At 36.0% G+C, this 144,179-nt stretch overlaps 1 protein-coding gene across 1 annotated transcript; it reads right to left on the bottom strand.

Annotated features, from left to right (window-relative positions):
• Nucleotides 1-32,037: 32,037 nt before the first annotated feature.
• On the bottom strand, nt 32,038-34,028 carry LOC108474770 (alkane hydroxylase MAH1-like). Its single transcript, XM_017776784.2, has one exon. It carries the CDS (start codon nt 33,800-33,802, stop codon nt 32,279-32,281), a length of 1,524 nt encoding a protein of 507 aa, XP_017632273.1. The 5' UTR covers nt 33,803-34,028; the 3' UTR covers nt 32,038-32,278.
• Between the last annotated feature and the right edge of the window lie 110,151 nt (nt 34,029-144,179).

Raw genomic sequence — 144,179 nt, 5'->3', positions numbered from 1 at the left:
TCCTGGGCATACTTGCTGAGTCTACCAAATTCATGTTCATATTCTGCCATAGACATTTTACCTTGCTTCGGCACGAGAAACTCTTCCCGTTTCTGATCAATGAACCGCTACATTATGTACTTCTTTCTAAATTCCTCCTGGAAAAAACCCCATGTAACCCTTTCTTTCAAAACCACGGATACCAGTGTCTTCCACCAGTGATATGCCGAGTCCCTCAATAAAGATATAGGACACTTTAATCATTCTTCGAAAGTACAAGAAAGTTCATCAAATACCCGAATAGAATTCTTAAGCCAAAACTCTACTTTCTTGGGATCATCATTTATATTAGCCCTGAACTCTTCAGCCCCTTGTTTTCAGATCTTATCAACCGGAGGCTTATTCAATCTTACCAAATCAGCACCTTGTGGAACTATGAGGACCGGTTGGGGAATAGGAGGGGGTGGAGGAGGTTGAACATTCGAATTTGCTCGAACAAATTCTGTATAACAATTACTCATCACATGGTGAAAGGCTTCCGGAGCCCCATCTCCCTAACTACGTGTTTCAGATCTACTTTCAACTGGTACAACCCCTTACGCGAGAGCCAGCGCCTTACTCTCTACGTCATCAGCTACAGCTCAGTCGGGATCCATTTACTGTATTAAAACACAATTTAAATTGTCAGGAGTCATCACACTATCACAGTATATTTATGGCATGTATAGATAGACTTTCACACATGTTTTGTTAGTCCGAGAACTGACTAAACCATAGCTCTAATACCACTAAAATGTAAAACCCCTTACCCGTGTTCAAGGCCTGAACAAGGTACGAGGCATTACTGGAACATACACATGTGATCGTACAAAACTGAGACATAATTTTTACATCCAAATTAAACTTTTCAGTTTTCATCTCTAAGTTCCTGATATGGATATAAGAGGCCCAAAATATACTATAGAAATGGCCCGAGACTAAACCGAGATCCTTAGAAAACATTGGAATTTTTTTTTTTGAAAATAAGGGTATACGCCCATGTCCAAGGCCGTGTCCTTCACACAACCATTCACATGCCACATTTTTCATACTTAGTCATTACACACTCATTCAACCAACTCATGCCTCTCACAAAATGCATCATTATAACATATAACTTAACTAATATTAGCCAACATCGATGGCCTTATACAAAATGAGTTATCAAATATTAAAGACCAACAATTTAGGCCAAATCAATTATAACATATAAAAAAATAACCAAGCCCTCTATACATGCCATAATTCAAAATATGAATTTCAAAATGCCAAAAGAATGATGACAGTGTGGACGGATCTCCGACGATCTCCGTACCCCGAGCGAGCTTGGTGACACTATAAAACAAGGGAAAAGAGAGGGGAGTAAGCATATATCTTAGTAATTAGGTATGTAAGTAATAAAAAATTTATTAACATGATTTTATAAATCCTTAAAATATATTTTCAAAATAATACAATCATAACTACACATAGATCCACTATTTACTCAAGTTCAAAACAAGCTATCTATTTGAGTCATAGTAACTAAATTATTTATATCTGGAGCTATGGAACTCCAAATTAAGATCCACTAATTTTTCAAAAACTAGACATGCATATATTCTTGCCATAAAATTTTTAGAATTTTTGGTTTAGCCAATAAGTACAGTTTATTCTTTAAATTCACCCCTACTTCGCTGTCCGACAGTTCTGACCCTCTTCACTAAAAATTAATTATCTCCTCATACGGGATTCAAATGATGTTTTTGTTTGTTTCTTTTAAAACTAGACTCATTGGATTTTAATAATATAAATTATAACCCATAATTATTTTTGTACAATTTTTAATGATTTTCCCAAATCAGAATAGGGAATTCCGAAATCATTCTGACTCTGTCTCAAAAAAATTCAAATATCTCATAATATGAAATTATTTTGCTTACACTGTTTCCTTTATATAAAAATAGACTCAATAAGATTTAATTGCATATCTTATTCAACCTCTAATTCAGTTTCCACCATTTTTGGTGATTTTTCAAAGTCACACAACTAGGTCGGTGCAAAATTACTCACTTTTCGATACTTGTCAATTTCATTCAATATTTAGCCAAATTTCATAAAACATAATAAAATGTGATAACTTAAGTAAAAACGATACATTATTTACATACAAACTTACCTCGATGCAAAATATGACGAATTTTTAATTTAGTCCACAACCTTTTTTTTCCCCGATCAAGGTCAACTCCTCGTCTTTCTTGATCTATAATAACACATTTAACTCATTTAATACTCACATTATTCAATTCAGTCCAAAAATCACACTATAGAAAAATTACATTTTTGCCCCTAAAGTTTCACATATTAACAATTTTGCCCTAGGCTCGTAAGATGAAAAGCACTTATTTTTCTCAAATCCTCATCCTAGCCGGTTCATATTTCCTCTTATAGCAGCTTACATTTTTCACTAAATCACATTTTCTACACATTGTTTTACAACTTTTACAAATAGATGCTTTTATGTAATTTCATCAAAAATCACTTAGTAAAAGTTGTTTATCACACCCTAAACTTTCATATTCTTCCATAAAACATCAAAACACATGCATGTCATCCATGGGTAAATTTTTAAACACAAACCCTAGCTCAAAATAATGGTGGAAATAGATAAACCGAGCTACGAGGATCTCAAAAATGTAAAGAACATTAAAAACGGGGCTAAAATGGACTTACAATCGAGCTTGGAAGCTTGTAAAACCCTAGCTATGTCTCTCATGTGAAATTTAGCCAAGGGGTTGAAGATGGACAAAAATTGGCTTTTAATTTTGTTTTTAATTCATTTTAATTACCAAATGACAAAATTACCCTTAATGAAAAACTTTAGAAATATACCAAAACATGTCTATTTTTGTCCACCAACTTAAAAAATGGTCTAATTACCATTTAAAGACCTCGAATTTAAAATTTCATAACAATTGGATACCTCCAACATGTAGAACTCAACTTTTGCACTTTTTTACAATTTAGTCCTTTTGACTAAATTGACTGCCCAAATGTCAAAATTTCCAAACGAAATTTTCATAAAATCATTTCGTGAAATTGTAGACTATAAAAATATAATAAAAGTGAACTTTACTACGTCAAATTTGTGGTCCCGAAACAACTGTTTTGATTAGACCTAAAATCAGGTTGTTACAGTAATATTGCCTCTAGAAGGTGACCATAGAGAAATACGGGAAATGGAGCGAGTAGCAAAAATGCACCTAAAGATCTAGTTGTGATTTCTGAGGGTAGAGCACCTACAAGGACATATGCTATTCGCGCTCTTGAAGGGGCTTCATCTTCTGATGTGATTACAGGTACTTTTTCTCTCTATGATACTCATGTTGTTGCTTTGATTGTTCTGGGATCAACCCATTCGTATGTTTGCATGAAATTGGTATCTAGTATGAATATGCTTGTCGAGTTTAAAAAATTTATGATAAAAATGTCAAACCCTCTAAGCAAGTATGTGTTAGTTGACAAAGTATGTAAGAATTGTCCTTTGATGATTAGAGGTCACTGTTTTCCAGCTAATCTTATGTTTTTTTTCCATTTGAGGAATTTGATGTCATTCTTGACATAGATTGGTTGACCATTCATGATTTAGTAGTAAATTGTGAAAGAAAATTTATTGATTTAAAACGTGAAAGTGGTGATATTCTTCAGGTTGAATCAAGATGAATCGGATAGATTGCCAGTTGTGATTTCTTCTATGACAACTCAGAGGTATATGAAAAAAGGGTGCAAATCTTATCTTGCCTTTGTGTTGAATACCAAAGTGTCTAAGTTAAAGATTGAGTCAGTGCCAGTAGTTTGTGAGTATTCAGATGTGTTTTCAAAAGAGTTGTCTAGGTTGCTTCTAGTTAGAGAAGTTGAATTTGGTATTGAGTTAGTCCCTGGTACTGCACCTATTTCAATTGCCCCGTACAAAATGGCTCTGGCCGAATTAAAGGAGTTAAAAGCTCAGTTGCAAGAATTGATGGATAAAGGTTTTACGAGACCTAGTTTTTCTCCGTGAGGTGCACCAGTAAAGAAAGGCAGCTCTATGAGACTTTATAGTGACTACCGATAGCTTAATAAGGTAACCATAAGGAATAAGTATCCCTTACCGAGGATCGATGATTTTTTTGACCAATTGAAAGGAGCAACGGTATTTTCCAAGGTTGATTTGCGATCCGGTTACTACCGGTTGAGAGTTAAGGAGTCTGATGTGCTAAAAACTTCATTTCAGATGAGGTATGGTTACTATGAATTTTTGGTTATGCCTTTTGGTTTAACGAATGCCCCCACCGTGTTTATGGACTTAATGAATCAGATTTTTAGGCTATACTTGGATAAATTTGTGGTTGTGTTTATCGATGATATTTTAATTAATTCTCGTGATGAAACCGAGCATGCTGAGCACTTGAGAACTATTTTGCAGACTTTGAGAGATAAACAGTTGTATGCAAAGTTTAGTAAAAGTGAGTTTTGGCTTCGAGAAGTCAGATTTTTGGGGCACATTGTTTCGGGTGATAGTATTCTAGTTGACCTTAGTAAAATTTCAGCAATTGTTGATTGGAAACCACCGAGGAATGTATTCAAGGTTAGAAGCTTTCTAGGCTTAGCCAGTTATTGCAGACTATTTGTTAAAGGATTTTCCATGTTTACTACTCCGATGACTAAATTGCTACAAAAAGATGTCAAGTTTGAATGGTCAAAAAAATGTCAACAAAGTTTTGAAAAATTAAAGGCATCGTTGATCGAGGCACTAGTTTTGGTACAACTCGAGTCGGGAAAAGAGTTTGTGATCTATAGTGATGCATCCTTGAATGGATTGGATTGTGTACTTTTGCAAGAAGGCAAGGTTATAGCTTATGCCTCGAGGCAGATGAAACCGCATGAAAAGAATTATCCGACACATGATTTTGAACTAGCCGTCATTATGTTTGCATTAAAGATTTAGAGACATCATTTATATGGTGAGAAATGTCATGAGTATACTTATCATAGGAGTTTAAAGTACTTAATTACTTAAAAGGATTTGAATTACAGCAAAGGAGATGATTGGAATTGTTAAAATATTATGAGTTAGTGATTGACTACCATCCGGGAAAGGCGAATGTAGTCGTCAATGCTTTAAGTTAAAAGTCACTGTTTGCTTTGAGGGCTATGAATACTCAGTTGATCTTATCCAAAAACGGTTCGATTCTAGCTGAGTTGAGAGCTAGACCGATGTTTCTACAACAGATTTGTGAGGCTCAGAAATGTGACTGTGATTTGCAAGCTAAAAGAGTCTAATGTGAACCGGGTATTGAATTAGATTTTTGGGTTGGTTTCGATGATTGTTTAATGTTTCGAGAAAGGGTTTGTGTACCGAAAGATGATGATCTTATTTGAAAAATTGTGTACAAGGCACATAGTGGATGTTTATTTGGTCACCCAGGCAGTACAAAGATGTATAATGACTTGAAGAAATTATAATGGTGACTAGGTATGAAAAGTAATATTTCTGAGTTTGTTTCGAGATGCCTAATTTGTCAGCAAGTAAAATCTGAACACCAAGTACCTTCGGGTGGAAATGGGATAGAATTACTATAGACATTGTGATGGGTTTGCCTTGGACACCGAAAAGAAAGATGCCATTTAGATTATAGTTGATAGACTAACGAAGTCGACTCATTTTATTCTGGAACGTACCGATTACTGACTTAATAAGTTAGTTGAGTTATACATTGGTGAAATTGTTAGATTGCATGGAGTGCCTATCTCGATTATACCAGATAGAGACCCGAGGTTCACTTTGCGATTTTGGAAAAAGTTGCAAGAAGCTTTAGGTACAAAGTTGAACTTTAGTACCGCTTTTCATCCGTAAACTGACAGTCAGTCTGAGTGAGTAATTTAGATTCTTGGGGATATGCTCCAATGTTGTATTCTTGAATTCGAGGGTGGTTAGGAAAAATATCTACCTTTGGTAGAATTTGCCAACAACAACAGTTTTCAGTCGAGTTTGAAAATGGCACCTTATGAGGCATTGTACGATCGTAAGTGTTGGACATCATTGTACTGGACTGAACTCAGAGAGAATCAGATTCACGGGGTCGATTTAATCAGATAAACTGACGAAAAAGTAAAGGTAATTTGTGATTGTTTGAAAGCTACTTCGGATAGACAGAAATCCTATACAGAGTTGAAACGGAAAGATATTGAGTTTCAGGTCGGTAATAATGTATTCCTGAAAGTGTCTCCATGGAAGAAAGTTCTCAGATTTGGCCGGAAGGGCAAGTTGAGTCCACGTTTTATTGGACCATATGAGATTACCGAAAGGATAGGGCCGGTAGCATATCGGTTAGCTTTGCCATCTAAGTTGGAAAGGATTGACGATGTGTTCCATGTGTCTATATTGTGCCAATACCGATCAGACCCTTTACATGTGATTTCACTAACAGAGGTTGAGATTCGACTGGATATGACTTTTAGCAAAGAGCCGATTAAGATTTTGGCTCGAGAAGTCAAACAACTAAGAAATATAAGTATAGCCCTTTTGAAAGTATTGTGGCAAAGACATGGGGTTGAAGAGGCTACATGGGAACCTGAGGAAACCATAAGAAAATAATACCCAAACCTTTTTACCGATAAGATTTTCAGGGACAAAAATCCCTAATGGGGGAGAGTTGTAACATCCTGATTTTGGGCCTATTTGGCATAATGGTTCAAGACCACAAATTTGAAGTAGAAATTATTGTTTTTTATAAATAGGTTGAGGTCTATCATATGTTTTCATGATTGTGTGAAAATTTCATGAAGAAATTTTATTGATAAAGTGTCCGATTTGAAATTTAGGACTAAATTGAAAAAGCTACAAAATGTAAGTTCTAGAGGCTTTAAACATGAAATTGTCATGGATTACTAATTAGAGGTTCTTAAATAGCAATTTGCCCAATTTCTAATTTTATGGACAAAAATAGGCATGGATAGGTAAAATTTGAAAGTTTCATAAAAAGGGCATTTTTGTCATTTAGTAATTAAAAGATTAAAAAGGGAAAAGCAAAATTTGCTCATCTTCTTCAAACTAGGGCTGAAATTTTTAAGCTCTTCATAGCTAGGGTTTCTTCACTTTCCAAGCTTGATAGTAAGTGCATCCTAGCCCCGTTTTTAACGTTATTTGCATTTTTGAAGTTGTCATCAACCGATCTAGCTATTTCTACGATTATTTTGAGCTAGAGTTCATATTCAAAAACTTACCCATTTGTGTGACATACATGTATTTTGATGTTTAATGGAGGAATATGCAAATTTGATGTACATCTTTTTACTAAGTGGTTTTTCATGAAAACACCTAAAAGGACTTATTTCTAAAGTTGTAAAAATAAGTAGTAGAAATGTGATTTGATGAAAAATGTGGGCTAGTATAAGCATGATATAGGTTCGGCTAGGCTTGGGTAATAAAGAAAATGAGTACATTTCATTTTATGAGCCTAGAGTCTAATTAGTAAATATGCAAAAGTTTAGGGGCAAAACTATAATTTTTCCAAAGTATGGTTTTTGGACTGATTTGAACGATGTGATGATTAAATGAGCTAAATTTGCTATTATAGATCAAGAAAAATGGAGTTAAGACCTGGACTGGGGAAAGAACAAGATTTTGGACTAAATCGAATTACTTGTCTATATTTTATACCGAGGTAAGTTCGTGTGCAAATAATGCAACCTTATATTATGCATTTATTATTTGATATTGCATGAATTGTTTAATTATTTTTATGAATACGTTCGACGAAGATTCGATGTGATAAAATTCCCTGTTGAACCTTAGAAATAGATAGGATACAAATGTCATAACATTAGGGTTATGTGTGATTTCGTGTAAGACCATATCTGACATATGGAATCGATATGTGATTTCGTGTAAGACCATGTCTGGGACATGACATCGATATGGGACATCATGTAAGACCATAGCTTGGCTACATCATGTAAGACCATAGCTTGGCTATCGATATCGATATTTGTGATCCCATGTAAGACAATATCTGGGATATAGCATTGGCATCTTACTATGTGTATGAGATTTCTCGGGTATCCTTTAGCATTCCAAGTGGTTTAAAGGGAAATTTAAAGGTTTAATGATGTGAAAGGCTATGATTACGTTATGAAGTGGTACAGGTATGTACGCAAAACTCATGAGAAATGAGCTCGGTTCATGATGCATTATCGGTAATGATGCAAATTAATAAGATATGCCTATGATCATTTGATGATTATATGCAAATTTATAATATGCTATGTGTATGTTATATCATGCTTAATGTTATTTATTATTTACATGCAAACTTACTAAGCTTAAAGCTTACCCCCTTCCATTTTATTCCTTATAGTGTCACCAAGCTAGCTCGAGGATCGGAAGTCATCAGAGCATCGATCACACTATCAACTTAGTCATTTGGGTATAATTGGTTTTAATATTTTGAATATGGCATGTATAGGGGACTTGGTCTTTTTTTTTTTGTGTCATATTAGTTTGGCCCAATGTGTTGGCTAATAATGACTTGATGATTTATTTTGTATATGACCATGAGATATGGCTTATATTGATTATTGGGTTGTAAGCCTATTTATTCATGCATGCATATGCATGTGCAGTTTCGATGTGGATGACGGTAGTGTGTATGTGATGAGGTATGTTGTGGCTATGAATGCTTGATGATTTAATTGGGATTTGATTAGTACGATGATAACTAAGATATGAATGTGTAAAATGGAGTAAATTGATGTTACCTATTACATGTGAATTGGTAAACTTGGCTTAACAAGGTATGGTAACATGAGCATGTATAAGTTGATATGGTGTTGCCATGAACATGACTTATTTGATGATGTCTAAATACTTAATAATGCCATGTTAATTTCCTTTGAAGTCTTGTATGTGTTTGTACAAATAAGGGTGGCAATTAGCTTGGAAAATAGCCTCAAAGTTGTCTACACGGGTAGACACACGGCCATGTGTGACACACGATCAGCCCCATGGGTGTGTGATCTGGCCGTGTGTCCCTCTGCACCTTAGTTTTAAGAAACAAAATGCCCAGTAGTAAACATAGGAGCATGAGGCACAGCCGTGTGTCTCGGCCGTGTAAAGGACACGGCCTTAGGACATAGGCATGTGCCCTGGACGTGTGAAGTCTGCATCTTATTTATGGAAATTCATGAAAATTAAATTTGCCAAATGGCCTAGCACACGGGCATGTGACTTGGCCATGTGACCCTATTTTGTTGATGACGTCATAAACAGAGAGTTACACGGACTGAGGACATAGGCGTGTCCCAACCCATACGGGCGTGTAACCCATGTTTTGATGAAAAATTTTTAAGTGTTGTAAAAGTTTCTAAAGTTCTTGATTTAGTCCCGAATCGCTCCCAATGTATGTTTTGGGCCTCGTAGGCCCGTAATAGGGATGATATGCATATGTATGAATGGTTTTAAATTGGATGAAATTTTATGGTCTGGTTTTGTGTGAGTGTTTATGTTTAAGTCCGATAACGCCTCGAACCTTGTCTCGGCGTTGAATACGAGTAAGGGGTGTTACAATCATTAACTCCTTAATTGAACTATGAAATACACTGTTACTAGTAAAGCCATTCCATACACAAGTCATGTACCCAACATACCGGGTATGGGTTCAATCATCTTTAGAGCATAAGCCTCCACTTATATCAAAGCACATAATTTGCATACACATGGTCAATGACTAACTCAAGATTTAGGTAAATCACACCCTGAACGTCACAAGTGAATTAATTCACAAACAAATTCAGAAGTAATTCATCTTAGGTCCAGTCCAATGTATCATTCTACCAATGAATACATCTATATCTCTACTCGTAGAGTTAACTGCTCCGATAGCCAAGGCTAGCCATCTACCTAATTGGAATTGTAGACGACATAATAATCCTTCTCAATATTTTAATCAAATGCTTATTTTGATTCTTTTATAGGATTATGGACTCATTTACATTATCTACTGGAGTAAGTTGTCTTTGTCACAGTGTAAACATTCTTACAATGCCACTTATCTTTAGTTTGAACTTAGACAATCAATAAGCTAATATTTGCTTGTCACAATTTCGTTATGCATGCAAAATATAAAAGACATAACAGTGAAATGTGAAATTAACTTTATTTATTTATTCATCATTCAAATAAATAGAAAATAGTTACATGTTTACTACAATATAGACACATTTCCGAATAGGTAAGGCATGTTAATTGCTAACCAGATTGGCATATATGTTGGGCCACTAGTAGAACATGTTAGTTGTTAAGCAGGTTGGTGGCCAATGGTAGGGTATGTTAGTTACGAACCAGTAGGCGTGAGTGCTAGGATTGGTAGGGCGTGTTAGTTGCTAACCAACCTAGTGATATGGGTGCTGCCTACGGTAGGACATGTTAGTTGTTAACCATGGAAAAGAGCCTTGAACTCAAAGGAACACACATGTGTTCCAAATGATAAGAAATGTGATATTTATTCTGATATGCGATTAAGGGATCCGAGGTTTAACCCAAGGAAGGATTTGAAAGGAGTAAGTTAATATGACTCTGTATGTGCTATATGTCACACCCCAAACCCAGCCTAGAAGTTAGGCCTAAATCTGGCGTGTCACATTGAAGTGTTTTTCGAAAACCATGTTCCCATTGAAAACCCTTCTTACTATTTATAACCTCTGGCCATTTTAAACTTGTGAAACTTTAATTTCCTTAAAACCTTACTTGCTGCGGAAGCTTAATTTTAAACAGTTGCGGAAACATGATATTTTGAAAACCAATTGTTGTTTTAGAAAATCATGTCCTACTTCTAACAGATATTAAGCATACTAAATAAATTTCCCAAATAAAAAGGGAAAAAAATAAAAAGGCCTTAATACAACCCAAATCAAAAACCAAAGTGCTTAATTAAATAAACAAAATAGAAAAACATTTGCAGTTGTGTGGTCGTCTTCGAGTCCCTCTGCGACATCGATCCACCTAACGTTGGGGATTACCTGCACAATTAATAAACGGGGTGAGTTTATGAAAACTCAGTGTGTAATCCCCTCCTAAACTAAAATAGTTAGTAAATAGACATAATTCAGAAATAGTCTGGGTTCGAGCCCATTACAGAATCAGTATCATATGCAGAAATGCAGACAGATTACTAGCCCAATCCAACCAACACACCACCCATACCAACCAGCACACCATGTGGGGATAAAATCGACCCACCCAGCCAACACACCAAGCTTAACACCGATTGCGGCACTACGTCAACAAGGCGACTCAACGCCGTAGACAGGACAACACATAGCCGTAAACATTGCAGCAACGCTGCCAGATAACAGGACGGCTGGAAGCCATAAGCAGAATGGCACAATGGCATAAAGCCATCAATAACTGCATTATGTTAGGCACATAACCCTCAACTAGAGTAACATAACCGGTACACAGCCCTAGGTAAATGTGGTCGACATAGAGTCATCAATATTCATATATTGGCACATAGCCTTAGGCAAATACGTTTGGCACACAGCCATAATCAGGTTGGCACAGAGCCATATGTAGGTTGGCGCAAAGCCATAATCAGAATAATTGGCTTTAAGCCATCGATAGTTGTATCATGTTAGGCACATAGCCATCAGGGACGGCAATATAATCGGCACACAGCCTTGGGTAAATATGATCGACACAAAGTAGTTAATAATCATATATTGGGCTTAAAAGCCACCGGTGGATCCACGGTCGTCAAGCAACCATGCGATCCTTAATCGGTGGATCCACAGTTGTCAAGTAACCATGCGATCCTCAACCGGTGGATCCACGGTCATCAAGCAACCATACGATCCTCAATTTCTTCCTCCGTTTCATAATCCCCACCCATGTGCAACATAATATTATATGAATTCAGCAAATATACACACGGCATACAAAATCATACAAATCACAGTCATACATTCTTAGTCAAAACATAGTTAAATCAATTAAATTGTATTATCAGAGAGTCATATAGCCTAAAGGGGCAAAACGATCTTTTTACCTATTAAGGGTATTTTAGTCATTTCATCCTACAAGGGTGTTTCGATAAATCTACAAACCAAGGTTATCTCAGTAATTTTACAAACCAATGGTATTTTTGTAATTTTTAAAAGTCAAGGGTATTTCTGTAATTTTGTAAATCAAGGACATTTCTGTAATTTTCCAAATCAAGGGTATTTCGGTAATTTTCCAAATCAGAGGTATTTTGGTAATTTTACAAATCGAGGGTATTTCGGTAATTTCAAAAATTAAGGGTATTTTGGTAATTTTGCTAATTGAAGGTATTTTGGTAATTTTGTAAACCAAGGGTATTCAGTAATTCTACCCTACAGGGGCATTTCAGTAATTCTATCCTATAGGGGTATTTCATTAATTCTACCCTATAGGGGCATTTCAGTAATACTAGCCTACAGATATGAGATTCACATAGTCCAAATCCAATATTTACTACACAATCATATAATTTATCCACTTGGGCCAATTAGGACTATATGGCCCATCGTGACCCAAAGCAACCTAAGTCCACGAGAGCACTCATATGGCCTCAACCATTACGTCAAAGCTCTCACACGTGAGCTCGCACGCTCTTGTGGCTGATATCGCCGTGTGACTGGTATTTCGGCATTTCGGCATTTGTCGTTCTACAGCTAGAGTAGTGCGAAATACAAACCTGTTTATGAGAACACGCTGAAGTCCACAATCACTAACCTTGGCACATCTTGCATTCAATCTTAATCTCTTTTTCCCCCTCTAACTCATCTGGCTCGCTCTATTTAAAGTCAGCTTCTTACCAATTCTCATGTTAGGTTCCCGATGTGGGATTACTTTCAACCATTAGGAAAATTATTTTTTTATGACCACTTCAACCACAGAGTTCCAGTCCAACTCCACCTCCTACACAGCTTAAATAGCAAAATAAATACCCCATTGCGTATCGAAGACTTGAACCTTAGAACTCACAAGTACACAACACGCCACTTTGCCACTCCACCACAGGCTCTTTTTATGTCATATTTTATCCTCAATTAATTATAAGGCATACGTGCTAACGTCCAAATTCCTTTAAAAGAAAAACCAAAATAAATTGCAAGAGCCAAGACTTGAACCCAGGCTCCCTTGCAACCTTAATGACGCTACAACCACTAGACCACATGCTTTCTTGTGTCATTTATTTACCACAATAATTTAAAAGGCCTTTATCCAAGCACCCAGGGTTTTATTCACTTAAAACCAAAATTTTTGCTAAAGCCCAGGTTTGAACCCAAGATTTCTCCAACACTTCTCAGGGCCATAAACCACCAAAGTAGACATTTAATTGTCTCATTTCCTTGCACAATGAAATGCTTAAATACAACCTCCTTACGGACCCACACTCAAGGCCCAAAACTTCTAGGCCTAAATTCGGGGCATTAGAATTCTACCCACTTAAAGAAATTTTGTCCTCAAAATTTCCAACTATCTAAACAAGCGCTTAGCTCAATCTACACCACTATGCTCCCGTTGCGCACTCTAGTTCCAAACTACACTAATACACTTTTAACTTAATCTCAAAACCTCTCACACCTAACCAAACATCTAACCACAGAAGCAAACAGATATTTACCACAGATGCATACAATTTCTATATTCAAACATCACATGCAACAAAACACACCTGACTTAAAAGGAACTGTGCAATCCCGAACCCGATGCTCCTTAGACCCGTATCTGAAACACGCTCCTGACTTCCTCCAGCATTAGTCCGGATGGCGCCTTTTGTAATGCTCGTAAGCAAAAAAGTTCGGACGCGTCTTAACGCATTTCACAGAACGAGGCTCCTGCTTCAGAGGACTTGTAACACCCCGAACCCGAGACCGTCGCCGGAGTCGAACGCGAGGTGTTAACAGACTTCAACCCACTTATTGACAATTTTCAGACAAGCTGCCAATCTGAGTACTAGTCGCTCCAAAATTCATAACTTGAGTTTTACAACTCGAAAATCAGTTCCGTAAATTTTTCCTGAAACTAGACTCATATGTCCATCTACATATTTTTTCTAGAATTTTGGTCGAGCCAATTAGTACAGTTTATTAGTTAAAGTCTCGCCTGTTGTAGGGATCGACTACACTGACCTTTGTGCGTTACGAATTGGATATCTCCCTGTACAGGGCTTCAATACTAATGCCGTTTGTTTCTGTAGAAACTAGACTCAGAGAGGAATCTACACATATATGGAATGACTCCTAATTATCTCTGGTTAATTTACAATGATTTTCCAAAGTTGGAACAGGGGATCCAGAAACCGTTCTGGCCCTATTCCACAAGAACTTTAAAATCTGTTAACTTATAACTCATATGACCATTTCGTTTCTTCCATATGAAAGTAGATTCATCAAGGTACACTTACATAATTTATTTGCTATTTAATACCATTCCTACTATTTTTAGTGATTTTTCACATCCACGTCACTGCTGCTGTCAGCATCTGCCTTTAGTAGGCTTTACCTATTTCATACTTTCCATGATTCAATTGGCCCTTTTTACATACATAGCACAAAGCGTGATCATGATTAACCATTCCAATGGCTAATCGTTTCAAAATAATTCCATACCTCATAAGGGTCAACATACAAACGATTATAGTTCTATGCTAAAAGCATTATATAAGCCATTTTCGCATGGCTATCTAAGTTTACACAAACCGGAAGGTACATGACCTTCAACAAAGGATGGTCCTATACATGCCATTTCAAAGTTCAACCAAAATTTGTACCAAAATGGGGCTTCGATAGTGTGGATGACTTGACTTCTTTGATCCCGAATCCGACAGCTAACGAGCGAAACCTATAAAACAGAGAGCCAAAGCAACGGGTAAGCATTTTAATGCTTAGTAAGTCTCAAGCAATGAAATCAGCTTTGACTAAGATATTTTATTCACATGGCTAATTAAACCACTTTACTAATTCACATTCCCATACTCATACTTATTTCACATCACCGACCCTTATGTTCATACACAAAGGAACAACTTGGCCCAAGGCGGTAGCTCGCTTATCAACTTGGCGATACTTACTTGTAAGAATTCAATTAGTACAAGCACATACAAACATACCTCATTGCTGGAATTTTCACAAGTGTATAAGCTGAAATTTTCACAGCAAGATTGCTCACTTCGAGTCACATACCTTCGGATTTAACCGGATATAGCGACTCAGACGATTGCCTTCGGTCATAACCCGGATTTGGTGACTTGCACAAAGGCCTTGGTCTTAGCCGGATATATCAACTCGCACGAATGCCTTGGTCTTAGCCGGATATATCAACTCGCACGAATGCCTTCGGTCTTAGCCGGATATATCAACTCGCACGAATGCCTTGGTCTTAGCCGGATATATCAACTCGCATACGAATGCCTTGGTCTTAGCCGGATATATTTCCAATGTTCACTTACATATATATCAATATTCAAGACACGTCCATAGTTCATTTTCGTTACTAAAGCTCTAACACAAAATATCTATCAACCTTTACTATTTCGGCTCAATGGCCACACAAACAAGGAGCATAATTTTGATATAATTCAAGTAGGGTCATCACTCAAGACTTACCTCGGATGTTGTCGGCGATTTCGACGGCTATTCAACTACTTTTTCCTTCCCTTTATCGGATTTAGCTCCCTTTGCTCTTGAGCTAATTCACACAAATTTAACTAATTAAAATCTCATCATGATAGCTTATGGCGAATATGACAAGGAGTGTAAATGGTCATATGGCCATCCTTTAGCTCAAATACACAATGGTCATGCACATTTTTACATCACAACAAGCAATTCAATACATTCAAACATCAACGTGAAGTTCAAAGTACTTGGCCCTTATATACATTAGGCATCAAAGTTGCATATGTACGAAATCATAAATCGAACTCAACACCTTAGTTAATATTCCTCTTAGCGAATTTTCTAAGCCAAGAATAGGCATCAATATGCTTGCCTCAAACCGAATGCATGCACACTAATTACCCTCATGTGGCGAATATACACTTAATACCACAAAAAAACAGCATACATTTTACTACTAACACATTACATATCATAATTCATTGCACATCTCTTATTTACTTCATAATCAACACATCATCACAAGCAAATATACACTTTGAATTAGTATATATGTCATACCAATCCATCATGTGCAAACATATATTCATGTAAGTGCAAGGGCGAATTCTCAAGTGGCTTATATCCAAATATATACACATTTCCAAAGCTTAAATCTTACTCACCATGCAACATGCATGAATTATACTTATGGATATATCATGGCGAATACCACAACACCACACCATTTCAATTTGGTCATGGTGAAACAAAGAACTTAGTATCTCATAAAAAAAAGAATGCTAAAAGAAAATCTAAGAATCTTCAATCCTCCATCACATGTATCACTTTCAAGCTTGTTATTTAACATGCAATGGCATTAACACCACATTCACTTTGGCGAATTTCATTCCCATGACATAACAAGGATTTGAACCATGGGCTAACAAGAACATTAAGCTAGCAACTAAAAACATGCATGAACCTCAAACATACCTTAATCTTGATGCAAGTTTAGCCAACCTCTTCCTAATCCTCTTCCAAACCAAGTATGAAGCAAAACTCCTTCCTTATCCTTAGTATTTTCGGCCAACAAGAGAGTGAAAAGAGATGAACAAAATTTTTTCTTTCTTCCTTTAGGACATTCGGCCAAGCTATGGAGGAAGAAGATGGACACTTTTTTTTTGTTTCTCATCTACTAACATTAATTGTTTATTCCATACCCTTATTTTATTCTTTCCATCATAACCCATTTACCAAACATGTTTCATGACATGATTTTTGCCCATAAATCCTTGTCATGGCGGCCACTAGCTATGGGGAAATTTGACATGCAAGTCCATTGTTTTGCATGCATCGTTTAATTAGTCATCACACATTTTCCCCTCATACTTTCAAAGTTTATTACTAGGTCCTTTCTAGTGAAATTCACATATATAATTCTAAATCAAAGCATAAAAAATATCACACATGAGTTAACACACATTATAGGCAATAAAATAAATATTAAATTATTTTTTTATGCCTTGGTTTTGTGGTCCCGAAACCACATTTCGACTAGGGTCGTTTTAAGGCTGTCACAACTCTCCCCCACTTTAGAAATTTTCGTCCCCGAAAATCTTACCGGTAAATAGGTTTGGATATTGCTCTTTCATAGAGTTCTCGGGTTCCCAAGTAGCTTCTTCTATCCCGTGTTTGAGCCATAACACTTTCACTAGCGGAACCCTTTTGTTTCGCAACTCTTTCATTTCACGAGCTAGGATACGAATCGGTTCTTCTTCATATCTCATATCGGCTTGAATTTCAACCTCTGATGGACTAATTACGTGCGACGGATCAGATCTATAGCGTCGAAGCATTGAAACATGGAAGACGTTGTGAATCTTTTCAAGTTCAGGGGGCAAGATCAAACGATACGCAACTGGGCCAACTCGTTCGGAGATTTCGTACGGCCCAATGAATCTCGGGCTCAACTTGCCCTTACGGCCGAATCTGAGTATCTTTTTCCACGGCGAAACTTTAAGAAACACTTTATCTCCACCGATACTCAATGTCCTTTCGTTTCAGATCCGCATACGATTTTCGACGATCGGAGGCTATCTTGATTTTCACGGATTACTTTTACTTTACATTCGCATCTTTAATCAAATCCACTCCAAAAATTTTGTTCTCACCGAGCTCGGTCCAAAACAATGGTGTACGGCATTTACGCCCGTACAAAGCCTCGTAAGGCGCCATCTTAATACTTGATTGAAAACTATTGTTGTAAGCGAATTCAATCAAAGGTAGGTACCGTTCCCACGAACCACTGAACTCGAGGATGCAACATCTCAACATATCCTCAAGTATCTGAATTATACGCTCGGATTGACCATCGGTTTGGGGGTGAAAGGCGGTGCTGAAATGCAACTTGGTGCCCAATGCTTCTTGTAATTTCTTCCAAAATCGCGAGGTGAACCTCGGATCTCTATCAAACACAATGTAAATCGGTACCCGTGTAATCTCACAATCGAGAAACGTACAATTCAGCTAGTTTATCCAATGAAAATCCATACGCACAGGATAAAGTGAGCCGACTTAGTCGGTCTATCAATAATAACCCAAATTGCATCCTTCTTACTTGTCGACAACGGCGGTCCGGACACAAAGTCCATTGTGACTCGATCCCATTTCCACTCGGGTATCGTGATCGGTGAAGTAACCTCGAAGGCACTTGATGCTCGCTTTCACTTGTTGACATATTAAACATCTTGCAACAAAGTCGGAGATGTCTCGCTTCATACCATGCCACCAAAACCGACGTTTCAACTCATTGTACATCTTCGTACTCCCGGTGGATTGCCATTCGGCTACAATGAGCTTCGTTCGAATTATCGAAATAAGTTCAATTCTTTGGAACACACAAACGACTTCGAACCTCAAACAATCGTCATCATCAATTTGAAACTCCGATTCCTTGTTCGAACACACTCAGCCCGTTTTGCACGCAACTCCTCATCAATTTTACGAGCTTCACGAATTTGATGAGTCAACAATGGTTTGGCCTTTAATTCGCTACTAACACATTGTCGGGTAGGATAGACAAGTGTACATTCATCGTCGTAAAGCAAACAAAGTGATTTCCGCTTAAGGCATCCGCAACCACATTAGCCTTTCGGGTGATAGTCAATGACCAGCTCATAATCCTTTAACACTCGAGCCAACGTCTTTGTCGCAGATTTAAGTCTCTTTGAGTCATCAAATATTTGAGACTTTTGTGATCCGAATACACATGGCACTTCTCACCAAATAAGTAATGTCGCCATATCTTTAAAGGCGAATACGATGGCGACCAATTCGAGATCATGGGTCGGATAATTTTTCTCATGTGGCTTTAATTGTCTCGACGCATAGGCCACAACTCGACCTTCTTGCATCAATACGCAACCTAACCCAAGTAGGGAGGCGTCACTATAGATGACAAACTCTTTGCGATTCGGCCGTACTAATCTTGGAGCTTAGTCAAATGAGTTTTCAATTGGTCAAAACTTTTCGACACTTTTCCGTCCATTCAAACTTGACATCTTTCAAGCGGTTTCGTCATGGGTGTGGCTATCATCGAGAATCCTTTACAAACCGTCGGTAATGTAACCGCAAGTCCCAAAAAGCTCGAACCTCGGTAATATTTCTTGGAGGTTTCAGTTAAGTATGGCTGAAATTTTGCTTGGGTCGACTCGAATACCGATCTGAGATACCACGTGACCCAAGAAGCTAACCTCTCTTAACCGAACTCACACTTGCTAAACTTAGCATATAACCGCTTATCCCGTAAAATTTGCAACACTAATCTCGGTGCTCGCATGTTCGGTCTCATCTCTTGAATAGACCAAGATGTCGTCAATGAACACAACTACGAACCGATCCAAATATGGTCTGAAGATCCGATTCATCAAATCCATAAATACCGCAGGGGCATTAGTGAGCCCAAACGGCATCACTAAGAACTCGTAGTGACCATATCTCGTTCTGAAGGCAGTTTTGGGTATGTCCGAATCTCGGATTCGCAACTGATAATAGCCCGATCTCAAATCTATTTTTGAGAACACTGAGGCTCCCTTCAGTTGATCGAACAAATCATCGATACGCGGTAACGGATACTTGTTCTTTATTGTCACTTTATTAAGCTGACGATAGTCGATGCACAACCTCATGGTTCCGTCCTTCTTTTTCACAAACAACACTGGTGCACCCCAAGGTGAAAAACTCGGGCGAGCAAAACCTCTATCCATCAACTCTTGCAACTGAGCTTTCAACTCCTTTAATTCCGTTGGTGCCATACGATATGGAGCTATCGAAATCGGTGTGGTCCGGTACAAGCTCAATGCCAAACTCTATCTCCGAACAGTGGCAAACCCGCAATTCTTGGGAAAAACGTCCGGTATTCACAAACCACCGCATGATTTGGGTTCTATTCCTAACTCCTTATCATCAAGTACATACGCAAGGTATGCTTCACACCCTTTTCTTACATATTTCGGGCCAACATTGATGATATTACGGTGGCAACCCTTCAAGTTCGTAGACTCAACTCGGATCATCTCGTTGTTTTGCATCTCAAATCAATAGTCTTGCTTTTGCAATTCACAACCGCATCATGCACGGTCAACCAATCCAACCCAAGAATAACATCAAATTCATCGAACGGCAAAAGCATCAAGTCCGCCGGAAAACAGTACCTCAATTACTAGGGGCATTTCTTACACACTTTGTCGACCAGCACATAACGACCCAAAGGATTTGACACCAATTACGAACTCGATGAGACTCAATAGGCAAAGTCTTCTTTGGATGCTAAGGTTTCGCATATATAAGAATGAGTAGAACCGTGGTCAATCAAAGCAATCACATTAGTATCAAAGAGAGTGAAAGTACCGTAATAACATCCGGCGAGGAGGCATCCTCACGTGCACGTATAGCATAAGTCCTAGCTGGAGCCGAGCCTCGGATCTGGTCGCAGATCTCTAGATCCTCTCGACCACCACTAGCCTTGCCCGTATTTCCGGATGGTCTACCTCGGCGGTGGTAGTACCGGTTTCCCACTCCGATCTACATTCTGCTCGACAACCTCGGGCAATCTTTAATGAAGTGGTCAACTGATCCACACTTGTAACAGAGCGGTCACGGAATCTCTGACTTCCAAAATGCCATTTGCCACAATACGGCACTGGTCCTCTCTCGTCGATCATTCCCACTCATGGCGATCGAAGTGATCCGTGTGGTCACAGGGGTCGATCGCGATCTCGTCTAGAAAAGCCCGAAGTGTCTCTAGATCGGCCTAAGCCATCTCTAAGTTTCTTTGATGACTGTTGGAAGGGCTTCCCTGAATACCTCTTACGAAACTCCCTTGCTCCCGCTTCCGCTTTCTTTTTTTCCATACTAAGCTCCTCGGCTTTGCATCGCTCGCTCGACGAGAGTCACAAACTCTCGGATTTCCAAAATGCCAACATACAGACTTTATCTCATCATTCAGTCCATCTTGAGCGTTTACATCACACTTCGAAGAAATGCATTCTCTGCATCGCTAAGCCTCACGAATTTTCGTTCATAGTCGGTAACCGACATGGAACCTTGTTTAAGTTCGAGAAATTCCTTTCGTTTTTGGTCCATAAATCTCGATGATATACTTTTTCCAAACTCGGTTTGAAAGAACTCCCAAGTTACTTGTTCATGGGCACAACAGAAGTCGAGTACTCCACCAATAGTAGGCGAATCACGTAGCAAGGAGATGGTACACTTTAGGCATTCATCGGTGTACAAGATAGCTCATCGAGTGCGGATCGTGTTGTCCAACCAAAATTGACTTGCTCGGCATCATCACTATCCGTAGCTTTAAATTCAGTAGCCCCATGTTTTCGGATTCTATCAACTGGGGCTTATTCGATATATTTGGTCAATTACCGGAGGCATTGTAGGTGCGGGGTGTGTTTGTTGGGAATGGAGGTTGTGGAACAGTAGTATTAGTTCGAATGTATTGGTTGAACCAATCATTCATCACGCTATAAAAGGCTTGTCTAGCCTCGTCATTCGGATTGCTAGCAACAGGTTGAGAGTCCGCGGCGCTGTCCCTTGTGCGGGAGCAGCGCCACACTCTCCACATCATCAGCTATCGCTTTCGGTTGGGATCGGGATCCATTACTATAAATAAACACAAGTTCAAACGTCGAAATCACCACACTATCATATAATCACATAAAATGGCATGTATAGCTAGACCCCAAACGCATTACGGTAGTCCTAGAATCGACTAAACCGTAGCTCTGATACCAATAAAATTGTAACACCCGAACCCGAGACCGTCACGAGTCGAACGCGAGGTGTTACTGAACTTCAACCCACTTATTGACAATTTTCAGACAAGCTGCCAATCTGAGTACTAGTCGCTCCAAAATTCATAACTTGAGTTTTACAACTCGAAAATCAGTTCCGTAAATTTTTCCTGAAACTAGACTCATATGTCCATCTACATATTTTTTCTAGAATTTTGGTCGAGCCAATTAGTACAGTTTATTAGTTAAAGTCTCGCCTGTTGTAGGGATCGACTACACTGACCTTTGTGCGTTACGAATTGGATATCTCCTGTACAGGGCTTCAATACTAATGCCGTTTGTTTCTGTAGAAACTAGACTCAGAGAGGAATCTACACATATATGGAATGACTCCTAATTATCTCTGGTTAATTTACAATGATTTTCCAAAGTTGGAACAGGGGATCCAGAAACCGTTCTGGCCCTATTCCACAAGAACTTTAAAATCTGTTAACTTATAACTCATATGACCATTTCGTTTCTTCCATATGAAAGTAGATTCATCAAGGTACACTTACATAATTTATTTGCTATTTAATACCATTCCTACTATTTTTAGTGATTTTCACATCCACGTCACTGCTGCTGTCAGCATCTGCCTTTAGTAGGCTTTACCTATTTCATACTTTCCATGATTCAATTGGCCCTTTTTACATACATAGCACAAAGCGTGATCATGATTAACCATTCCAATGGCTAATCGTTTCAAAATAATTCCATACCTCATAAGGGTCAACATACAAACGATTATAGTTCTATGCTAAAACGATATAAGCCATTTTCGCATGGCTATCTAAGTTTACACAAACCGGAAGGTACATGACCTTCAACAAAGGATGGTCCTATACATGCCATTTCAAAGTTCAACCAAAATTTGTACCAAAATGGGGCTTCGATAGTGTGGATGACTTGACTTCTTTGATCCCGAATCCGACAGCTAACGAGCGAAACCTATAAAACAGAGAGCCAAAGCAACGGGTAAGCATTTTAATGCTTAGTAAGTCTCAAGCAATGAAATCAGCTTTGACTAAGATATTTTATTCACATGGCTAATTAAACCACTTTACTAATTCACATTCCCATACTCATACTTATTTCACATCACCGACCCTTATGTTCATACACAAAGGAACAACTTGGCCCAAGGCGGTAGCTCGTTTATCAACTTGGCGATACTTACTTGTAAGAATTCAATTAGTACAAGCACATACAAACATACCTCATTGCTGGAATTTTCACAAGTGTATAAGCTGAAATTTTCACAGCAAGATTGCTCACTTCGAGTCACATACCTTGATTTAACCGGATATAGCGACTCGACGATTGCCTTCGGTCATAACCCGGATTTGGTGACTTGCACAAAGGCCTTGGTCTTAGCCCGGATATATCAACTCGCACGAATGCCTTGGTCTTAGCCCGGATATATCAACTCGCACGAATGCCTTGGTCTTAGCCGGATATATCAACTCGCACGAATGCCTTGGTCTTAGCCCGGATATATCAACTCGCACGAATGCCTTGGTCTTAGCCCGGATATATTTCCAATGTTCACTTACATATATATCAATATTCAAGACACGTCCATAGTTCATTTTCGTTACTAAAGCTCTAACACAAAATATCTATCAACCTTTACTATTTCGGCTCAATGGCCACACAAACAAGGAGCATAATTTTGATATAATTCAAGTAGGGTCATCACTCGAAGACTTACCTCGGATGTTGTCGAGCGATTTCGACGGCTATTCAACTACTTTTTCCTTCCCTTTATCGGATTTAGCTCCCCTTTGCTCTTGAGCTAATTCACACAAATTTAACTAATTAAAATCTCATCATGATAGCTTATGGCCGAATATGACAAGGAGTGTAAATGGTCATATGGCCATCCTTTAGCTCAAATACACAATGGTCATGCACATTTTTACATCACAACAAGCAATTCAATACATTCAAACATCAACGTGAAGTTCAAAGTACTTGGCCCTTATATACATTAGGCATCAAAGTTGCATATGTACGAAATCATAAATCGAACTCAACACCTTAGTTAATATTCCTCTTAGCAATTTTCTAAGCCAAGAATAGGCATCAATATGCTTGCCTCAAACCGAATGCATGCACACTAATTACCCCTCATGTGGCGAATATACACTTAATACCACAAAAAAAACAGCATACATTTTACTACTAACACATTACATATCATAATTCATTGCACATCTCTTATTTACTTCATAATCAACACATCATCACAAGCAAATATACACTTTGAATTAGTATATATGTCATACCAATCCATCATGTGCAAACATATATTCATGTAAGTGCAAGGGCCGAATTCTCAAGTGGCTTATATCCAAATATATACACATTTCCAAAGCTTAAATCTTACTCACCATGCAACATGCATGAATTATACTTATGGATATATCATGGCCGAATACCACAACACCACACCATTTCAATTTGGTCATGGTGAAACAAAGAACTTAGTATCTCATAAAAAAAAAGAATGCTAAAAGAAAATCTAAGAATCTTCAATCCTCCATCACATGTATCACTTTCAAGCTTGTTATTTAACATGCAATGGCATTAACACCACATTCACTTTGGCCGAATTTCATTCCCATGACATAACAAGGATTTGAACCATGGGCTAACAAGAACATTAAGCTAGCAACTAAAAACATGCATGAACCTCAAACATACCTTAATCTTGATGCAAGTTTAGCCAACCTCTTCCTAATCCTCTTCCAAACCAAGTATGAAGCAAAACTCCTTCCTTATCCTTAGTATTTTCGGCCAACAAGAGAGTGAAAAGAGATGAACAAAATTTTTTTCTTTCTTCCTTTAGGACATTCGGCCAAGCTATGGAGGAAGAAGATGGACACTTTTTTTTTTGTTTCTCATCTACTAACATTAATTGTTTATTCCATACCCCTTATTTTATTCTTTCCATCATAACCCATTTACCAAACATGTTTCATGACATGATTTTTGCCCATAAATCCTTGTCATGGCGGCCACTAGCTATGGGGAAATTTGACATGCAAGTCCATTGTTTTGCATGCATCGTTTAATTAGTCATCACACATTTTCCCCTCATACTTTCAAAGTTTATTACTAGGTCCTTTCTAGTGAAATTCACATATATAATTCTAAATCAAAGCATAAAAAATATCACACATGAGTTAACACACATTATAGGCAATAAAATAAATATTAAATTATTTTTTTATGCCTTGGTTTTGTGGTCCCGAAACCACATTTCGACTAGGGTCGTTTTAAGGCTGTCACAGGACTGTGATCCCTCTTCCTGCTACACTACAAGCATCTAGCTTGAAATGTTTCACCATACGCCTTAACTCTTGCCTCGAACACTTCTTCCAGTACTTCCCTTACCAACCGGGTCAGTGCCTCCGTACCAAGCTCTGGTTATTGTTACCCGAAGTTGGCAGACTTACCTTGACCACAGTTTCTTAAACCATCTCATGTTCCAGGGAGACAGGCGACTCCTCGCGACCTTGCTTGCCTTCAGAATCCATCACAGTACTGTTGCTAACTTAAAAAAAATATGATTTCTAGAACATACACTAAATAAATACAAAATCTAACTTTAAGTACAGTCTAACAAAAAACTTACGGATTCAGCGCCTGAGACTCGGTAACCACACTTTCAGGAAAATATTCAGAAAAACATTTCAAATACTTCAAATCTTTTCAAACCTTTTTGAAATAATTCTTTCGGAGATCCAACTTAATGACCCATTCCACAGCGGAGTTTTGCAACCTGGATGTCACACCTCAAACTCAGCCTAGAAGTTAGGCCCAAATCTGGCGTATCACTTTAAAGTGTTTTTCAAAAACCATGTTCTCATTGAAAACCCTTCTTACTATTTAAAACCTCTGGCCATTTTAAACTTGTGAAACGTTAATTCCCCTAAAACTTTACTTGCTACGAGACTTGATGTTAAACAGTTGGGGAAACGTGATATTTTGAAAACCAATTATTGTTTCGAAAAATCGCGTCCTATTTCTAATAAATATGAAGCATACTAAATAAATTTCCCAAATAAAAAGTTCAGAAAATAAAGAGGCCTTAATACAACCCAAATTAAAAACCAAAGTGCTTAACTAAATAAACGAAATAGAAAAACATGTACCAACCAGCATCAGTCTGGCCTGGAGCTCATTACAGAATCAGTATCATATGCAGATATGTAGACAGTTTACTAGCCCAATCCAACCAACACACCACCTGTACCAACCAGCACACCATGTGGGGACAAAATCGACTCACCCAGCCAACACACCAAGCTTAGCACCGATTGCGGCACTAAGTCAACAGGACGGCTCAACACTGTAGACAGGACAGCACATAGCCGTAAACATCGTAGTAACACTACCAGATAACAGGATGGCTGAAAGCCGCAAGCAGAATTGCACAATGGCATAAAGCCATTGATAACTGCATTATGTTAGGCACATAACCCTCAACTAGAGTAACATAACCGGTATACAGCCCTAGGTAAATGTGGTCGACATAGAGTCGTCAATATTCATATATTGGCACATAGCCTTAGGCAAATACGTTTGGCACATAGCCATAATCAGGTTGGCACAGAGCCATATGTAGGTTGGAGCAAAGCCATAATCAGAATAATTAGCTTTAAGCCATCGATAGTTGTATCATGTTAGGCACATAGCCATCAACGACGGTAATATAATCGGCACACAGCCTTGGGTAAATATGATCGACACACAGTAGTTAATAATCATATATTAGGCTTAAAAGCCACCGGTGGATCCACGGTCGTCAAGCAACTATGCGATCCTTAATCGGTGGATCCACGGTCATCAAGCAACCATGCGTCCTAAATCAATGGATCCACGGTCGTCAAGCAACCATGCGATCCTCAATTTCTTCCTCTGTTTCATAATCCCCACCCATGTGCAACATAATATTATATGAATTCAGCAAATATACACACGACATACAAAATCATACAAATCACAGTCACAATAGTCCAATCACAGTCATACATTCTTAGTCAAAACATAGTCAAATCAATCAAATTGTATTATTAGAGAGTCATATACCCTAGAGGGGGAGAACGGTAGGGGTATTTTAGTCATTTTACCCTACAAGGGTGTTTTGGTAAATCTACAAACCAAGGATATTTCAATAATTTTACAAACCAATGGTATTTCTGTAATTTTGTAAATCAGGGGTATTTCTGTAATTTTCCAAATTAAGGGTATTTTAGTAATTTTCCAAATCAGGGGTATTTTGGTAATTTTACACATCGAGGGTATTTTAGTAATTTCACAAATCAAAAGTATTTTGGTAATTTTGCTAATCGCCGTGTGACCGGCATTTTGGCATTCCGGCATTTGCTGTTCTACAGCTAGAGTAGTGCGAAATACACACTTGTTTATGATAGCACGCTGAAGTCCACGATCACTAACCTTGGCACATCCTGCATTCAGTCTTAATCCCTTTTTCCCCCTCCAACTCATCATGTTCGCTCTATTTAAAGCCAGCCTTCTTGCCAATTCTCATGTTAGCTTCTCGATGTGGGATTACTTTCAACCATTAGGAAAATTCCTTATTTTTTTTATGACCACTTCAACCACAGAGTTTCAGTCCAACTCCACCTCCTACATAGCTCAAATAGCAAAATAAATACCCCATTGTGCATCCCAAGACTTGAACCTTAGAACTCACAATTACACAACACGCCACCTTGCCACTCCACCACAGGCTCTTTCTGTGTCATATTTTACCCTCAATTAATTATAAGGCATATGTGCTAACGTCCAGATTCCTTTAAAAGAAAAACCAAAATATATTGCAAGAGCCAAGACTTGAACCCAGGCTCCCTTACAACCTTAATGACGCCACAACCACTAGACGACATACTTTCTTGCGTCATTTATTTACCACAATAATTTAAAAGGCCTTCATCCAAGCACCCAGGGTTTTATTCATTTAAAACGAAAATTTTTGCTAAAGCACAAGTTTGAACCCAAGATTTCTCCAACACTTCTCATGGCCATAAACCACCAAAGCAGACATTTAATTGTGTCATTTCCTTGCACAGTGAACTGCTTATATACAACCTCCTTACGGACCCACACTCAAGGCCCAATACTTCTAGGCCCAAATTTGGGGCGTTACAATATATGTTATGAATTTTAAAGAGTAAGTTAATATGACTTTGTATGTGTTAAATGTTATGTATCATTGATGATAGAAAGAAAATGTTGAATGTTAAGTGGTAAGTTTTGTTTCATGTTTACTGTGTTAGAAACATAGTGTATTTGTTAAGTATTGATCTTTGGCGTATAGCATCCACCCAAATGAAGGCTTATGTGATTTAGCCTAATGAGATATCTGGAATGCAAAGATATGTGTTAGAAAAGATTGTTTTTGGTTGGGAAGTGTTAGGTCTATTAAGATTAAAGTTCTCTTTGGTGTAAGGATGAAAGTAACTACCCAATATTAAGGAAGAGAGTATACACCTAAAATTAGAATTGACCCGAAGTTAGAGTTCACCTAGAAATGCTATTCGTCATGATTAAGTATATGCTAATAGTGTAAGTGTATCCGCCCAACTGCCAAGGCATATAGGATAGTGATGTGTTGGTTTTAATGTATATATATACAGTTGTGGTATTATTTGTGTTTCTGTAAATTCATCTAAGGGTTATGTCTTTTCTTTTCTTGAACTCACTAAGTTCTTTTGAGCCTACCCTATTTTTTTTCTTTTCCCCTTTTCCAGGTGATACTTCGTCATAATCTTGTAGAAAGGACTCAAGCAGAAAGAGCGACCTCCATAGTGAGCTTCGACTGTATTAGCTTTGTAATATGCATATGATCTTTGGGGGTGGCGTGTCATTTTGTTTTATATATGAATCTGTAACAAAGTATCTTCTTAATTAAGTGAAGTTTTATAAAAATGTTGCTTCTTGAGAATTTGGTTAAAGTTTATCGAATTATGATTTTTGAAGTGATTTTATTTGTATACGTTAAAATTATATGATATTGTTACTGCCAATACTTTTATTCTAGAGAAAAGACTTGAACTGAAAGGTTTAAGCCTAATTATTGATTAAATTACACTTTTAATCCTTCCTATTTTTGCATTCATCTAATCTAATTATTTCTTATTTTTAACTTTCATATTTTTACAATTTAGTCAATATTTTAAATTATTTTCTCTTAATTCAAAAGTCTTTTTGATTTCCTATGGTATCCACTACCTTTTCCACTAACATTAGTAATTTCTATTTTATTTACTTTAAAATTTTTAAAACATACAAATTTGAAATGACACTGTTCTAATCTTAAAGGTGTTAGGGATGTTACATTTATAAATTATATATACAATATAATATATGGTTAGATTATTTTAATCTCAAATGAATGTCAATTCTCTCATTTTTAAATTTTTTTCTTAAAATGATTTATTAGAAAGGTGTTGGTACAAACATTTATTTAATTAATGTTGTTTAGAATTCTTATCTAATCTAATAAATATTTCACACTTTTTTTTTACAATATAAAGATGGAGATGAAGTAAAATGGTTCGATCCTTTATAAAACATATGTTTTGATAAAAGCTTTAGTTATTATTTCATACAAGATATATTTTAACATTTTTAAACTTTATATTTAAAAGAGTTGATCCTCGCCAATTATAAGTTGTGCCCTATCCTAATAAATTATCATAAATTTAATTTTTATAATTACTTTAATATAAATATTATTACAACTTATAAATAATTATTTAATTAATTGTTTTATACCCTGAATAATCCTAGTTTATTATAAAAGAACCCGAAGGTCCAACTAGCCCAAAAGCTGGAGAAGCAGAGGATAAACTCCTTCTAACAACACAAATCTTTCAAGCTCAACAACATCAAATCCAAAAATACATCCCAAAATCACAGTACATAGCCAAATAAATAAAAAGGAAACAAAACAAAACAAAATTGTCTCAGCACTGAAGTCAGCCATCCAGCAATCTTATCATGCATAATTGAATCAATAATCAACCCATGAGCCACATTGACAATGCCATTAGGAAGTTGACGTTAAAATCTTCACAATTCACCCATTCCACTTTGAAACAAATTGCATCGTCCCACAACAATATATAAAGTTTCAGATCATCATATATTAGATAGCAGTACATAACAGAAAATACAAGGATAAGCTGCAGTCACTGGTTCACTTCACTAAAAGTGTGAATAAGCATGGACGGAACGAGAAAATTTAAATTGTGTGATAAAATTTTGAAATGATTATAAAGATCGTCTAAACTAATGTATAATATTAATCAACAATTATTTTTTTTTTTTAGAAAATTTGTTATTGTGAGGTTGATAAAGCAGTTTTTGAAAAATATTTCACTTATAGATTGTTTGTATCATTTAGATGATGATATGTAATTTTGTTTCTTAATTGTGGATCAACCGGAAAGTTTTTGTTTTAAAACTCAACTCAACTTAACTATTTAAACTTTTTTTTCTAATTGGTTTGTATACTGAGTTTAATTTTCACTCCCTCTTATTTTTCTCTCTCTACTTTAATAGAAGACTATCATCTAAAATAATTTACATTTTAATTCAATATTTTAAATAAATAAATCTAAGTATTAAACACTTAAAGATTTTCAAGAAGCCAACATACTAGTAATTTTCTTTCATAAAAATAAAAATCATTTAAATACTTTTTAGTGTCATGAAAATGTAATATGTCACACAATATGAACACAAATACAATATTCACAATAATAACACTATTGAAAACATTTTCTAAATAAAAGGCTAAATTTTGAATAAATTTTCAAGAAATTCATGACTATAAAGATAATCAATCTTAATTTCTTCAAATATTTGTATTAATCAACCTCTAAAATTATTACTCACTCAAGATATTAAAAATCTCATATAAAATCAATATTTCAAAATCATTTGATAAATAAAAATAGATCTAACGTAAAAATCTCAATCATTCACAACACAAGCTACAATTCATCAATAAAACTTGAAAAAGTTATTACCAAATTAGAGAGGCCTACTTAAAGATATTGAAAAATTAATCAATTATATTATAAAAATTATAAATTGTATGAGAGAATAAAAATTTTGAAAAAAAGTGATGAAGGTTGAAATAAAATAAAATAATTAATTTTTTGAAATTTAATGAAAAATAATAATTTATTTTTATAAAACAATTCATTTATAAAATAATTATTTTTTAAATTTTGATGAACAATTTTTTTTATTTTTGGTGGTCATTTCGTACAAATTAAATTTCTTTTATAAGTAAAATTTTTCCGCAATCATCTATGTGGCCTCCCACATATCAAAAGTCTATAACTGCTCCAAGGCTAGTTGTACCCTTTCATTAAAAGAAAATAATTGCACAATTACGATTTTTTAAAATTATTGTTATATTAATTAGATTATTTTGTTATTAAAACTTTGAATGATACATTAATATTATGTTATATAATTTAAAATAAAAATGAGAGAGAATGATTACAATTCATTTAAAAATATTATTTTAAATTATATCATATATGATTTTTCTTATCATTTAAAAATTAAATTAATAATTTTAATAATAGAATCACCTAATTAAGATAAGATGAAAAGTTTGAAATGTAATTAAAATATTCTGAGACTAATTTAAAATAAAAGTATAATTTGAGGAGCTTTGGCTTCCTCTCTGTCACTCACTTGAAAAATACGAAAGAAGACAATGGACGTCTAATGATAACGAGAGACGAGTTTATGGGTAGCGCAGTGATACTAGTCTCGTCTCGAGTTTCTGATCAGTGGGGATCTGATCTAATCTTATCTACATCTCTTCGATTGATTGACACGGGGACTTATCCATTTTGTTTCCATTCGAGGCTTGGCCCATAAGCAGTGTAGGCTTCTGTCATCATCGCCATTCCTATCAATTATGTATCTAATTATCAGTATTTCCATTCATACAAGTGGCAATAAATCTCAATTCGAACAATGATCCTTTGGTGGTGGATTTTGATTAATGTTTCAATTGGATAGCGGAAACAGCCGAGTTTATCCTATTTACATGCTTTTCATCGCATTAAATTACACAACAATCTTTAATCATATTCACACGTTCAGAGCAGAAAAAGACGAAAAATACATATTACTTCTTAAAACTAACAAGCCCAGGATTTAGATGATAATATAATAGGATTTCAACTTTCACGCAAGTTGTGATGCATTTAATCCCATCTGGTGGAGATCCTAGCCATCAATCCATTCTTGGTGTGCAGGATAATGGATACTGCCGGAACAACTGGAGTTTCTTCTGATACATGAATACGATAGTTGTAAATTATAGCAGATGCAACGGCTTTCATTTGAAGGAAAGCCACATCCTTCCCTAAACATGTCCTTGGCCCTGCATTGAATGACATGAACTTGTATGACGGCTCATGTTTAATCCTTCCTCTCTCGTTAATCCATCTTTCAGGTTTGAATTCAAGGCAATCTTCACCCCAGAAAGACTTTATCCTTCCCATTGCGTACAAACTAAACAATATTTTCATGGTTGGATGAACTGGATGCCCACTTGGAAGTATGTCTGGTTTGAGAGGTTCCTTGTGCTGGAATGGTACCGGTGGATATAACCTTAATGCCTCGCATAATGCTCCGTGTAGATAAACCAAATCCTTTACCTCCTCAGCATTGAATAGCCGCCTCTTTTTGGTTTCCTCGGCAGGTAGTTTTGATTGAAGCTCTTCTATGATCTTGTTTTCCACTATCGGATGCCTCGAGACCAACCAAATGAACCAAGTAAGAGCAGAGCTGGTGCTGTCCCTCCCTGCAAGCATCATGTTCAAAATGGTATCTCTCAAGAACTTATCATCACATTTCAAACCTGTTGGTTTTTCTTCAGTTATGTATGATGTTAAGAGATCCACACCGTCTTCACCATTTTGTGAGACCAACCCTTTCGTCGTTGTATCCAGTTCTTTCCTCTTCTGGCATATATATTTAGTCATAATATCGTCAAGAACTTCCCATGCCTTTCTATATTTTTGTTCTTGTCCCATTTTCAACCACCTCTGCAACTTAATAAAGCTCTGTGGCCTGACATGCCGATAAAATATGGCTTCCTCAACATCATCCAAGGCTTTAGAGAAAGGAACTTCAGGGAATTCGAGGGAGAGACATTTAGGATCGTAGCCAGTGACCAAGATGCACGTAGTATCAAACGTAAACCTTTGGAATACATCTTCTAAATTGACCACCAAGCCTTGTTTGGCAACATAGTCAATGACATGAATAAGCCCTTTTTCCACCTTATCTCGGGTAGTCCTCAACAAAAATTTGTGAAACGACTGATTTCTCATGAATTCTTGAGCAACCATCCTCTGTTTTCTCCACAAATCCATGTCGGTATTGAAAATCCCGTCTCCCAAGACGTCGAAAAGCTGCTTGAATTCAGGTCCTTTGGGGAAGTTGTTAAAGTTGGAACTCATTATGTAGTGAACATTGGTAGGATCACAGGTCCCAACGATGTTCATCTTAGCAAACCAAGGACCATTGAAAAGAAAAGTATAGTGGCATCTCTCAAATGTCTCAGTACACCAATCGTGAATCCGATGAATGTTAAGGATAAGCTCAGGCAGCATCCCAACAATTGGAAAGCTCTTTGGAGATCGATTCTTATTTCTCAAGCAGCAGAGGAACAGAAAGCAAATGAGAGCCAAGACAGCTTCAAAAACACTGACCAATGCCATGAAATTGCCAGAAAACAAGCACCGGGATACGTACAGCTTCTGATGTTATCTTGACTGGTGATGGTTCCACTTCCACAGATATAACACAGAAGATTATATTCCTACTAGGGATGGGCAAAACAATGCTTTGTATATGTCAACGATTGACCGATTTATAATTTATGAAAAAAGAAGAAGATATGCATACAATAATTGTAACCAAAATAAGTAAATAAAAACACGTGGACGGTTTCAACTTTTAAGTTCCATTTACCATGGCTATCTAAAAGATAAGTCTATTGGTATAATTTAAAAGAATTCCTGCCATTCATGAGAGAAACAGATACGTAGCTTTCAAACTGTCAGTGATTTTTCAGAGTTTAAGTTAGGAGATAAATTAAGAGAGATATAGTAGTAGGATATATTGTATTTTGATAGAAAGAATTTAAATTTAAAATTTGAAAATTAAATAATACGATTATTGTGAAGCAAGTATGGAACAAATTTAATTTAAAACAAAATGAATGCAGCACAACATGAATTTAAATGTAAAGTGAAAACAATTTAAATTTAAGGTTTTTATTATAAAATAATATTAACAAAATTAATTAATTACCTAAATGGGAAGATAAAATATTTTTTAAAAATGGATTGTTTGTTACAGTGCTCATCGGTGTCGCTTGACACATCAGCGACATTACCTTACTTTTTGACCAATCATGCAACAAACATTATGCTTATTTTTTAAATATTGGTAACACCACTCTGTCAGACGACACCAATATGTATTTGTAAAAATACTCATGAAAATATAGGTATAAATGGTGGGTGAAAAACGAAAAAAATTACAAGTATATACGAGTATAAAATAGAATTTTTTTATTGGTGTTCGTTTTCTCTTTTCCTTTTGCCTTCGATGTCCCATCATCATTTTTAGATGCATACAATAATTCATTTACGAAAACGTCATTAATTTCACAATCAAATATAGAAACAATTAACATCAAATATGAATGCTATTTTCATTTAAGTCTCTTAAAAATCCCAATATCTGAAATTTTCGTGTTTTTACAACTCTCCTGTTCGAATATAAATCTGACTTCATAACTATGCTCTAGGGAGTTCAAACTATCAATAAACAACCTTTTTCTCCAATGTTCACATCATCATCTCTATCTAACTTCAAGCATTCAACCACGATTATCTTAATAAAATTTAACAATTTCAAAATCTAACAAATAGTTTAAACTATCTAATATCATAAGCTAAGAATCCATAAAAAGTCAAATGAAAAGGCACTACTTACCCCAAGAATAATGCACAAAAATGGAGAGGAAACTAAAAAAAAATTTCTTCTTTCTTTCCTTAACTAGTTGGTGGAGAAAGATGAAGATGAAACTAGGTAAATGGAATATATTGACTCCCCCATTAACATATGTTTTTAGCTTAATAAACTTAATTAAGAAAACCAAATCAATTGCCATGATTTATTGATATGGAATGAGTGCGGTACAAGATCGTAAGTTTGCCTAAGTCGCAATTTTAACTTAGGGCTCTAGATGATAAAAAAGAAACTTGAATTTTGGGACAACGTGAAGCACAAACAAATCCAAGTCAAATATAAGAATTTAAAAATTAAAGGAAGCAATTAAAATAGATAATTAAGATAGAAAAATGCTTAAATAATTTAGATATTTGAATAATTAAATATGAACAAAATAGAATAAAGGAGAAAATAAAAAAGATAGATGAAAACCTAAGTCCAAAGGAGCCTTGGAAACCCAATGAATCCACAACCCCCTTCAAACGGCTCTGATTTCCCCTCCAAGAAAGAAAACTTGGCAAGAAAAAGGTTGAAGATAATTCCCGCAATCTAAAACAATTATTAAAACTCTTCTAAAAGAAAAGTCAAGAGAAATTCTTAAATATAAAACTCAAAGAGAATTTTATTAACTTAAAGTGAATAATGAATGAATTGATTGTTGAATAATTTTGTACAATGAAGAAGCCTTTTGTAACACCGATTATCTTTATTGACTCGAAACTTAAGAAAAGTTAAGATTGAATTGAAAGGATTAGAAAATTTTCGGACTCCACCGGAAGATTCAAAAATTTTAGTGGTTGAACTGTGATTTGTTAGATCTCAGTTCTAGTTTGGTTAGGATGGAACTGGCTGGTTCCATAGTGGAAGACAAAACGGTGAGGATCATGCCTAAGGAGTGTATATATAGGTGTCGGCAGAGACAAAATTTTCTCAATTTTGTTTACAAATATTTTTTCTCCATAGCATCATTTTTTTCAATCGTTCTGAAGAAGAAGGGGATGCATTGAAGGAAGCTTTGCTTGTAGCAACAGTAATGTGAATTGAAGTCTGGTAGTAGAGAAATTGAGAAACAAGTAAGCTTCTTTATCTCTCTGTACTTGTGGATTGAAGAAATGAGTGAAGTAGTAACTCTTAAAAGATCCTACAAAATTATAGATTTTAAGTTTTTAAGGGTTGAACACCTTTAGTTTAACCAATAAATGGTTGCCATGTTTAGTTTCCAGGACGAAGAAGACTCTGGTGTTTGGACAAGCTAAGTTGATGATGATAAAGGAATCCAGGTGAGTTTTTATATCCCACTATTTGAGTGAACTAAGATATTTTGCTTCTAGACCAAAATACCTTCTTGACTGTTATGTAGTGTGTCTAGAAACTTGATTGTAACATCTCGAAATAGGGCTTTATCAGAATAGTGGTTTTGGGACCACAAATGCGACATCAAAATATTTATTTTATGATTATTATGAGGCCTAGAATAGGATTATATACATGTGTTAAAGTTTCCTGAAGAAATTCTAAGTATAAGATGTCCAATTGGAAATTAGGGACTAAATTAATAAATTGCAAAACTTGGATTCTAGAAGCAATTTGTATGAAATATCTATAGATTGTGAATTAGAAGGCCTTGGAGATCAATTTGCCCAACTTCTAATTTTTGGATAAAAATGGGCTTGCATGGGTGAAATTTTAAAGAAAGGGCATGAGGGCATTTTGGTCATTAGGCATTTTAATGAAATAAAAAGGGAAAAATAAAGCAAAAATATGCTCATCTTCTTCCCATAGTTGCCGAAATTTGGAGGACACCATAGTTAGGGTTTTTTCAATTTTCAAGCTCAATAGTAAGTGCTCCCAAGCCCCGTTTTTCATGTTCTTTGTATTTTTGAAATCCTGGTAGTTTGCTCTCTCCATTTCTACCCACATTTTATACTAGGGTTCATGTTCAAAAATTTACCCATGCATGAGTTATTGGTATTTTGATGGATTATGGAAGAATATGAAAGATAAATGTGTGTTAAACATCTTTTCCAAGTTGGTTTTCATGAGAAACCCTTATAGGGACTATTTTGCAAAAGATGTAAATGTGTGGTAGAAATGAGGAAAATAATGAAAAATGTGGGTTGGCATAAGAGAGAAAAATGTTTAGTTAGGCTTGGGTAAGATAGAAATTGCATGTGTTTCATTATACGAGCCTAGGGACTAAATCGTAAAGATGTGAATGGTTAGGGGAAAAACGGTTATTTGGACCGGGGGTAGGTATTAAACTTGAAATATATAATGTGGGGTATTAATGAATTAATTTTGCTATTATAGACCCCGAGGAACAAATTCCAGAGGTCAATCGTGGTAAACGCAAGTTTCGGAATAACCAAAACACAACTTCAAAAAGAGTACCAGGTAAGTTCAAATAATTTAAAGTAAACCCTTGATATGCATAATTGTATGAATTATGAATGTTTGATGATTGTATTTGTTATTGGTATGAAATATCATAGAAATGTATATTGATGATAACATGTGAAAAATATCACAGTTGAGGTTGACCAAGGGAATTCGATGGATAAACCCTCATTGAAAAGGTAAACTGAGATCCTGCATGTGTTGCAGTAAGGATTTAGCCTAGACAGGTAATCCAAGATCTCAGGTATGAAAAGGAATCTAGCCCAGACGGGTGTTCCTTGAATGATCAAGCCTCCCGAAGAATATGTGTGCATGATGGATTCAGCCCGGACCGGTAATCCGATTAGCGTCTGAATTTAGCCTGGATTAGTAATTCAAATCCAAGCTCATTAAGGGTGATTGTTGCTATAACGGATTTAGCCTGGACTTGTAATCCCGACATCACCTTATGACTTTATATAATGGGGGATTTAGCCTGGACTGGTAATCCTGCCATATGATGTGAGGTTCGCGGGAGTGTATAGATGGAATAATTATTCATATGAATTGACAGATATTGGGTATTCCATCGAGGTTTCCTAGAAACTCAACGAGATTAACATGGGATATACATATATGAATGAAATGTTGAATGATGAGCTCATCTAGTTAAATTACATAATGCATGATTATATGACTACCTCATTGATTGAGTGCATGTGATAGGAAATCATTTCATAATGGATGATTTCATGAAATAAGTATGGATGTTTGCTTATTACTTGATAAGTTTACTTTCCGGTTATTCTAGCTTACTAAGCATGAAAATGCTTACCCCTCTCTTTTGCTCTGTCTCACAGAGCTCAATGACTTATAAGGATTGGAAGACAATTGGGGAGTGAACACACTATCAACTAAATAAGCTTTGGTATAAAGACTCAGTTTATTTTGTTCAATGGCATATATAGTATTTTTGAGTATTTAGTTATATGTGTCATTTGATTTGCCCAGTAAAGGCATGTAAAAATATGTTTATCTCTTTGTATATGGCCATGAAAATTAGCTTAATTTAAGTAGGCTATGACCTACGATTTTATGCATGGTTTTAATTACGAAGGATGGGTTGCTATCAATTGGCAATGAATCACATGAATGAGCCAATTTCGGATGGATTAAAGTAATATGGGAACCCATGACACTAAATAGGAAATAACCATTTATGTATGAAACCAATGATATGAGGTTTCCATACAATTGTTTTCATTAATATTATTTACAAGTATATAATCATGCTTCTTCTCAAACTTGGTAACCATTAGGCACAAGTAGTATAAAGGGGTGAGTAAAGGCTTGGAAAATAGCCTAATAAAGTCCACATGGTTGGACGCAAGGGCGTGTGTCTAGGCCGTGTGTGACACACGGTTCCCTCCCATGGGCGTGTGCTATGGTCATGTGTCCCCTGCACTTTAAACCTTAGCTTAAAGTTATACATGGGTAGGCCCCACAGGCGTGCGCCATGGCCGTGTTAAAATGACAGTTTCATCCACGGGCACGTAGCACGGGCGTGTTCCATGGCTGTGTTGATAAGTCAGTGTTGCCCACGGTTGAAGGGCATGGGCGTGCCCCAAGATACACAGGCGTGTGAGTCCACACGATCCACCTACACGGGCATGTGTCCCTTTTAGTTAAGAAAAATTTTCTGAGGAGCCCAAGGCTAATTAAATGTGCCCGTATTTGTCCCGCATTGCCTTCTGATATGTTATAGGTCTCGAAGGCTTATACAAGGGATGAGATGTTAATGATTGAAACATTTTAAATTCAAATGAAATTTTGTGACCGGAGTTAGTATACTGAAAGTGTAAAGTTTCGATAATGCCTCGAGCCTTGTCCCGGTGTTGGATACGGGTTAGGGGTGTTACATTTATTGGTATCAAAGCTATAGTTTAGTCGGTTATAAGACTACAGTAGAGGATGCTAAGGTTCGCTATACATGCCATTATTTGAATGTTGATAGTGTGACGTCTCCTAATTGTTTAAATTGTTTTGAATATAGTAAATGTCTTCTAATCAAGCACAAAATGAGTCCGAGGGAGCCGAGAGCCATGCTCCAGCTTCCGTACAACGAGCTGTATCTAGTAGTAGTAGAAGGCTGATGTCAGAAGGTCGAGTAGAGGCCCGAGCTGCCTTTTTTGATATGATGGATGAATGGTTTGGGGATTATCTAAGAAATCACCCCAATATACTAAGACCACCTCCACCCTCTAACCAATCTGCAGAAGATGTGCCAGGAGGTATGGCACCGATAAGAATTGATAAAGCCCCAGTAGATAAGCTTAGAAAGTATGAGGTTGAGGAATTTAGAGCGAAAGTTGATGATAACGTTGAAAGAGATGAGTTCTGGCTTGAGAACCCTACGCTGGTGTTAGATGATTTGTCATGCACACCCGAGGAATGTTTGAAGTGTGCTGTGTCCCTTTTGAAGGATACTGCATACAATTGGTGGAAGACCATATCCTCGATAGTGCCAAAAGAAAATATTACTTGGGATTTCTTCCAAGCAGAGTTTAGGAAGAAATACATTAGCCAACGGTTTTTGGATTCAAAACGAAAAGAGTTCTTAGAACTCAAACAAGGTAACAAGACTGTAGCAGAATACAAGAGAGAGTTCGTATGACTAAGTCAGTACGTAACTGAACGGGTCCAAACTGAATTGAAAATGTGTAAACGCTTCGAAGAAGGTCTGAATGAGGACATCAATTTGTTGATTGGGATCTTGGAAATACGGGAGTTGGCCGCATTGGCCGATTGAGCCAAAATGCCGAGGAATTTAATAATGAAAGAAAACAAGCTAAGAGAGAGGCTCGAGTTACGAATAAGAGGTCTAGTAGTAAAACACTCTCGTTCTCCACGAAGAAATCCAGGAGCCTGCATGAACGCTCCACTTCGTCAATGGGATATTCGGGTAGATCAAGAAGCTCTCAGCGACGAGGTCAAAAGTCTTCCTCCCCGATGGTGACTAGTGTGGGGAGTGTAGATGATCAAAAACTGAAGTGTAAGAGCTGCAAAAAATTTCACTTTGGAGAGTGCCAAATGAAAAATGGTGCATGTTTCAGATGTGGTTCTCTTGATCATTTTCTCAGAGACTGCCCAGAACGAGCTGAAAAAGATGAGGAATTAGCTCCGAAGTCGAGTGCTCCCATTCCACGAGGTAGACCTCTGAGATACCCTGGAAGTGCTAGTGGCAGTCGAGTCGTGACTAAAAACACTACAAAATTAGAAGTTTGAGCCCCGGCAAGAACGTATGCGATACGTGCTCGAGAGGATGCCTCTACTCCTGATGTTATTACGGGTACTTTCTCTCTTTTTAATACAAGTGTTGTTGCTTTAATTGACCCGAGGTCAATGCATTCATATATCTACATGAGATTAGCGTCTAGTATGAACATACCTGTGGAACCTACGAAATTCATTATTAGAGTGTCGAACCCACTAGGCAAGTCGGTTCTAGTTGATAAAGTCTGTAAGAATTGTCCTTTGACGATTCAAGGTTGTTGTTTCTCGGCTAACCTTATGTTGTTACCATTTGATGAATTTGATGTAATACTTGGTATCGATTGGTTAGCCCTTCATGATATAATTGTGAATTGTGGTAGTAAGTATATTAAGTTGAAATGCCCGAATGATAAGATTCTACGGGTTGAATCAAGAGAGTTGGGTTCGCCGCCAGTTGTAATCACAACAATGGTTGCCCAGAGATATATGAGGAAAGGATACGAAGCCTACCTTTCGTTTGTGATAAACACTAAGAAAATTACATTAAAGATTGAGTCTGTGCCGATAGTATGTGAATATCCAGATGTGTTTCCAGAAGAATTACCCGGACTACCTCCTGAAAGGGAGATAGAGTTTGGTATTGAGTTGATGCCAGGGACGACTCCCATTTCTATTGCTCCATACAGAATGGCACCAACTGAGTTGAAAGAGTTGAAGGCACAGTTGCAAGAGTTGACGGATAAAGGATTCGCAAGACCAAGTTTTTCACCTTGGGGTGCCCCCGTGTTGTTTGTGAAGAAGAAAGATGGGTCGATGAGGTTATGTATCGATTATCGGCAATTGAACAAGGTGATTATCAAGAGTAAGTATCCTTTTCCAAGGATCGATGATTTGTTTAACCAATTGAGAGGAGCCACCGTATTCTCCAAGATAACTTGAAGTCTGGCTATTATCAGTTGCGAGTTAAAGACTCAAATGTACCCAAGACACCTTTTAGAACAAGGTATGGCCATTATGAATTTCTTGTCATGCCGTTTGGGCTGACGAATGCACTGGCCGTGTTTATGGATCTAATTAACAGGATCTTTCGGCCATATTTGGATAAGTTTGTAATTGTGTTTATTGACGAAATTCTGATCTACTCTAGAGATGAGACAGAGCATGCAAAGTATCTAAAAATTGTGTTGCAGACCTTGTGGGAAAAGCAACTGTATGCTAAGTTTAGCAAGAGTGAATTTTGGCTTTAGGAAGTTGGATTTTTAGGTCATATAGTTTTAGGTGAAGGCATCCGAGTTGATCCAAGTAAAATTTCTACAATTGTTGAATGGAAATCACCTAAGAATGCAACCGAGGTTAGAAGCTTTTTGGGCTTATCCAGTTACTATCGAAGGTTTGTAAAAGGATTTTCCATGATAGCGACTCTGATGATGAAGCTGCTTCAGAAAGACATTAAATTTGAATGGACGGAGAAGTGTCAGCAAAGTTTTGAAAAGTTAAAGACATTGCTGACCGAAGCTCCTGTTTTAGTGCTACTTGAACCGAGAAAAGAGTTTGTGGTCTACAGTGATGCGTCCTTAAATGGATTGGGTTGTGTACTTATACAAGATGGCAAGATGATAGCCTATGCTTCACGGCAATTGAAGCCTCAAGAGAAGAATTACCAAACCCACAACCTAGAGCTTGCTGCCATTTTTTTTGCCTTGAAAATTTGGAGGCATTATTTGTATGGCGAGACTTGCCGTATATTCACAGACCATAAGAGTTTGAAATACTTGATGACTCAGAAAGAATTAAATTTGAGACAGCAGAGATGGTTAGAATTAATTAAAGATTATGATTTGATTATCGACTATCACCCGGGAAAGGCAAATGCGGTCGCAAATGCATTGAGTAGAAAATCCCTGTATGCCCTGAGAGCCATGGATACTCATTTGAAATTGCTTGATGATGGTTCAGTTTTGGCCGAGCTGGAGGCTAGGCCAACATTTCTGTAGGAAATTCATGATACTCAGCTTAATGATGATGACTTGCAAGAAAAAAGGGCTCAATGTGAGTCTGGTGTTGAGTCAGATTTCTGAATTAGTCCTAATGGATGTTTAATGTTTAGAGATAGGGTTTGTGTACCTAGAGACAATGAAATTATTTGTAAGATTTTGCAAGAAGCGCATAACAGTCGTTTGTCAGTTCACCCGGGAAGTACCAAGATGTACAATGGTTTAAAGAAGATGTACTGGTGGAACGACATGAAAAAAGATGTTTCTGAATTTGTATCAAAATGCCTAGTATGTCAGCAAGTTAAAGCTGAACATCAAGTGCCTTCAGGTCTGTTACAGCCTGTAACGGTTCCCAAATGGAAGTGGGATAAAGTTACCATGGATTTTGTGACAGGATTACCTTTGACTCCGAAAAAGAAAGATGCCATATGGGTTATAGTGGACAAACTGACAAAGTCAGCTCATTTTATCCCAGTAAGGACGGATTATTCCCTTGATAGATTGGCCGATTTGTACATTTCTAATATAGTAAGATTGTACGGAGTACCACTATCAATTATTTCAGACAGAGACCCGAGGTTCACTTCGAGATTCTGGAAGAAGTTACAAGAAGCTTTAGGTACGAAGTTAAATTTTAGCACAGCTTTTCACCTTCAAACTGATGGTCAGTTTGAGCAGATGATTCAGATTCTCGAGGACATGTTGTGTTGTTGCATCCTTGAATTTCAGGGTAGTTGGGAAAAATACCTGCCATTGGTAGAATTTTCCTACAATAATAGTTTCCAAACAAGTTTGAAGATGGCGCCTTATGAAGCCTTGTATGGTAGGAAGTGCCGAACTCCATTGTATTGGACAGAACTCAAGGAAAATCGGATTCATGGAGTTGATCTAATTAAAGAAACCGAAGAACAAGTTAAAGTGATTCGAGAATGTTTAAAAGCGGCATCAGATAGGAAAAAGTCTTATGCTGATCTGAAAAGCAAGGAGATTGAGTTTCAAGTTGGAGATAAAGCATTCTTGAATGTATCTCCATGGAAAAAGGTATTGAGATTTGGTCGGAAAGGTAAATTGAGTCCACGATTTATCGGACCATACGAGGTCATTGAAGGAGTTGGATCGTTAGCTTATCGTTTGACGTTGCCACCCGAATTGGAAAAGATTCATGATGACTTCTATGTATCCATGTTAAGGAAATACTGATCAGACCCCTCTCATGTGATTTCACCGACTGAGATCGAAATTCGACCGGACATGACCGATAGAGAAGAATCGACTAAGATATTGCTTACGAAGTTAAACAGTTGAGAAATAAAGATGTGGCTCTTGTAAAAGTTTTATGGCATCGACATGGTGTTGAAGAAGCTACATGGGAGCCGAAAGAAACCGTGAGAAGCCAATATCCGAGTCTGTTTTCTGGTAAGACTTTCGAGGATGAAAGTCCCTAAGGGGGGAGAAATGTAGCATCCCAAAATAGGGACTAGTCAGAATAGTGGTTTCGGGACCACAAATCTGACATCAAAATATTTATTTTCTGATTATTATGAGGCCTAGAATATGAGTATATGCATGTGTTAAAGTTTCATGAAGAAATTCTAAGTATAAGATGTCCAATTGGAAATTAGGGACTAAAATGAATAAATTGCAAAACTTGGATTCTAGAAGTAATTTGTATGAAATTTCTATAGATTATAAATTAGGTCTTGGAGATCAATTTGCCCAAGTTCTAAATTTTTGGACAAAAATGGGCTTGCATGGGTGATATTTTAAAGAAAGGGCATGAGGGCATTTTGGTCATTAGGCATTTTAATGAAATAAAAAGGGAAAAATAAAGAAAAAATATGCTCATCTTCTTCCCATAGCTGACGAAATCTGGAGGACACCATAGCTAGGGTTTTTTCAATTTTCAAGCTCAATAGTAAGTGCTCCCAAGCCCCTTTTTTCATGTTCTTTGTATTTTTGAAATCCCGGTAGTTTGCTCTCTCCATTTCTACCCATAGTTCATGCTAGGGTTCATGTTCAAAAATTTACCCATGCATGAGTTATTGGTATTTTGATGGATTATGCAAGAATATGAAAGATAAATGTGTGTTAAACATCTTTTCCAAGTTGGTTTTCATGAGAAACCCTTATAGGGACTATTTTGCAAAAGATGTAAATGTGTGGTAGAAATGAGGAAAATAATGAAAAATGTGGGTTGGCATAAGAGAGAAAAATGCTCGGTTAGGCTTGGGTAAGATAGAAATTGCATGTATGTCATTATACGAGCCTAAGGACTAAATCGTAAAGATGTGAAAGGTTAGGGGAAAAATGGTAATTTGGACTTGGGGCAGGTGTTAAACTTGAAATTTATAATGTGGGGTATTAATGAATTAATTTTGCTATTATAGACCCCGAGGAACAAATTTTGGAGGTCAATCGTGGTAAACGTAAGGTTTTGGAATAATCGAAACACAACTCCGAAAAGAGTACCAGGTAAGTTCGGATAACTTAAAGTAAACCCTTGATATGCATAGTTGTATGAATTATGAAAGTTTGATGATTGTATTTGTTATTGGTATGAAATATCATAGAAATGTATATTGATGATAACATGTGAAAAATATCTCGGTTGAGGTTAACAAAGGGAATTCGATGGATAAACCCTCATTGAAAAGGTAAACTGAGATCCTGCATGTGTTGCAGTAAGGATTTAGCCCGGACGGGTGTTCCTTGAATGATCAAGCCTCCCGAAGAATATGTGCGCATAATGGATTCAGCCCGGACGAGTAATCCAATTAGGGTCTGAATTTAGCCTGGATTGGTAATTCAGATCCGAGCTCATTAAAGGTGATTGTTGCTATAAGGGATTTAGCCTGGACTGGTAATCCCGACATCACCTTATGAGTTCATATAATGGGGGATTTAGCCTAGACTGGTAATCCTGCCATATGATGTGAGGTTCACGGGAGTGCATAGATGGAATAATCATTCGTATGAATTGACAGATATTGGGTATTCCATCGAGGTTTCCTAGAAACTCAACGAGATTAACATGGGATATACATATATGAATGAAATGTTGAATGATGAGCTCATCTAGTTAAATTACATAATGCATGATTATATGACTACCTTATTGATTGAGTGCATGTGATAGGAAATTATTTCATAATGGATGATTTCATGAAATAAGTATGGATGTTTGCTTATTACTTGATAAGTTTACTTTCCGGTTATTCTAGCTTACTAAGCATGAAAATGCTTACCCCTCTCTTTTGCTCTGTCTCACAGAGCTCAATGACTTATAAGGATTGGAAGACAATTGGGGAGTGAACACACTATCAACTAAATAAGCTTTGGTATAAAGACTCAGTTTATTTTATTCAATGGCATGTATATTATTTTTGAATATTTAGTTATATGTGTCATTTGATTTGCCCAGTAAAGGCATGTAAAAATATGTTTATCTCTTTGTATATGGCCATGAAAATTAGCTTAATTTAAGTAGGCTATGACCTACGATTTTATTCATGGTTTTAATTACGAAGGATAGGTTGCTATCAATTGGCAATGAAATACATGAATGAGCCAATTTCAGATGGATTAAAGTAATATGGGAACCCATGACATTAAATAGGAAATAACATTTATGTATGAAACTAATGATATGAGGTTTCCATACAACTATTTTCATTAAGATTATTTACAAGTATATAATCATGCTTCTTCTCAAACTTGGTAACCATTAGGCACAAGTAGTTTAAAGGGGTGACTAAAGGCTTGGAAAGTAGCCTAATAAAGTCCACATGGTTGGACACACGAGCGTGTGTCTAGGCCGTGTGTGACACACGGTTTCCTCCCATGGGCGTGTGCTATGGTCGTGTGTCCCCTGCACTTAAAACCTTAGCTCAAAGTTATACACGGGTAGGCCACACGGGCATGCGTCATGGCCGTGTTAAAATGACAATTTCGTCCACTGGCAGGTAGCACGGGCGTGTTCCATGGTCGTGTTGATAAGTCAGTGTTGCCCACAGTTGAAGGGCATGGGCATGCCCCAAGATACATGGGCGTGTGAGTCCACACGATCCACCTACACGGGCGTGTGTCCCTTTTAGTTAAGGAAAATTTTCTGAGGAGTCCAAGGCTAATCGAACGTGCTCGTATTTGTCCCCCGTTGCCTTCCGATATGTTATAGGTCTCAAAGGCCTATACAAGGGACGAGATGTTCATGATTGAAAAGTTTTAAATTCAAATGAAATTTTGTGACCCGAGTTAGTATACTAATAGTGTAAAGTTCCGGTAATGCCTCGAGCCCTGTCCCGGTGTTGGATACGGGTTAGGGGTGTTACATTGATTGTGAATGTTGTAAGAATGACTGATGGTTGTTTGTGGATTCTTCTCGATGTTTGAATGTTTGGCGTATTTTGTATGGGTATATAGTGTCTTAGAGCATGTTGAAATGAATGATTTACATGTTTATTGTAAAATCTCGAAATATGGCCTAGACAGAATAGTGATTATGAAACCATGAATCTGAGATAGAAAAGTTTATTGTGATTAATTTTATGATTTACTGAGTGATTAGATGCATGTGTTAGAATAATGATAAGAAATTTCAGTGATTGCATGTCCGATTTGCAAATTAGGGCTTAATTGCAAAAGTTGATAAATATGAGTTCTAAATGCTAAGGGATTAAATTGAAGTTCATAATTGAAGTAGAGGTCCTTAAATGGAATTAGACCATTAAACTTTCATGGACAAAAATGGATATACATAGGTAAAAATAACTAATTTTTTTTAATGAAGGGCATTTTAGTAAAGTGTCAAATAAAATAATTAAAAAGGGAAAAAGATGGCAAAAATGTGCTCATCTTCTTCCCTAGGCCGAATGTAAAGGGTTCTCCATAGCTAGGGTTTGTTTCAAGCTTCCAAGCTCCATAATAAGTGATTCCAAGCCTCGTTTTTAATGTTCTTTGCGTTTTTAGAGTCCCGGTAACTTGATTAAGCTTATTGTAGCAATATTTTAACCTAAGGTTTATATTTGGAAAAATACCCATAGGTGAAATGTGTTTATTTTGATGTGTTATGGTAGAATATGAAGCTTGAAATTGTGTTAAATAACTTTTGCTAAGCGATTTTATGTGAAAACAAGTAAAACAACATAATCGGTAAAAATACCTAATGTTCATAAGTACATGTTAGAGTGAGAATTTGATGTTACCATAGAAGGGAAAAATGATCAGCATGTCATAAAACATAAGAAAATAGAATGAAGTTTAATTTCCGAGCCTTGGGGAAAAAGTGTAAATATGTAAAAGTTTAGAGGCAAAAGTATAATTTTGCCAAAGTTTGAGTCAAGGGCTGTTTTAATAAATGAGAGTATTAAATAAGCTAATTTTTTTTTATTGTAGATCAATAAGAATGAAATTCGGAGTTAGACCGGGGAAAGAAAAAGATAGTGGACTAAATCGATATAGTTAATCGTATTTTGTTTCGAGGTAAGCTTGCGGTAAATAAATGAAATATTCTATTATTTTATGTTAATGTTGTTAATTTCCAGCATGCGTATATTTATTTTATGAAATTATTCAAAGAAGACTCAAGCATGAATTGACGGAGAAGTAATTTCAGAAAGTCCCGGTTGAACCTTAGTAATGTGTAGGATACAAATGTCATGACATTAGGGTTTAAGGATACCATGTAAGACCATGCCAAGGAATGGAAATTGGTAAGGTTTCTAAGGCAATGATACCATGTAAGACCATGTGAAGACATGGCATTGATAAGTTACTATAAAGCAAAGGTCCCATGTAAGACCATGCCAAGGTATGGCATTGGTGAGTTCATAAGGCAAGGATACCATGTAAGACCATGTCGAGACATGACAGTGGTAAGGTTCAAACAGATACCACGTAAGACCATGACAAGTCATGGCAATGGTAAGGTACCCGTGTATCCTTAGTATTCCAAGTGGTTCAATGGGAAAATTTAAAGAGAATATCAAGGTAAGGTAAGGTAAGACAAGTTATACTAAAAAGGTAAGACAAGTTCATGCTAGAAGAGAAAAGGTAAGTATATAATGTTCATGTATGCTTGATAAGGAAAAAGGTAAGTAAAATGTATTAATAAATTTGATTAAGTAAGTAAGTATTTAAGTAAGTGAGTAACTGAAGAAGTTTAAAATATGTCTATGATAATTAATGAAGTTGCATTAAGTAGTATCATGCCAAGTAGTAAGATAATTCTTATGAATGTTGTTATTTATTTGCATGCAAACTTACTAAGCTTAATGCTTACCCCCTTTATTTTCCTTCTTTTTATAGTTTTGTCAAGCTAACTCGGGGATCGTAAAGTATGTCGGAGGTCTGGGCACACTATCACAAGGATTATTTTGGTATAGCTAGACGTTTCATTTTGAGTATGGTATGTATAGCATCGTAGCCATTTTGTGTGTATGATCTTATGATATGAATGGTATGTAAATTCTTGATAATAATTAGCTATTGGAATGTCTAATCAAGGACATGTTTGGTGTTATGTATGCCTAAATGCTAACTATTCCATGGAAATCATGAAAAAGGTGAAATTAGGTTTAAAACAATATCGAATAGTAGTAATGACGTGAATTTGAAAATCACTAAAAGTAGTAGAAATGGATTTAGATAGTGAATAAGATATAGAATTAAAGCTCATTGAGTCTATTTTCATATGAAAGAAACAAAGTAAATAAAGGAGTTGTATTTTATGAGATATTTAAATTTTGGTGAGACAGGGTCATAGTGATTTCTAAATCCCCTGTTCTGAATTTGAAATTCACTAAAAATTGTAAAACAATAATTAGGAATTATAATTTATATTTATAGATTCCTTATTGAGTCTAATTTTAAGAGAAATAAACAACATGTTATTTGAATTCTGTACGAGGATAAAACTAATTCGTAATGAACAGAGGTTAGAGCAGCCGAACACTAAAACAGGGGAAATTTTAACTAATAAACTGTACTAATTGGCTAGACCAAAAATTTTAAAAAAAATTTAGTAAGAAGATATATGAGTCTAGTATCAGAGAAAATTTACAGATTTGAATTTTGAGTTTCGTAACTCAAGTTATGATTTATTTATTGACTATAACACTGATGGATAGTTTATTTATGAAAGATGAAATAAATTGTTTTGATTTGTTTAAGTGATCAGAAAATTTTTATTGATTTCGGTTTGTTCACGAACCGTTTCAATTTCATGTTTTAGGGTCTCGAGGACCCTTTTTAAGGACATATTTAATGAATGAAACTAAATTAATTTTAAAAGCAAATTTTTATGGCCCAAATTAGTAAGCTAAGTCTGGTAACGCCTCGTGCTCGACTCCGGCGATGGTCTCGAGTAAGGGGTGTTACATTTATAAAGGAAAAGTATGAAGGGGAAATTATCAACGGGTTAGACAAAGTTAGGATTTGGGATGTTGGGTTTCTGTTTAGTACCATACGGTGTTGCTGGGTACAAACCATTATTTCTAAAACATCAGGCCTTGCGAAAGGGACACTGAGGTGTTTGAGCACCAAGGTATAAAAATGGAGAAATGGAGGAATGGGTGGATGAATAGGATGCTGGGTCACCAGAATGCCTTGTGGCATAGCAGAAAAATTATTCCGACGATCCAAACCAGGAATCCTTGCACAAGGAACGAATTGAGAAGCAAAAGTTTGAAAATATACCTTTTAAAATCTGAAAAATGCGAAGGAACCACTGTTGGTTTAATACCCTTCGCACGCTGCCGATCCAAAGCCGTAATAGAATCGTCCCGACCTCTACGTAGTCCACCCAGTTACGAATGAAAGAACAAAAACTCTCTCTGAATGTTTTAGAGAGCTTCTTTTGGAAAAAATACGGCTGCTAAACCTAGGTTTCTTTTCCTTTTTGTGGTTAATCTTGGTAACACTGTCTCACCTTAGGGTTTTTATGATTCCCTTTTATTTTAATATTTATATTAAAACCGAATCACCCTTTTTACGCCAAAAATATATGAAAATATCATAATGTAATATCCTTTCCAAAAGATATTAATTTCTATATATTTTATGTTTGGCCGAAATTATTGTAACACTTTATTTTAATAATTTCAGTAAACAATACATAATTATTTCAAATTCATACATTTATTTTAACTATGTTCTCCAATCTTGTACAACAATTTTGTACATATATCGTGTTTATTATTTAACTGTCAAATTAAATTAATTCAATAATTAATATAATTCTCGTGACAATTAAATTTAATACCAACTGTGTTTAGATTCTGTTCGTTTAAAAGATAGGGTGTGACCCGGTAGGCTCTTGTAACATTGGTAGTAATACTAGACCACTTCTAACATTACATGTAATAAGCGGAATCTAGTAATGCATCACTGCTACCCAAGTTACAAGAAGTCGTGGTTCGACATAACCTTTTTATGATAAATTTTCATGTATTATATCCTTTTGTCCTTTATATCTCGATTGGACACAAGTCATGAAATAGTCACACTTGCAAAGTCCAATCTCATGTTTCTTGATACCCGAAGTAGACTACAATAAACAAATAAGTGTAATATCTCATATTAACTTATTTAAGCATGGCCATGCATTTCTAATCTCACTTCATCAAGTGGCCTACGATATTGCTCCCATTATGTAGGAGGGACAAATATTATCTTGATCAATCATATCCCATTGCATAGATTGTGGCATACCCAACATCAGTCTTTATAGTATGACCTGTTACAGTAAACATTTGACTGTATCAAAATATACAACTCACTATGTTGGGAAAATGATGATCTCAAGTCCAATGATCGTATACATAGTTATCATTATAAGTAATGTAGTGACCAATATATAATAACCCAAGAAACATACTCATAGTGGGTCAGTCCAATATGTCGCTCTCTAACATATACTCATGTATTGATTTTGACATCCCTATGTGAATGACAACACCTTGTCATCAATCAACTACATATTAGTCTTAATGTATTATTGTTGTCCAAGCCCACAATAATACTTGACTAAGGACCTTTTAAGAATAGTCATATTATTCACGGGAGATTATTATAAATCAGTTTATTTTACACACATAGAAAGTGAAACTGAAATAACAATGACAATGCCTTTTTATTAATAAACAAGGTAGAATGAATATGTGATTATAATTATCTCTGGATTGGTCTTTGGGCATACTCTAACATAGGGAAGTTGGAATTCTATTAAGATATCACCACATGGTGTTGCTTAATGTAAATCGTGATGTGTGAAGCTCCTGGTCTTTGGGGGGGATACTATGATGTTCGGGCATTAAGGTAAAATGTGAAAAGGAATGATATTGACTGGCCATTCAGGGTGACACTGTGACAATGATATTTAGGTTCCATAGAGCAACACCACGATGACGATAAGGTCCTTCGAGGTGGCACCTCAAATAGGTTTAAGGTGTAAGACCATAGCGACCATAGCTCAACTATGGCAACTAAGAGAGTTTGCCGAGACAATAAACATGGGTAGTCAGCCATGCAACAACCTAATTTCGGTGAAATTAGAATAGTGGTTCGAGACCACAATAAAATTTATTTTTATTTTATTATATGATTCGTATTATATTAGAAATGTCATGTGAAAATTTTGGTAAGAAAATTTTAACGATGATGTGTTTAATTACGGGAAGGACCAAATCGCATAAAATGCAAAAGTTGAATTCTAGTAGCTAGAAGAATCAAATGGCTATGGAATTCAAAACTTAAGGTCCTTATATGGTAATTAGACGATTAATAAAAAGATAGTAGATATTTTTGGATGATTCATCCATGGAAAATTAGAAAAATGCTAGAGACTAAATTGGAAATCAAAATTATTAAAGATGATAAATTAATTAAATAGAAAATTTATCATCTTCTTCCCCAAAATGATACATGGAAACCCTAGGAGAGAGAGAAGAAACTTTCTTGGCCAAATTGGGTAAGTTTTCTTGTCCCATTTTTAGTAATTTTGATATTTTTGAAACCGGGATAGCTTAATCTATCTATTTGGGGGATTAATTTGAGAAGTTATCAAAGTATGGAAAATGGGTCATGGATGAATATGCTGAAAATTAGAAATTTTTGGTAGAAAATGAAAGGTTGGTGATAGATAAACAACTTTTACAAAGTGAATTTTGATGAAAACATGATTTAAGGACTAAAATGTAAAGTTGTGAAATTTGATGAAAAATGTTGAATTTTTATGAATACAGGTGCTGTAAATTTTGTAATGGGATTTTGGTTAGGCTTGGAATAGTGAGTAAATTGCAAAAAAATTATTTTTCGAGCTTAGGGACAAAATGGGAATTTATGGAAAAGTTGGAGGCAAAATGGTAATTTTGCCTAGGATGAAAATTAAGTCCACTTGAATGTGAAATATTGTAAATTGATGTTAAATTTACTCGTATAGATCTAAATAGACCAAATTCAGAGCTAGAACGAGGAAAGAAGAAAATGTTGGATTAGTAGATTTTACATACACGAACATTGTCGAGGTAAGTTCGTGTAACTAAATTGTATATGTTTTTTTGTTGAATTTAATGTTGTGTTTGTAAATTGTATAAATTCCATAAATATGTGAAATGATTGCATACTCGTTATAGCCTAGTAAATGAAAATGCCCGATCAATAATAATGCTTGATAAATGGTAAATGATAAAAATGTTACTTATATGCTTGAAATGAATGTGGAATGTATCTATTTGAATTATATCTATGATTTAGATGTAGGAAATAATCACATGCTTGTTAATGATTGAGAAATGTTAAATCGTGTTTGCATAAAGGAAGAATCGATAGATAAATGTAACTTTCCGAAATGAATGAGGTCCTGCATTTTTGTTGACAAGATTTGGCTCGGATGAGTAATCTTATTGACTTCATTTATGAAAGGATTTTGCCCGGATGGGTAATCCTGATATAAGTCCTCTCGAGCATATGTTATGGATTGGATTTATCCTGGACGGGTAATCCAGATCAAGCTCATTAGAACATATGTCATAAAAAGGATTTAGCCTGGACTGGTAATCCTGTTGTATACATGTATGGTTCGATAGTGTACTCTCTGATATAGTACCTTATGGGTACCATTGGACATGAATTGACAGATCTTGATTCATACACCTCGAGTGTATTTCCTATGTATCCATTGATATTCCAAATAAATTCAACGGGTGAAAATTCTAGACATGAGAAGTTATGAATGATAAAATGAGTTATTACATGTATCCATCTGAAATACAAGTAAATGATGATACATGACAAATGATACGTAATGCCCTGATTTTTGGGCCTGGAAGTATTGGGCCTTGAGTCTGTGTTTGGGCAGAAAATGGCCCGAATAATTTGGATGTTATTATTATTATTTCATATGTTTAGTTTAGTAATTAAATAAATTACGAAGGGTTTATGGTGTGGGAAAAAAGGCCCAAGAGTAAATTTAATTCGAGGCAATTCCTGAATTTTAATTTTTGGAGAGAGGGTTCTGGCGATATGGGCTTTTAAAGTTGAGGTGGTAAAATAGGACACAAAAATATCTATGGTAAAGTGGCATGTGGCGCCACCTAGGTGTTTGAGGAGTGACGTGTGGATGTTTAGGGGGAGCTAGAGTTCAAGTCACAAGGTAAGCGTATTGTTACTTTTTTTTTTTTTTGTGCATGTACCGGGCATGTGATAGAGCTTAAGTGGAAATTTGGCTAGGGCTTTAGGAAGGTTGGGACATGGGTCTAAATGGCCATTAGGAAAACCTTTATTTTCTTTTTGTTTTGCCAAATTAGGGTTAGCTACATAGAGCCTTCCCTTTCATTCTATTCTCTTCTCAGTATCTCAAAAAGCCGAAAAATGCAAAGTTAGATCTCCTGAGTGCCGAATTCTTCCTTCTCTTCTCCTCTCTTCTTCTATTTTCTTTTTCTCCTTATTTTCTTCTCTAGCCAATACATTCCTACCATTCTACTCACCTCCTCTGTCAATCCCATCCTCCACAAAACCTCCATAGCTGATTACCATAAAAGCCGAAATCCCAAAGACTCACTTCTTGTGCCGATTTCTCCAAGCCAAAATCTTTCAGTTATTTTTTCTTTTTGATCAACTTTCATCTTCTCTAAACCCTTAGTATCTGTCGGCAACATTACTTCAAAGTTATAGCCTCAAATCGTCATCTTCTTCATCACTTAAAAAGCCGAAATACCATATATTTAGGGACTTATAGCCGAAACTTCAGATCTCCTGGATTTGAGTTCTACTATCGATTAGAGGATAGATCTGCATCAGATCTGTGTAGAAATCAAAGAGGAATAAGTGGTAAGTGCTCATCACCTCAAATCTAGTCTTATTTTACAAATCAGAAAAGCCAAAGTCCCTAAAATCTAGGGAGGCTGTTGATTTGGGCATAGGGCTTTAAGGGTCTTTAACTGACGATTTCTTCTGGTGATTAGTGTCTTCTAGAGGTTGGATCGAAGGCTTGGATATTTGGAACAAGACTTAGATCTAGTCACCAGTTTTCGGCAAAAAGGTAAGATTCTAAAGGCTTAAGGGGCATGGTTCGAATATGGGTAGGTGAATATTGGGATTGGTTGTTGTGGTTTGCAATCTAAGAATTGTGGTAATCAATTGTAGGACATCGTAGGGGATCTTAGTAGCAGTCGTCGCGAAACAGGTGTGTATCGAACACCCTCTCATAGTTCAATTCGGCAAAAGCCGAAATGCCAAAATTCTGGCATTTCGTGGGCTTGTGAGTGTGCGAATCCTCACAAGACATTTAGAAATCATTAGATCTGAACTCAAAAAGTGGTAAGTTAGTCGTGTGTGAAATTTCGTGCACTTCGGTAATTGGGCCTCGATAGGCTAAAATTGGGCCCAATGGGCTTACGGGCCCATACGGGTAATAATTAAATAAAATGTATATTATAAAAAATAGGCAATAAGTATGTTCTGTTAGACTGTAGAATCAAAACTACTTAAACCGGTAAACTGGTCATAAAACTTGAGTTAAATGGGCTTAAATGACTAATAGAAACTGTAGGGCCCATTAAGGGTTTTAGGGCCCAATGGCTAAAATTGTGAAATTGAGATAAATAAATTACGGCGATGATAAATGGGCTAGTAAGGACTGTAACATTCATGAGAACCCTTAAAATTGATAAAATTACTGAAATACATTTATAGGTGAAAAGTTTATAGTTTTACTCCAAGGAGCAAAATTACCGATATACCCCTAGGGTTTAGGGTTGACCTGAATGCATGTTTGACTGTTACTATTTACTGCATGCCATGTTATTATTATCTGATGCATGGGACTGGGTTATTGATGGAGGAAGTACTGAAAGTGGCTTGACCACGTACTGGAGGCTTTGCCTCAACTTACTGATATCTGAGTAGCTATGATGCAACTGTGGAGTGTAGGGTTGGGTGGGTTGAGCTATTCCCCACATGGAGTGGAGGGCTGGTACGGGTGGAGTGTAGCGGCTGGTTATAGGCTGGGTTGGGCTTGCATACAAGAATATGTCTGTTCTGTTCTGGAATGGGCCTACGGGCCATACTGTTATCTGAAAAGGGGCTAAGGCCTAGTTTAACGTATTCTGAAAAGGGCTTCGGCCCAGTACCTACGGTTATCTGAATAGGACTTAGGCCCAATGGGCTTGAACTGACTTTGGATTTGGATGGGTTTTCCATACACACTGAGTTTTCCAAACTCACCCCCTTTCTCTTCCATCCTTGCAGGTGAGCCCTAGTTGGTGGACTTGGAGTTGGACGGGATTCAGAGTGGCCACGAAGATTAAATTTCTGGTTTTTAAATAAGTTTAAATTAGCTTCCTTTTAAATTTCGCATTTATTTTTGATTATTTCTATTTTGGTTAAAGTTGTAATAAGGCCGCTCTATTATTTTTATTTTGGGTTTTTAAACTGCTTAAATCGTTTTCAACTTGAGATTCACATCACTTAAATTGATTCCTTAAAATTGGTTAGCTCTAGGGCGCGTTTTATAAAAGTTACTTATTTTCAAAATGTCACGATAACCGAGCAAAGCTTGCGCAACGTAAATGTTTTCAAAGGAAATAAATATTTTAAATAGACTTAAACTTAATTTGTTGTTCGTGGACAAGTAATAAGCTTAAAGTGTGGCAATGGATGTGTGCATGTCTAGGATTGGATCATCGAAGAGCTAGGTACTTAAGCAGTCTAATTGGCTTACCTACTATTTTCTTGAATCCTACCTAGTGCATAGCTTCCATTCACTTTAATTTAAAATGAAAATATTCTTTAAACACTAAGAAAGATTTTAGATAAAACATGACTTCTCTAATAACGCTTCAATGTGACACGCCAGATTCGGTTGTAACGTCTAGGCCAGGTTTGGGGTGTTACATGATATATGAAAACACAAGATGATGATATTTGTACATGGGCTTTATTTGATGAATATATTTTCATTATTGATTATAGACTTGTACACCTTGAGTGTGCTAATCGTGGCCCTGATATTCCAAGTAATATGAGTAAAGTTCTGATATGAAATGATCTAAACTCGAAATGAACTATTATGAAATTATACTTGAAATAATAAGATGAATTATGCATGTTGAATGAATACATGTTGTGGAAAGCATATCTGCTTGGAAACTTGATTGTTGTTGAGCCCATATATGATTTGATGTTATTATGGAATATATGACTAACAAGGGCAATGAGAATGTGTGTAGGGCTTAAGGTCAAACTGATTGATTATGTCTTACATAGTTACCTCAAAATAGATTGAATGGTAAGTTAAGTACCATGTTATACAAACTTACTAAGAATTTTATGCTTACTTAGTTTTATTTCCCTATTTTAGAGTAAATTGAAAGCTAGTTGGATGGGAAGCTTGGCGGAGATCACTCACACTATCTATTGGCCTATATCGGTATATATGGTAAATCAATTATGGTTGTAATGGTATGTATAGGTTATATTGGCCTTATTGACATGTAAATGTAATGATGCTTATAATTTAGCCATTGGAATGGCTAATAATGGTTTGTATTGATATATTTGTAATGTCATAATATGGTAGCTACATATGTGTTAAGTAGTTGATCAAATTATGCCTATCATATGGACTAAACCAATGCAAGAATTTATGTCGTGTTGAATGATAGAGTTTTCTTAACTTGAATGCTTGAAATGGTTGGAATTGGATGTCTGTTTCAAGTGCAGTTCATGAGTATAATTTTGGGTTGAAAATGAAGCTAGAAATGGCTTTATTTTGTCCACACGGGTAGACACATGAGCGTGTGTCTAGACCGTGTGTGACACACAGCCGGGTACATGGGCGTGTAGTTAGGCCATGTGTCCTCTGTACTTAAATTTTGAGAAATATAATGCTCAGAATTGAGCACACGGGCAGAGATACAGGTGTGTGTCTTAGCCATGTGTGTTTTGGCCGTGTGAAACCTGCACCTAATTTCGAAATGAATTAATTGACCACACGGCCTAGTACACGGGCGTGTGGCATGGCTGTGTGCACAAGTTAGAGAGTTACACGGGGTTGAACACAGCCTACAGCATGGCTGTGTTCCAGGGTCACACGGGCGTGTCCCTTGGACCACACGGGCGTGTGAACCCTGCACCTTGAAATTTTTTTGAAATGTCATGAAAAATTCTTAGAGTTCTCGATTAAATCCTGACCAGATTCTAATGCTTGTATTATCCTCGAGGGTCCAATTAAGGGACATTTGAAATGAACTCGGTTAATGAAAATTAATTTACATAAATTATTTTTACAAGCCAAGACTTGAAACATGGGGTATATTGTGTAAGACCATAGCTTGACTATTACCATAGAAAGTCCTTTAGGACATTAAATTTGGGTTTAGACTGAATAAGATCGTAGCTTGACTACAGCATCAGTGAGATTAGCAAAAAATATTGGGCTAGGAAGATGATAATACAAGGGTAGAAGAAGTTCAAAGTATGATATACATGGAAAGTAACATGAAAGAGCAAGTACGAGTCAACCGAGAACACGGTTAAATGGGATAACCCAAAAAGATTTTCCAAATTAAAAAGATAAAAAGGACAAGTACGAACATATGAGGCTATAAGTATTTGGTGAATAACCCTAAACATAAGGGTGTAATAGTTGATCACGCGGAGCCTAATACTAAGTGATCCATACGTAAAGTCATTCAGAGGCAGTTAAGTCCGCTAAGGTCCACTCGGAGGTTAAATCATTTGGGCAAACAAAAGAAGGAGTTCCACCATGAGCTACCTGAGATGGATCATCCACCAAGAAGTGGTAGGTCATAGTTCGTTAGAAACTAGAAGTTAACTTCTATTATCTAGAAGATTAGAAAAAAATAGAAAAACAATTTGGGGCCAGATGATAAGGATATGGACCCGAGATTTAAGATATCATTAATGTATGATAGTCAAAAGTAGACAGATGAACTTGTAACCAATTGTGCGAGACAAATAGGTTAAGGTGTTAAGGAAGTTGGAATACAATAGACTCATGCCTATACCACTAGAGGATCGTTACCGTAAATGAATACATGTATGTCTCAGTTAGAGAATATGACTGCCAGCAGTAATCTGTGGAAAAAGGGGGAGGTATTGATCTCGTTGATGAAATCTATGGTAGGCCAAGGATGATCAGGGAGTTGAAATCTTCACTTAAAACTTTGTCCCTTAAAATTTCTTAGTTATTACTATAGCACTGCCTTACAGATTCTTTCTAAGTTCATTTAGACTTATAAACTTGCTGCTTATTCACAAGATAAAGATTTGACTCGAGAATCAAGTGGAGGGACCAAGCTAGACATCTCCAGCATGGATAGTCATCCATGCATATAGGGGGAGGGGGCATTCCTTAGACACTTCACCTTAAATTGGATATATATTAGTGTAGTAAACTTAAATCAAAGTGATTAATGTCAGGAATTACCTACATAGAAAATTTGTAAGAATTTTAGAAATTTATGGAAGTAGCATACGAATGAAGTTAAATTTTGTAAATTCTAAAAACTAAAATATGTAAATAGAACAGTAAAAAATTTGGTTAAGTTTTATGTGGTTCGTGACATTTGGTACCCAGACCTGTGGATCAGGTCAGATTTAGAGTGTTACGCTTTTTTATAGGCTAGCTAAATAAATCCAAATAAAACTCTTAAGTATACTGAAACTCTAATTAACCTAAACAAGAAGTAGTTTTAAACTAAAGTTTCTTATTGACATAAAACTCCTAAACAACTTAAAATACTTAAAATTATCTAAAATTTGAAATAAATAATAAAATAATAAAATAATATTGGGATTGTGTATAATAAAATTATTATTGAAATTTGAACCCAATATGATTTAAACTTGAATAAAAAGCCTGAAATTCATAATTTCCATAATATCTCCATCCATAGATTCTACTCACGTTGTCTTCATTAAAATAGTCATAACTTGAGCTCCCAAACTCAAAATCGAGTGATTCAAAGTGTGTTTCAAAGTTAAGAGATGACTCTTGAATCTCTATTTAAATAACTAAGCCCATAAATGTTTGGATCACATCCAAAAATTTGTTACATGTTGACTAATCTTTTTAGCTTGAAAATTGATAGATTGAAAATTGATAGTTTAGTTGTATTGACTTTAATAAATTTCACCCCTTCCATGCATGTATCATTTCCCTTTTCCTCAAAAAGAGTCATCATCACATATTGTCTTTGATCGGATCTTGGTTTGATTTGCTTGGCCTTTGACCTTGTTATTGAGCCTTAAGGTAGTGTAAGTCCATCACATACATGAGGCTGAAATTTTTCCTTGAGACTTGCATTATTCCCTCATTCCTCAAGAAGATTCGTCCTCAAATATTTAGCTTTAGAGAAATAAAAATGATTAGAATTAATAACAATAAAATCAAACAAATACTTACCTAAGTTTTCCTGTACACCAAAACTATCTCCAAGATCAAAGACATGATTTTGATTCCCCAAATCAGTATGGATCAGACACCTCTCATTCAAAAACAAACCATCTACACTAAACAAATAAATGTTAGGCACGTGAGTGTTCAAGTAAAAAATAACATGTAACTTTGTTTGAATATACATGGTTGTAATATGGGGTTTGTGCAAGTTTACACAGTTGTTAGAGAGTAAGAAGTAAGTAAAAGAATTATCATCTCCACAGGGATTGTATATGTTAATCAATATTTTGCAAAATTAATATTAACAATTTGGTAAAAAAACACAATAATTTTTATTTTTTGATGTTAAGTAAAATACTTATCTAGATGTAAAAATGAGACTTAATGCAAATTAACCAAAATGTGATGAAGAATTAAAATGGATGAGATGGTTTTAGGAGAAAAAGTCATCAGATTTCAACAACGATAACATGAGTAGGCTAGAATAATTACATCATTTGACTTAGTTTATTCTTATAATGCTTATAATGTTCTGGAAAATATTCCATGGCAACTTGATCTTTCATGAACTTTTTGAAACCAGTTTAAGTCCTTTCAGAATCTTTTACGTAGAAAAACATTCATACTACCATGATCATATTTAACTAAGGGTTTCTTAGAGTTATGTGAAGTAACAGGGACGAATTAGGTTTGAAACACTTTAATCACACAAATCTAAAAGTTATGCAAAGTAATAAATCTCTCCCGTGTTATTACAATCATTTACTTTAATTGGGCTAGGATCTAATTTAAGCATGTACCTTTCAATTATTGCATCCATTAGTTGTCGTCTGGCTAGGATTTCTCAACTAATTCTATTGCGTTCAATAACATTTTAATGAATGAAATACGTGCATGATTTCAAAAGCATGATCGATTGAGGCGTAGAAAATTATGAACATAACTTAAATAAACTTCATCAATTTAATGTAATTATTCTAGCTAAACAAAACTAAGCTATCATTGTTAATGAAAAAAAATCAAAGCACATTGCAAACATAGTGAACAACAATAAAGGTTAAGAAGAAGAAATTCTGTAATAATTTCAGCAGTCCTTCAAAAATTGATCGCAGTGGCTTCTTTCGATCCTCATAATTGCTCTTTCACAAGATACTTATCAAGGTGGCTAGCCAAGAAAGAATTTTCTTAAGGAACTGCTAACTAAATGAATGGGAGAATGGAGGATCTATACGTGAGAAGGGAAGGAATGAAGGACTGAGAGAATGATGAAGGATAAGGGACGAGATGTGTTTTATGAAGGACGAGGGATGATGGAATGTGAAGTAAAGGGTGGTATTTATAGTAGAGGGATGGCTAGGAGATTTCCTAAAAATAGTTTGAAAATCCTTTAAGTTTCTCTCATTCTCGGCCGATCATGAATTGTGGAAAGAGAGGTTATTGGTTGCTTGATTGATGCTTGATTTCATGCATGAATCAAGCAAGGAGGTGGATAGTTTCATAGGTAAAAGTTTTGTGCTAAATTTTAACTATTTTACAAGTATAGAAACCTTTGAAGAAATTTCCCAAAACTGATTTTTGGGCTGCTTATATGCCCTTGCAGAATTGGGCTTCTTTCCTTTTGTTTGGACAGTTTTGTGACCCATTTACTTGTCGGACTTGTCCTTCAATTAAATCATCTTTATTGGATCAAAATGACTTCCTTTTGACCCAATTTACATGCCTTTTGCCTTCCAACTAAGGTAGAAATAAGCTCATGTCCATGCAAAGTCAAAATAAGCTTCACAAATTATCAACTCCATGGTCCCACTACAACAATTAAATAGAGGAAATTAATATTTAGAATGAATTAATTAAATTATGCACAAAATTAATACATAAAAGCCTGAAATTGCTTACTTTATTAAATCATGCACATTATCTTAATATAAACAAAATTGACCCAATTAACTATCAAATATTTGGGATTAACATAATCTTTTAAGTAAAAAGGTGTCATAAGCAACTATAAAAACTCTATATAATTTAGAGTTTACATACCTCCAAACTTAATCCATTGGTTATCCCGAGTAATGCAAAACAAAAATTTAGATAAGGCAATCTTGCAATAAGTTTAAGTAAAATCACTAAGTCGAATCAACTTTTGCACATAAACATGTATCAACAAAGTCATCCTCACAAACTCTTTTTGTTGATAAGTCGCTCATATGCAAACATTATTTCAAAATTTTATACTAAGTGCAAAAAGATGCTAACATAAGTCACAGAGTGCATGCTTTTCAAGGTCATACATAACATTCACCATTCAATCAAAGGTTCCTTATCAATTAGACAACAAGCACAAAGTTTAATTTGTGGTCCTCATATGTTGAACTTAACAATTCCTCTCCACTAATGTAGTTGGCATAATTATCAACATCAATAGGTTTTTTATGAGGTTGTAATGGGGCTAGGCTCAAGGTAGGGTTAAAGTGAAGTGAATGTTTAGGTTCAGTAATTTTAACCCTAACTTTTCCTTGGATCTTCTCGAGGTACATCCTTCCTATTAACGGGTTTTACCACCCCTAAACTTACTTTGAATCTTATGCCCAACAATACTTCTTAATATTTTGAGTATTTATTTTACTCTTCTTCTTGCTTGACATTTGAACAAAGATTTTTCTCTCTACTTCTTTTTTTTTTTTGAACATAAGGAGAACATATACATCTTTTTGAATTTTTCCTCCAATTTTGATCACCAAGACAAGTATAGTTAAGATTGGGTCAAAAATAGGATAAAACTTAAAAAGATGATAATATGCCTTATGATGTAGATGAATAGCAATAAAATAGGCTTAAAGGCTCAAACTAAAGTTTCAAGGGTTAAATTCATTTGGTAGACTTGAAAGGCTCAAATGGTCCAAAGAAAATGTGCCTAAATCATATTTAGATTCTTATGCCTCCTAGGATTTCGCCTCAAAAAGTTACCAACTCAATTCTAAGGACTTAAACCTTCATGCATGTCTATTTTAAAAGAAATTAAATTTTCATGGCAAAGACTACATAAGACCTAAGAACATACAAGCATTCCATAACTTAAGATAACATAAAAGAACTTAGATACAACCAGAAACCATTCATTTGAGCTAACTTACGATTTTTTTTAACATCATTTTATTTCAGTATACTTATGTGTAAACATTGAATCACACTTAAGAAAAATTTAAAATTAATGAAAATATTTCCCTATTCCTTAAAAAAAGAAATGTCCTCATTGTGTAAACAAAACAATGAATGAGAATTGAACATCAAATAGGATAGCAAGAAAAGAGAGATGAGCCATGAAGATTGCTTAAGTACCCAATATTTCTTAACAATCCAATCCTAGATATGTTCATTCACATTACCACACTATTCTACTTTTTATTAGAGAAAATGAATTAAGCTTAATTTATTCATGTTTGCAATTTTCTACTTATTGTGCGAAAGCAAAATACTAACTAAAAATATAAATGCCTAAAAATAAATACTAAAGAAAATAAATTTCCCCCTTTTAATTTGTGTCCTTGTTTATGTCTTTCTCTTTTCCCTTCTTGGTTGCACTTGATCTCACAATCTCTTCTTGCCATGTCTCAAAGATATAATCTGGAAACTCATGAACAAAACAGTTAGAGATATTCTTAAAACTATTTCGTATGGAATCATCTCCAACTTTTGCATATCTCTAGTAAGCTTGTTGTTGGTTATGCATGAATTTCCAAATATCCATCATAATTGAAAATTCTGATTTCTTCATAGTGTTCGAAGAAGTAGGAATGGTCAACTCAGGATTAAAACTTGGCTCCACCGGTTCAGCAACATTTGGTTCCATCCTTGATTCAGGGTTGTTTGGTTCCTCTTCAGTTTCTACTTTTTCTGTTTCATTTACTGAGTTAGCTTCCATATAGATTTGGTTGACAACTCATCAAATTCTAGTTCATTCTATTCATTCGACTCGATTTGGTTCAATAGTTCAACATCCTTCACTAACCTTTCAAGATCATTCCTTGTTATGAAACCTTAAGCATAAGAACCCTTCAAGTGTCCTTTTGATCTTACTTGGGTCTTCAAGTAAAGTGAAGTAATCAATGATGGATTATAAGCACTTCCTGCCTTTTTTTTCTAGTGTAATCTTGAATTTCCTTGAGAATAATTCTCCTAACATTGAAAGAACTTTCTGTCATAATTGCATAGAACAAAAGCATTCATTCCATCGAGATGGTGGAACTATGTGTGATAGGCATGAAGCTATATCAAACAAAGTGGAACCATACCTTAGCCACTGGGTTTAAATACTCCCTTTGGAAAAAATGATTGTCGTACTTTCTTATAATCTATTGGGATCCCAGATTTGTAACAACATTAAGTACTTGTTGAAGAAAATCCCAATTAATATTTTTCATCATTGTAGAGTATTCATCTTCTTTAACATCAGGTAAGTTAAATAAATCATTAATGGACTTAGAACTAAGGGATACCTTCTTATTACGAACAAGAACCTCATTAGCATCTGACATGGTCAAATTGGTATAAAACTCACCCACTAATTCTTCTTCAAACATTGATCATGCATCACGGAATTGATTCCAATTTAAAGCATCAATTATTTTCGAATTGACAAAGGCATAATCATCTTATCATTGATATCTAAATTGAAACCTTTTTCTGGCATCATAGGTTGATTTTTGAATCACAATTTAAAGCATCAAAATTTTCCCTCACTTCCTCATCTTAAATCACAATTGGATTTTCGATAATAGTTTTGGAAGATTTAGTTCTTTTGCGAGACATGGTGATTATTCCCAAAAGAAAAGAAGATTTTTGGCTTTTTGAAGTGGAGGTTGTGGAAAAAAAAGACTAATTGCAATGGTTGTTGAGGTGATGGGATTGCTCTGGTGATAGGCTTGTGGCGATGAAAGGTTTGTGGCGGTGATAGTAGGGTTTTACGACAAGAAAGATAAATTAGGGACAATGTAACAATCCGTTTTTATTCAAATCAGAACAGTGGTTTTGGGACCAAAAATTTGAGGTCAAAATATTTATTTTATTGTTATCTTGAGGTCTGCAGCATGATAGTATGATTGTATGAAAATTTCGTTAAGAAATTTTATCGTTTGAATGCTCAATTTGATAAAAAGGACTAAATCGCATAAATTTAAAAGTTGAGTTCTATTAGCTAAAGGTGTCTAAAGCTATGGAACCTTAAAGTAGAGGTCCTTATGTGGTAATTAGACCATTTTTAATATGAGTGGACAATGATGGACATGAATTAAGTGTTTTAAGTACTTAATTAATACGATTAGTGTTGTAAATTGATAATTAAAGATATTAAAATATAGAAAACAAAATAACAAAGCATGCATGTTCATCTTCTTGCAAAAATTTGAAGAATAAAAAGCCATGGGAGAAGTTTAAACATTCAGCCATTGATACCTAGTGCATGTAAGTGCATTTTTGCTCGATTTTTAATGATTTCTACGTTTTTGGTGTCATTGTAGCTTAATCTAGGTAGCCCAGGGACTAATTTGTGAAACTATTAAAAGTATAGGGTTTTACCATGAATGTATATTAGTTGTTTTTGATGTTTTATGGATGAAAATGAATGCTTGATGGTTGAGCAACTTTAATAAAGAAATTTTGATGAATTTGTCAATAGGGGTTAAATTGAAAAATTGAAAAATTGAAAAATATTCATGGTTAAATTGTAAAATAAATGGAATATAAGGCTTGCTAGGGACTTAATTGATATTCAGCTAGCATGGGCATAAATTGAATTTCATGAATTTGCATGTTTATGAGGTAGGGACTAAATTGTAAAGAAGTTGAAATATTAGGGGGTGAAAGTGTAAAATTGCCATAATATGAATTTCTGGACTGAATTGAATAGAATGTGTTTTAAATGAGTTAAATTTGATTATATAGATTAAGAAAAACAACATACGTATCTAGATCGGGGGAAAAATAAAGTTTTGGATTAGTCGATCCTATTCCGTCATTTTTGTGATTGAGGTAGGTTCGTATGTTAATAAGCATTAGTTTAATTGTGTTTTAAATGCTTTATAATTGTATTATTGGTGAATATGGTCTTACAGAAATGTTCGACGAAGATTCGGCAATGTTAAATCCCGGTTGAACCTTAGGAATAAATAGGATACAAATGACATGTCATTAGGGGTTATTGTTTTTGGTTGCTAGTCTGTATGTTCTATCGATGGCTGAGTTTTTCGGCATGTGTTGCAGATTCTCATTAGCCTATGTGAGCAGCACCGCGTAGTTACGTCTTGACCGTCAGCTTGTGTGAACAGACCCATTGATAGCTCGAGAGTGAGCATTATATGAGATATGAGATATGAGATTGAGATGGCTTCGGCCTTGTATTAGCACTTAGGGTGCGACATTCCCGAGTATCTAATATTATTCTAGATGGTTCAACGGGTATATTGAAGATATGAAAGGGTAAGAGATTGATACGTATCAGTGCAGGTATGTACATAAACTGTATAATCATTGAATTTATGTAATTTGTGAGATACATAATCTACCATGTGGATAAACATATATTAGCCTTTTGATTAAGTTAAATTGTAGTGTTTTATAATAGATAACTTAATTTGAGAATGAGTGGTAAGTTTTACTAGTTAACTATACGAGCTTACTAAGCTTTATAGGTTACTCTATTTACTTTTCCATGTTTTATAATGATTATCAAAGCTTGCTCAGATTGGGAGTTGTCGGAGATCTCATCACACTATCCAGCTTTCATTTTGGTACTTTTTGTAACACTCCTAACCCATATTCGTCGCTAGAATGGGGTTACGAGGCATTACTAAACGAAAGCATAGTTCTGAATATTTTCATATTAATTCAAGTCACAATCGTCTATATTTAACAACCGTATTACAAATGTGAATCATACGTTCAATGCAATTCAAGATTTACATCACATCAATGCTTATGACTTAATCCAATATATAATCATAAGTTTACTATCATTCACCTCAAAGCTTAAATAAAACATAATCCAAAATATATATATATTTAAAATCATTTAATCCACATACGAATATATATAACATATCAATAAATTTATTATTCAATATTAAACCTATATTAAACCTATATTTCTATTCTTAATTAAGTCATACATATGCACAAGATATATATCAATTTAACTAAGTTTCATTACTAACCCTTTCATTCATATATGCGGCATTAGTGCCTTAATCTATGTGAGATCCATATGTTTGCATTTTAACACAATTTAATAACAAGCATTAGGTTATAAATAACCCATTTCAATTCTATGTCTACTTGACTAAATCAATTCATTTATACATAATTAATAATTTATAAATATCTAGCAATTTATATTACCATGCACATATACATATCAACCATATTATAAGCACATATACTTCTACATGTAAAACATTTTAAAACTCAACTAACATAACATTACCGTCTACCAAGTACACATATGTCCTTTATCATTAACCCAAATGCTTATATAAATCTAAATCCCTATGTGTCTTACTTACTAAAACCGCAATTCAAGTGTCATTCACATCATTAATATAGTCCATCAATGACCACCCAATTTAAACCATGAATATATCTTGATTTTTTTACCTAACATCACATAAGCTACCTTAGCTTAATTAACACCCAATGGAAACATATAGCCGAACACAAAGTACCTTCACAAGCTTTATATACTTAGATACATTTCCAAAATAACACAAAAATGATTAGCCATGACATACGACATAATAATCAAATAGACTTAGACCATGACTCAACCAAAATCGAATTCGAACCTAAGATCAAAGCCATTTTCAATTCATGAAATACTTACCACAAACATCATCCATTCATAGTACTAACATTAACTAAACGAATTTAAACCACTATCAAGCATAACCAAATTACCAAACCAAACTTACTAAACCTTATAACTAAGCACCCATAAAACTAAATCCAAACATAAATAGCAAGCCATATTCGCATGGCTTTAATTACATTACCAAATTCAACATTCCAAAAATATGTTCCAGCCTATACATGCTATAGTTCCAAAATGCAACTTTATAAATACCAAAAGCGGTCGATAGTGTGATAGACTGTGCTGACGATCCCCGAACTTGAAACTTGAATCTAAAATCTATAAAACAGAAACAAATACACACACAGTAAGCTATTATAGCTTAGTAAGCCATAAGCAAGTAAACAATCTAGTAATATAACAAACTCATTTTAAACTAAACCGAATTATAGTAGCATAATTATGCTTAGTCTCAACCTGCCAATTTCATAAATGATATTTTTTTCTTTATACAAAATTCCCACCTTGGCCGAATGCACATATAACCAATATAAGTAATTCATATTTCACTTACAAGGCCAATATATCATTATCAAATATACTTATACTCATAAACACAACTCAAGCGTCATAATATATCATCATGTACACATTACCTAAATGGCCGAATACACATGGTTACATCTATACACATATCACATATTATTTCGAAGACAATCACAACATATCTATCAAGATCAAACACACTTTTATAATTATACACATTCTACATTTACTTCATAAATCATTTATATCAAATATTAAGTACTTACTTACCTTATCACAAGTGATATTAACCTATTTTATACCTGGTCATTTAGCTTATTCAACATGTATGTTCACACCTTATCATAGCCCGATGAACCATTTGGAATTGGGTAGGACACTGGGATAAACACACAAGTCGTACAATGCTAACGTCTCAGACGTGGTCTTACATGTAGTCACATATCTATGCCGCTGTCCCAGACAGGGCCTTACTCGTAAACACATATCAGAATCACATATCGATGCCATGGTCTTACTCGTACACATATATCGAAATCCTATGTCATGAAATATGTATCCTAACTATTCCTAAGGTTCATACGAGGATTTCGGACACCATTACTCGGTCGAAACCCATCTGGAGATATTATAGCCAAGCTTAATCATATTCGGCCATAGCTTATATATAATCACACATTTCATACCAGCATGTAATATTAACATTTAACTACCATTAAACACATCTATTTGCTTATAAACTTACCTCGGACGATGTAAAACGGAACAGGGCAGCTAGTCGACGACTTCTGTTTTTCCCTGTTCCAAATCTGATTTCTTTAGTTCTTGATCTAAAAATATTCAAATTAAGCTCATTCAAACATATTTTCATTAAATTTAATCCAAAAACACATAAATGAACAAATTACCATTTTACCCCTGGCATTTACAATTTTTACAATTTAGTCCCTATTGCATAAAACACAAAATATACAAAATTTCAAGATACCCATGTTGGGCCAAATTCTACCCACTCTCATACGAATCCATATATTTCATTTATTTCATATTTTAGTCCCTCAAATTATTATTTTTGCAATTTTGTCCTAATTACTCAAAATCATCAAAAACACCAATACAAAACATGTTAATCTAAAACATATCTTTCATATTTCATCATAAAACAACAAAAATCACAAGCTCTCAACAATGGCATAACTCAAAATATTCTCCAAAATAAAAAATTTAAGCATGGGTTTTGTAGTACTCAAAGCAACGATCTCAAAAACGTAAAAATTATCAAAAATCGAACAAAAAATGATCCTTCATTGAGCTTGAGAGGATGGCCGAACCTAGTTCTTTTCTTTTTTTTCTTTCTTATTTTTTATTTCGGTGGTGAAAAAAATATAACATGTATTTTACTTATGTTTTATTATGATATATATTAACATTTTAATTAATTACTAATATAACCTTTATAATTAAATAACTTAAACACATAATTCATAGGTAAAATCGATCATTACCTAATTGAATGGTCTATTTACAACTTTAAGACTTCAACATTAAAAGCCAATAGCAATTCGGTACTTTATACAACTAACCACCAAATTTTCATTTTACGCGATTAAGTCCTTTTATTTAATCGGATACCTAAACGATAAAATTAAATTACGAAAATTTCACAGATATAAATTCACACAAAATAAACACAGAAAATAATTTTTAAATATTTTTCTAACTAGGATTCGTGATCTCGAAACCACCATTCCGATTAGGGTCTAAATTGAGCTTTTAGAACTCTCCCCCCTTAGGGATTTTCGTCCCCGAAAATCTTACCAGTGAATAGGTTCGGATAGCGTTCTCTTATTGTATATTTTGGCTCCCACATTGCTTCATCAACTCCGTGTTTATGCCATAGAACTTTAACTAATGGAATCTTCTTATTTCGTAACTCTTTAATCTCACGAGCCAGAATACGAATCGGTTCTTCTTCGTACGTCGTATCGGGGCTTAATCTTGATCTCAGACGGACTAATCACATGTGAAGGGTCAGACCAATATCTATGGAGCATTGAAATATGGAATACATTGTGGATATTTTCTAGCTCAGGTGGCAATAATAATCTGTAAGCAATTGGCCTGATACGCTCTATTACCTCATATGGCCCAATAAACCTTGGGCTCAATTTGCCTTTGCGACCAAATCCGAGTATTTTCTTCCATGGTGAGACTTTCAAGAAAACTTTATCTCCGATCTGAAACTCTATATCCTTGCGTTTCAAGTCTGCATAAGATTTCTGAAGCTTCGATGCTGCTTTCAGACTGTCACAGATTACTTTCACTTTCTGTTCAGTTTCTCTGATCAAGTCGACCCCTTGTATCTTATTTTCACTGAGCTCAGTCCAGTATAATGGTGTACGACACTTACGACCGTAAAAAGCCTCATAAGATGCCATTTTGATACTCGATTGAAAGCTATTATTAAACACAAATTCAATCAGAAGTAGGTATCGTTCCCACGTACCTTCAAACTCGAGAATACAGCATCTCAACATATCCTCAAGTATCTGAATGATTCAGTCAGACTGGCCATCTATTTGTGGATGGAAAGCAGTACTGAAATGTAATTTTGTACCTAGTGCATCTTACAGTTTCTTCCAAAACCGCAATGTAAACCTCGGATCTCTATCCAAAACAATAGATATAGGCACACCATGTAATCTCAAAATCTAAGAAACATACAATTCAGCAAGCTTATCCATCGAGTAGTCTGTACGTATTGAAACAAAATGAGCAGATTTAGTCAATCTATCTTCAACAACCCAGATTGCATCTTTCTTGCTCAGTGTCAACGGTAAACTAGATACAAAATCCATCGTGACTCTATCCCACTTCCACTCAAGTATCATAATCGGCTGAAGTAATCTTGAAGGCACCTGATGTTCAGCTTTTACTTGTTGACAAACTAAACATCTTTCAACAAAGTCAGATATATCTCGTTTCATACCATGCCACCAGTAAAGTTGTTTCAGATTATTATACATCTTTGTACTACCTGGGTGAATAGAAAACCGACTGCTGTGAGTTTCATTCAAAATCATTTGAACCAATTTTGAATTCCTCAGAACGCATATTCGATTTCTGAATCTCAAACTGTCATCAACACCAACCTTGAATTCTAAATCAGCATCTGCCTCACACTGAGCTCGTTTTGCTAATAATTCATTATCAACCTTCTGGGCATCACATATTTGTTGAAAAAATAACGGTCTAGCTTTCAATTCAGCTACTATCGAACCATCATCAGACATGGCCATATGCGTATCCATTACAGGTAAAGCAAATAGTGATTTTCGGCTTAAAGCATCAGCAACAACATTATCCTTTCCCGAGTGATAATCAATCACAAGCTCATAGTCTTTTAACAATTCTAACCATCGGTGTTGTCTCAACTTCAGATATTTCTAAGTCATTAAGTATTTCAGGCTTTTGTGATCAGAATAAACATGACATTTCTCACCGAACAAATAGTGGTGCCATATCTTTAATGCAAACACAAAAGCTGCTAATTCTAAGTCATGTGTTGGACAGTTCCTTTCATGTGGCTTTAACTGTCTCGAGGCATAAGCTATAACTCTGCCTTCCTGTATCAATACACAGCCCAAACCATTTAAAGATGCATCACTATAAATAACAAATTCTTTACCTAATTCTGGCTAAATTAGCACTGGAGCTTCGGTTAAAAGGGCTTTCAACAGATCAAAGCTTTTCTGGCACTTCTCTGACCACTCGAACTTAACATCCTTCTGTAATAGCTTTGTCATCGGGGCTGCAATCATAGAGAAACCTTTCACGAACCGTCTATAATAACCAGCAAGTCCAAGAAAACTTAGGACTTCAAATACATTCCTCAGAGGTTTCCAATCAAGTATAGTTGAAATTTTACTCGGATCAACCCTAATACCCGATGATGACACTACATGGCCTAGAAAATTGACTTCACTTAACCAGGACTCTCATTTACTGAATTTTGCATACATATGCTTATCTCGCAAAGTCTGTGACACAAGTCTCAAATGTTCTGCATGTTCTATTTCATCATGAGAATAGATCAAAATATCATCTATAAACACAACCACAAACCAGTCCAGATACGGTATGAAAATTTGATTCATCAAATCCATGAAAATAGCATGTGTATTAGTGAGCCCGAAAGGGATAACCAAAAACTCATAATGTCCATACTTCATTTGGAAAGTAGTATTTGGTACGTCAGAATCTTTAACTCGCAACTAATAGTAGCCTGATCTTAAATCTATCTTCGAAAACACTGTAGCCCCTTTCAGTTGATCAAACAGATCATCAATCTCTGGCAACAGATACTTATTCTTTATAGTCACCTTATTAAGCTGTCTATAATCGATGCACATTCTCATAGTTCCGTCTTTCTTTTTCACAAACAACACAGGTGCACCCCACGGAGAGAAACTCAGTTGCGCGAAACCTCTACCTATCAATTCTTACAACTGAGCTTTCAATTCTTTTAATTCGGTAGGTGCCATTATGTACGAAGCTATGGATATCAGAGTCGTCCCAGGCATTAACTAAATACCAAACTCTACTTCTCGAATAGGTGGCAAACCCAGTAATTCTTCAGGAAACACATCCAGATACTCACACACCACAGGTACTAATTCAATGTTTCTTTCGGCCACATTACTATCAATGTAACACCCCTATCCCGTAACCGTCACCGGAATAGGTAAGGGGCATTACCGGACTTGTAACTCATATCAGAACAGTAAAATTTTGAACTTTTTCTTGAAATAAAGATCATTCATTTAAATAAGTACTAAGCATGACCAGGATAAAATTCAAACTTCTAAGTAAACATTCAAAAGATGCCATTTTCGCATGGCTTATATACATTAACCAAAATATTCTTCCGCCACTAGTTTATTCTATACATGCCATAAAATAACTCAAAACATAACAATAACAAGCGGTGGATAGTGATAGTGTGACTAGTTCTTTGACGATCCCCGAGCCTATAACAAGAATGAGATCTATAAAGCAGAGAAAACAAAGTAAGCGGAGTAAGCATTACAATGCTTAGTAAGTTTTAAGCAGTGTCAACAGATAACAATCAAATTATAACATAGTTGTTCGTATTTTATTTCACTCTTCCTTCGGGCATACCATCCCTTTACCGAATATGCACATCTCATCATATACAATAGGCAGATAAACTTTCACATAAAAGTGAGCTCATGTGACATAGATATATTGTATGATTTCACATAACCTCTCACACTGATCCGATGTCACATAATCATGGGAATAGTCTCATAGATTGCTCTCGTATGCATCACATAACTACCTTATGATTTAGTTCAAATCAAGCTCACATATAAACTTGGAGTACATACCTGTTTAACCTTTCGCATTGAATATATTTATAAGCAATTCTTATTACGAAGTCTTATAGCTTTAACCTCTACTCGGATTATCGGCGAGACCTTTAGCTCAGACAAAATCTCCACACGAAGTTATCGGGTCTTACCTGGACAAAATCTCCACACGTAGTCATCGGGTCTTACCCGGACATAATCTCCACACGTAGTCATCGGGTCTTACCCGGACATAATCTCCACACGTAGTCATCGGGTCTTACCCGGAATATATTTCCAAGTTTCATGTACATTTAATCACATGTTACAACATTCACATCGACTGTCATATTTGTAATTCATTTGCCTCATCAAATATCTAATAATACACACCTTTCACATTTGGTCGTTCGGCCACAATATACGCACATCGCCTACATATTTCACACTAGCCATTCGGCTTTACCACATATACATACCTCATACATATTTCGCACTAGCCATTCGACTTTACCACATATACATATCTGATACATATTTCACATTAGCCATTCGGCCTTATCACATATATGCATGTTCATATTCATCATATTGGCCATTCGGCCTTATCACACATATGCATGCTCACATTCATCACATTGGCCATTCGGCCTTATCACATATATGCATGTTCATATTCATCATATTGGTCATTCGGCCTTATCACACATATACATGCTCACATTCATCACATTGGCCATTCGGCCTAATCACACATATGCATGCTCACATTATTCACATTGGCCATTCGGCCTTATCACATATATGCATGTTCACATTCATCACATAAAATCCTAAATCAAAATATATATTTTCATGTATTCACATCACAATTATCCAAATATACTTCACATACCACATATACTATCATGTATACACTTTGTCTTGGCCGAATCTACATCAATTTTACGCCATACTCTCATTTCATATTCGAATACTCATAAACTTACAATTTCACAAATTTTAATATCAAAGATCCATCTAACACTCATATATCATTTTACAATATCACAATTTAAAATTCACGTATGGGTTTAATCAATAGCTTATGAGCAACTGAAACAAGTTTTATCCATGTTTACAACAAAATCACATATTCACTACGAGCTGTTTTCCTAAGCAATAGTCACTAAATTATTTATAACTGGAGCTACAAAACTCCAAATCACTTTCCGTTAATTTTCCCTGAATATAGACTTGTATATCTTCCATCCATAAAATTTCCAGAATTTTAGGTTTGGCCAATCAATACCAGATTTTTCTTAAAATTTCCCCTGTTTTACTGTTTGACTAATCTGACCACTCTTCACTACAAATCAAAATTTTCATTGTACAGAATTCAAAATGTGTTCTATTTGATTTCATTTGAAACTAGACTCATTAAGGAGTCTAAGCATATAAATTTTATCTTATAACAATTTTTTTTACAAATTATAATGATTTTCTAAAAACAGAATAGGGGATTTTGGAGTCATTCCGACACTGTCTCACACAACTTTAAATATCTCTTTATAGGAAATTTCTTTGCTCACACAGTCTCTTTTACAAGAAACTAGACTAATTAAGCTTTGATTACATATTTTATTCAGCCTATAATTCCACACCAACAATTTATGGTGATTTTCTAAAACCACGTTACTGCTGCTGTCCAAAGCAAATTATTACAATTTGCTCTTAAATTTCCAAGTCTATGAACTTACCATTTGAATTTAAGACATATCATGGCCACATCATATCTTATTAAATCAACTCATTATGTCCTATTATGATTGAATTTACTCAACGTTTAATTACTTAAAACTTACCTCGGAAGTTGTCGAATGATTACGACGGCTATTTGATCACTTTTTCCTTCCCTTTATCGGATTTAGTTCCCCTTTGCTCTTGAGCTTAATTTAACAAATAAATTGATTTAATCATTTGAACATCAAAAAGAGAAACTCAAGGTACTTAACCCATATATACATTAGACATTAGAGTCATATATATATATGAAATCATGAATCAACTCAACATATTAGCCCACACTGTCTTTTAGCCGATTATCTAAGCCAAGATAAAAGCATCAATATGCTTGCCTCTAACCGAATACATGCAACACCAATCTACCTCATGTGGCCGAATATGCATGTCTATGTTGAGGCCGATTATATACTTAATACATTTTACAAATATGGTCACTTGTATTGACTAATTACTATTTTGTTTCAAGTTCAAAGCTCGGCTAAAACACCTATATACACTAGTAATCAAATACTAACATTTGCACTTCACCTTAATAGCTAACTTAGCAACCCTTAATTTAACATATAATTGTTCATAACAAAATTAGAGCGTCCTCTCCATTCCATCAATTCAAAACACATACATTACTCAATAATATTCAAAGTCACATTCGGCCTTAGCACACAACTTCTCTACTTCATCTAACATGAACAACAACTATATTTCTCTTCCACTTCTTACCATGGCCGAATGCTTCATGAAGTTGCTAAGACCTACCTTTTTCAAATTCTCACACACACTCACATCCAATCCTTTTTGTTGAGCACTCAAACTCTATCATCTCCCTCACATAGCAAAGATTTAAACCATGGGCTAGGTAGAACTCAAGCTAACAACCAAAAATATACATGAATCTCATGGAGCAACATCAAACATACCTTAGCCTAGTTACATGCATGGCTGAACCTCTTCAACCTTTCTTCTTCCTTCCTCCTTAGAATTTTTGGCCAAGGATGTTAAAGGATGAACATGTTTTTTTTCTTTTCTTTGTCTAGTCACGGCAATGGGGAGTAAGGGGGGGGATAACTTTGGTTTCTCCTCCCACTCACCTCATGTTTTATCATTCTTAATTCACTATTTTATTTTCTAAACCCATAATGCTAATAGGAAATTCATATTATCATCTATGACCCATCCATGGCCGGCCACTACTCAAAATAAATGGATATTTGACATGCAAACCCTTCATTCTTATAACATGCATTAATAGGCCACTTACATTTGCCTAGCACATTTCTAAATTTTCTCACATAAGTCCTATTAACTAAATTCACATGCAATCGACTAAATCGAAGCTTAAAACTTTCACACATTTATATTCACATATTCTAGACAATAAATATCACATTCAAATGCTTCGGTGACTCGGTTTAGCGGTCCCAAAACCACTTTCCGACTAGGGTCACTTTAGGGGTGTCACAATCAAGCACATATGCAAAGTAAGATTCGCAGCCCTTTCTTACATATTTCTGAGCTAACATCGAAGAAATCACTACTGGTAACCTTTTCAAATAACTAGAGTCAATCCGAACAATCTCATCATTCTGGCTCCGTAAATCAATAATCTTTTTCTTGCAGTTTACAACAGCATCATGAAAAGTCAACCAGTCCATTCCCAGAATTATGTTGAACTCATCAAATGGCAGCAACATCAAATCGGTCAAAAAACATGAATCTCGAACCATCAAGGGGCAATTCTTACATACTTTGTCAACCATAACACACCGACCCAAGGGGTTTGACACTCTAATCACAAACTCAGTAAACTCAACAGGCAAAGTCTTGCTGAATACTAATTTCTCACACACATAAGAATGAGTAGAACCAGGATCAATCAATGCAATTACATTAGTATCATAAAGAGTGAATGTACCAGTAATAACATCTAGGGATGAAGCCTCTTCTCGCGCTCTAATAGATAGGCTCTGGCAGGTGCACGAGCCTCAGATCTGACTGCTGTATCTTTATTTCCTCTTTGGCTGCCACTCACATTACCCGCATTTCTAGGTGGTCTACCTCAAGCCGCAGTATTACCCGATCTCGTGTGCTGTATTGGATTTTCTTCAGCTAACCCTGGGTAATCTCGACTGTAATGATCTATCGATCCACATTTAAAACAGGCCTGATCATGCAATCTGAAACTAATGGGATGTCGTTTACCACAGTGTTTACACTCGGGTAGGTTTGATCTGACATTCTCCAAACTAGCTGCTGAGGTAGATGTCGAGCTCGCAGGTGGTCTATTCAAATCCCGTCTAGAGTAACCCAAAGTGGCTCTAGAACGACTGAAATCATCTTGGAACTTCTTTGGTGTTGATTGGACTGACTTACTGAAAGATCTCTTAAGCGAGTCTCTAGCTTCAAAATTAGCTTTTCTTTTCTCTTTCCCGAGCTCTTCAGCTTTGCAGGCTCTTTCAACTAGTACCATGAACTCTTTTATCTCAAGTATGCCAACTAACAATTTAATGTCTTCATTCTGCCCATCTTTGAATCTTTTACACATTATGGCTTTGGTGGAAACACACTCTCGGGCATACTGACTGAGTCGCACAAATTTTCTCTCATACTCTGTCATGGTCATCCGACCTTGTTTCTGCTCTAGAAATTCTTTTCTCTTCTGATCAATAAACCTCTGACTGATATACTTCTTACGAAACTCAGTCTGGAAGAATTCCTAGGTCACTCACTCTCTCGGAACCACTGATACTAGGGTATTCCACCAGTGATATGCTGTGTCTCGAAGCAAAGATATAGTACACTTCAAACATTCATCTGGGGTATAGGACAACTCATCAAACACACAGATAGTATTATCAAGCCAGAACTCAACCTGCATAGCATCATCATCATCAGTAGCTTTAAACTCTTCAGGCCCATGTTTTCTGATTTTATCAATAGGTGGCTTATACAATCTCAACGGATCACTTACTTAAGGTACAACAGGCATCGAAGATGGATTAGTCGGGGGTGGAGGTTGTTGTGTAGCTGGGTTAGTCCGGATATACTGTGTAAACCAATCGTTCATCATTTGGGAAAAGGCTTGTCTAGCCTCTCCTTCCTGGTTACTCGAAATCGGTCAAGAATCAATCGGCACTGTCCTTGCATGGGAGCAGGCGCTACACTCTCGACTCATTAGCTCAGCTGTGTTGGGTTCCATTTACTATATAAAAACACATTTCAAATGTCAGAAGTCATCACACTATCACCGTATATAATATGGCATGTATAGCTAGACTCACACACGTTACGTTAGTCCTAGAACCGACTAAACCGTAGCTCTGATATCGATCAAATGTAACACCCCTAACTCATATCCATCGCCGGAATGGGGTCACGAGGCATTACTAAATGAAAGCACAGTTCTAAATATTTTCATATTAATTCAAGTCACAATAATCTATATTTAACAATCGTATTACAAATGTGAATCATATGTTCAATGCAATTCAAGATTTACGACATCAATGCTTATGACATAATCCAATATATAATCATAAGTTTACTATCATTCACCTCAAAGCTTAAATAAAACATAATCCAAAATATATATATATATATTTAAAATCATTTAATCCATATATAGAATATATATAACATATCAATAAATTTATTATTCAATATTAAACCTATATTAAACCTATATTTCTATTCTTCATTAAGTCATACATATACACAAGATATATATCAATTTAGCTAAGTTTCATTACTAACCCTTTCATTCATATATGCGGCATTAGTGCCTTAATCTATGTGAGATCCATATGTTTGCATTTTAACACAATTTAATAACAAGCATTCGGTTATAAATAACCCATTTCAATTCTATGTCTACTTGACTAAATCAATTCATTTATACATAATTAATAATTTATAAATATCTAACGAATTTATATTACCATGCACATATACATATCAACCATATTATAAGCACATATACTTCTACATGTAAAACATTTTAAAACTTAACTAACATAACATTACCGTCTACCAAGTACACATATGTCCTTTATCATTAACCCAAATGCTTATATAAATCTAAATCCCTATGTGTCTTACTTACTAAAACCGTAATTGAAGTGTCATTCACATCATTAATATAGTCCATCAATGACCACCCAATTTAAACCATGAATATATCTTGATTTTTTTACCTAACATCACATAAGCTACCTTAGCTTAATTAACACCCAATGGAAACATATAGCCGAACACAAAGTACCTTCACAAGCTTTATATACTTAGATACATTTCCAAAATAACACAAAAATGATTAGCCATGACATACGACATAATAATCAAATAGACTTAGACCATGACTCAACCAAAACTGAATTCAAACCTAAGATCAAAGCCATTTTCAATTCATGAAATACTTATCACAAACATCATCCATTCATAGTACTAACATTAACTAAACAAATTTAAACCACTATCAAGCATAACCAAATTACCAAACCAAACTTACTAAACCTTATAACTAAGCACCCATAAAACTAAATCCAAACATAAATAGCAAGCCATATTCGCATGGCTTTAATTACATAACCAAATTCAACATTTCCAAAAATATGTTCCAGCCTATACATGCTATAGTTCCAAAATGCAACTTTATAAATACCAAAAGCGGTCGATAGTGTGATAGACTATGCTGACGATCCCCGAACTTGAAACTTGAATCTAAAATCTATAAAACAGAAACAAATACACACACAGTAAGCTATTATAGCTTAGTAAGCCATAAGCAAGTAAACAATCTAGTAATATAACCAACTCATTTTAAACTAAACTGAATTATACTAGCATAATTATGCTTAGTCTCAACCTACTAATTTCATAAATGATATTTTTGTCTTTATACAAAATTCCCACCTTGGCCGAATGCACATATAACCAATATAAGTAATTCATATTTCACTTACAAGGCCAATATATCATTATCAAATATACTTATACTCATAAACACAACTCAAGCGTCATAATATGTCATCATGTACACATTACCTAAATGGCCGAAAACACATGGTTACATCTATACACATATCACATATCATTTTGAAGACAATCACAATATATCTATCAAGATCGAACACACTTTTATAATTATACACATTCTACATTTACCTCATAAACCATTTGTATCAAACATGAAGTACTTACTTACCTTATCACAAGTGTTATTAACCTATTTCATACCTAGTCATTTAGCTTATTCAACATGTACGTTCACACTTTATCGTAACCCAATGAACCATTTGGAATTGGGTAGGACACTGGGATAAACACACAAGTCGTACAGTGCCAACATCCCAGACGTGGTTTTACATATGTAGTCACATATCGATGCCATTGTCCCGATAGGGTCTTACTCGTAAACACATATCAGAATCACATATCGATGCCATGGTCTTAATCGTACACATATATCAGAATCCTATGTCATGATATATGTATCCTAACTATTCCTAAGGTTCATACGGGGATTTCGGACGTCGTAACTCGGTCGAAACCCATCTGGAAATATAATAGCCAAGCTTAATCATTTTTAGCCATAGCTTATATATATTCACACATTTCATACCAGCATGTAATATTAACATTTAACTACCATTAAACCCATCTGGAACAGGGAAGTTACTTGACGACTTTCATTTTTCCTCGATCCAAATCCGATTTCTTTAGCTCTTGATCTAAACATATTCAAATTAAGCTCATTCAAACATATTTTCATTAAATTTATTCCAAAAGCACATAAATGAGCAAATTACTAGTTTACACCTGACATTTACAATTTTTACAATTTAGTCCCTATTGCACAAAACACAAAATATACAAAATTTCAAGATACCCATGTTGGGCCAAATTTCATCCACTCTCATACAAATCCATATATTTCATTTATTTCACATTTTAATCCCTCAAATTATCATTTTTGTAATTTAGTTCTAATTACTCAAAATCATCAAAAACTCCAATATAAAACATGTTAATCTAAAACATATCTTTCATATTTAATCATCAAACAACAAAAATCACAAGCTCTCAACAATGTCATAACTCAAAATATTCACCAAAATAAAAAATTTATGTATGGGTTTTGTAGTACTCGAAGCAACGATCTCAAAAACGTAAAAATTATCAAAAACCGAACAAAAAACGAACCTTGATTGAGCTTGAGAGGATGCCCAAACCTAGTTCTTTTCTTTTTTTCTTTCTTATTTGTTATTTCGGTGGTGAAAAAAAATATAACATGTATTTTACTTATGTTTTATTATGATATATATTAACATTTTAATTAATTATTAATATAACCTTTATAATTAAATAACTTAAACACATAATTCATGGGTACAATCAGCCATTACCTAATCAAATGGTCTATTTAAAACTTTAAGACTTCAACTTTAAAAGCCAATAGCAATTTGATACTTTATACAACTAATCACCAAATTTTCATTTTACGCGATTAAGTCCTTTTATTTAATTGGATACCTAAACGATAAAATTAAATTACGAAAATTTTACAGATATAAATTCACACAAATAAACATAGAAAATAATTTTTAAATATTTTTTACTAGGATTTTTGGTTCCAAAACCACTGTTCTGATTAGGTTCTAAATCGGGCTGTTACACTTTTGAGCTTGTGTATTTGGTTATATGGCCTGTATAGGTATTGTGGTTAATATGGCATATATGTTGGTAATGGATTTAGCCAACTGATTTGGCTTGTAAATGATGTATGTTTTGGTTATGTGTATAGCCATGTGATTTGGCTTATTTTGGTATACTTGGTGATGTGTATATATGTGCAAATGGCCTTTTAGTATGTTGTGTATAATTGCTATGTGAATGCTTGTTGAGAATTGGTATTTTGTGTACCAAATGGTTGTATATTGAGATTGTATTAACATGCTAAGAATTAGGTAAATAATGCATATTTGAAAGTGACCAACTAGGTGAATTCTTGAAGATGATATTGGTATGTTTTGGATTGGAAAATTTATGATGTTATGAGCAAAATAGTTGTTGGTATGGAAATAGCATGATTTAGGATTAGATGAGATTGGTTTGAATGCCTTTTGATGCTATGTTATATACCATTTGACATGTTTAGGTGGATGCAAATTTGGGTGAAAAAGATTACATGGAAAATAGTCTATTTTTGTCCACACAGGCAGGGAAACGGGCATGTCTCTCAGCCGTGTGTGACAGATGGTCATGTGACATGGCCGTGTGCCCCTGATTGTTTATTAGAGATCAATTCAATATGCTCCACACGGCCCAACAGACGGGCGTGTGACTTGGCCGTGTAGCATAAGTCGTATACACTATAGTTTTTGCACGACCTAGCACACGACCTGGCACACGGGTTTGTCTTTGGCCGTGTGAGACACACGGCCGGACCACACAGGTGTGTATCCCCTATATTTGAAAAATTTTCTATGTTTCCAAAAATTTCCTGAGTTATTGGTTTAGTCTCGAACTACTTCTAATGCATGATTTGGGCCTCAAAGGTTCGTATTAGGGACAACATGATTGAATGTGAATCCACATTATTGGATATCAAAAATGTATGATTGTTTAATTGTTAGGTCCGATAATGCTCTGAAACCCTATTCTGGCGATGGATACGAGTTAGGGGTGTTACAGACAACTTTCGGAAATTGAGGTCGTTAACAAAAAGAAAGGAAATAGGTGGCTAGGGTTGAAGCTAAATACTTGAATGGTGTGAAAAATATGGTGGTAAAGAAGGGTTTATATAGTGATTGGTTAGGGAAAATTTTAGCTAAAATTTAGCTAAAGCTAGTGATTTGGGCAGCAAGGCTTTGAGAAAGTGGCGTAAAAAATTAGGGTTTTTTAGGGGGTTTTATGGATAACACTTGTATGGTAATTTCCTTCTATTCACTTTTCTAGGCCTCGAGCTCAAACTACATTTATTTGATGAATTGAAGTGTAATAGAAAAATAAACTGATTAGTACTTGGGCCAAATTAACCCTCTTTGTAACAGCCCATTTTTAGGTCAAATCAGAACAATGGTTTCGGGACCGCAACTCCAAAGTCAAATTATTTATTTTATTGTTTTAGTAAGGTTTACAGCATGATAGATTAATTATGTGAAAGTTTCGTAAAGAAATTTTACCTTTTAAATGCTTAATTCGGTAAAAAGGACTAAATCGCGTAACGCGTAAAAGTTGAGTTCTATTGTTTAAATGTATTAAATAGATATGATTTATTAATATGGAAGTTCTTATAATGTTATTTTACCATGATTAAGGTTAGTGGACATTTATGTCCATGAATAACATAATATATTAAGTTTTGTTATAAGGTTATATTAGTAATTTAGTTATTAAGTTATAATAATAATAAAAATACCAAAATTTCCTTAATTTTCATTCATTCATCACCAAAAATAAAGCGAAGAGAAACCATTTTTATGCCTTTAAGTTTCGGCAACTTCAATCCTTGATTAAGGTAGATTTTTGATCGATTTTTAATGATTTCTATGTTTTTAAGCTCGTTGCATCTTAATCTAGCTAGCACGTACCTTCGATTTTGAAACTGGTATAGATTTTGAATGATGCCATTTTTGAATGCTTGAGTATTTAAATGTTTAATGATAGATTTTGAAGCTTTAATGATAGAGGTACAAGTTTTTACAAAGTGATTTTTGACAAAAATGTAAAATAGGGATTTAATTGTGAAATTATAAAATGTGGTGGTTAAAAGTGTGAAATAATGAAAGATATAGGCTAATAGGAGTCCCTATAAATTTTTGCTACAATGGGTTATGGCTTAATTGTGCAATTTTGCATTTTTATGTGTTAAGGACTAAATTGCAAAGTAGTCAAAAGTCTAGGGGTAAATTTATAATTTAGCCAAAATGGTTGTTTTAGGCTAAATTGAATTGAATGAAAGTTTGAATGAGTTAATTTGATATCATATAGATCAAGATAAGCAAATACCGAAACTAGATCGGGGAAAAAGAAAGGTTGATGAATAGACAATAGTTTTTATCCAAGCAACTCAAGGTAAGTTCGTGTAATTGGAATCAAACTTTTCTATACTTGTAATTGTTGAATTGAATGTATTTAATTGAAATACTTGGAATACGAATGCCTTAATGATATATTATATTCATTACCGAACCCCGTTTGAACTATGTGAATTCATTGGATACGAGTGATGTGTTATTGAGATTACCGTATTGGTTGAGCTCCTACATTTGTTGTAGACTCACCACAACTCGTAAGAGCGTACTATTTCAACTCATTGGAGCTTACTGATTCAGCTCGATAGAGCTTACCGTTTTCATCTCAATTGAGCTTACCGTTTTCAGCTCAATAGAGCTTATTATTTATCAGCTCAGGAGGAGCTTACCGACCATGCCTCGAAAGAGCATGTATGATGATGAATTGACGAATTACTGACATTTTTCACTAGACTATCCTTTGAAGTTCTAATAGTTTCAAAAGGCCTAAATACTGTATATACAGACAAGTTACGGGTTATAAGTGTTATTAATGTTATACATGATACATGAATCTAGAATGATGAGAAGCATTGTATTAATGGATGATTTCATGTATGTTTATAATGACTAACATTTGATGAATACTTGTGATTAGGTGTCAGTTAATTGAATTGGTTCCATATTTGTATTGCTTTCATTATGTATAAATGGTAAGTTTAATTCTGAATTATACGGGCTTACTAAGCTATAAGCTTATCTGTTTCTTTTTAGAGGTTCGTTAGCTCGCTCATTTCAGACAAGTCAGAGTTGCACGTCACACTATCTAATTTCTGATTGGTATTTTGAACTTGTGAATATTTGTAAATATGACATGTATAGGCTAGTTTAAATGATGTTAGTTATGATACTTGACAACTTGATTTTTGTTATGTTTTTGCGTATAAGCTAAGCCATGTGATTTGGCTTATTTGGTACCATGTTTTGGTTGTATATATGTGTAACACCCCTAACCCGTATCCGTCATTGAATTGGGGTTATAAGGTATTGCCAGACATAACACAGTTTGATTCAATTACTCAATTCAAAAATATTTATTTAGAGATCTAATGCTTAACTTATAACCCGATACAATTCATTTCATATTCAAATGAAATATGTGAACCCAACATTCAAAGCATACTAATAGTATATAAATAAATGGATCTGTCAACTTGCAAATTTATAAAGTTACATATCATCATATTCATATAAGTAACATATATCTCAACACCCCATTCATTTCAATGCTAACCAAAATTTGTATACCATTCTCCAAAAACAAGCATATTAAATAATAAACATATACCCAAATAAATTCTAGTCGTATGAATATATAGCGAATACATTTTAATACCAAAACATGAAATAAAATATACTTTTCAAAGATAATTTAGCCATCGATTATGGATACATATGTATATTCAAGACACAACTTCTATGAACAATATTTAAAAGAAACATACAATATATTTCCCCTCATATTCGATCATTATAATATGCCCTCTATTACCAAATAATTTATAGCACGTTAACCTAACATAATAACCTAAATTTCATATATAACTTTTCCTATACAAACTGCGTCCAAGTTGAGCAAACATAATTATACATGTATTATGACCATTTCATTTATCAACCAATCTCAATATGCACACACAACACAAGTTCTAATCATCCAAGGTATAAGGCATAATATCTAAAATAGACTCAAACCATTATTTAACCAAAACATACTCAAGCATAGAGATTAAGCCATTTTCACATGGCCTTTATACATAAACCAAAATATAGCATTCCAAAATGCATTCTAGCCTATACATGCCATAGTTCCAAAATGTAACTTATAAAATACCGAAGACGGTTGATAGTGTATAGACTTTGCTGACGATCCCCGAGCTTGTAACTTGAATCCAAAATCTATAAAACAGAATGAACATGAAAACACAAAGTAAGCTATAATATCTTAGTAAGTCATAAGAAAATAAACATCCTATTGTTATAATCAACTCATTTTAAGCTAATCCAAATTTCATTATCATTATCAAGCTTAACCTCAAACATACAAATGAGATAAATAACACATTTTCATAATAAACACTACCTTGGCTGAATGCTTACTTAATCATTTTGACCTAATATTATTCATCTATCAAAGCCAAAATGTCTTAATATAATCAAACATACACATACGCATTTATATAAGCTCAAGAACCATAATATAACATCATGTACATATACCACTAATTTGGCCGAATTTACATGATCACATATATGCTCATATTCAAGAATCAATTCTACAAAATTCATACTATTTATTTACAATGCTGAACACACATACTACATTCACATGTAATCTTCAATTGTATCACACATAATTAATAACATGTAACGCCCCGATTTTTAGGCCTGGAAATATTGGGCCTTGAGTCTGGGTTCAGGTAGAAGACGGCCCAAATAATTTGGATGTTATTCTAGTTCTCAGAAGACCAAGCCTCGTTCTATGAAACATGTTAAGACATGACCAAACTTTCCAACCTGCAAGAACTGCAATGGGCTTCATCCGGGTGAATGCCATAGGAAGATAGGAGCATGCTTTAGATGTGGGTCCAAGGAGCATCGAGCTCGGGATTGCCAAGCTTATTCTATCTAAGTATGTGTTACGAGTTGAATGTGTGCTTGATAAATGTTTCTTTACTTTTGTAATTAGATGTTCTGGGTCGTTGTGACACCTCTAAAGTGACCCCAGTCGGAAAGTGGTTTCGGGACCACAAAACCGAGTCATAAAAATAATTAACCATTATATTTGATGCTTATTATATGTATATAGGCATGTGTGAAAATTTCATGTTTGAATTTTGTTAATTGTAAGTGAATTTTGCTAAATAGGATTTGTGTGAGAAAATTTAGAAATGTGCTAGGCAAATGTTAAAGTGGCCTATTGATGCATCTTAGAAAATGTTGTCCTTGCATGTCAAAATACCCAAAAGATGAACTAGTGGCCGGCCATGCTATGGGATTAACCATATTATAAACACTTTGTGATAATGGGGTATGTAGGAAACAATAAAAGAAAAAAGGTTAGTAATAAAGAAATGAAAAGGAGGGTGATGAAAACAAAGTTGTCTCATCCATGTTCTCCCCCTCCATTGCCATGGGTTGAAGAAAGATAACAAAAGGAAACAAAAAATGCATGCTCATCCTTCTTCTTGATTGCCGAATGTGGGAAAGGGAATATTGAAGAGGAAAAACCAAGGTAGTCGGCCATGGCTATCCTAGTTTAAGGTATGCATTGTGATTTTCTTTTTAATTGACTATGAGATTAGATTGATAAGTGCATAGCTTATTTAACCCATGGTTTAATTTCATGCATCAATAGACAAATGTCCATTCGGCAATTGCTAAATTGGTGTCATTTTGATAAGTTTTTTTGAAAGATGTTAATTAATTGTTAAGTGGCTTAAATGATGTTTGAATGAGTAGAGTTCATGGTTGAAAAGTATAAATTGAAAGTTGCCGTGTGAGTGTATATACATTTTAGAAAGAAAGATATTGTTGTTTAGTTGAATTTTCATTTGATAAATGTTCATTCGGTCAAATGGGAGAAGAATGAGATGAATTTAAATGTTGTGGTTTATTATATTTTAGTTGCTAAATGAAGAAAAATCGGCTAACAAGGGAGTACTAAGGCCGAATATGATTTTGAATATTAGTGGTGTAGTTGCTGAATTTGAGCTATGAAGTTATTGAGTAATGTGTGTGTTTTAAGTGATAGAATTAAGGGAATGCTTGGAATGTGATATGTATGAAGTATGTGTTAAATTAAGGTTTGCTAAGCTAGCTATTAAGATGAATTGCAAATGTTAGTAATGGATTGCTAGTGTATATATGTGTACTAGCCGAGCTTTGAATTTAAATAATGGTTGGAGCACCATGTGTTGTAATGAGATTATTTGAGTGAAATCATAGATATTTATATGATGAATTCGATTGTGGATATACATGCTTAAATAAGATGCACACATGAATGAATAGATAGCTGGGTGTTGCATGTATTCGGTCATAAAGGTGCATATGAGAAAATGTTAGATTAGTTGTATTAAATTGCTCAATGTGATTAAAAATGCGTATGACCATTTTGTGTTTGAGCTAAAGGTGGCCATATGACCTATCAAACTCCTTGTCATATTCGGCCATAAGCTAGCATAATGAGACTTTAATAAGTTAAATTTGTTTGAATTAGCTTAAGAGCAAAGAGGATCACAGTCGGATAGGAGAAAAGAGGAAGTAAACGAATAGCCGTGGACATCTAATCGTCGACCACTTCCGAGGTAAGTTTTAAGCGATTAAACGTTGAGTAAATTCAACCATAATAGGACATAATGAGTTGATTTAATAAGATATGATGTGGCCATGATATGTCTTAAACTCAAATGGTAAGTTCATATGTGTTTGGACTTGGAAATTTAAGAGCAAATTGTAATAATTTGCTTGGACAGCAGCAGTAATGTGATTTTAGAAAATCACTATAAATTGTTGGTGTGGAATTATAGGCTGAATAAAATATGTAATCAAAGCTTAGTTGGTCTAGTTTCCTATAAAAGAGACCGTGGAAGCAAAGAAATTTCCTATAAAGAGATATTTAAAGTTGTGTGGGACAGGGTCAGAATGACTCGAAATCCCTGTTCTGTTTTAAGAAAATCACTATAATTTGTACAAAAATGGTTACAAGATAACATTTATATTCTTGGACTCCTTAATGAGTCTAGTTTCAAATGAAATCAAATAGAACATACTTTGAATTCTGTACAATGAGAATTTTGATTCGTAGTGAAGACTGGTCAGGTTAGTCAAACAGTGAAACAGGGGAAACTTTAAGAAAAATCTGGTATTGATTGGCCAAACCTAAAATTCTGAAAAATTTATGGATGGAAGATATACGAGTCTATATTCAGGGAAAATTAACGGCAAGTGATTTGGAGCCTTGTAGCTCCGGTTATAAATAATTTAGTGACCATTGCTCAGGAAAACAGCCTGTAGTGAATATGTGATTTTTGTTGTAAACATGGATAAAACTTGTTTTAGTTGCTCATAAGCTATTGATTAAACCCATACTTGAATTCTAATTCGTGATATTGTAAAATGATATATGAGTGTTAGATGGATCTTTGATATTAAAATTTGTGAAATTGTAAGTTTATGAGTATTCGAATATGAAATGATAGTATGGCGTGAAATTGAATTATTCATTGGAAAATGATTGATGTAGATTCGGCCAAGACCAAGTCTGTACATGATAGTATATGTGGTATGTGAAGTATATTTGAATAATTGTGATGTGAATACATGAGAATTTATATTTTGGTTTAAGATTTTACGCGATGAATGTGAATGTGTATAAATGTGACAGCCCAAAATTGACCCTAGTCGGGAAGTGGTTTCGGGACCGCTAAACCGAGTCACCGAAATGTTTGAACGTAATATTTATTGTCTAGAATATGTATTTATGAATGTGTGAAAATTTCAAGCTTCGGTTTAGTCGATTGCATGTGAATTCAGTTAGTAGGACTTGTATGACACTTTTGAAAAATGATAGGCTAATCTATAAGGACCTAATAGTACATGTAGTCAAAAGGGAGGACTTGCATGTCAAATTTCCCCCAAGTGCTAGTGGCCGGCCATGACAAGGAATCATGGGCAAAACATGTCATGAAACATGTTGGGTGAGTGTTTTATGTTGGAATAAATAAAATAAGGTGCATGAGCAATAAAAAAATGAGAAAAAAATGTGTGTGTGAAGGCTTCTCCCCCCCTCCCCATTGCCGTGAAGGTGAGAAAGAAAACAAAAAATTTGTTCATCATTTTTCATCCTTTTGGCGAAAATCCCAAGGAGAAGAAAGGGTTCTTGCTCATGGTTGGTTTGGAAGAGGATTAGGAAGAGGTTGGCTATCCTTGTATCTAGATTAAGGTATGTTTGATGTTGTGCCATGAGATTCATGCATGTTTTAGTTGCTAGTTTTAGTTCTAATTAGTCCATGGTTCAAAACTTTGTTATGTCATGGGGATGATAGTATGGAATGAAAATTTTGAGATAAGTAAGGTTAAACTTGATTTGGTATAATCGGCCATATGGGTGTATATGTTTGTGAAAATATATTTTCTTTGTTAACTCTTTACAATCGATTGTAGGAGTAATATTGGCTTATAAGGTTGAGTTGATTCATGATGTTGTTTATTAGGATTAAAAATACTTGAGACTAGATTAACTTAATGGTGACAATACATTCGACCTTGAAGCATTAATCGAATATTTGTTGAGGTTTTGATATTTTGAACAAGGATAGTTGTGAAATGGGGTGAAAACCATTAAATTATACACATAAAAATCCAGCAAGAAGATTAAACTACTAAATGTATTCATTTTAGATCAAGACATCAAAGAGGAGAATCAAGCAAAGGCAAAGCAAAGATAATCGAGTAGTCGATTGGGAATCATTTCATCCAATATAAGGTAAGTCATTAAGCACTTATTTTGTACTAATTTAAATGGTCGTAATGTCCAAGTAATGATGCTGAATGGAATGATAAATATATATATATACGTGTATGTATGTGGTGATGAAAGTATTGAATGGAAAGAAAAGAGGTGAGATGTATTGAGTTATTGGTTTCGGCACTAAGTGTGCGGGTGTAAACATTTATGATCACAAATTGGCACTAAGTGTGCGGGTTCAAATTGTATAGCACTAAGTGTGCAAGTTTGATTATATAGGACTACCAAGAGCCCGTAATGCCATCGATTCGATCTGTGAAATTTGAGTAAGCCACCAGTAGACTTGATTAGGAAGTGCGGGGTGAGGAGTTCAAGGCCATAGTTCTTGATGATGCCGAAAGAGCCGAGTTCGGCTTGATAACACCATTCGGTGTTTGATGAACTATCATGCACACCGATGAATGTCTAAAGTGTGCTATATCCTTGTTGCGAGACTCGACTTACTATTGGTGGAGGACTTTGATCTCCATAGTCCCAAACGAAGCGAGTTACTTGGGATTTCTTTCAAAGCGAATTTGAAAGAAATATATTAGTCAACAGTTCATCGATCAAAAGCGTAAGGAATTCTTGGAACTCAAGCAAGGCCGTATGACAAGATACGAATCTGAACATGAGTTCGTAAGACTTAGTCGGTATGCTCGGAGTGTGTGGCGATGAGGTTGCTATGTGCAAAAGATTTGAAGAAGGATTGAATGAAGATTTAAAACTACTAGTGGGTATTTTGGAGATAAAGGAGTTCGTAAAGCTAGTCGAACGAGCCTGCAAGGCGGAAGAACTTGGAAAGGAGAAGAAGAAGGCTGAATTTGAAGCTAAAGACTATCGTAAGAGATCGATGGGTAAAGCTCCGTTCTCGGCTGTAAAGAAGTTCAGGGAGGACACTAATAAATCGAGGACGACTGCGGGAATTTCCATTAGAGGACGACCATCGACGGACTCCCGAGCTACTTCGGTAGCTAGTGTGGGCAATAACCGTCAAGAGAAACCTGAATGCCCCCAATGTGGAAGAAGACACATAGGTGAATGTTGGGGTAAGTCTACTAACAGGGCCTGTTACGGATGCGGTTCGAAGGACCACTTTATTCGAGATTGCACGGAGCTTGATGAGAAGAATAGGATGCAAGGTGCAAGACCTAGTGGAATAACAGCTAGAGGTAGACCACCAAGAATTTCAGGAGGTAGGAGTGGTAGTCAGAGAGGGGCCATTGATACGGCTGTTCGATCTGAGACCCGTACTCCTGCTAGGGCATATGCCATCCGTGCACGAGAGGAAGCATCCTCCCCTGATGTTATCACTGGTACTTTCACTCTTTTTGATACTAATGTAATTGCATTAATCGACCCTGGCTCTACTCATTCTTATGTATGTGAGACTTTAGCATCCAGTAAGACTCTGCCTATTGAGTCTACTGAGTTCGTAATTCGAGTGTCAAATCCCTTGGGTCAATATGCGCTTGTTGACAAAGTGTGTAAGAGATGCCCTCTAATGATCCGAGAATCCTGTTTTTCGGCCGATTTGATGCTTTTACCATTTGATGAATTCGATGTTATTCTTGGTATGGACTGGTTGACCGTATATGACGCGGTGGTGAGTTGCAAAAGAAAAACCGTTGACTTGAGGTGCGCAAATAACGAGATGATCCGAGTTGAGTCTACGGACTTAAAGGGGTTGCCAGCTGTGATATCGTCAATGTTGGCTCAGAAATGTGGTTAGTGAATACCCAGACGTTTTTCCCAAAGAATTACCGGGCTTGCCACCTGTGCGGGAGATAGAGTTTGGTATTGAGCTTGTACCTGGGACTACGCCAATTTCGATAGCACCGTATCGTATGGCACCAACCGAGTTGAAGGAGTTGAAGGCTCAGTTGCAAGAATTGACGGATAGAGGTTTCGCTCGACCAAGTTTCTCACCTTGGGGTGCACCAGTATTGTTTGTGAAAAAGAAGGACGGAACCATGAGATTGTGTATTGACTATCGTCAGCTGAATAAAGTGACGATAAAGAATAAATATCCGTTACCGCGTATTGATGATTTGTTCGATCAACTAAAGGGAGCCTCGGTGTTTTGAAGATAGATTTGAGGTCGGGTTATTATCGATTCTTGGATTCGAGATTGGACGTACTCCAAAACCGCTTCGAGCGAGGTACGGTCACTACGAGTTCTTAGTGATGCCGTTCGGGCTCACTAATGCCCTCGCGGTATTTATGGATTTGATGAATCGGATCTTGAGCGATGATTTGGACCGGTTCGTAGTTGTGTTCGTTGATGACATCTTGGTCTATTCAAGAAATGAGACCGAACATCTTGAACACCGAGATTAGTGTTGCAAATTTTACGGGATAAGCGGTTATATGCTAAGTTCAAGAAATGTGAGTTCATGTTAAGAGGTTATCTTCTTGGGTCATGTGGTATCGGCATCGGGTATTCGAGTCGATTCGAGCAAAATTTTAGCCATACTTAACGGAAGCCTCAGAAATACTACCGAGGTCCGGAGATTTTGGGACTTGCTTAGGTTACTACCGACGGTTTGTAAAGGTTTCTCGATGATAGCCACACCCATGACGAAGCTACTTCAAAAAGATGTTAAGTTTGAATGGACGGAAAAATGTCAGAAAAGTTTCGATCAACTGAAAACTTATTTGACTGAAGCTCCAGTTTTAGTGCAACCCGAATCAGGCAAAGAGTTTGTCATTTATAGTGACGCATCCCTACTTGGGTTGGGTTGTGTATTGATGCAAGGAGGTCGAGTTGTGGCCTATGCGTCGAGACAATTAAAGCCACATGAGAAAAATTATCCGACCCATGATCTCGAATTAGCTGCCATCGTATTCGCCTTGAAAATATGGCGACATTACTTATTTGGTGAGAAGTGCCATGTGTATTCGGATCACAAAAGTCTCAAATATTTGATGACTCAAAGAGACTTGAATCTGCGACAAAGACGTTGGCTCGAGTTGTTAAAAGATTATGAGCTTGTCATTGACTATCACCCGGGAAAGGCTAATGTGGTTGCAGATGCCCTAAGTCGTAAATCACCGTTTGCCTTCTGACGATGAATGTACACTTATGCATTCTATCCGACAATGTACTAGTGGTGGAATTAAAGGCCAAACCCTTGTTGACTCATCAAATTCGTGAAGCTCAAAAAGTCGATGATGAATTGGTTGCAAAACGGGCTGAATGTGTTCCGAATATGGAATCAGAGTTTCAAGTTGATGATGATGATTGTTTGAGGTTCAGAAATCGTTTGTGTGTCCCAAGAAATTCAGAACTCATTTCTATGATTCTGAACTAAGCTCATTGTAGCCGAATGTCAATTCACCCGGGGAGTATGAAAATGTACAATGACCTGAGACGCCAGTTTTGGGGGCATGGTATGAAACGAGACATTTTCGACTTTGTTTCGAAGTGCTTAGTATGTCAGCAAGTAAAGGCGGAACATCAAGTGCCCACGGGTTTGCTTGACCAATCATGATACACGAATGGAAATGGGAACAAGTCACGATGGATTTTGTATCGGCTTGCCGATGTCGGCAAGTAAGAAAGATGCAATTTGGGTCGTCGTTGATAGATTGACTAAGTCGGCTCACTTTATCCCCGCACGCACGGATTTTTCATTGGATAAGCTAGCTGAATTGTATGTTTCTCAGTTGTGAGATTACACGGGTACCGATTTCTATTGTGTCGGACGAGATCCGAGATTCACCTCACGATTTTGGAAGAAATTGCAAGAAGCTTTGGGTACCAAGCTGCATTTTAGCACCGCTTTTCATCCCCAAACCGATGGTCAATCCGGCGGATAATTCAGATACTTGAGGATATGTTGAGATGTTGCATCCTCGAGTTTAGTGGTTCATGGGAACAGATTTACCCTTGATTGAATTCGCACAACAATAGTTTTCAGTCAAGCATTAAGATGGCGCCTTACGAGGCTTTGTATGGTCGAAAATGCCGTACACCATTGGTTTGGACCGAGCTCGGTGAAAGTAAAATTTTCGGAGTGGATTTGATTAAAGATGCTGAACAGAAAGTAAGTATAATTCGTGAGAGTCCGAAGCGACATCGGATCGTCGAAGTCGACGCGGATTTAAAACGAAGAGATATTGAGTATCAGGTGGGAGAGAAAGTGTTTCTTAAGGTATCACCTTGGAAAAAGATACTCAGATTTGGCCGTAAGGGCAAATTGAGTCCGAGATTCATTGGGCCGTATGAGATCTCTGAACGAGTTGGCCCACTAGTGTATAGGTTGCTTTTACCCCCTGAACTCGAAAGGATCCACAACGTTTTCCATGTTTCGATGCTTCGACGTTACCGATCCGATCCTTCGCATGTAATAAACCCCTCCGAGATTGAAATTCAAGCCGATATGAGTTATGAAGAAGAACCGATTCGTATCCTAGCTCGTGAAGTGAAGGAGTTGCAAAACAAAAGGGTTCCGTTAGTAAAAGTGTTATGGCTCAAACACGGGATGGAAGAAGCTACTTGGGAACCCGAGAACTCTATGAAAGAGCGTTACCCAAACCTATTTATCGGTAAGATTTTCGGGGACGAAAATTTCTTAAGTGGGGGAGAGTTGTGACAGCCCAAAATTGACCCTAGTCGGGGAGTGGTTTCGGGACCGTAATATTTATTGTCTAGAATATGTATTTATGAATGTGTGAAAATTTCAAGCTTCGGTTTAGTCGATTGCATGTGAATTCAGTTAGTAGGACTTGTATGACACTTTTGAAAAATGATAGGCTAATCTATAAGGACCTAATAGTACATGTAGTCAAAAGGGAGGACTTGCATGTCAAATTCCCCCCCCCCAAGTGCTAGTGGCCGGCCATGACAAGGAATCATGGGCAAAACATGTCATGAAACATGTTGGGTGAGTGTTTTATGTTGGAATAAATAAAATAAGGTGCATGAGCAATAAAAAAATGAGAAAAAAATGTGTGTGTGAAGGCTTCTCCCCCTCCCCATTGCCGTGAAGGTGAGAAAGAAAACAAAAAATTTGTTCATCTTTTTTCATCCTTTTGGCCGAAAATCCCAAGGAGAAGAAAGGGGTTCTTGCTCATGGTTGGTTTGGAAGAGGATTAGGAAGAGGTTGGCTATCCTTGTATCTAGATTAAGGTATGTTTGATGTTGTGCCATGAGATTCATGCATGTTTTTAGTTGCTAGTTTTAGTTCTAATTAGTCCATGGTTCAAAACTTTGTTATGTCATGGGGATGATAGTATGGAATGAAAATTTTGAGATAAGTAAGGTTAAACTTGATTTGGTATAATCGGCCATATGGGTGTATATGTTTGTGAAAATATATTTTCTTTGTTAACTCTTTACAATCGATTGTAGGAGTAATATTGGCTTATAAGGTTGAGTTGATTCATGATGTTGTTTATTAGGATTAAAAATACTTGAGACTAGATTAACTTAATGGTGACAATACATTCGACCTTGAAGCATTAATCGAATATTGGTTGAGGTTTTGATATTTTGAACAAGGATAGTTGTGAAATGGGGTGAAAACCATTAAATTATACACATAAAAATCTAGCAAGAAGATTAAACTACTAAATGTATTCATTTTAGATCAAGACATCAAAGAGGGAGAATCAAGCAAAGGCAAAGCAAAGATAATCGAGTAGTCGATTGGGAATCATTTCATCCAATATAAGGTAAGTCATTAAGCACTTATTTTGTACTAATTTAAATGGTCGTAATGTCCAAGTAATGATGCTGAATGGAATGATAAATATATATATATATACGTGTATGTATGTGGTGATGAAAGTATTGAATGGAAAGAAAAGAGGTGAGATGTATTGAGTTATTGGTTTGGCACTAAGTGTGCGGGTGTAAACATTTATGATCACAAATTGGCACTAAGTGTGCGGGTTCAAATTGTATAGCACTAAGTGTGCAAGTTTGATTATATAGCACTAAGTGTGCGAGTTCGACTATTAAGCACTAAGTGTGCGGGCTTATTACACATCCTCAAATGAACATACATGATCTACGTGTGCGGCCTTACCGAGTCAATCATGGACAGTGATGCGAGTAAACACCTTGAGCTCATGAGGAATAGACATTTTATTTATATTTGGAATTTAGCTTGGTAAGTCTTGACCTATGTGGTGATTATACTTGAAGATAAATGCATGCAATGTCATATGGTGTAATGTATGAAATATCAAAGTAGGGCTTGGTATGAGATCAAACCGAAATGCCTAAGGAATTATAGCACGTTTGGGTGTGGATGGAGGATTTTAATCCGCATTAATTATTTTCTCTTATGATATATTATTACTGAACGGCAATATAATGCTTATGGCTTACTGAGTTATATACTCACTCGGTGTTTGCTTGTCGCCTATTTTAGGTTTCTTGGACTCGTCCTTTTGCATGCTCGTGATCGTTATCGAAGTCATCACACCGGCTAGCAACTTTTGGTATCTTTTTTTGTAGTCGGTCTAGTAGAACATTTTGGCATGTATAGGCTAATATGCTTTGTTGAACTTTGGTATGTAAACTTTTAGCCATGCGAAAATGGCATAAATGTTCGGTTGGATTTAGATCTCTAATGTTAAGTTGCAAGTCTTGGTAATTCGATTTTTATGCCATATGCCATGGTTGATTATTTTGGTGTTAAAATTCATGATATGGCAATAGTGTAGTAGGGAGATGTTTGACAATGATTAGCCTTTGGTATGGCTAGTCATGATCATAATTTGTGACATGTATGATGAATCACTAGTTAGATCAAAGGGAAATCATGAAATAGGCATAGTTGCTTTAGTAACAGGTGCTGGCAGCAGCAGTGACGTGAGATTGAAAAATCACTAAAAATAGGAGAAATGGAATTAAATAATGAATGAATTATGGAATCGAAGCCCGATGAGTCTATTTTCATATAGAAGAAACGAAGCAACCATATGAGCTGTATGTTAAGAGATATTTAAGTTCTCGCGGGACAGGGCCAGAACGGTTACTGGAGTCCCTGTCCTAACTTTGGGAATTCATCATGAATTGACCAGAGATAATTAGAAGCCATGCCATATATGTACAGATTCCTTTTTGAGTCTAGTTTCTATAGAAACAAATGGCATCAATATTGAAGCCCTGTACAGGGAGATATCCAAGTCGTAATGCACAAAGGTCAGTGTAGTAAATCCCTGTAACATGGGGGACTTCAACTAATAAACTGTACTAATTGGCCCGACCAAAAATTCTAGAAAAAAATTTGTAGATGCATATATGAGTCTAGTTTCGGGGAAAATTTACGGATCTGGATTTCGAGTTTCAGAACTCAAGATATTATTTTTAATGCGACCCGTATGCAGATTGGTAGCCTGTCTGGAAAATTTCTAATAAGTGGCTTGAAGTCTGTTAACACCTCGTGTTCGACTCCGGCGATGGTCTCGGGTTCGCGGTGTTACAATAAATATGAGATAAGGCCTAATGGCCGATGTGATGAATGTGAAAGTGTATATATATGTGATAAGGCCTAATGGCCGATGTGATGAATGTGAAAGTGTATATATATGTGATAAGGCCTAATGGCCGATGTGATGAATGTGAAGGTGTATATATGTGATAAGGCCGAATGGCCAATGTGATGAATGTGAAAGTGTATATATGTGATAGGGCCGAGTGGCCAACGTGATGGATGTGAAAGTGTATAAATGTGATAAGTCCCGAAGTGCATTTGTGTCAGTACTATATCCGGGTTAAAACCCCGCAGGCCTTATGCGAGAATATTATCACTGATTAATGACCGTAGGCTTCGTGCTCGTACTATATCCGAGCTCTAATGACTCGATGACTACGTGTGGAGATTTTTTCCGGGTAAGCCCCGAACTAAAGGTTTTGCTGAAGATTCAAGTAAAGCGTAAGATTATGCGACTTCACAGTGACAATTAGTAATAAATACGTTCAATGCGTTAAGTTGGTCAGGTATGTATTTGAGATTATATTTAAGTTTGATTTAGACTAAATCACAAGGTCGTTATGTTATGCACATGTGAGTAAAGCAATAAGACTGTTCTATGATTATTGTGCATTTGGTCAATGTGGAAAGTTAGGTAAAAATATGTAATTTACCTATGATCATAAGAGGTCACCATCAAGTGAGAATTTATATGCCTATTACATATGATGAGGCGTGCATATTAGGAAAAGGGATGGTATGCCGAAGGAAGAGTGAAATAAAAATACGAACAACTATGTTATAATTTGATTGTTATCTGTTGACACCGCTTGAAACTTACTAAGCATTGTAATGCTTACTCCGTGTACTTTGTTTCCTCTGTTTTATAGATCTCATTTGGAAGCTACGGGCTCGGGGATCGTCAAACAACTAGTCACATTATCACCATCCTTTGTTTGGTACTGCTACGTTTTGGAATATCTTATGGCATGTATAGAATAGACTAGTAGTGAGAGGATATTTTGGTTAATGTATAGGACTACCTTTTTGTTGTAGGTCATGTACCTTTCGGTTTTGTGTAAATTTGGATAGCCATGCGAAAATGGCTTAAGTATACTTTGATCATAGCATTATAATCGTTTTGTATGTCGACCGTCGAGAGGTATGGAAATGTTGGTAACGGTTAGTCATGAGAATGGTTATTCATGATCACTTTTGGTATATGTATGACAAACTCTAGTTGATCCATGGAGGATCATGAAATAGGTAAAGTTTACCTTAAAAATAGATGCTGGTGGCAGCAGTGATGTGGAGGTGAAAAATCTCTAAAAATAGTAGGAATGGAATTAAATAGCGAATAAATTATGTAATCGAACCTTGATGAATCTATTTTCATAGGAAAGTAACAAAACGTTCATATGAATAGTATATTATGAGATGTTAAAGTTTTCGTGAGACAGGGCCAGAACAGTTTCTGGATCCCCTGATCTGACTTTGGAAATTCATTATAAATTAACCAGAGATATTTAGAAGTCATTCCATATATGTATAGATTCCTTTTTGAGTCTAGTTTCTGTAGAAACAAACGGCATCAGTATTGAAGCCCTGTACAGGGAGATATCCAAATCGTAATGCATGAAGGTCGGTGTAGTCGCACCCTGTAACCGGGGAGGTTTTAACTAATAAACTGTACTAATTGGCCCAACCAAAAATTCTAGAAAAAAATCTGTAGATGGAATATGAGTCTAGTTTCGGGGAAAAATTTTGAAACTGATTTTTGAGTTGTGGAACTCAAGTTATGATTTTTAAAGTGACAGTGGACTTGATCACCAATCGTCTGAAAATTTTTAAATGGACCGTGAGAGTAAATGAATTAAGTCGGTTAGCACCTCGTGTTCGACTCCGGCAACGGTCTCGGGTACGGGGTGTTACAGTCATAGTAAGAATTATTTTTAATCAGAGTCCGCAGTGAAAGCATAGTGGTTTGACTTGAGTAATACGATTAGTTGATAGTTTGAAATTTCGAGGACAAAATTTCTTTAAGGAGAGTAGAGTTGTAACGCCCCAATTTTTGGGCCAGGAAGTATTAGGCCTTGAGTCTGGGTTCGGACGGCCCGAATAATTTGGATGTTATTATTATTATTTTTTGTATGTTTAGTTTAGTAATTAAATAAATTGCGAAGGTTTATGGTGTGGGAAAAGTCTGGGGCTCGGCCCATAGCTTTAGCAAAATTCTTAAATTTTGCCTCTTAAGGGAATCTGGGCAGTAGGCTTTATTAATAATTTGGGCTGAGTTTTACCACAAACAAGCACTTGGCCCAGTGGCTAAGCACGCTAGGAGGGCGTGAGAGGTGCCTGGGTTCAAGGCATGGTGCGCGCAAATGGTTGTTTTTTTTAGTATTCAGGTTGCGGTTAAAATAAGGGTTAAGAGTAGTTGCGAGCATAACCCAACACAAGGAGTGCCCGTGGCGCAGTGGCAGCAACATGCTGGGCACGCGGAGAAGGCGCAGGTTCGAGTCCTTGCGCGGAAAAATTCTTTTTTATTTTTAAAAGCGGGCCAGAACTGAAGCAGGTAAGGGTTATAAGTTAATTATGTGAAGATTATGTCATGAAAGGAACTTCGGTGCAGTGGTAAGTAGCGTATGTATGTGTTTAGAAGGTCTCAGGTTCGAGATGTATAGTAGGCGAAATTTCCTTTTTATTTTCTAAGTAACCGAGGCTTCAGCAGGAATAGATTAAGATTAATTGTGACCTTATATTAGTAAAGAAAGAAGCGTGGTGTAGTGGCCAGTAGCACGGGTGAAGGAGCAAGGGCCGACAGAGGACTGGGGTTCAAGCCTCACCTCGTGCACGGAAGGTTTGGGTTTTTGCTGCTCGCGTGGGGAAGGAGTTGGAGTCTGAACCGGACTTTCCTAGCAGCATGCTGAAGGAGTGCAATGGGTGGATAAGGATGCTGCTAATTGGTGGAAGAGTTTGAGCTGATCAGGGGATTGGGTAAGCAAGAGATAAGGGAGGAAATTTAGGAGCTAATCAGGGAGCTTTGTGTTGGCCGAATGTTGGACTCTTGAGGAGCAAGAGTTGGCCAGCCAGGGGTCTTTAGTATGGGCAAATTCAGCTAGGTCATTTAGTGTGGGGAATTTCGGCATTTGGAATTTTGGATACCGATTTCTTTTTGTATTTTCGAGACTGGGTTTCTCTTTTTCTTTCTTTTGCTATAAGCCAAAACCTACACCCTACACCTGTGCCGACTTCTCTTCTTCAAGAACCGAATTCTCTCATCTTCTCCCCTCTCCTTTTCACTTTTCTTTTCTTGTTGACTCTCATCTTGTTTATCCCTGTTTCCTCTCAAAACAAAGTACCTGCTGCCGATTACCCCTTGGCTGAACCTAAATATTTCATATTTCTCTTCTTTTTCTCTTCATTTGTTTCCCTCACATCTAGGAGGTTGAATCTTGCTATAGCCGAACCTCTTTCGTTTTTTGTTTAAAAAGTCGAAACCTTCATACTTGTGGTTTAGGAAGCCGAATCTTTGTCTAGTTGAACCTATTTCTTGTAACTACAATAGATCGGGATTAATATCATAGATAGGAACACTCTTTTGGGCAGAACAACGATTGGTAAGTATTTGAATCCCTTTCGCTAGTTACTTATATTTTAAGGTAAAAGCCGAAACCCCTTAAGGGTGGCTAACGTTGGGACTAAGGGCATTTTTGCCTCTTTCTTTTAGTTTTGTATGCACTAGAGTGGACAAGGGGGCGTACAGCGAAGGGCTTGAAGGCTAACTCAGTTGGACATCTACATCTAGTCCATATCCCGGGAAAAAGGTAAAAACTTTAGGGACTAAGGCAATGTTGGCCAAATATGGTAAGGAGGTTAGTTCGTAATTCGTTTTGATATGTAGTTTGATGTTTTAGTACCTCGATTTTAGGCAACTTGTGTGTGGATCTCGCCAACGTATCGTTACAGATTAGGTGTGTAAATGACACCCACTAGTAGACTAGATCGGCAAAAGCTGAAGAGCCGAAGTGCTGAAAAGCCGGCATTTCGAGATTTTACGAGGTGCGAGCGCTCGTGGGATTGTTTGTATTGATAATTTTGGTAACTTCAACGGTAAGATTGCAAAGTGAGCAATTTCATGCACTTCGGTGAATTTGAGCTTCGATAGGCCGAAAACGGGTAAATGGGCCAACGGGCCCAATTCAGTAAAAACACTCGGTAAATGTTTCTGTTAATATGTTAATGGCTGTATATGAATGAAAGCCCTAATATAGTAAATACTACTAAAATCCCCTAAGTATAAAAATTACCATTATAACCTTAGGCGCAAAATGACCATTATACCCCTAAGGTTAATTTTGGCTGAAATGCATGATATTCTGATTCTGTTTGTGGTATGCCATGACATGTATATCTATTGCATGGGATGTGGGTTATATTGATGGAGGAAGCGTTTTGGTGGCTATGCCACAACTATCTGTTTCTGGTGGCTATGCCACAAATATCTGTTCTGGTGGCTCTGCCACAATATCTGTATCTGGTGACTTTGTCACAATATCTGTTCTGACAGCCATGCTACAAATTTTGTGGTGTGTAGCGGATGGGTGGGTTGATTAGTCTCCCCACATGGTGTAAGGTTGGTACGGGGGTGTATGCGAATGGATATGGGTTGGGTTTCTGCATACATGGAACATTTGTTCTGTCTCTACTATGGGCCTATGGGCTTCATTCTGAATTCTGTACAGGGCTAAGGCCCAACTTAATCTATTTCTGTGGTTTGACCTAATTTGGACTATGGTTGGGTTATTTTACACACTGAGTTTCCAAACTCACCCTTTAATTTCATCCATATTGGTAATCCCCAACCATAGTGGACTTGGAGCCGTGAGGGATTCGGAGTGGCCACATGTTTTACAAATTCGGTTTTCTTCATGTGTTTTGATCAACATTTATTTTCTTTAATTGCTTTAGGTTTTAAGTTGTAATAAGGCTGTTTTATTTAGTTTTAATTGTTTAAGTATGTTTTGTTAGCTTAGGCATGATATTGATTTAATTGTTGAAGTTGAATAGCTCTAGGGCGCGTTTTAAAAATGTTACTTGATTTCAAAATATTGCGATAACATGGCAAAGCTTCCGCAATGAAAATGCTTTCAAAATTAACAATCTTTTAAAATGGTTTTAAACGAATCAGTTTCCATGAACAAACACTCGGTTAAAGTACGGCAGTGGTTGTGTGCATGTCTAGGATTGGATCCGTGGAGAGCTAGGTACTTAAGCAGTCTAATTGACTCACCTCCTCTTTTCTGGCGTCCTACTTGGTGCACAGCTTCCATTCACTTTAATCTATAACGAGGTTATTCTTTAAACACTAAGAAAGACGTTAGCTAAAACATGACTTTTTAGTAACGCTTCAATGTGACACGCCGAATTCGGTCGTAACATCTGGGCCTAGTTTGGGGTGTTACATTTAGTGGTATCAGAGCCTGGGTTGCAACAACTCGGCTATGGATCGAGTCCGAAAAGCTTTTCGAAAAATTTTGCTAAACTTAGGCCCAAAGAAGGGTATGTTGGGAACAATTTTGGAAAGTTCGTTTCGAAGATATTTTACGAGGTATACATGTTTTAAGGTTCAATCTTAAAATGGCTTAAGTTTTTCTGGATTTCTGAAATTTGATAACCGAAGAAGTGGCACACTGAATCCTTGACACCAAGTCTATATGTATTTCTGTTACTCATACTACACTGTATTAAGATATTACTGTAGATAGAACTGAGACCATATCATGACATTATAGCTAGGGCAATACTAAAAACCCTAGAATACTGAGACTATAGCTAGGCTATGATTCTGTGGAAATAGAAACTTTAAAATACTATCTCTGCATAAAACACATGAATAAGTACTAAAATTTTTGAATCGAGATCTTGGTAGTTATTGTTATGCATGCTGATAATGTAGAGTGTTGATATGGATTCGAGGGTAGCGAAGTCCGCCAACTTCGTGTGCAGTAACTCAAGATTGGGACCGAGGCCACCGCCGAGTTAGTAAGGAAAGTGGTAGATGAAGTATTGGAGACCAAGGTTAAGGAAATTAGGGAAACACTTCAAGCAGGGTGCTTGGAGTGTAAGAAGAGGAAGGATTCTAGTTCTTAGAATACCGATCCTCGTTCTATGAAACATGTTAAGACATGACCAAACTTTTCAACCTGCAAGAACTGTAACGAGCGTCATCGGGGTGAATGCCATAGGAAGACAGGGGCATGCTTTAAATGTGGGTCCAAGGAGCATCGAGCTCAGGATTGCCAAGCTTATTCTGTTTAAGTGTGTGTTACGAGTTGAATGCGTGCTTGATAAATGTTTATTTACTTTGGTAATTAGATGTAACAGCCCGATTTAGGGTGAAAATAGAATAGTGGTTTTGAAACCACAAATTCAAGAATTTATTATTTTGATTAAGTTTTAGTGTTTATATTATGATTGCATAATCGTGTGAAAATTTCGTTGCGAAATTTTATCGATTGGGTGTTTAATTTGACGTTTAGGACTAAATTGAAATAGGTGAAAAATGTGTGTGTTCTAGTTCATAAAGTACTTGATTGAAATGGGGGTTTTAATTAGATGTCCTTAAATGGAAATTAGACCATTATACTTTATATGGACAAAAATTTGGACATGAATGGAATTTTTAGAAAGTTTAGTAGTAAGGGCATTTTGGTCATTTGCATAATAAATGAAATAAAATGGGAAAAATAACACAAAAATGTGTTCATCCTCATTTAACTTGGCCGAAACTTGCATGTTCTCCATAGCTAGGGTTTGTTTCAAGCTTTCAAGCTCAATAGTAAGTGCATTCAAGCCCCGTTTTTAATGTTCTTTACATTTTTGAAATCCTCGTAGCTCGGTTTACCTATTTCTACCATTATTTCGAGTTAGGGTTTATGTTTAAAAATTTACCCATGAATGATATGCATGTATTTTGATGTTTGATGGTAGAATATGAATGTTTGAGGTTAGGAGAACGATCTTTTCTAAGCGATTTTAGCAAAACGAGCAAAAGCAGTATAATCGGTAAAAATACCTAATGCTCATAAGTACATGTTAGAGTGAGAATTTGATGTTGTTATAGAAGAGAAAAATGTTCAGCATGTCATAAAACATAAGAATAAGGGCTGAAATTAAATTTTCGAGCCTAGGGGCAAAATTGTAATTTTGTAAAAGTTAGGGGGCAAAAATGTAACTATTACATAATGTAATTTTTGGATTGAAATAAATAGTATGAGTGCTAAATGAGATAAATGTGTTGTTATAGATCAAGAAAGGCGTGGAATCGACCTCGAATGAGGGAAGGAAAAGGTTTTGGACTAAATTGCAAAATTTCCGTATTTTGCACCGAGATAAGTTTGTATGTAAATAATACATTAACTTCATTTACATTTTTGTATTTCAGCCTATTATATATATTTTAGTTGATTTTGAATCATAAATCGACTATTGGAAGAATGGAAATAAGTAATAGTGAGAGAAATCCCGATTGAAGTTTCGGAAAGATTGAATAATATATATGAAATGTAGCTAGGTCACGTGTATGGTGCTAAGTGCACATCATGCGTACAAGAGAGCTACGAGATACTATGTAGTAGCTAGGTCACATGTGTGATACGGGATGTATCCCATGTAGACAAGAGAGCTACGGGAGAGGATAAATGTAGCTAGGTCGCATGTGTGATTCCAAGTGAAGGACACCATGTAGACAAAAGAGCTACGAGATAAATTGGCTAGGTCACATGGGTGGTACTAAGTGTTCACCATGTGTACAAGAGAGCCGAATTATATGAAATATGATGGTGGAGCTGTGTGCTGAAACCACTAAGTATTGAGGATCGATCCGAATTATTCAACGGGATGATTTTATAGTGACATTTTAATCATGAACCTACACTTGTGATGTACGAAATGTGGTGAAAGTGAATTGTGATATGTAGGCTAAATGAGGTAAATACAAAGAAAGTGTGAAAGAGTGAATTAGCAATAATACTGTTTTGGACAGTTGCAGTGACGTGAATTTGAAAAATCACCAAAAATAGTAGGAATTTAATTAGAGGCTGAATGAGATATGCATTTAAAGCTTAATGAGTTTATTTTCATGTAAGAGAAACAGAGTAAGTAAAGGAACTCTATAATTTGAGATATTTATAATTGTGTGTGACTTGCTCAGAATGACTATGTGATCCCCTGTTCTAACTTTGAAAAATCATTAAAAATTTTAAACAACTAATTAAGAAATATAGTTTATATTATTGAGTCTAGTTTTAAATGAAGCAGATTTCATGGCTATTTGAATTGTGTATAGGGATAAAGTAAATTCGTAGTGAACAGAGGTCAGATCAGTCAAGCTGTATAACAGGGGAAACTTTAACTATTAAACTGTACTAATTGGCTAGACCAAAAATTCTAGAAAACAATTAGAAAAAAGTATTATGAGTCTATTTTCAGGAAAATTTTATGGATTTTAATTTCGAGTTTTGTAACTCGAGTTATGATTTATTTAGTGAGTATGATGCAGTAGAGACAACTTGACCAAAGTGGAGTAAATGGTGAAATTAAAAGTAGATACACTTGAGTTATTGTGTAAACATATTAGATTCTTTATTCATTATTTACATATTTCCTTACTAAACTATAAGCTTACCCTCTTTTCTCTCTTTTGTCTTATAGTGTCATCCAGCTTGCACAGAAGCAAGGATCGTTGAAGATCTGCCTGCACTATCAATATTTTTAGGTATTTGAACTAAACATTTTGAATTATGGCATGTATAGTAGACTTAGTTATTTTGTTATGTGTCATAATTGTCTAGGTTTTAAAATATTAAGTATAGTATTTGACCGATTATTTTGTACGAAGCCTTTGAAATTGACTAATATTATTAAAGGCATATGTTATAATGATTCATGATCTAATTGTATGCCATATTTTTGTTTTGGTTTTATTTAATGGTATATACTATGATTCGGTAATACCTCGTACCCTGTTCCGGCGACGGATATGGGTAAGGGGTGTTACATTTAGTGGTATCAGAGCTATGGTTTAGTCGGTTCTCGGACTAATAAAGTGTGTGTAAAAGTCTAGCTATACATGCCACAACTATACTGTGATAGTGTGGTGACTCCTGATTATTCTAAACTGTGTTTTATTTTAATATAGTAATGGATCTTGACAGAACTACGGCTGATGATGCTGCTAGTAATGCGCCGGCTCCCGCACAAGGGACCGCGCCTGTAGAAAGTAGATCTAAGACATTGAGACAGGGAGATGAGGCTCGGGATGCCTTTCTCCAAATGATGAACAATTGGTATACTGAGTTTATTCGAGCAAACGCAAATGCTCAACCTCCTCCACCCCCTCCCATACCTTAGACGGTTCCTGTAGCTGCTCAAGGCATAGATTTGGTAAGAATGAACAAGCCTCCGATTGACAAGATTCGAAAACAAGCGGCCGAAGAGTTTAGAGCAAAGATCGATGATGGTCCCGAAAAGGCAGAGTTCTGGCTTGAAAATTCTATCCGTGTATTTGATGAGCTTTCATGTACACCCAAGGAGTCCTTAAAGTGTGCTGTGTCACTTTTGAGAGATTCGGCCTACCATTGGTGGAAGACTTTGGTAGCAGTGGTGCCAAAAGAAAAGGTTACTTGGGATTTCTTCCAGGAAGAATTCGGAAAGAAATACATAAGTCAACGATTTATTTGATCAAAAACGGAAGGGGTTCCTTGAATTGAAGCAGGGCAAGATGTTTGTGGCAGAGTATGAACGCGAATTTGTAAGACTCAGCAAGTGTGCCCAGGAATGTGTGTCCATCGAAGCTATTATGTGCAAGAGATTTGAGGATGGGCTAAATGAGGGCATTAAAGTGCTTGTGGGAATTTTGGAGCTGAAAGAATTTGTAGTATTGGTTGACCGAGCTCTTAAAGCTGAAGAATTGAACAAAGAAAGAAGAAAAGCTGCTATTGAGGCTCGAGATGCCAGAAAGAGGCCGATAAGCAAGTCATTTCAATCTCAATCAAAGAGGTCCAAAGAGACAAGCCCTCGAATGACAGTTTCAGCTGGAGATTCACATGGAGATCGTGGTAGGGCATATTCGGGGTCTAAAGCTCAAGCTACTTCAGTGGCAAGTGCGGGTAATGTGTAGCCTAGAAAGCCCGAATGTCAACAATGTGGCAGGCAACATTGTGGTGAGTGTTGAGGAAACAAGCGAGCTTATTTCAGGTGCGGTTCTCGCGAGCATTTTATTAGAGACTGTCCGGAGAAAGGTAAAGAAGAAAAATTTCAGAGTGCTAGACAGAGTACTACCGCTAGCAGAGGTAGACCACCGAGAAATACTGGAAGTGCAGCTAGCAGTAAAACTGTAATGAAAGATTCAGCGGCGAGATCACAAGCTAGAGCGCCTGCTAGAGCTTATGCCATACGTGCCCGAGAGGATGCATCATCTCTCGATGTCATTACTGGTACATTTTCCCTCTATGATACTATTGTTATTGCATTAACTGATCTCGGGTCTACTCTTTCCTATATTTGTGTGAATTTAATATCTAATAAGAAGTTGCCTGTTGAATACACTGAGTTTACGATTAAAGTGTCGAACCCCTTAGGCCAATATGTGCTAGTTGATAAGGTTTGCAAGAATTGCCCATTAATGATTCAAGGTCACTATTTTTCGGCTAATCTGATGCTGTTACCATTTGATGGGTTTGACGTTATCTTGGGAATGGACTAGTTGACATTGTATGATGCCAAGGTAAATTGTAAACAGAAAACACTAGAGTTGAAATGTGAAAATGGTGAAATTCTGTGGGTTGAAACAAATGAATCAAATAAATTGCCTATGGTGATTTCTTGCATGTCTGCTCAGAAATACAAGAGGAAAGGGTGTGAAGCTTATCTTGCCTATATAATGAATACTGAGATGTCTAAATTGAAGCTTGAATTAGTGCCGATAGTCTGTCAATTTCTAGATATATTCCCAGAGGAATTGCCAGGGTTGCCTCCAGACAGAGAGATAGAGTTTGCTATTGATTTGTTGCTGGGGACTGTACCGATCTCGATTATTCCATATAGAATAGCTCCGACTGAATTAAAAGAATTGAAGGCTCAGTTGCAAGAGTTAACAGACAAGGGATTCGTGAGACCGAGTTTCTCTCCCTGGGGTGCTCCTGTATTGTTTGTAAATAAAAAGGATGGCTCAATGAGACTTTGCATTGATTACCGTCAGCTCAATAAGGTGAATATAAAGAACAAGTACTTGTTACTGAGGATTAATGATTTATTCGATCAGTTAAAGGGGGCAACAGTGTTTTCAAAGATCGATTTGAGGTCCGGTTACTACCAGTTGAGAGTTAAGGAGTCAGATGTGCCGAAAACTGCCTTTAGGATAAGGTATGGACATTATGAGTTTCTTGTGATGCCTTTTGGCTTAACAAATGCTCTAGCTATATTTATGGACTTGATGAATCGAATCTGTCGGCCATATTTGGATAAGTTTGTAGTAGTGTTCATAGATGACATTCTAATTTATTCTCGGGACGAGTCTGAGCACGCCGAACACTTGAGAACCATATTGCAGATCTTGAGAGAAAAGAAACTGTTTTCTAAGTTTAGTAAAAGTGAGTTCTAGCTTCGTGAAGTCAGATTTTTGGGGCATATAGTCTCAGGTGATGGTATTCGGGTGGATCCGAGCAAAATTTCCGCGATCGTTGACTGGAAACTGCCAAAGAATGTATCCGAGGTTAGAAGCTTTTTAGGCTTAGCCGGCTATTATAGACGTTTTTTTGAGGGATTTTCGATGATTGCCTCTCCTATGACTAAATTACTGTAAAAGAATGTTAAGTTTGAATGGACTGATAAATGTCAGCAGAGTTTTAAAAAGTGAAAGCACGATTGATGAAGCACCAATTTTAGTACTGACCAGAGCTGGGAAGGAGTTCGTAATTTATAGTGATGCATCATTGATGGGCCTTGGATGTGTCTTGATGCAAGAGGGTAAAGTGTTAGCTTATGCCTCGAGACAGTTAAAGTCGCATGAGAAGAACTATCCTACACATGATTTGGAATTGGCCGCTATTGTCTTTGCCTTGAAGATCTGGTGACATTATTTGTATGGTGAAAAATGCCGAATTTTTACTGATCACAAAAGTTTGAAGGATTATATGAATCAAAAGGATTTGAATCTGCGACAATGGAGATGGCTTGAATTATTGAAGGATTATGAGTTAGTGATTGATTATCATCCGGGAAAAGCAAATGTAGTTGCTGACGCCTTGAGCAAGAAATCTCTTTTTACTTTAAGAGCCATGAATACGGGGTTAGCATTGTCTGATGATGGGCCAATCTTAGCAGAGATGAGGGCTAAACTATTATTTTTCCAGCTGATTTGTGATGCTCAAAAGAACGATAGTGAGTTGCAAACCAAGAGAACTCAGTGCGAATCAGGTTACAACTCAGATTTTCGAGTTGGACCAGATGACTGTTTGATGTTTCGAGACAGGATATGTGTACCGAAAAATGATGAATTGATTCAGAAAATATTACATGAGGCGCATAGTGGCTGTTTGTCAGTTCACCTTAGTAGCACAAAAATGTATAATGATTTAAAGAAGTTATAATGGTGGCCAGGCATGTAAAGGGACATTTCTGAATCTGTAACTAAGTGTTTGATCTGTCAACAAGTAAAAGCTGAACATCAAGTGCCTTCAGGATTACTCCAACCGGTAATGGTGCCTGAGTGGAAATGGGATAGGATTACCATGGATTTTGTAACCGGTTTGCCACTGACTCCTAGAAAGAAGGATGCTGTCTGGGTAGTAGTTGATAGGTTAACAAAGTCAGCTCAGTTTATACCGGTACGTAGCGATTACTCACTTGATAAATTAGCTGAATTATATATTGCTGAAATTGTGAGGTTGCATGGGGTACCTATGTCTATAATATCAGATAGAGATCCAAGGTTTACCTCAAGATTCTGGAATAAGTTACAAGAAGCTTTGGGCACAAAATTGAACTTTAGTACCGCGTTTCATCCACAAACAGATGGTCAGTCGGAAAGAGTAATCCAAGTACTCGAAGATATGCTTAGATGCTATGTTTTAGAATTTGAAGGCAGTTGGGAGAAATATCTACCTTTGGTTGAATTTTCCTACAATAATAGTTTTCAGTCGAGTATACAGATGGCACCATACGAAGCCTTGTATGGTCGCAAGTGTCAGACTCCTTTATATTGGACCGACCTTATTGAAAAACAGATTCACGGAGTTGATCTAGTTAAAGAAACCGAAGAGAAAGTAAAAGTAATTCGGGATTGCTTGAAAGTTGCTTCAGATCGACAAAAGTCATATACAGATTTAAAAAGAAAAGAGATTGAATTTCAGGTGGGTGATAAAGTGTTCTTGAAGGTGTCACCATGGAAAAAGATTCTGAGATTTGGCCGAAAAGGCAAGTTGAGTCCGTGTTTTATTGGGCCGTACGAGATTATTGAGAGGATTGGACTAGTGGCATATCGGTTGGCATTACCGGCAAAATTAGAAAGAATTCATAACGTGTTTCATGTATCAATGTTGCGACTTTATCGTTCTGATCCTTCACATGTGATTTCTCTAACAGAAATTGAGATTCGTTCAGACTTGACCTATGATGAAAAATCAATTAAGATTTTGGCTCGAGAAGTAAAACAATTGAGAAAGAAAAGTATAGCTTTAGTGAAAGTGTTAAGACAGAGACATGGACTAGAAGAAGCTACGTGGGAACCGGAGGAAGCCATGAGAAAACAGTACCCAAACCTTTTTACCGGTAAGATTTTCAGGGACGAAAATCTCTAATTTAGGGCCAAAATAGGACAGTGGTTTCGAAACCACGAATTTGAGAATTTATTATTTTGATTACTTTTAGTGTTTATATTATGATTGCATAATCGTGTGAAAATTTCGTTGCGAAATTTTATCGATTAGGTGTTTAATTTGACGTTTAGGACTAAATTGAAATAGGTGAAAAATGTGTGTGTTCTAGTTCATAAAGTACTTGATTGAAATGGGGGTTTTAATTAGAGGTCCTTAAATGAAAATTAGACCATTATACTTTATATGGACAAAAATTTGGACATGGATGGAATTTTTAGAAAGTTTAGTAGTAAGGGCATTTTGGTCATTTGCATAATAAATGAAATAAAATGGGAAGAAAAACACAAAAATGTGTTCATCCTCATTTAACTTGGCCAAAACTTGCATGTTCTCCATAGCTAGGGTTTGTTTCAAGCTTTCAAGCCCAATAGTAAGTGCATTCAAGCCCCGTTTTTAATGTTCTTTACATTTTTGAAATCCTCGTAGCTCGGTTTACCTATTTCTACCATTATTTCGAGTTAGGGTTTATGTTTAAAAATTTACCCATGAATGATATGCATGTATTTTGATGTTTGATGGTAGAATATGAATGTTTGAGGTTAGGAGAACGATCTTTTCAAAGCAATTTTTAGCGAAAACGAGCAAAACGGTATAATCGGTAAAAATACCTAATGCTCATAAGTACATGTTAGAGTGAGAATTTGATGTTGTTATAGAAGAGAAAAATGTTCAGCATGTCATAAAACATAATAATAAGGGCTGAAATTAAATTTTCGAGCCTAGGGGCAAAATTGTAATTTTGTAAAAGTTAGGGGGCAAAAATGTAACTTTTACATAATGTAATTTTTGGATTGAAATAAATAGTATGAGTGCTAAATGAGATAAATGTGTTGTTATAGATCAAGAAAGGCGTGGAATCGACCTCGAATGAGGGAAGGAAAAGGTTTTGGACTAAATTGCAAAATTTCCGTATTTTGCACCGAGATAAGTTTGTATGTAAATAATACATTAACTTCATTTACATTTTTGTATTTCAGCCTATTATATATATTTTAGTTGATTTTGAATCATAAATCGACTATTGGAAGAATGGAAATAAGTAATAATGAGAGAAATCCCGGTTGAACTTTCGGAAAGATTGAATAATATAGATGAAATGTAGCTAGGTCACATGTATGGTGCTAAGTGCACATCATGTGTACAAGAGAGCTACGAGATACTATGTAGTAGCTAGGTCACATGTGTGATACGGGATGTATCCCATGTAGACAAGAGAGCTACGGGAGAGGAGAAATGTAGCTAGGTCGCATGTGTGATTCCAAGTGAAGGACACAATGTAGACAAGAGAGCTACGAGATAAATTGGCTAGGTCACATGGGTGGTACTAAGTGTTCACCATGTGTACAAGAGAGCCGAATTATATGAAATATGATGGTGGAGCTGTGTGCTGAAACCACTAAGTATCGAGGATCGATCTGAATTGTTCAACGGGATGATTTTATAGTGACATTTTAATCATGAACCTACACTTGTGATGTATGAAATGTGGTGAAAGTGAATTGTGATATGTAGGCTAAATGAGGTAAATACAAAGAAAGTATGAAAGAGTGAATTAGCAATAATACTGTTTTGGATAGTTGCAGTGACGTGAATTTGAAAAATCACCAAAAATAGTAGGAATTTAATTAGAGGCTGAATGAGATATACATTTAAAGCTTTATTAGTCTATTTTCATGTAAAAGAAACAGAGCAAGTAAAGAAACTCTATAATTTGAGATATTTATAATTGTGTGTGACTTGCTCAGAATGACTATGTGATCCCCTGTTCTAACTTTGAAAAATCATTAAAAATTATACAAAACTAATTAAGAAATATAGTTTATATATATAGATTCCTTATTGAGTCTAGTTTTAAATAAAACATATTTAATGGATATTTGAATTGTGTATTGGGATAAATTCAATTTGTAGGGAACAGAGGTCAGATCAGTCGAGCTATATAACAGGGGAAACTTTAACTAATAAACTATACTAATTGGATGAACCAAAAATTTTAGAAAACAATTAGTAAATATTAATATGAGTATAGTTTCATGAAAATTTTACGGATTTGAATTTCGAATTTTGTAACTCAAGTTATGATTTATTTAGTGAGTATGACGTAGTAGAGACAGCTTGACCAAAGTGGAGTAAATGGTGAAATTAAAAGTAGATGCACTTGAGTTATTGTGTAAACATATTAGATTCTTTATTCATTATTTACATATTTGCTTACTAAGCTATAAGCTTACCCTCTTTTCTCTCTTTTGTCTTATAGTGTCGTCCAGCTTGCACAAGAGTCAAGGATCGTTGAAGATCTGCCTGCACTATCAATATTTTTGGGTATTTGAACTAAACATTTTGAATTATGGCATGTATAGTAGACTTAGTTATTTTGTTACGTGTCATAATTGTCTAGGTTTTAAAATATTAAGTACAGTATTTGACCGATTATTTTGTACGAAGCCTTTGAAATTGGCTAATATTATTAAAGGCATATGTTATAATGATTCATGATCTAATTGTATGCCATATTTTTGTTTTGGTTTTATTTAATGGTATATACTATGATTCGATAATACCTCGTACCATGTTCCGGTGACGGATATGGGTAAGGGGTGTTACATTAGATGTTCTGGGTCGTACTAAGAATTATTTTTAATCAGAGTGCGTTGTGAAAGCATAGTGGTTTGACTTGAGTAATACGGTTAGTTGATAGTTTGAAATTTTAAGGATGAAATTTCTTTAAGGGGAGTAGAGTTGTACCGCCTCAATTTTTGGGCCTAGAAGTATTGGGCCTTGAGTCTGGGTTCGGGTAGAAGACGGCGCGAATAAATTGGATGTTATTATTATTATTTTTTCGTATGTTTAGTTTAGTAATTAAATAAATTACGAAGGGTTTATGGTGTGGGGAAAGTCCAGGGCTCGGCCCATAGCTTTAGCAAAATTCTTAAATTTTGCCTCTTAAGGGAATCTGAGCAGTAAGCTTTATTAATAATTTGGGCTAAGTTTAAGCACAAACAAGCACCTGGCCCAGTGGCTAAGCATGCCAGGAGGGTGTGGAAGGTGCCTGGGTTCAAGGCACGGCGCGCGTAAATGGTTGTTTTTTTTAGTATTCAGGTTGTGGTTAAAATAGGGGTTAAGAGGAGTTGTGAGCATAACCCAACACAAGGAGTGCCCGTGGCGCAGTGGCAGTAGTGTGCTGGGCACACGAAGAGGGAGTAGGTTCGGGTCCTTGCACGGAAAAATTCTGTTTTATTTTTAAAAGCGGGCTAGAACTGAAGCAGGTAAAGGTTATAAGTTAATTGTGAGAAGATTATGTCATGAAAGGAACTTCGGTGTAGTGGTAAGTAGCGTTTGTGTGTGTTTAGAAGGTCGCAGGTTTGAGATGTATAGCAGGCGAAATTTCCTTTTTATTTCGCAGGTAACCGAGGCTTTAGCAGAAATAGATTAAGATTAATTATGACCTTATATTAGTAAAGAAAGAAGCATGGTGCAGTGGCCAGCAGCACGGGCGAAGGAGCAAGGGCCGACGGAGGACTGGGGTTCAAGCCTCACCTCGCGCATGGAAGGTTTGGGTTTTTGCTGCTCGCATGGGGAAGGAGTTGGAGTCTGAACCGGGCTTTCTTGGCAGCATGCTGAAGGAGTGCAAAGGGTGGATAAGGATGCTGCTAATCAGTGGAAGAGTTTGAGCTGATCAGGGGATTGGGTAAGGAAGAGATAAGGGAGGAAATTTAGGAGCTGATCAGGGAGCTTGGTGTTGGTCAAATGTTGGACTCTTGAGGAGCAAGAGGTGGTCGACCAAGGGTCTTTAGTATAGGCAAATTCGGCTAGGTCATTTAGTTTAGGAAATTTCGACATTTGGACTTGTGGCTGCCGAATTCTTTTTGTATTTTCGGGACTGGGTTTTCTCTTTTTCTTTCTTTTGCTAGAAGCCGAAACCTACACCCTACACCTGTGCTGACTTCTCTTCTTCAAGAACCAAATTCTCTCATCTTCTCCCCTCTCATTTTCACTTTTCTTTTCTTGTCAACTCTCATCTTCTTTATCCCTGTTTCCTCTCAAAACCAAGTACTTGCTGCCGATTACCCCTTGGTCGAACCTAAATCTTTCATATTTCTCTTCTTTTTCTCTTCATTTGTTTCCCTCACACCTAGGAGGCCGAATCTTGCTATAGCCGAACCCCTTTCTTTTTTTTCTTTAAAAGGCCGAAACCTTCATACCTATGGTTTAGGAAGATGAATCTTTGGCTACTTGAACTTGTTTCTTCTAACTACGGTAGATCGGGATTAATATCATAGATAGGAACACTCTGTTGGGCAGAACAACGATTGGTAAGTATTCGAATCACTTTCGCTAGTTACTTATGTTTTAAGGTAAAAGCCGAAACCCCTTAAGGGTGGCAAAGTTGGGACTAAGGGCATTTTTGCCTCTTTCTTTTGGTTTTGTATACGCTAGAGTGGACAAGGGGATGTACAGCGAAGGGCTTGAAGGCTAACTCGGTTGGACATCTAGATCTAGTTCATATTTCGACAGAAAGGTAAGAACTTTAGGGACTAAGGCAATCTTGGCCGAATATGGTATGGAGGTTAGTTCGTAATTCGTTTTGATATGTAGTCTGATGTTTTAGTACCTCGATTGTAGGAAACGCGTGTGTGGATCTTGCCAACGTATCGTTACAGATCAGGTGTGTAAACGACACCTACTAGTAGACTAGATCGGCAAAAGCTAAAGAGTCGAAATGCCGAAAAGATGGCATTTCGAGATTTTGCTAGCGTGCAAGCGCTCGTGGGATTGTTTGTATTAATAATTTTGGTAACTTCAACAGTAAGATTGCAAAGTGAGCAATTTCGTGCAGCTCGGTGAATTTGGGCTTCGATGGGCCGAAAATGGGTTAATGGGCCAACAGGCCCAATTCGGTAAAAACGCTCGGTAAGTGTTTTTGTTAATATGTTAATGGCTGTATATGCATGAAAGCCCTAAAATAGTAAATTCTACTAAAATCCCCTAAGTATAAAAATTACCATTATACCTCTAGGCGCAAAATGACCATTATACCTCTAGGGTTAATATGTCAACAAGTGAAAGCGGAACATCAGGTGCCTTCAGGATTACTTCAGCCAATCACGATACCCGAGTGGAAATGGGATCGAGTCACAATGGACTTTGTATCCGGACTGCCATTGTCAGCAAGTAAGAAGGATGCGGTTTGGGTCGTGGTAGATAGATTGACTAAGTCGGCCCACTTTGTCCCCGTACGTATGGATTTTTCAATGGACAAATTAGCGAATTGTACGTTTCTCGATTGTGAGATTACACGGGTGCCTATTTCCATCGTGTCGGATAGAGATCCGAGATTTACCTCGCGATTTTGGAAAAAGTTGCAAGAAGCTTTGGGTACCAAGTTGCATTTAGCACCGCCTTTCACCCCAAACCGATGGTCAATCCGAGCGGATAATTCAGATACTTGAGGATATGTTGAGATGTTGCGTCCTCGAGTTTAGTGGTTCATGGGAACGGTATTTGCCGTTGATTGAATTCGCTTACAACAACAACTTTCAATCGAGTATTAAGATGGCACCCTACGAGGCTTTGTACGGTCGTAAATGCCGTACACCATTGTTTTGGACCGAGCTTGGTAAAAGCAAGATTTTCGGTGGATTTGATTAGAGATGCTGAATGAAAGTGAAAGTAATCCGTGAAAGTCGAAGATAGCCTCCGATCGTCGAGAAGTCGACGCGGATCTGAAGCGTAAGGATATCGAGTATCGTGGGTGATAAAGTGTTTCTCAAGGTATCGCCTTGGAAAAAGATACTCAGATTCGGCCGTAAAGGCAAAATGAGCCCGAGGTTCATTGGGCCATATGAGATATCTGGCGAGTCGGTCCGATGGCATATCGTTTGATTTTTCCCCGAACTCAAAAGGTTCATGATGTCTTTCATGTTTCGATGCTTGACGCTATAGATCCGATCCATCGCACGTGATTAGTCCATCGAAATTGAAATTCAAGCTAATATGAGTTATGAGGAAGAACCGATTCGTATCCTATCACGAGAAGTGAAAGAGTTTGAAACAAGCGGGTTCCGCTAGTGATAGTGTTATGGCTCAAGCACGGGATAGAAGAAGCTACTTGGGAGACCGAGAACTCTATGAAAGAGCGATATCCAAACCTATTTACGGTAAGATTTTGGGACGAAAATTTCTTAAGTGGGGAGAGTTGTGATAGCCCAAAATTGACCCTAGTCGGAATGTGGTTTCGGGACCACAAAACCGAGGCATAAAAATAATTAAAATTTATTTTGATGCCTATAATATGTGTGTGCTCATGTATGACATTTTATGATGATTGATTTAGTGTTATAAAGGTGAATTCCACAAGAAAGGACTTAGTAGTGAACTTTGAAAGTACGATAGGAAATGTGTGATGACTAATTAAAGCATGCATGCAAAATAATGGACTTGCATGTCAAATTCCCTTTTACAAGTGATGGCCGGCCATGACAAAGAGATATGGGCTAAACATGTCATGAAACATGTTTTGTTGGGCATTAGGGAGAAATAATAAACAAATAAGCATGGGTAAGAAAAGAATGAAAAAAAATGTGTGTGAGAGAGTAGCATTCCCCATTGCCGTGCAACCAAGAAGAGAAAACAAAAAATTTGTTCATCCTTGTTCTCTCCTTTTGGCCAAAAATACTAAGAGGAAGAAGAGATTTTTGCTTCATTTCCTTTGTTTAGAAGAGATCTAGAAGGATATTTGGCTAAACTTGCATCAAGATTGAGGTATGTATGAGGTTGTGTCATGAGATTCATGCATGTTTTAGTTGCCAACTTGATGTTCATGTTAGCCATGGTTCAAATCCTTGTTATGCCATGGAAGTGGTATTTGGTCAAGGTTGGTATTGTGATAAAGCCATTGCATGTTAAGTGTGAAGCTTGATGATGATGCATGCAATGATGGATTGTCTACTCTTGAAATTTCTTTGTAGCCATCTTGAGTAAGACTTTGAGTTTTCTTTTGTTTAACCATGATTGAAGATAAAAGGGCATGATTATGATGTATTCGCCATGATGCATTCATGAGCATGGTTCATGCTTCTTGCATGTTAGTTAAAATTTGTGTTTTAGATGGCTATGGACACCTTGAAATTCGCCATGCTCATATATGTATATATATGTTTGCACATGATGTTTTGGCTATGAAGTAAGTGATGAATATGTTTGTTTAAAGAAGAAGATGTTGAAGAATGCTTGTGAAATTGCAAGCACATTCGCCTAGCACACATATGAGTGCTTGATGCTATATTATAAGTTTTGAGCTACAACATGCAAAGCATTAACTAGTAAAATGCATGCTGTTTTGTGTGGTATTAAGTGCATAATTGGCCTCAACATGGACATGTATATTCGGCCTTAGGTAGCCTATTGAAGGCCTTAGCTTTTCCTTGATGCCCGAATGAATTGTATTGAATTGCTTGATGTAGTATAAAATGTGCATGACCATTGTGTATTCAAGCTAAAGGGTGGCCATTTGACCATTTAAACTCCTTGTCATATTCGCCATAAGCTAGCACAATGAGGTTTTAATAAATTGAATTTGTTTGAATTAGCTCAAGAGCTTAGAGGGCCACAATTGGACAAGGGGAAGGAAAAAGTGATCGAATAGCCGTAAAAGCCGTTCGACAACATCCGAGGTAAGTCCTCAAGAAGTGACCTTAATTGAATTATGTGGAATGAAATATGGATGTATTGATTATTGATTTATGTGTGTATGAGTATTGAATGATACCGGGCTAAGTCCCAAGGCGATTATGCTAGTGATTATAATTGTGTTTGAGCCTTAGTAACGAAAATGAAATATGTATGTCCAATGATTATTGATGTATGTGTGCATGAGAAATTGAATGATACCGGGCTAAGCCCCAAGACAATTATGCTGAAATTATATCCGGTTAAGACCCAAGGCAATTGTGCTAGTGGCTACATCGGGCTAAGACCAAGGCATTCGTGCGAGTCATTCTATCCGGGCTAAGACCAAGGCATTCGTGCACGTGGTTATATCCGGTTGTATTCCGAAGAAGCTTGGGCTGGAGGTGAGTGTTGGTTGCTGTAATAAATTCAATTAGCACGCTCGAAAAGCCCAAAGAATAAGGTACGTTTATATGTGCATTGGAAAGTCGACATATTTGAGCAACATTCGCTCAATCGACTAACGAATTTCAGCTATTGGAACGGTTGATACTTTGTGAAAGTATATAATGATGAAGTGTGAAGTAAGAATGATTATGAGAATGTGTATTAATGAAATGATGCATTTGGTTATGTGAATGTATTGCTTAAATTAAAGCTGATTTTATTCCTTGAGACTTACTAAGCATAAAAATGCTTACCCCGTTGCTTTGGCTCTCTGTTTTATAGATTATGCTCGATAGCAATCGGATTCAGGATCATTAAAGTCGAAGTCATCCACACTATCAACGCCTCTATTTTGGTATAAATTTTTGGTTGAACTTTGAAATGGCATGTATAGGACTACCCCTTGTTGGTTTAAATATGCTGTGATGTATATGTGTACGGCCATGCGAAAATGGCTCGTAAAAGTGAAGTACGAACTTAGACTATTTGCGGTTTGTATATATATATATGGTGTCATGATGTGATTATGGATTGGAGATGGGAATGTTGGTCACATGATCAGCCATTGGTATGGTTAAAATGATCATATATGAACCTATGTATGGCAAGACTAGTTGGTTCATGGAGACTACAAAATAGGTAAGACCTGCCTTAAAACAGATGCTGCCAGCTGCAGTGACGTGAATGTGAAAAATCACCAAAATTTGTAGGAATGGTATTAAATAGTGAATAAGCTATGTAAATGAACCTTGATGAGTCTATTTTCATATGGAAGAAACGAAATGGTCATAGGAGTTACATGTTAAGAGATATTAAAGCTATTGTGAGACAGGGCCAGAACGGTTTCTGGGTCCCCTGTCGCAACTTTAAAAATTTACTATAAATTATCCAGAAAGAATTAGGAGTCATTCCTTATATGTACAGATTCCATTTTGAGTCTAGTTTCATTAGAAACAAACGGCACCAGTATTAAAGCCCTGTACAGAGAGATATTTAAGTTATAACGCGCGAAGGTCAGAGCAGTCGATCCCTGTAACATGGGTAACTTTAACTAATAAACTGTACCAATTGGCCTGACCAAAAATTCTAGAAATAAATCCATGGATGGATATATGAGTCTAAATTCAGGGAAAATTTACAAAACCAGTTTCCGAGTTTTGAAACTCGAGATATGATTTTTAAGGCGACGGTGACGCAGTTTTCCAGCCTGACTGGAAATGTCAAATTGGGGGGCAAAATATGTGAACTTGGCTTGTTAACCCCTCGTGTCCGACACCGGCGATGGTCTCGGGTTCGGGGTGTTACAATTTTTATTGATATTCTGATTCTGTTTGTGGTATGTCATGACATGTATATCTGTTGCATGGGATATGAGTTATATTGATGGAGGAAGTGTTCTGGTGGCTATGCCACAAATATCTGTTCTAGTGGCTCTGCCACAATATCTGTATCTGGTGACTTTGTCACAATATCTGTTCTGATAGCCATGCTACAAATTTTGTGGCGTGTAGCGGATGGGTGGGTCGATTAGTCTCCCCACATGGTGTAAGGTTGGTACGGGGGTGTATGCGAATGGATATGGGTTGGGTTTCTGCATACATGGAACATCTGTTCTGTCTCTGCTGTGGGCCTATGGACTTCATTCTGAATTCTGTACAGGGCTAAGGCCCAACTTAATCTATTTCTGTGGTTTGACCTGATTTGGACTATGGTTGGGTTATTTTACACACTGAGTTTCCAAACTCACCCCTTAATTTCATCCATGCAGGTAATCCCCAACCATAGTAGACTTGGAGCCGTGAGGGATTCGAAGTGGCCACATGTTCTGCAAATTCGGTTTTCTTCATGTGTTTTGATCAGCACTTATTTTCTTTAATTGCTTTGGGTTTTAAGTTGTAATAAGGCCGCTTTATTTATTTTTAATTATTTAAGTATGTTTTGTTAGCTTAGGCATGATATTGATTTAATTGTTGAAGTTGAATAGCTCTAGGGCACGTTTTAAAAAGGTTACTTGATTTCAAAATATCGCGATAACATGGCAAAGCTTCCGCAATGAAAATGCTTTCAAAATTAAGAACCTTTTAAAATGATTTTAAACGAATCGCTTTCCATGAACAAATACTCAGTTAAAGTGCGGCAGTAGTTGTGTGCATGTTTAAGATTGGATCCGTGGAGAGCTAGGTACTTAAGCAGTCTAATTGACTCACCTCCTCTTTTTGGCATCCTACCTGGTGCACAGCTTCCATTCACTTTAATCTATAACGAGGTTATTCTTTAAACACTAAGAAAGACTTTAGCTAAAACTTGACTTTTTAGTAACGCTTCAATGTGACACGCCGGATTCGGTCGTAACGTCTGGGCCGGGTTTGGGGTGTTACATAACAAATATGAAGTTACATATTTACCTTATCTCAAATAAACAACAAGCTAACTCATACCTGATCATTTAGCTCGTTTAACGTATTCAATTACCACGTCAACAAAATGTCTTTTAGGCATAAACTTATAATAATTCACCGGCACAAAGCCTTCTAGGCCTAAGCCTGTGTTTCACACAGACACAAGGCCTGCTAGACTCAATGTAACACCCCTTACCCGTATCTAAAGCCGGAATAGGGTACGAGGCATTACCAGACTTAACTATACACATAGATGAAAATCGGGCCATAAAACATCATTTAATTCAAAACTTTTTGAACACATGCATAGACTCATATTTAAAGACATATAACATAGCATAACTAAGCACTTACACATCCATAATCATACAATAACATGTATTCACTTTAAACATATTTGCTTACCATCCTGTATATAATATACATTCTTACATTAACTAGAACTAGACATGCTAAATCTTATTATCATTTTATACCATCATAATGTAGTTACCAATTTGTCCATTAAACATCCATATTCAAGGCAACATTACTCATTTCCATTTAATTCATGATCCACTGGCCTGCATTTAACTTACCTGATGTATTACTAATCATGCATAACAAACAAAGCTAACTATATCATCACATCAAAACATAGGACATGGCATGATTAATTAAACTTACAAACCATAATGGATAAGGACCACATCTCATGATCATATACGATAACTCAATGCAGACCGATACGTATGGTCAAAGTCATAATAATAATACATATCACAAACCAACTTCCTATACATGCCACTCACTTGATATTTCTAATGTTTGAATTAATTCTCCCAAAAATGATAGCTTGATAGTGTTATTTTGCCTCCGACGATCTCCAACCCCGAGCCGACCTGCCAAAACTGAAGAAGTTGAGAGGAGGGGTAAGCTTTACACTTAATAAGTCGATATGAAGTTAATAAGCAATTACCCACATGTTTTTTTTTAAGGTAAAACATTATAATTGTAAAATTTACTCTTGTTCAGGTTAAGTTGTTTTACCGAGTTACAGTAACTAATTTATTTATATCTGGAGCTACGAGACCCCAAATTAAGTTTTGTTAATTTTCCTTGAAACTAGACTCATATACCTTTCTCCCATAAAATTTCCAGAATTTTTGGTTTATCCAATTAGTACAGTTTATTCATTAAAATTTCCCCTGTTTTGCTGTCCAACAGTTCTGACCTCTCTTCACTAAAAAATATTTTTCTCATAGTACAGAATTCTGATAATGCTTTCATCTATCTTTCTAGAGAATAGACTCATTAATTATTTTAATAATATAAATTACAACCCATAATTATTGTTATACAATTTTTAATGATTTTCTCACATTAAAATAGGGGATTACGAATTCATTCAGACTCTGTCTCACAACAATTTACATATCTCATAATATAAATTTTGATTTCATATATTGTTTCTTCTATCTGAAACTAGACTCACTGGGATTTAACCTCATATTTTTTTCAGCCCCTAATTCAATTTCCACAATTTATGATGAATTTCAAAAGTTGCACCACTGCAGTAACCCAAAACTGCCAAGGCTAAATTTACTCATTCATTACAATTATTCACCAAATCCATACAATATCATTTCATTCATAATAGTAAAAACACATAATTATGCTTCATAAGCATAAATCCATAATCCCAATGTCATCAAGTATCAAGGACTTATTCCAAATCATGTCATTTTCATAATATTCACCAAATACTATATACATCATAGATCATCACATGTCCAGGAATCACACATAAGTTTAGTGTACTTACCTATACAACTTGTAACATAACTCAAAGACATACTCATCAATGGCTTATCTCATTGGGATCATCAACGAATACTTCGCCAATTTACCTGTTGAGCACTCGGAATATAATCAGATACACGGAATGCATGCACATAAGTGCCATGCCCATAGCTAAACAAACTCAATAGCCTACGGAATATATGTGTAGCCAAGCTACCATGTAACCCACCCATAAGTGAACTCGGACTCAACTCAACGAGCTCGGGTATGCGGATCCATAAGTGAACTCGTACTCAACTCAACGAGTTCGGATGCCTAGTTACATCTCACGAACTCGGACTCAACTCAACGAGTTCAGAACTCAAATATCCTAGTGACATGTCACTTGTATCCTAATCTATTCCCAAGGTTCAAACGATATTTTCCTCAATGACACATCTTTGCCGTCTTCCACGGAATGTCGGAACTGATAATTGGTAGCATTTCATATTTATCAAATAGCTCACATAATTTTCATATTACTAAATAATAATCCATAAAGCATAATATTTCATAATAATAATCATCATATCATATAAAAACATTAAATTACTTAAAATAACAATTATGTTACCACATTTACACATGAACTTTCATCTCATTTAATATCAAGGCAATAACAATAAATTACACATTGCATTATCAAAAAATCATATGAACTTACCTCGTATGCAAAAATGGCCATTTTTACCATTTTGTCCACAACCTGATATTTTCTGATTTTAGCTCGAATTTTGATTTTTCCTTGCTAATCGAGCTTGGGATTTTGAACAAACCTTAACCATGGCTGCTGCTGGTAGAAATCGTTGAATGAAGAAGATGATAGCTAATTTGGCTTATTTCCCTTTTTAATTCTTTTAATTATTAGTTTACCAAAATACCTCTAACTTAAAAATATTTTATTACACCCATTTCATGTCTATTTCTGTCCAAAAATTAACCAATGGTCTAATTACCATTTAAGGACCCTCAATTTAAAATTTCATAACAATTGGACACCTCTAGTATGTAGAACTCAACTTTTTCACTTTTTACGATTTAGTCCTTTTGACTAAATTAAGTGCCCGAACGTCAAAATTTTCGAACGAAATTTTCACGAAATTATTCCGTGAAATCGTAGACCATAAAAATATAATAAAAAATAAAATTTTCATCGTCGAATTTGTGGTCCCAAAACCACTGTTCCGACTAGGCCCAAAATCAGGGTGTTACAACTCTCCTCCCTTTTAGGGATTTTCGTCCTCGAAAATATTTCCGGAAAAGTGGTCTTCACTTAGATTCCTCAATCTCATACTCGATACCAAGTACCTTTGCTCAGACGGTGCCTCCAATACATCTCTTTAATTTCTCATATGTTCTGAAAGCTTACGGACTCAACTCCCAATTGTTCTTAAGTTTTCAAAAGCTTCTCAGTTTCCCATTATATAATGACATAAAACCCGGATCTCAATTTTGTTTATGGATACTAGAATTCCAAGAAATCCAACAATCAAAGGGACCTGCACTCTTCCGAAATAATCATATAGATTTTCATCATCGATAAGTCACAATCCAATAACATCTGAATCAAATTACAATACACGTCATTACTCTCTGAATGAATAGGCAAACTTTCACTGTGAGCTTCGTACAGTTTTTTCTATATAAGCCTCGGAATAATAATACCATGAATCAGATCCAATCTGAAATTCAACATCAGAAGTCGATCCTCACTGTACTCTTTTTGTTTACTACTCACTATCACATTTTTGTTTACTACTCACTATCAATACTAGCAGAGATAATTTTGGTAGATCCTGATGCTATGTTTTAACTCCATCAACAACTCAAATTTTCTGTGACATCAAATCCTCCAAACTATCACATTACCTTATTTTCTTGAAACACATCACCATTCATACAACAGTGCATTACTGAAAATTAGGAAACCTTTACTCAATGCAGACTAGTCCAGTTCAGACGCTTTGGTTAACAATATTCTCATATGTCTAAACCTTGCTAACATGAAATAAACTTTTCAGTTTTCGCAAGATGAAAACTTTATCATTCTTAGTAGCTTCAACTCATATCAAAATTTTCTAAGAGATATACACTTCTCGTTCAAACTATTTTCCTTTTACCTGTAAAGAAATGAAATTCTATTATCAGACTTGGAAAAAATGATCCTGACATAATTGTCATATGAAATCTTTCAAATAAACAATTCATACAGATTAAACACTCGAGCTGATCTAAACACCGTTGAATGACATTTCAAGTAATCCTTACTTCTAGTTACTAAACAATTCATCATACAGTCCTTTACTATTCATTCCTTATGCTAATCAAAACCATCTCAATTGCATTAGCTTAAGTAACCAAAATATCCCAATTGAAGTCATTAATTATAATTGACTTACTTGAGAGAAGTAATCCACCATACCGATTGAAACTCGCGCTTTTATCACTTATGCCTTTACTGTTGTCAAATCCTTACACGAAAATTTGACCAATTCCAATATTTAAATCACCACATTACCAAGATCAAATCGGAAGTATAGTCATGCTTGTCATGATTATCACGAGCTGAAGAACGCACTTCGAACATAAGTCATAATTGACAAGTTATGGAATAAAGATAACAAGAAAACCGAATAAAGAAATCCAAGATATGATACTATCCAGGAAAATCGAAAACCAAACTCATAAGAAAATATGAAAGATCTCGAAAATTCTTCAGAGAAAAGAAGTCCAGAAGAAAACATCATTTAATCCCACTGGAATCAAATATAACAAGAACAATGTATCTTCCTGTACATATGTATCAAATGGAGCATCAAGTAGAAGAAATAGTATCATAATATCACACATATCCTCTCATCAATTCTTATCAGATGAAATGTAATAAAGTGCCCGAGGAAATACAACAATACAAATTATAAACCAGTCAGACTACCAATGCTTCTATCTAACACTAGGATTAGAAAACATTCCCATATAACAAGAATTTCTTCAAAAGATCAACAGCCATAGAAATTTTCCTGAGAACGGATAAATACATAGAACATCTCAGAAGAAACTGTTAAATCTGTTCAGCCGTAACTGTCACACTCAGATATTACACATTTCAAATACCATTTCCCACAACTAGTTCTGCCATCACAAATTTCATGTTAGACCTTTCACTAAAGAAGACCAATTCTGAATAAATTTTGATTTACACTTTTCTCGACCTTGTACCTAAGTAATTCAATTTACCAAAGTAAGTTCATTCTCTAATTGGGACAGTGCGTAGCTCCAATAATCTTTATGTCAACCTAATATTTTTCTAGCTCTGACTTTACATAACAACTCATTCTTAATCTTTAATCATACTTATAATTATTCTATCATTGAACTCTTTGGTTTTTCAACCTGGAACTTATTCAGTACAAATCTCATGAAATTCTATTATAAGCACCACTTCGATAAAGGTGAGGGGTTGTAGGGCCTCTGACTCGACTTTCTTATACATATACATATGATACAACTTTCATCATCATAGCAACATCGTCAAAATCATGTCATTCATTTTAGGGAACACAACATTTATGTTGGTTTACACCAATTTTCCAATTATCTCATTTAATCAAGTATACTTATGCATGCATCTTATGTTTTCTGGATAGCTTTACTTATCCATTCATTTAATCAAATAAGTCATGCTCATAACATCACATAAGGGCCAAACAAACATGAATATTTGCATCACAATCGCAACTTTCACTTTGTGTATCATCATATACATATCATTATAATCATATAATTCAGTCCAAACAATTTAACATAGATAAGTTCATTTTGTTATAATTTTTTATCTCATAAAAATATCATTAACATTCATCAACATTCAATGTCCAATCAAGACAATGACATTTTCATCCGTATCATGATATTATGAACCATTACTCATACCTCTACAAATTTCTTTTTATCCCATTCAACTTGTCAAGTAAGCCAAGTGCACTACATCATATGAGCATTAAGCAAATATAGATATTTATCACAACATAAACTTTCATATCACGTGTTATCACATATATATCATAAACTTTTATTCATACTTTTCTGAACTGAGACTTATCATAATCATAATTTTACTCAAATACCTTCAATCACCTTGAACATGGTCGGTGCAGCTCAATTGAAGAGTACCTTTGTCTAAATAAGACAGTGCTCTTACGCGTCGGGAGACATCACACTATCACGGATCCGTGGCATGTATAACTAGACTTTTACACATGCTAGGTTAGTCCGAGAACTGACTAAACCTGGCTCTGATACCCCCAATTGTAACACTCCTTACCCGTATCTAAGGCCGGAACAGGGTACGAAGCATTACCAGAGTTAAACATCCACATAGACAAAAATCGAGCCAAAAAATTTCATTTAATTTAAAACTTTTCAAACACATGCATAGACTCATATTTAAAGACATATAACATGGCATAAATGAGCACTTACACACCCATAATCATGCAATAACATGTCATTCACTTTAAACATATTTGCTTACCATCCTGTATATAATATACATTCGTACATTAACTAGAACTAGACATGCTAAATCTTATTCTTATTTTATACCATCAAAATGTAGTTACCAATTTGTCCATTAAACATCCATATTCAAGGCAACATTACTCATTTCCATTTAATTCATGATCCACTGGCCTGTATTTAACTTACCTGATGTATTACCAATCATGCATAACAAACAAAGCTAACTATATCATCACATCAAAACATAGGACATGGCATGATTAATTAAACTTACAAACCATAATGGATAAGGACCACATCTCATGATCATATACGATAAATCAATGCAGATCGATACTATGGTCAAAGTCATAATAATAATACATATCACAAACCAACTTCCTATACATGCCACTCACTTGATATTTCTAATATTTGAATTAATTCTCCCAAAAATGATAGCTTGATAGTGTGATTTTGCCTCTAACGATCTCCAACCCCGAGCTGACCTGCCAAAACTGAAGAAGTAGAGAGGAGGGGTAAGCTTTACACTTAATAAGTCGATATGAAGTTAATAAGCAATTACCCATATGTTTTTTTTAAGGTAAAACATCATAATTTTACAATTTACTCTTGTTCAGGTTAAGCTGTTTTACCAAGTTATAGTTACTAATTCATTTATATATGGAGCCGAGAGACTCCAAATTAGATTTTGTTAATTTTCCTTGAAACTAGACTCATGTACCTTTCTCCCATAAAATTTCCAGAATTTTTGGTTTAGTCAATTAGTACAATTTATTCATTAAAGTTTCCCCTATTTTGCTGTCCAATAGTTCTGACCTCTCTTTACTAAAAATTATTTTTCTCATAGTAAAGAATTCTGATAATTATCTCATATATCTTTCTAGAGAATAGACTCATTAAGGATTTTAATAATATAAATTACAACCCATAATTAGTTTTATACAATTTTTAATGATTTTCTCACATCGAAATAGGGGATTACCAATTCATTCAGACTTTGTCTCACATCAATTTAAATATCTCATAATATAAATTTCGATTGCATATACCGTTTCCTCTATGTGAAACTAGACTCATTGGGATTTAACCTCATATTTTATTCAGCCCCTAATTCAATTTTCACAATTAATGGTGAATTTCCAAAGTTGCACCACTGTACTAACCAAAAACTGCCAAGGCTAAACTTACTCATTCATTACTATTATTCACCAAATCCATACAATATCATTTCATTCATAATGGTAAAAACACATAATTATGCTTCATAAGCATAAATCCATAATCTCAATGTCATCAAGTATCAAAGACTTATTCCAAATCATGTCATTTTCATAATATTCACCAAATACTATATACATCTTAGATCATCACATGTCAAGGCATCACACATAAGTTTAGTGTACATACCTGTACAACTTGTAACATAACTCAAAGACATACTCACCAATGGCTTATCTCATTGGGATCATCAACGAATACTTCACCAAATTACCCATACTCACCAATGGCTTATCTCATTGGGATCATCAACGAATACTTCGCCAAATTACCCGTTGAACACTCGGAATATAATCGGATACACGGAATGCATGCACATAAGTGCCATGCCCACAGCTAGACAAACTCAATAGCCTGCAGAATATATGTGTAGCCAAGCTACCATGTAGCCCACCCATAAGTGAACTCGGACTCAACTCAACGAGCTCGGGTGTGCGCATCCATAAGTGAACTCGGACTCAACTCAACGAGTTCGGATGCCTAGTTACATCTCACGAACTTAGACTCAACTCAACGAGTTCGGAACTCAAATATCCTAGTAACATGTCACTTGTATCCTAATCTATTCCCAAGGTTCAAACGGGATTTTCATCAATCACACATCTTTACCGTCTTCCACGAAATGTTGGAACCGATACTTGGTAGCATTTCATATTTATCAAATAGCTCACATAATTTGCATATTACTAAATAATAATCCACAAAGCATAATATTTCATAATAATAATCATCATATCATATAAATAACATTAAATTACTTAAAATAACAATTATGTTACCACATTTCCACATGAACTTACATCTCATTTAATATCAAGGCAATAACATTAAATTACACATTGCATTATTAAAAAATCATATGAACTTACCTCGTATGCAAAAATGTCCATTTTTACCATTTTGTCCACAACTTGATATTTTTCGATTTTAGCCTAAATTTCGATTTTTCCTTGCTAATCGAGCTTGGGAGTTTGAACAAACCTTAACCATGGTTGCTGCTGGTAGAAACAGTTGAATGAAGATGATAACTAATTTGGCTTATTTCCCTTTTTAATTCTTTTAATTATTAGTTTACCAAAATACCCCTAACTTAAAATAACAATTATGTTACCACATTTCCACATGAACTTACATCTCATTTAAAATCAAGGCAATAACATTAAATTACATATTGCATTATTAAAAAATCATATGAACTTACCTCGTATGCAAAAATGTCCATTTTTACCATTTTGTCCACAACTTGATATTTTTCGATTTTAGCCTGAATTTCGATTTTTCCTTGCTAATCGAGCTTGGGAGTTTGAACAAACCTTAACCATGGTTGCTGCTGGTAGAAACGGTTGAATGAAGATGATAGCTAATTTGGCTTATTTCCCTTTTTAATTCTTTTAATTATTAGTTTACCAAAATACCCCTAACTTAAAATAACAATTATGTTACCACATTTCCACATGAACTTACATCTCATTTAATATCAAGGTAATAACATTAAATTACACATTGCATTATTAAAAAATCATATGAACTTACCTCGTATGCAAAAATGTCCATTTTTACCATTTTGTCCACAACTTGATATTTTTTGATTTTAGCCTGAATTTTGATTTTTCCTTGCTAATCGAGCTTGGGAGTTTGAACAAACCTTAACCATGGTTGCTGCTGGTAGAAACGGTTGAATGAAGATGATAGCTAATTTGGCTTATTTCCCTTTTTAATTCTTTTAATTATTAGTTTACCAAAATACCCCTAACTTAAAATAACAATTATGTTACCACATTTCCACATGAACTTACATCTCATTTAATATCAAGGTAATAACATTAAATTACACATTGCATTATTAAAAAATCATATGAACTTACCTCGTATGGAAAAATGTCCATTTTTACCATTTTGTCCACAACTTGATATTTTTCGATTTTAGCCTAAATTTCGATTTTTCCTTGCTAATCAAGCTTGGGAGTTTGAACAAACCTTAACCATGGTTGCTGCTGGTAGAAACAGTTGAATGAAGATGATAGCTAATTTGGCTTATTTCCCTTTTTAATTCTTTTAATTATTAGTTTACCAAAATACCCCTAACTTAAAAATATTTTATTACACCCATTTCATGTCTATTTTTGTCCAGAAATTAACCAATGGTCTAATTACCATTTAAGGTCCCTCAATTTAAAATTTCATAACAATTGGACACCTCTAGTATGTAGAACTCAACTTTTGCACTTTTTATGATTTAGCCCTTTTGACTAGATTTAGTGCCCGAACGTCAAAATTTTCGAACGAAATTTTCACGAAATTATTTCATAAAATCGTAGACCATAAAAGTATAATAAAAAATAAAATTTTCATGATCGGATTTGTGGTCCCGAAACCACTATTTCGATTAGGCCCAAAATCAGGGTGTTACACTCAAAGTCTGATTTTATACACCGGCAATAAGCCTGCAAGGCATAAACCCTATTTAATTCACCAGCACAAGGCTTGCTAGGCTCAAAGCCTGAATATCACTATTATAAAACTGTCTCATAAACAATTCATATATCGAAAAATCCAAATATTCCATATAGTTCATACGGACTTTCAAATGGTATAACTCAGTCGAATTAAACTCAAATACATTATTTCCATGCTTAATCATATTTGACTAACTCTACTATAATTCTATGAATTCCAAATCAGCATATTAAACTAATTTATATTCAAAATTTATGATGTTTAATTCCTTAAAAACTTACTTCGGATATCGACGAACAATGTAAATCGACTATTCGACTATTTTTGCTTTTCCCCGATCCAAGTCAGATTTATTTTGTTCCTGATCTATACAATTTCAAATTAATCTCATTCAAACACAATTTCATTCAATTTAATCCAACAACACATAAATGGGAAAATTACCATTTTACCCCAGATATTTCATACTTTTACAAATTAGTCCTAATTGCATAAAACACAAAATACACAAAATCTCACAACAACATAGTTAGGCCAAATCTTCCTTATATTCATACTAGTCGATATATTTCATTTATTTCACATCTTATTCCCTCAATTTATTATTTTTACAATTTAGTCCTAATTACTCGAAATCATCAAAAACTCCAATACAAAACATGTTAATCTAAAACATATCTTTCATATTTCATCATCAAACAACAAAAATCTCAAGCTCTCATCAATGGCATACCTCAAAATATTCATCAAAATTAGAAATTCAAGCATGGGTCGGATAGTATTCGAAGCAACGAACTCAAAAATGTAAAAATTATCAAAAACCGAAACCAAACTAACCTTGAATTTGAATCAACAGTGGCCGAATATCATTTGCTTTTTGTTTTTCTTTTAGTTTACAAGTTTCGGTCAAATAAAATGAACATATGCTTTTTTTTTATGTTTTATTATATTACAACATATTAACTAATTTATATAATTAACCTTAGATTTAAAATATAAAATCATGTTATATTAAGGCCATTACCATCCATTGCATGTCATCATGGGCTAATTACCACATAAATCCCTCAATTTACAAAGACAAATAAATTTCAGTCCTTACACATTAAACCATTAAAATTTCAATTTACGTGATTAAGTCCTTTTATTTAATTAGAAACTCAAACGTCCAAATTAAATTACAAAAATTTCACAGGCATAAATTAACACAAAATAAACACAGAAAATAATTTTTTAAAAATTTTTCTGACTCGGATTCGTGGTCTTGAAACCACCGTTCCGACTGGGGTCTAAATCAGGCTGTTACAACTTTCCCCCCTTAGGGATTTTCGTCCCCAAAAATCTTACCGGTGAATAAGTTCGGGTGTGACAGCCCAAAATTGACCCTAGTCGGGAAGTGGTTTCGGGACCACTAAACCGAAGTCACCGAAATGTTTGAACGTAATATTTATTGTCTAGAATATGTATTTACGAATGTGTAAAATTTCAAGCTTGGTTTAGTCGATTGCATGTGAATTCAGTTAGTAGGACTTATATGTCACTTTTGAAAATGATAGGCTAATCTATAAGGACCTAATAGTACATGTAGTCAAAAGGGAGGACTTGCATGTCAATATCCCCCCCCCAAGTGCTAGTGGCCGGCCATGACAAGGAATCATGGGCAAGACATGTCATGAAACATGTTGGGTGAGTGTTTTATGTTGAAATAAATAAAATAAGGTGCATGAGTAATAAAAAAAAAAAAGTGTGTGTGTGAAGGCTTTCCCCTCCCCTCCCCATTGCCGTGCAAGTGAGAAAAAAAAAAAAAAAAAAAAAAGCTTTGTTCATCTTTTTTTCCATCCTTTTGGCCGAAAATCTCAAGGAGAAGAAAGGGTCCTTGCTCATGGTTGGTTTGGAATAGGTTGGCCATCCTTGTAGCTAGATTAAGGTATGTTTAATATGGTGCCATGAGATTCATGCATGTTCTTAGTTGCTAGTTTTAGTTCTAATTAGTCCATGATTCAAAACCTTGCTATGTCATGGGGATGATAGTATGAAATGAAAATTTGAGATAAGTAAGGTTAAATTTGATTTGGTAAAATCGGCCATATGGGTGTATATGTTTGTAAAATATATTTTCTTTGTTAACTCCTTACAATCGGTTGTAGGAGTAATATTGGCTTATAAGGTTGAGTTGATTCATGATGTTGTATGTTAGGATTAAAATACTTGAGACTAGATTAGCTTAATGGTGACCATGCATTCGGCCTTGAAGCATTAAACAAATGTTGGTTGAGATTTTGATATTTTGAACAAAGATAGTTGTGAAATGGGGTGAAAACCATTAAGTTATACACATAAAAATCCAGCAAGAAGATTAAACTACTAAATGTATTCATTTTAGATCAAGACATCAAAGAGGGAGAACCAAGCAAAGGCAAAGCAAAGATAATCGAGTAGTAGATTGGGAATCATTTCATCCGATATAAGGTAAGTCATTAAGCACTTATTTGTACTAATTTAAAGGGTCGTAATGTCCAAGTAATGATGCTGAATGGAATGGTAGAATATATATATAAACATGTATGTATGTGGTGATAAAAATATTGAATTGAAAGAAAAGAGGTGAGATGTATTGAATGATCGGTTTCGGCACTAAGTGTGCGGGTGTAAACATTTATAATCACAAATTGGCACTAAGTGTGCGGGTTCAAATTATACAGCACTAAGTGTGCAAGTTTGATTATATAGCACTAAGTGTGCGAGTTCGACTATTAAGCACTAAGTGTGCGGGCTTATTGCACATCCTCTAATAAACGTACATGTTCTATGTGCGCGGCCTTACCGAGTCAATCATGGACAGCGGTACGAGTAAACACCTTGAGCTCATGAGGAATGGACATTTTATTGATATTTGGAATTTTGGTTTGGTAAGTCTTGATCTATGTGGTGATTATGCTCGAAAATAAATGCATGCAATGTCATATGGCGTAATGTATGAAATATCAAGTAGGGCTTGGTATGTGACCAAACCGAAATGCCTAAGGAATTATAGTACCGTTTGGGGTGTGGATGGAGGATTTTAATCCGCATTAATTATTTTCTTTTATGGTATATTATTACTGAACGGCAATATAATGCTTATGGCTTACTGAGTTATATACTCACCGGTGTTTGCTTGTCGCCATTTTAGGTTTCTCGGACTCGTCCTTTTTGCGTGTTTCGTGATCGTTATTGGAGTCATCACACGGCTATCAACTTTTGGTATTTTTTTGTGTAGTCGGTTTAGGAGAACATTTTGGCATGTATAGGCTAATATGCTTTGTTGAACTTTGGTATGTAAACTTTTAGCCATGCGAAAATGGCATAAATGCTCGGTTGGATTTAGTTCTCCAATGTTAAGTCACAAGTCTTGGTAATTCGATTTCCATGCCTTATGCCATGGTTGATTATTTTGGTGTTAAAATGCATGTTATGGCAATAGTGTAGTAGGGAGATGTTGGATAATGATTAGCCTCTGGTATGGCTAGTCATGATCATGATTTGTGACATGTATGATGAATCACTAGTTAGATCAAAGGGAAATCATGAAATAGGCATAGTTGCTTTAGTGACAGGTGCTGGCAGCAGCAGTAATGTGAGATTGAAAAATCACTAAAAATAGTAGGAATGGTATTAAATAGTAAATAAATTATGTAAATGTACCTTGATGAATCTAATTTTATATAGAAGAAACGAAATGGTCATATGAGTTATAAGTTAACAGATATTAAAGTTCTTGTGAAACAGGGCCAGAACGGTTTCTGGATCCCTGTCCCGACTTTGGAAAATCATTGTAAATTAACCAGAGATAATTAGGAGTCATTCCATATATGTGTAGATTCCTCTCTGAGTCTAGTTTCTATAGAAACAAACGGCATCAGTATTGAAGTCCTGTACAGGAGATATCCAATTCGTAATGCACAAAGGTCAGTGTAGTCGATCCCTGCAACAGGGAGACTTTTACTAATAAACTGTACCAATTGGCTCGACCAAAAATTCTAGAAAAAATATGTAGATGGAAATATGAGTCTAGTTTCATGGAAAAATTGCAAAACTGATTTTCGAGTTGTAAAACTCAAGTTATGAATTTTGGAGTGACTAGTACACAGATTGGCAGCTTGTCTGAAACTCTCAATAAGTGGGTTGAAGTCATTAACACCTCGTGTTCGACTCCGGCGACGGTCTCGGGTTCGGGGTGTTACATTTTTATTGGTATCAGAGCTATGGTTTAGTCGGTTCTAGGACTACCATAGCGCGTATGAGTCTAGCTATACATGCCTTAATGTTAATGTTTAAATGTGTGATGACTTCTGACGGTTAAAATTTTGTTTTGATTAGTAAATGGATCCCGGTGTAGAGAGAACCTTGGCGGATGACGTTGAAAGTGTAGCGGCTGCTCCTGCACAAGGGACGCCACCTGTTGAACCTCAGTCATCTGCGAATAATCAAGGTGAGGAGGCAAAACAAGCCTTCTTTACCATGATGAATGAGTGGGTAGCATAATCGCCCGAACCAATCCGGCTGTCCAACAATTCCGAATTTAAATAATCCACCCCAAGGGCTGTAATGCCATCGATTCTGATCCTATGAGGCCGAGTAAGCCACTGTAAACATGATTAGAAAGCGGGGCTGAGGAGTTTAAGGCCATAGTTCTTGATGATGCCGAAAGAGCCGAGTTCGCTTGATAACACCATTCGGTGTTTGATGAACTATCATGCACACCGATGAATGTCTAAAGTGTGCTATATCCTTGTTGCGAGACTCACTTACTATTGGTGGAGGACTTTGATCTCCATAGTCCCAAACGAAGCGAGTTACTTGGGATTTCTTTCAAACGAAATTTGAAAGAAGTATATTAGTCAACGGTTCATCGATCAAAAGCGTAAGGAATTCTTGGAACTCAAGCAAGGCCGTATGACAAGATTCGAATCTGAACATGAGTTCGTAAGACTTAGTCGGTATGCTCGGGAGTGTGTGGCCGATGAGGTTGCTATGTGCAAAAGATTTGAAGAAGGATTGAATGAAGATTTAAAACTACTAGTGGGTATTTTGGAGATAAAGGAGTTCGTGGCGCTAGTCGAACGAGCTGCAAAGCGGAAGAACTTGGAAAGGAGAAGAAGAAGGCTGAATTTGAACCTAAAGACTATCGTAAGAGATCGATGGGTAAATCTCCGTTCTCGATGTAAAGAAGTTCAGGAGGACACTAATAAATCGAGGACATTGCGGGAATTTCCATTAGAGCACGACCATCGACGGACTCCGAGCTACTTGGTGGCTAGTGTGGGCAATAATCGTTAAGAGAGACCTGAATGCCCCCAATGTGGAAGACGACACCTAGGTGAATGTTGGGGTAAGTCATTAACCAAGACTTTACGGATGTGGTTCAAGGACCACTTCATTAGAGATTGCACGAGCTAGATGAGAAGAATAAGATGCAAGGTGCAAGATCGAGTGGGGCGACACTAGAGGTAGAACCCGAGGATTTCAGGAGGTAGGGGTGGTAATCGAGAGGAGCCACCGATCACGGCTGTTCGATCCGAGACCCGTGCTCTGCTAGAGCATATGCCATCCCGCGCACGAGAGGAGGCATCCTCCCCGACGTTATCACGGTACTTTTACTCTCTTTGATACTAGTGTGATTGCATTGATTGACCCCGCTCTACTCATTCATATGTATGTGAAACTTTAGCATCCAAGAAGACTCTACTGTTGAGTCTCTTGAGTTCGTAATTCAGTGTCAAACCCTTTGGGTCAATACGTACTCGTTGATAAAGTGTGCAAGAGATGCCCCTAATAATTCGAGAATCTGTTTTCCAGCCGATCCGATGCTTCTACCATTTGATGAATTCGATGTTATTCTTGGTATGGATTGGTGACCGTACATGATGCAATGGTGGATGCAAAGGAAAACCATTGATTTGAGGAGTGCAAATAATGAGGTAGTCCGAGTCGAGTCTCTTGATTTAAAAGGAGTGCCGCCGATAATATCTTCTATGACCGCTCGGAGATATGTGAAAAGGGTGTGAAACATACCTTGCGTATGTGTTTGAAAGTAAAGAGACGAAAAGAAACTCGAATCGGTACCAGTGGTTTGTGAGTATTCAGATGTTTTTCCGGAGGAGTTACGGATTGCCACCGGTTCGAGAAGTGGAATTCGCATCGGTTGTACCGGTACTACGCCGATCTCAATAGCTCCGTGATCGTATGGCATTAACGGAGTTAAAGGAATTGAAGGTCCAATTGCAAGAATTGACGGATAGAGGTTTCGCTCGACCGAGTTTTTCTCCATGGGCGCACCAGTATTGTTTGTGAAAAGAAGGACGGAAGCATGAGGTTGTGCATCGACTATCGTCAACTCAATAAAGTGACGATAAAGAATAAATATCCGTTGCCACGAATTGACGATTTGTTTGATCAATTAAAGGAGCCTCGGTGTTTTCAAAGATAGATTTGAGGTCGGGGTACTATCATTTGAGGGTCCGAGAATCGGACATACTCAAAACCGCTTTTAGAACGAGGTACGGTCACTACGAATTCTTGGTGATGCCGTTTGGGCTCACTAATGCCCTACGGTGTTTATGGATTTAATGAATAGAATTTTCAGGCCATACTTGGATCGGTTCGTAGTTGTATTTATCGATGACATTTTGGTCTATTCGAGAGATGAAACCGAACATCTGAACACCGAGGCTAGTGTTGCAAATCTTACGAGATAAGCGATTATACGCAAAGTTCATAAATGTGAATTTTGGTTGAAAGAGGTTAGCTTTTTGGGGCACGTGGTGTTCGCATCGGTGTCGTGGTGGACCGAACAAAATTTCGCCATAGTCGATTGGAAACCACCAAGGAATGTTACCGAAGTTAGGAGCTTTTTGGGGCTTGCGGTTATTACCGATGATTTGTAAAGGTTTCTCGACGATAGCCACGCCAATGACGAAGCTACTCCAAAAGGATGTTAAGTTCGAATGGACGGAGAAATGTCAGAAAAGTTTCGATCAACTGAAAGCTTATTTGACTGAAGCCCCAATTCTAGTGCAACCCGAATCGGGCAAAGAGTTTGTCATTTATAGTGACGCATCCCTACTTGGGTTGGGTTGCGTATTGATGCAAGAAGGGCGAGTTGTGGCCTATGCGTCGAGACAATTAAAGCCACATGAGAAAAATTATCCGACCCATGATCTCGAATTGGCTGCCATCGTATTCGCCTTAAAGATATGGCGACATTACTTATTTGGTGAGAAGTGCCATGTGTATTCGGATCACAAAAGTCTCAAATATTTGATGACTCAAAGAGACTTAAATCTGCGACAAAGACGTTGGCTCGAGCTGTTAAAGGATTATGAGTTGGTCATTGACTATCACAGGAAAGGCTAATGTGGTTGCGGATGCCTTAAGTCGTAAATCACTATTTGCGTTATGAAGCGATGAATGTACACTTGTGCGTTTCTACCCGACAATGTGTTAGTAGCTGAATTGAAAGCCAAACCATTATTGATACGTCAAATTCGTGAAGCTCAGAAAGTCGACGATGAGTTGGTTGCAAAACGGGATGAGTGTGTTTCGAACAAGGAATCGGAATTTCAGATTGACGACCATGATTGCTTGACGTTCAAGGGTCGATTATGTATTCCAAGGAATTCAGAACTTGTTTCGATGATTTTGAACGAGGCTCACAGTAGTCGAATGTCAATCCACCCGGGGAGTACGAAAATGTACAACGACCTGAGACACCAGTTTTGGTGGCATGGTATGAAACGAGACATTTCCAACTTTATTTCGAAGTGCTTAGTATGTCAGCAAGTAAAGGCGGAACATCAAGTGCCCACGGGTTTGCTTCAGCCAATCATGATACCTGAATGGAAATGGGAACGTGTGACAGCCCAAAATAGACCCTAGCCAGAATGTGGTTTCGGGACCACAAAACCGAGGCATAACAATAATTTAAAATTTATTTTGATGCCTATAATATGTGAGTATTCATGTATGACATTTTTTGATGATTGATTTAGTGTTATAAAGGTGAATTTCACTAGAAAGGACTTGTGTGAGAAAATTTAGAATTTGAGATAGGCAAATGTGGAAGTGGCCTATTGATGCACACTAGGAAATGTTGTCCTTGCATGTCGAATTCCCCAAATTTGACTATAGTGGCCGGCCATGGTGATGAATATGGGCAAAAGAAAACATGTCTTAAACATGTTTTGCTAGTGGTGCATGTTTGAAATAATAAAATAAGAGTATGAAAAAAAAAAAAGAAAAAAATGTTCATCCTTCTCCATAGGCTTGGCCGAATGTACTAAGGAAAGAAAAGAAAAATTTGTTCATCCTTTCTCATCTTCTTGGCCGAAATTACTAAGGGAAAAGGGGGAGGATTTTTGCTTCATGCTTGGTTGGAAGAGACCTAGAAGGAGATTTGGCTAAGTTTACATCAAGATTAAGGTATGTATGAGGTTGTGTTAGGAGTTTCATGCATGACTTGGTTGCTAACTTGATGTGCATGTTAGCCATGGCTCAAATCTTTGTTATGCCATGGAAATGGTATTTGGGCAAAGTTGTTATGGTGATAAAGCCATTGCATGCTAAGTGTGAAGCTTGATGATGATGCATGCAATGATGGATTTTCTACTCATGAGTAAGATTTTGAGTTTTCTCTTTGTTTTATCATGATTGAAGTTGAAAAGGAACATGATTGTCATATTCGCCATGATGCATTCTTGAGCATGATTCATGCTTCTTGCATGTTAGTTAAAATTTGTGTTTTGGATGGCTATGGACACCTTGAAAATTCGCCATGCTCATATATGCATATATATGATTGCACATTATGTTTTGGTTATGAACTAAGTGATGAATATATTGGTTTAAAGAAGAAGATGTGGAAGAATGCTTGTGAAATTGCAAGCACAATTGCCTAGCACACATGTAGGTGCTTGATGCTATATTATAAGTTTTGGGCCACAATGTGCAAAGCATTAATTAGTAAATTGCATGCTGTTTTTGTGAGGTATTAAGTGCAAAATTGACCTCAACATGTACATGAATATTCGCCTTGGGTAGCCTATTGAAGGCCTTAGCATTTCCTTGATGCTCAAATAAATTGTATTGAATTGCTTGATGTAGTATAAAATGTGCATGACCATTGTGTATTCAAGTTAAAGAGTGGCCATATGACCATTTAAAATCCTTGTCATATTCGCCATAAGCAAGCACAATGAGGTTTTAATAAATTGAATTTGTTTGAATTAGCTCAAGAGCTAAGAGGGCCACAATTGGACAAAGGGAAGGAAAAAGTGATCGAATAGCCGAAAAAGCCGTTCGACAACATCCGAGGTAAGTCCTCAAGAAGTGACCTTACTTGAATTATGTGAGATGAAATATGGTTGTGTATGATTATTGATTATGTGTGTATGAGTATTTGAATTCTACCCGGGCTAAGTCCCAAGGCGAATATGCTAATGATTATAATTGTGTTTGAGCCTTAGTAACTGAAAATGAAATATGTATGTCCAATGATTATTGATGTATGTGTGCATGAGAAATTGAATGATATCGGGCTAAGCCCAAGACAATTATGCTGGAAATTATATCCGGTTAAGACCCAAGGCAATTGTGCTAGTGGCTATATCCGGGCTAAGGCTCAAGGCATTCGTATGCGAAGTTATTCTATCCGGCTAAGACCCAAGGCATTTGTGCACGTGATTATATCCGGTTATATTCGAAGAATCTTGGGCTGGAGGTGAGTGTTGGTTGCTGAAATGAATTCAATTAGTACACTCGGAAAGCCCAAAGGATAAGGTACGTTATATGTGCATTGGAAAGTCGGCGTGCTTGAGCAACATTCGCTCAATCGACTAATGAATTTCAGTTATTGAATTGATTGATGCTTTGCGAACTTATATAATGATGAAGTATGAAGTAAGAATGTGTATTAATGAAATGATGCATTTGGCTATGTGAATGTATTGCTGTAATTAGAGTTGATTATATTCCTTGAGACTTACTAAGCATAAAAATGCTTACCCGTTGCTTTGGCTCTTAGTTTTCTAGATTTCGCTCAAGCAATCGGATTTGGGATCGTTGAAGTCGAAGTCATCCACACTATCAAGCCTCCATTTTGGTATAAATTTTGGTTGAACTTGAGATGGCATGTATAGGACTACCTCTTGTTTGTTAAATACGTTGTAATGTAAGTATGTACGGCCATGCGAAAATGGCTCAAAAGGGAGCATGAACTTAGACTAATTGTGGGTTGTATGTATATATTTGGTGTCATGATGTGGCTATGGCTTGGAAATGGGAATGTTGGTCATATGATCAGCCATTGGCATGGTTAAAATGATCATATATGAACCTATGTATGGCAAGACTAGTTGAATCATGGAGACTACCAAATAGGTAAGTCCTACCTTA

The sequence above is a fragment of the Gossypium arboreum genome, chromosome 11 (genome assembly GCF_025698485.1).
Source record: "Gossypium arboreum isolate Shixiya-1 chromosome 11, ASM2569848v2, whole genome shotgun sequence".
NCBI lineage: Eukaryota > Viridiplantae > Streptophyta > Magnoliopsida > Malvales > Malvaceae > Gossypium > Gossypium arboreum.
Note: the sequence above shows the minus strand (reverse complement) of the source record. Positions and strands in the feature narration are given on the sequence as shown.

Bases quoted from the DNA above. Each gene is read 5' to 3' on its own strand.
- LOC108474770 (XM_017776784.2), bottom strand. From the start codon at position 33,802: ATGGCATTGGTCAGTGTTTTTGAAGCTGTCTTGGCTCTCATTTGCTTT.